Below are 100,959 nucleotides of genomic sequence, written 5' to 3' on the forward strand. Positions count from 1 at the left end.
ATTGCAATATAATATAATATACTTTATATATTCTTTAAGTTTTTTAATATTATAGTATATTAAAACTTAGTTATATATTTTTATTATATCTTTATATTTATACAGCAGATATTTATAAATATATTTAACTACTTTCCTTTATAGTTCTTTAAATACTTAAATTTTTCTATATTATTTAAGGTATCTTAAGTCTATAGTAACATTTTTTAAATACTATTTATTTTTTTAGTTTTTAATAAATTCTTTAATTTCTTTAAATATAGGGTTACTTTTTAAAACTTTAAATATTACATAAATTTATACTTATTTAATATTACTATTATTATTAAATTATAGTACTTATGCTATATACTTAAGTACTTCTTGCTTATAATTAACTCTTTTGCTTAATATATTAGCTTATTTATTTTCTAATCCTTTATAATAAATAAATTTAAAGTTAAATTATAAAAGGAATTTAAAGTATTTAATTTATTAGCTTAATAGTTCTTATATAGTAGTAAAGTAAATAAAGTTTTTATAGTCTATAAAGATTATAACCTTATGCTTGCTTTTATAGCAGTAATGTTTTTATTCTTTAAGTGCTTTAATAATAGCTAATATTTCTTTATTATATATAGTATATTATATCGCTAGTTTATAAAGTTTATATAAGAAAAATACAATAGGTTATAACTTACTGTCTTCTCTAGGTTAACTTAATACTCCTTTTATTATAAATACTAATACATTAGTTTTAATTATAATAGGTTTTTCTAGATTAAATATAGCAAGAATAGGTTTTAATATTATTGCTGTTTTAAATTCTTTAAGGGCTTTCTGCTATTCTTTCCCCTACTTAAAAAAAATACCTTTTTTTATTATATTTATTAATAAAATAGCTTTTTATATAAAGTCTTTAATAAATTTTTAATAATAGTTAATAAGTTTAAGAAATGCTTATACTTCTTTAAGTATTATAGGCATTAGCTATTTTTTAATTATAGTAACTTTCTTAAAGTCTATATAAATTTCTTCTAGGGTAATAATATATTTAAAGAATTCCACTTATTAAGAATAAAAAATGCATTTTTTAAAATTAATAAAGAGTTTTACTTCTTTAAGTTTTTATAATATAAAATAAATATATTTCTTATGTTTTTTAAGGGTTTTTAAAAAAATAAAAATATTATTAATATAAGCTATTGTAAAGTCATCTAGGTATAGTCTTAATATATAGTTTATTCTTTTTTAAAAGGATGCAGGTATATTAATAAGCCTTTATAGCATAACTATATATTTATATAACCTATATCTTATAGCAAATGCTATCTTTTATTTATTTCTTTCTTTTATTTATATAAGCTTATAGGCTTCTATAAGGTTAAGAGTTATAAATTACTTTTTCCTATATAATCTATTTTTAATTTATAAGATTAATAGTAAAGGGGTTTTATCTTTAACAGTAATTTAATTTAGTTTACAGTAGTTAATAATTAATTAAAGTTTACTATTCTTTTTTAAAATAAAGATAATAAAGTATTTAATTAATAATTTTAATATGCAGATATATCCTTTCTGTAGTTATATTTTAATTTATTTTTTAAGTGTTTTTAATTTTTCTTTACTTAAGTTATATATTTTATAAAATCTTAGTAATTCTCCTTCTTTTAACACTATTTTATAATCCTATTTTAAATACAGTAATAACCCTTCTTTTAATTAATTATTAAAGAATTATTAATATTTTTAATATTATTCTAAGATTAATACTAATTATTCTTCTAAAGTAAGTTCCTTTATTTTTAACTTATATAGTTTTTTATTAAGTTTTATTAGTTCTTGGCGTAAAATAGCAATATGCCTTTATATATAAATTTATTTTATTCTTTCCTTTTTTTAATAGTATTAAAGAAAGATGTCTAAAGGGCTAAAGAAAACCTTAGGTTTCTAGCAACCTAGTTCCTCTTTTAATATTTTTATATTAGTTTTATTTAAAGTACTTTTATTATTACACTAATAGATTTAGCCTGTTCTTTATTCTATATTAGGTTTATATTTATATAACCAGGGTATTTTTAAAATAAGGTTATATTTTAGGATATTAGCTATATTATATACTATATTTATAATATAGTTGCTAATTTATAGCAGCAGAAGATTAATCTATTGCTTTATCTATCCTTTATTATACTTAAAGGTCTATCCTTTAGTATAAAAAAGTTAATATAGTTTTCTTTTCTTATATATTAATAACTGCAGGTATATTATAGTTATAGTAAATATATAGTTACTTCTTAACCCACTATTTATTAAAACACTAAGTAAATTCTTATTTAATAATATTATTAAAATAATTCTTTTATTAAAGTACTTTTCTTTTTCTTTACTATTATATTTTAAGTTAATAATATCCAAGTGTTATAAGTCCTTCTGCTGCCTTTCTGCAGAGGACTTTAATAATTTTTTAAATAATGCCAGTTTTTAATCTTTTTATCTGCATATTATAAACATTTTATTTTATTATAGTCTTTAAATTCTTTTTATTAATAATTTAGTTTTACTCTTTTAATTTCTTTTTGCTTATGTTAATTTTATAATTTTCCTAATTTATGCACTTTACAGGATTGGTTAATGTATTTAAAAAGGCTTATTTTATCTAGACATTTAAAGGGTTTTAAAATAACTGTCTTAAAGGATTAGTATTATTAGGTAGCTTCCTATATAAAGCAGTATAAATTATTATATAGTTCTAGTATTATATACTAAAGGATATATACTAGAAAAATATTCTTTTTAACCTTTTATTTAAAGTATTCTATATATCTATAAGTAATACAGTCAGTCTAGCTAATCTAATAATATAGCGGATGTACTAGGTTAATGTAGTTATATTCTTTAGCTAATTTTCTATAATTAAGACCTTAAATAAGTGCTTAATTAATAGTAATAGCTTTAATAATATACTGTATTTCTAAAGTTTACTTTTATAAATTATTTTAGTAAGCGTATAGCACTATTAAGAAGTATTCTACATCTGCATTTGCTTTATCTACAATATTGCATTAAAATAGATTAAGTATTATAATTTTAGGAGTGAAATCCTTATAATATTATATAATATCTTGGGTTTTTTTAAAGTAATGTCTATAATTATATTGCTTATTATCTTTATTATTTTCCAGAGCAATGCCTTTAACTAGGTTTACTAAGTTTATAAAATTAACTTAAAGGACAGGTTATTAGTTAAGGATTTTATTATTAGCTTCTACATTTAGTATCCTGGAGTAATCTAAGAGTTTAAATATAAATTTATAAAAGTTATAGTTATTATTGTTTTCAGAAGATTTTAATTATTTTAATAAATGGATAGTTTTATTGCCTTTGTCTATAATATATATTGCTTTTGGTTTAAGAATTATAGATTATTCCTTTTTTAAAGATTTATAGTTTTTAGCTATATAGTTTAGTTTTCTGCAATTATAATATTTAAATTCCTTTTTCTTCTTTTATATTATATTAAGGTCTATAGGTCTAGCTATGCTACTATTATCTTTAGTAATTAATTCTTGTCATTTCTTACCTTAGTTTAACTATTCCTTATTAAAGCCTTGGTTTCTTATATTAAGTTTATAGAGTAGGTTATTAGCTTTAATATATTCTTCTATAAAAGAAATAAAATTATACTTAATTTAATCTTTATTATAAACTTTTTTTTTAATGCTTTTCTTAAGTCTATTATAAAATTACTTAATAAAGGCAGGCTATTTTTATTTAACTTTAAAGGCTAAGTTTTTAAATTTTATAATATAATTAAAGCATTTCCCTTTTTAGTAGATATTTGCAAGTTTATTTTCAGCCATTTAGATTTCTTTAATATCTTTAAATGCTTTAGTAAGTTCTTTTTTAAATTATTTAAAGCTATTAAAAACTTCTTAAACTTAAGTTAGTAGAGGTCCTTTTAGATTATTAAAGTAGGCGTCTTATATAAAATAAAATTATTTAAAAGCCATTTCTTTAAAGCAAGAGACTGTAAAGGAAGTCTTTTTATATTTTATATTAAAAGTAGTTTTAAAATCTTTAAAGTAGGCCTTAAGTTAAGTTTAAAAGGAATAGAGTTTATTAGTCTTGCTATTAAATATAGGTAAAGGTTATTATTTAATAAATGCTTTTATATCTTTTTTAGTAGACTTCTTATTATTAAGTTTATCTATAAAAATTTTATTTAATTTATATATATTTTTCATTAACTTAGCGGCTTTATTGCTGTTTATATTCTTTTAATTAAGGGTTCCTCCTATAGTAATATTTCTGTTATTATCTTAAGTAAAGAAAAGGGTTTCCTTTAGGGCAAGTTAGCTTTTAGTATTGTCTTAAGATATAGTGGTTTAATTACTTAAAAGATCTAAAGTATTTTTTTAAATAAAAGTTGTTAATATATGACATTTTAATCCTATACCTAGTATAGGGTAACTTAGTTCTTAAAGGATAAACCTTTAATATTGGGTTTATATTAGCAGAGAGATATAAAGGATTTTATAAGCGGTCTTAGTTATATAGCTAATAACTTTAAATAAAAATTCAATTTAGTTATTATATAAATGCTATATTAACAACTAACTATTTAAGCTATATCTAATAAGTATAATAAACAGTCTTATATAGTAAGTTATTTTATAAGGCTTATAATCTTAGTTATAATCCTTTTGTAGTGGCTTACTCTTACAATAGTAATCTATTTAAGATAGCTTACTCTTAAAGCTATAATCCTTTCCTTAATTAGCCTATCAGTCTATAGTATATCTAGAGTATATATCTTATGGTTTTAGGTTATAATAATTATAAAATAATATTAAAAAAAAGAAAATTATTAAAATTCTATAAAATATATAACTTAAATAAAGGAAAACTAAAAATACTTAAAAAATAAATTAAAATATAATTATAAAAAGAATATATTTATATATTAAAATTATTAATTAAATACTTTATTATTTTTATTTTAAAAAAAAATAGTAAACTTTAATTAATTATTAACTACTATAAACTAAATTAAATTACTATTAAAGATAAAACCCCTTTATTATTAATTTTATAAATTAAAAATAAATTATATAAAAAGAAATAGTTTATAACTCTTAACCTTATAAAAGCTTATAAGCTTATATAAATAAAAAAAAAATAAATAAAAAATAGTATTTACTATAAAATATAGGTTATATAAATATATAGTTATGCTATAAAAGCTTATTAATATATTTATATTTTTTTAAAAAGAAATAAACTATATATTAAAACTATATTTAAATAACTTTATAATAGCTTATTATAACATTCTGATCCTATACCTGGTATAGGGTAGCTAGTTCCTAAGGGATAAACCTTTAATATTGGGTTTATATTAGTAAAGAGATATAAGGGATTTTATAAGCAGTCTTAGTTATATAGCTAATAATTTTAAATAAGAGTTTAATTTAATTATTATATAAATACTATATTAATAACTAATTATTTAATTTATATTTAATAAATATAATAAATAGTCTTATATAGTAAGTTATTTTATTTAAATTATAGTTAAATTATAATATATAGGCTTATAATAGCTTATAGAAGTAATTTAATAAAAGAGCCTATAAATTATAATCCTCCTTTAATTAATCTATTAGTCTTTAATTAATTCTTAAGTATATACCTTTAGGCTATTAATATATAAACATAGGGTTTAGGTTATAATATAATGCCCTCTTTTTATTAGTCTTGTCTTTAAGGCTTATAAAAAAGACCCTTCTTATATTAATTACTTAAGTAAATTCTTTTTTTAAACTTTCTATAATTTTTATAACGCTTAACTATATTTCTAAACCAGTTTTTTAAAAAATATATAAGCGCCTTTCTCTAGCTGCTACTATAGAAAAATTAAAATTCTTTATAATAGCTTATTCTTTTTATAAAAAATATAATATAGGTAATTAATGTAAAATAATAGATGGCATAATATATTATAAGGAGTATATATATTGTAGTTATTCTTGTAATAGAATAGGTATTCCTTTAAGTGCTTGTAAGTTATTTTTTCTTTTAAAATAAGCATAGTCTTGCTAATTATTTATAATAAATTATATTACTTTTAAGTTTAAAAGATTATAATTATAAAAGAAGGAGGCTAAGGAGCAGCTTATTAAATATTAGCAAAAAGCTACTAAAGCTTTATTTTATTTATTCTATATTTATTTTTAATATAAATCTTTAGTGTTATAAAATACTAAAATAGTAAATTATAGTTTAAAGAGTTTAAATAAATTAAATAAGGTTAAGTATATTAAATTAAAGGCTGTTTTAGATATTTAATTTAGTAGCAGCATTAATATAATTAATTAAAATGCAGTATTTATTAATTTAGGCCTAGTATTTAAAGGAATTTCTTTATTAATGCTTAAGAATTAAAATATTTAATAAGTTTTTATAAATTTTTAAGTTTTAAATATTCTTTTTATTTAATAAAATATTTAATGCTTTAGGTTTTAGAGTTTTAGTATATAGCAATAATATTTTTAATTTTATATTTTTCTTCTTAATCTTTTATAATAATTTTATTTAAAATAAATCTTTTAGTTTTTTTATTAATTTATGCTTTTTTAAGTTATAATATATAAAAGACTAAATTTTAAATTTTTATTATATTTAATAAAGCTAGCTTATAATTAACTTCTTTAATTTATTTTAAAATTTTATAGGGTTTTATTTTTTTAATATTAAATTTATTACTTGGCTTATTTATTTTAATATTTAATAGTTTATGGCCTTATAAGTATTATAGTAAGTAAATTATATCTTCCTTTTAAAGAATTAATTTTATAATTTTATTTTTATTTATATATTTTTTTATATATTTACTAATAAACTTAAATTATATATATATTTCTTTATATAGATTAATTATTAATTTAGCTTATAATTATACTTTCTTTAAATTAAGTTTATTTTGCAGTAGTTTAAATGCTTCTAGCATAAATTTATAATTTATAAAAAAAGGCATTAGTTTTATAGATTTTAATAATATACTATTATAATATAGTTAAGCTACTAGTAGTTTTTTAATTTAATTATTTTATATAAAGTTAATATAAGCTTATAAATAGGCTTTAATAACTTAATTTATATATTTAGTTTATTTATTTATTTAAGAATAATATATAGTGCTAAATTTATAGTTTATTTTTAATTTAGCTATAAGTTTTTATTAAAATTTAAAAGTAAATGTTTATCTTTAATTTAAAATAATTTTTTTAAATAATCTATAATTAGCAGTAATTATTTTTATATAAATATAAGCAAGGTCTTTTAATAAATATAACTTTTTATATAATAAAAAGTAAGCTTGCTTTATAAATCAGCAGATTACTATAAAAATACTATTATATTATATATCTATAAATAGTTTTTTTAATAAAAGTAAATTAATAATATAGTTAAAAGTAATTAATTCCTAAGGTTATTTTATAATAGGTAATAGTTATAGTTTTTTATAAAGCTTATATCTTTTATCTTTTATTTATTAATATATATTATAATATAATATAATATATTTTATATATTCTTTAAGCTTTTTAATATTATAGTATATTAAAACTTAGTTATATATTTCTATTATACCTTTATATTTATACAGCAGATATTTATAAATATATTTAATTACTTTCTTTTATAGTTCTTTAAGTATTTAAATTTTCTTATATTATTTAAAATATCTTAAATCTATAGTAATATTTTCTAAATATTATTTATTTTTTTAATTTTTAATAAATTCTTTAATTTCTTTAAGCATAAGGTTATTTTCTAAGACTTTAAATATTATATAGCTTTATATTTATTTAATATTTTTATTATTGTTAAATTATAGTATTTATACTATATATTTAAGTACTTCTTACTTATAATTAACTCTTTTACTTAATATATTAGCTTATTTATTTTTTAATTCTTTATAATAAATAAATTTAAAATTAAATTATAAAAGGAATTTAAATATTTAACTTATTAGCTTAATAATTTCTATATAATAGTAAAGTAAGTAAGGTTTTTATAGTTTATAAAAATAATAACCTTATGCTTGCTTTTATAGTAATAATATTTTTATTCTTTAAGTACTTTAATAATAGCTAATATTTTTTAATTATATATAGTATATTATATTACTAGTCTATAGAGTTTATATAAAAAAAATACAATAGGTTATAGCTTGCTGTCTTCTTTAGGTTAACTTAATATTTCTTTTATTATAAATATTAATGTATTTATTTTAATTATAATAGGTTTTTCTAGGTTAAATATAGCAAGGATAGGTTTTAATATTATTACTGTTTTAAGTTCTTTAAAGGCTTTTTATTATTCTTCCCCTTACTTAAAAAAAATACTTTTTTTTATTATATTTATTAATAAAGTAGCTTTCTATATAAAGTCTTTAATAAATTTTTAATAATAGTTAATAAGTTTAAGGAATATTTATATTTCTTTAAGCATTATAGGCATTAACTATTCTTTAATTACAGTAACTTTCTTAAGATTTATATAAATTTCCTTTAGGGTAATAATATATTTAAGGAATTTTATTTATTAAAAATAAAAAATATATTTTTTAAAATTAATAAAGAGTTTTACTTCTTTAAGTTTTTATAGTATAAGATAAATATATTTCTTATATTCTTTAAGGGTTTTTAAGAAGATAAAGATATTATTAATATAAGCTATTATAAAGTTATTTAAATATAGTCTTAATATATAGTTTATTTTCTTTTAAAAGAATGTAAGTATATTAGTAAGCCCTTATAGTATAATTATATATTTATATAACCTATATCTTATAACAAACACTGTCTTTTATTTATTTCTTTTTTTTATTTATATAAGTTTATAAGCTTCTATAAGGTTAAGAGTTATAAATTATTTTTTTTATATAATTTATTTTTAATTTATAAAATTAATAGTAAAGGAGTTTTATCTTTAACTATAATTTAATTTAGTTTATAGTAGTTAATAATTAATTAAAATTTACTATTTTTTTTTAAAATAAAGATAATAAAATATTTAATAGGTAATTTTAATATATAGATATATCCTTTTTATAGTTATATTTTAATTTATTCTTTAAGTATTTTTAATTTTCCTTTACTTAAGTTATATATTTTATAGAATTTTAGTAATTCTTTTTATTTTAATACTATTTTATAATCTTATTTTAAATGCAGTAATAACCTTTCTTTTAGTTAGTTATTAAAGAGTTTTTAATATTTTTAATATTATTCTAGGATTAATGTTAATTATTCCTTAGAAGTAAATTCCTTTATTTTTACCTTATGTAATTCTTTATTAAGTTTTATTAATTCTTAATATAAGATAGTAATATACCTTTATATATAAATTTATTTTATTCTTTTTTTTTTTTAATAATGCTAAAGAAAGATATTTAAAGGGCTAAGGAAAACCTTAGGCTTCTAGCAATCTAGTTCCTCTTTTAATATTTTTATATTAATTTTATTTAAAGTACTCCTATTATTACACTAATAGATTTAGCCTATTCTTTATTTTATATTAAATTTATATTTATATAACTAAGGTATTTTTAAAATAAAGTTATATTTTAAAATATTAGCTATATTATATACTATATTTATAGTATAGTTGCTAATTTATAGTAGCAGGGGATTAGTCTATTGCTTTATCTATCCTTTATTATACTTAAAAGTCTATCCTTTAGCATAGAAAAGTTAATATAGTTTTCTTTTTTTATATATTAATAACTGCAGGTATATTGCAGTTATAATAAATATATAGTTGCTTTTTAACTTACTATTTATTAAAACACTAAGTAAATTCTTATTTAGTAATATTATTAAAATAATTCTTTTATTAAAGTGCTTTTTTTCTTTTTTACTATTATATTTTAAATTAATAATATTTAAGTATTATAAATTCTTCTGCTGCCCTTTTGCAAAAGACTTTAGTAGTTTTTTAAATAATGCTAGTTTTTGATTTTTTTATTTATATATTATAAATATTTTATTTTATTATAATCTTTAAATTCTTTTTATTAGCAATCTAGCTTTACTCTTTTAGTTTCTTCTTGCTTATACTAATTCTATAATTTCTTTAGTTTATATACTTTATAAGATTAATTAATATATTTAAAAAGGCTTGTTTTATCTAAATATTTAAGGGGTTTTAAAATAACTATTTTAAAGGATTAATATTATTAAGTAGCTTCTTATATAAGGCAGTATAAATTATTATAAGGTTTTAAAATTATATATTAAAAAATATATATTAAAAAAATATTCTTTTTAGTTTTTTATTTAAAATATTTTATATATTTATAAATAATGCAGTTAGTTTAGCTAATTTAATAATATAGTAGATATACTAGATTAATATAGTTATATTCTTTAATTATTTTTTTATAGTTAAGGCCTTAGGTAAGTGCTTAATTAATAATAATAGCTTTAATAATATACTAGGTTTTTAAAATTTACTTTTATAAATTATTTAAGTAAATATATAATATTATTAAAGAATATTTTATATTTATATATGCTTTATCTATAATATTATATTAAAATAAATTAAGTATTATAATTTTAAAGGTAAAATTTTTATATTATTATATAATATCTTAGGTTTCTTTAAAGTAATGTCTATAATTATATTATTTATTATTTTTATTATTTTTTAAGGTAATGCCTTTAATTAGGTTTACTATATTTATAAAATTAACTTAAAGAATAGGTTATTTATTAAGGATTTTATTATTAATTTCTTTATTTAGTATTCTAGATATATTTAAGAGTTTAAATATAGATTTATAAAAGTTATAATTATTATTATTTTTAAAAGATTTTAATTATTTTAATAAATAAATAGTTTTATTACCTTTATTTATAATATATATTGCTTTTAGCTTAAGAATAGTAAATTATTTTTTTTTTAAGGATTTATAGTTTTTGGCTATATAGTTTAGCTTTCTGTAATTATAATATTTAAATTTCTTTTTCTTTTTTTATATTATATTAAAGTCTATAAGTCTAGCTATACTATTATTATCTTTAGCAATTAATTTTTATTATTTTTTACCTTAGTTTAACTATTCTTTATTAAAGCTTTAGTTTTTTATATTAAATTTATAAAGTAAGTTATTAACTTTAATATATTCTTTTATAAGAAAAATAAAATTATATTTAGTTTAATTTTTATTATAAACTTTTTTTTTAATGCTTTTTTTAAGTTTATTATAAAATTACTTAATAAAAGTAAATTATTTTTATTTAACTTTAAAGGCTAAATTTTTAAATTTTATAATATAATTAAAATATTTTTCTTTTTAATAAATATTTATAAATTTATTTTTAGCTATATAGATTTCTTTAATGTCTTTAAATACTTTAACAAGTTCTTTTTTAAACTATTTAAAACTATTAAAAACTTTTTAAACTTAAGTTAATAAAGGTTTATTTAGGTTATTAAAGTAAGTATTTTATATTAAGTAAAACTATTTAAAAGCAATTCCTTTAAAGCAAAAGGCTATAAAAGAAGTTTTTTTATATTTTATATTAAAAGTAGTTTTAAAATCTTTAAAGTAAGCCTTAAGTTAAGTTTAAAAAAAGTAAAGTTTACTAGTTTTACTATTAAATATAAGTAAAGGTTATTATTTAATAAATGCTTTTATATTCTTTTTAATAGACTTTTTATTATTAAGTTTATTTATAAAAATTTTATTTAACTTATATATATTTTTTATTAATTTAGCAGCTTTATTACTATTTATATTTTTTTAATTAAAGGTCTCTTTTATAGTAATATTTCTATTATTATTTTAAATAAAAAAAAAAGTCTTTTCTAGAGTAAGTTAACTTTTAGTGCTGTTTTAAAATATAGTAGTTTAATTACTTAAAAGATCTAAAGTATCTTTTTAAATAAAAGTTATTAATATATAACATTTTAATCCTATACCTAGTATAGGGTAGCTAGTTTTTAAAAAATAAACCTTTAATATTAGGTTTATATTAGCAGAGAGATATAAAGGATTTTATAAGCAGTTTTAATTATATAGCTAATAACTTTAAATAAAAGTTTAATTTAATTATTATATAAATACTATATTAATAATTAATTATTTAATCTATATTTAATAAATATAATAAATAGTTTTATATAGTAAGTTATTTTATTTAAATTATAGTTAAATTATAATGCATAGGCTTATAATGGCTTATGGAAGTAATTTAATAAAGGAGCCTATAAACTATAATTCTCCTTTAATTAATCTATTAGTCTTTAGTTAATCCTTAAGTATATACCTCTAGGCTATTAATATATAAACATAGGGTTCAGGTTGTAATACTTATATTAATAATATTTTTATTTTCTTAAAGAACTTTAAAGAATATAAAAAATATATTTATTTTATATTATAAAAACTTAAAAAAGTAAAACTCTTTATTAATTTTAAAAAATATATTTTTTATTTTTAATAAATAAAATTTCTTAAATATATTATTATTCTAAAGGAAATCTATATAAACCTTAAGAAAGTTACTATAATTAAAAAATAGCTAATATTTATAATACTTAAAAAAATATAAGCATTTTTTAAATTTATTAACTATTATTAAAAATTTATTAAAGACTTTATATAAAAAACTACTTTATTAATAAATATAATAAAAAAAGGTATTTTTTTTAAATAAAGAGAAGAATAATAAAAAGCCTTTAAAAAATTTAAAACAGCAATAATATTAAAACTTATTTTTACTATATTTAACCTATAAAAACCTATTATAATTAAAATAAATATATTAATATTTATAATAGAAAGAGTATTAAGTTAACCTAAAGAAAATAATAAATTATAACTTATTGTATTTTTTTTATATAAACTCTATAAATTAGTAATATAATATACTATATATAACTAAAAAATATTAGCTATTATTAAAGCACTTAAAAAATAAAAACATTACTGCTATAAAAGCAAGCATAAAGTTACTATTTTTATAGACTATAAAAACCTTATTTATTTTACTACTATATAAAAATTATTAAGCTAATAAATTAAATACTTTAAATTTTTTTTATAATTTAACTTTAAATTTATTTATTATAAAAGATTAAAAAATAAATAAATTAATATATTAAGTAGAAGAGTTAATTATAAATAAAAAGTACTTAAATATATAGTATAAGCACTATAATTTAATAATAATAAAAATATTAAATAAATATAAATTTATTTAATATTTAAAGTTTTAAAAAGCAACCTTATATTTAAAGAAATTAAAAAATTTATTAAAAACTAAAAAAATAAATAATATTTAAAAAATATTACTATAAATTTAAAATATTTTAAATAATATAGGAAAATTTAAATATTTAAAGAACTATAAAAAAAAGTAATTAAATATATTTATAAATATTTATTATATAAATATAAAAGTATAATAAAAATATATAATTAAGTTCTAATATACTATAATATTAAAAAGCTTAAAGAATATATAAAGTATATTATATTATATTATAATATATATTAATAAATAAAAGATAAAAGATATAAACCTTATAGAAAACTATAACTATTATTTATTATAAAATAACCTTAAGAATTAATTACCTTTAACTATATTATTAATTTACCTTTATTAAAAAAACTATTTATAAATATATAATATAATAGTATTTTTATAATAATTTATTAACTTATAAAGTAAGCTTATTTTTTATTATATAAAAAGTTATATTTATTAAAAAACCTTACTTATATTTATATAAGAATAATTACTGCTAATTATAAATTACTTAAAGAAATTATCTTAAATTAAAAATAAACATTTGCTTTTAAATTTTAATAAAAACTTATAGCTAAATTAAAAATAAATTATAAACTTAATACTATATATTACCTTTAAATAAATAAATAAACTAAATATATAAATTAAATTATTAAAGCCTATTTATAAGCTTATATTAACTTTATATAAAATAATTAAATTAAAAAACTACCAGTAGCTTAACTATATTATAATAATATATTATTAAAATCTATAAAACTAATGCTTTTTTTTATAAATTATAAATTTATATTAAAAGTATTTAAACTACTATAAAATAAACTTAATTTAAAGAAAATATAATTATAAGCTAAATTAATAATTAATTTATATAAAAAAATATATATATAACTTAAGTTTATTAGTAAATATATAAAAAAATATATAAATAAAAATAAAATTATAAAATTAATTTTTTAAAAAGGAAATATAGTTTACTTACTATAATACTTATAAAGCTATAAACTATTAAATATTAAAATAAATAAACTAAATAATAAACTTAATATTAAAAAAATAAAACCTTATAAAATTTTAAAATAAATTAAAGAAATTAACTATAAGCTAGCTTTATTAAATATAATAAAAATATAAAACCTAGTTTTTTATATATTATAACTTAAAAAAGCATAAATTAATAAAAAAACTAAAAGATTTATTTTAAATAAAATTATTATAAAAACTTAAGAAAAAGAATATAAAATTAAAAATATTATTATTATATATTAAAACTTTAAAACTTAAAATATTAAATACTTTATTAAATAAAAAAAATACTTAAAATTTAAAAATTTATAAAAACCTATTAAATACTTTAGCTTTTAAAAGCTAATAAAGAAGTTTTTTTAAACTATAGAACTAAAGAACTTAAATTAATAAACTTAAGCCTAATACCTAAAAAAGGCTAGTTAATATTATTAAAAACCCTTAACTATTAAAGATTATTTACTATTTTATTCTTTTTATTTAATTCCTGCATTTTATAATAAATTAACTCTTTACTATACTCTTTTATTTAACTTTTAGTATAATAAATATAAAATAATTAATTTATAGCCTTAAATAGCTTTAACTATAACTTAAAAAGCTAAGCTTAAAGAAACTCCAGGGCTTTACCTACTGCCTTTTTTTTAGCCTTTAATTTTTTATATTAATTTAATACTTTTATTATTAAAAAAAAAAATTAACTATTATATAATAAAAGAAAAATATCTACTTATAAGAAAATATAATTAATATATTATTATAAAAACAGCTATATTTTATATATTTATAATAATAAAAAAAATCTTTAATTATATAATAAAAAACCTTCTTTTAAAAATAATATATATATAATATATTTAAATTAAATTTATTAAATAAAATATATAATATAAAAATATTATATTTATAGGTTTTATAAAATAAACTTAAATACTTTATTAATTATAATAATATCTTTAAGAAAGTAAGTTTATAAAACTATAAATATAAAAAAGATAATATATTTATAAATTATATATTATTATATATATAGCCTTAAGGATAAAACTAATAAAGAGGGGGCATTATATTATAACCTAAAACTATAAAATATATACTCTAGATATACTATAGATTAATAAGTTAATTAAAAAAAGGATTATAGCTTTAAGAGTAAGCTATTTTAAATAAATTACTATTATAAAAATAAGCTATTATAAAAGGATTATAATTAAAATTATAAGCCTTATAAAATAACTTACTATATAAGATTATTTATTATATTTATTAAATATAGCTTAAATAATTAATTATTAATATAGCATTTATATAATAATTAAATTAAACTTTTATTTAAAGTTATTAGCTATATAACTAAAACTGCTTATAAAATCCCTTATATCTCTTTATTAATATAAACCCAATGTTAAAGGTTTATCCCTTAGGAACTAGCTACCCTATACCAGGTATAGGATCAGAACGTCACAAAGAGCTTATTAAAATAAAATTATTATAGAAGCAAGCACAGACAAAAACATCTAGTCTCTAGCTAAGTAGCAGAAAGCCACTAACTATTTCTAGCCCCCTTTATTAATAAATAAAAATAAAAGTATCTTTAACTTTATTAAAAGGGCAACCTACCTTAAAGATAAGCTATTTAAAAGAAAAACTATAGAAAAAGATATTTTAAATCTTTAGGACAGGGACTTCCCTTTTAATAAGAAAATTAAATAAAATATAGAAGTTATAGAGAAGGAGGCCAGGAAGGCTACTATAGGCTCTGGCAACACTGCCCTAAGGGCAGATGGAATATTAGTAGCACTTTTATAGCTTGCCTGGCCGGCAGTTAGTAGCTTTATTATAGACCTCTTTTAGGGGTGCCTTAGTATTAGATATTATTTACTTTTCTTTAAAAGTACTAAAGTAACTATTATCCTTAAGCCTAGTAAACTTAAAAAGGCATATACTATATATAAAGGGTATAAATTAATTTTACTGCTATTTTATATTAGCAAAGGGCTAAAGAGACTTTTTACTTAAAGAATATCTTTACTAGCCTTAAAATATAAAAAACTACTAAAATAATATTTTAATATACTTTTTAAACAGGCAGCGTTAGACCTGGTGGCCTATTTAATCTATAACATTAAGGCAGCCCTTGCTAAAGGATTGGTTGCCTTACTGCTTACCTTTAATATAGCTAGGGCGTTTAATATTATTATATATAATAAACTAGTCTTTAAATTTAAAAAATAAAGCTAGCTTAAGCTTTTTATTCTTTAGGTAGACTTTTTTATAAGTAACTATAAAGCGCTAGTTTACTATAGGTATAGCTTTAAGCTATAAGGCATAAGCCTAGAATACAGCGCCTTATAAAAGTCCTCTATCTCTTTAATTATCTTTATACTATACTTCTGCCTTATTTTTTAACTTAATAACCTTAATACTAGATTTAGCTATATAGATAATATAGGCATTATAGCCATTAGAAAGAATATAAAAGAAACTATTAGAATACTGTAGTAAGAGCTAGAGGATACCCTGGATTAAGGCTGATGGAATATAGTATTCTTTAACCTAGATAAGGCTAAGTTAGTCTACTTCTACTATATATAAAAGAAAACCTACCTTAATAATATTAACTTTAAAAGCTAACCTATTTCCCTTTAAGACTTAATAAAATAGCTAGGTATATACCTAAACTTTAGACTTTTATTTAAGAAGTATATTAAGGTTATTATAGAAAAAGCCCTTAAGGCAGCTAACTTTTTAAAATCCTTTAATAAAATAATTAAAGGGTCTTTATTAAATATAGTAGCCATGGCTGCTAAAGTATATATTATCTCGGTTGCTTTATATAGGCTGGATGTATAGTGGCCAGGGGATACTAGATAATGCTAGTTAGATTTTTTTAAGACTATAAGTACTGGCATAGATAATTTAATTAAGAAGCTAAATAAAGCCTTTAAAACTGCAGCTAAAGTAGTAGTCCCTGTATAGAAAACCACTAACTTAGAAATTATATATAGAGAATTAGGCTTTCTAAAGGCCTTACTGGCTATTGCATAAGTAAGAGTCTAGATTAAGGCTAGGTTTATATATCTAGATAGAAACCACCCTATAAGTAAAAGAGTAGATAGAAAAATTGCAGGGGCTTTAATAACTAGGCTTTAGTAAATGACCTTACTGGCAGGCTGTATGGTTAGGCCCTCCTTTTTTACTTATAATAATAGTGCTGTCCTCCTAGGCCTGGATTTTCAAAGGTTTATAAAAGATAAAGCTGCTAAAAGACACCTTAAACTCTTAAACAGCCTCTCTAGCTTTACCTTTGTTATATATTTAAATAGTTTATAGAATAAGCTTAGTAATATTAAATAAAGAGCAGTTACTTTTTACTAGGCTTATGCTATTAAAATAAATAAATGCCTCCTTAATGCAGAGGTATATAATATAGAAGTAGTTAAAGCTTTTAAAGCAATTAAACTTACTAAAGAATATATTTAATTTAACCTAGATATTAAAGAGCTTATCCTCTTTTTAAATAACTTAGCAGTTATAAATAGTATCTTTGGCCTTACCCTAGCCTTTATATAAAAAGCCTATATAGGCTTTAGAAAAGTAGCCAAAGACCTTTTATTAAATACCTTTATTAAAGTAGCCTAGGTACTAGAATATAAAGATATTTATAGTAATAAAGTAGTAGATAAATTTATAAAGGAAGGGTTAAAGCTTCTAATATTACTATTTAAAACTGCTATAATAACCTATATTAAAAGGTAGGCTAGAAGTAAAAGAAGATAGCTTTAAGAGCTAGACTGGGACTAAAACTAACTACCTTACTATAGACATTAGCGACTAGATGCCCTCTTTAAACCTCTAGAACTATAGCTATTAAAGGCTATACTTTACAGGCTGTATATAAAAAGACAGGATATAAAGACTTTATAAAGTATTATAAAAGATTTAAATACAGCACTAGGTCTATCTGCAAGTGTAGTAAGTTAAAAATATAAGGCTATTTTATAGAATGCAGGATGGTTAAACCCTTTTTATTGAAAGTTTTTAAAAAAGACCTTTAAATAGGCATTACCCCCTTTACTTACTTATTAAAACCTAAAGGATATAAACATTTTTAGATATTAGTGAAGGATATAAGCCCCTATGGCCCTGCCCTTTAAAATATAAATTAACATTAAAACTTTCCTTTATTTTATATAATATATAGCAAACGCAGACTCTAAACCTGCGGCTTCTACCGTCTTATTACCCAGCAGGGATTTATATAACTAGCTTACTTAATGGATGTTAATAATAAAACAAATAAACATCAGGGTAATAATCCGGGCTGCGGGACAAGCGGCTTTGAAGCGCGGCCGGGATGGGACTAGGCTAGGTACACCAAATTACGAGAAGATGCTAGCCTTGTTTTCAGACCTGCTATAATGGAGGGTATTGGGTTATTGAATATTAAGCTCTTGTTAAATATCATGGATTGGAAGTGTTTAAATGATCGTGCACTATCTCGATGCCTTTCTAAAGGACTATATAAATACTAAATGTTTCCAGGGAGAAGCTAATAATCTGCAATACATACAGCAGTCTATTCTAACTTCAGTCTTGAATATATAGAAATTGCTTGATTAAATTCCATTTCCACCATTCCAGAAATATTCTAGGAGGGAAATGGCACCACGCTGATGGATGGCATAAATTCCGTCGAATTCGTTTATAGCCTTTCTGCATTTAATTTTTAATATTCAGATTACGAAACAAGGGACGCGACAAACCCCGAAGATACCTAAGATAAAATACCAAAGAGAGCCTCTTCAGTCCTTATCATTCCATCACCACAGCTAGATATCGCCATTGCAAATCGACAAATCGCAGTGTTATAAAGCGCAGTACCTATATACTTGGCCCCCTGTGAATTGAGCCTGCTACCAAAGTTTGCAAATGAAAGCGCTGATATTGTGGAATATAGCTAGGAATCTGGCGATAAGGCTACTATTAGTTGAGGGATTCTATCTAGTGCCCCTCCGCTTGCTGTATTCCGATTTTGAGCGGTTGAAAAGTCAAAGATGAAGCGCGAATGAACCAGCTGTTGGCATGACAGGCGCAAAGAGATAAGATGGAGGGATTGTAGAGAAGTTACTGGGGATTAATTGTTGCAATACTGTTAATCTAATGCCGTTAATGCTTCGCAGTGAAGGAGAAAGCATGGGTCTTGTTGCTCGTTGTCCCCATTTCTTATTTACGGCCTTTTCTGCACGATGGTTTTGATTACGGAGCATCAAGTCAAATTTATCCGTATACTTGCATATATGGTTAGCTTTACTGCAACGAAAGCATCTCGGCTTATTTTCATCACACTAGGTTTACAATTAGAATAAAATTTTGTACGAGCTGAGTAACCCCAAGTTGTATGGCACAAAAGCGGAGATCTAGACCCATTATACCAGCATTGTTGACTAGTCCATGAAGAGCGGTCCCATTCCTATCAGACAGTTAATAAACAAAGCTGAGTTATAGGGGGTTTCTAGTACTGAAGTGAGTAAGGTAAATGGTTAGAGCTCATGCTTAACGAAATAAAGTATATAGTCTTGCAAAATTGAAGTGGTGTTAAATAACAAGAACAATGAAGAAGGTGAAATGCGCGAATTAGAGGTGTTATATAATGGAAAATATTAACAAACTCTATGCATGCAATAATTTATCTCTTCCAAAATTAATAACTAATTCTTATTCGGTTTCTCCGGATGGAGGAGCTACATTCCTTTCAATCCCAAATAGAATAGCAAGGTGTTCTAGGGTTAAACATTCCCAGAACGTTTTAATTAAGCCAGCAATAAAGCGCAAATATGGGTATTCTTACTAAAATACCTCTCCTAATAGATATAAGATAAGCGTCTATTCCTACACTTTTCCATTTGGGGTTATTGCTGCGATACTTTTACCTAAAGAGCAGCAACTACACCTTAGGTATATTACCCCACAGAGTAAATTATATTATAATCAGTTGATGCCTGAAATTGCCACCTCTTGTTAAACAATTGTACTGTTTATGTCTCCTCGCCTTGCTTGTGCATAAAATATTAGCTTTATAGAGCTCCATGTTGGGCGCTAAAAAATTAAGGATTTTGGTTTACTTTAAGTAATATAAATTACATACTGAACCGAAGTTCAACTATTACAATGATATCTAAGTATAAATAAAAAGTTGTTAAATATCCAGCCATTCAAAATAAGGACTAGTACTTGGTTGTTGACCAAGATACTTCTCTAGAGTTTTCTCTTCAGGCTGCCCACCTCCCATCTCGAAAACAGTATCCCGGAATCGCTTTCCGGCCTCTTTGTCGAGAGTGTTTGTCTTAAACTCACAGTTCCACATATTTAAAGCAAATACTCGACCACTAATAGCTTCATTAGTTATATAATCTTTTACCTGTAAAGAAAAGAAAAGAAAAGAAAAGAAAAGAAAAGAAAAGAAAAGAAAAGAAAAGAAAAGAAAAGAAAAGAAAAGAAAAGAAAAGAAAAGAAAAGAAAAGAAAAAGTTCAAAGACACCTACAGAACATATGTATAATACCCAGCATCATATCCGCTGACAATCATACGGAACACAGACTCTCCATGACTCCAATCCCAGCCATCACCAATTGCTTCTCCACCATGCATTGCTAAGATGTCAGCCTGTAGTTTATTGAACATCTCGGCTAAATCAGTCTGTTCGAGTTCCTCATGGGTAGCAGGACTGTGAACAAGTATGTCGAAGTATGATAGAAAGAGGTTATAAATCTCGCGACTGATAAATGCTTTTGGATCCCATGAGGCCAGGTGTGCAACATCTTTGTCACTCAACTGCGCAGGTGGCTGTTCAGCTTTATCTTTATTCTCCTGAAACCACACAGATTTGTACTCTGGAGAAATATAAGAGTAGTGGTAAGAGAGATCTTTGATATGGCGGGCCTTCCAAAGGAATTGCTCAAGCATAAGGCTTGGGGCTTCCACAAAGTCCCTATCAACATAAGATAAGGTTGCATATTTGACTTTAGTGCACAGAGAATGATGGAGATGTCCCAGCTCATGAAAGAGTTTTCGGACGTCCACCAAGCTTAGCAGAACCGGTTTGGAATCCAACTTTGTATAGTTCATTACCAAAGCACAAGAAGGATAATATCGTGTGCCATCTGGCTGAGTAAAGCCCCATTGGATTGCATAACATCCACCATGTCCATATTTTCCCTCACGAGGAAAGAAATCAAAATATGCATAACCAAGAAATTCTTCTGATTTCCTGGTGTCCCATACAGCATACATCCCAACATCTTCATGCCAGACAAGAGGCTTCCCGCTTCCTAGCACAGACTGTTGTTCAGGCGTGATGAGCTCAAACCGAGTATCAAATATGTGTCCGAAGAGCCCTAAAAGGTTATCCAATGTATGATATAATTCGAAATATTCTGATAGTGTAGATCGGATTTTTGATTCGTTTTGTGTTTGTATTCTGGCGTAAAAACTTTCGTCCCAAAGAAACAGTTTCTGATCCTCCTTGATCTCTCCTCGCGCAATGGCATCATTGATTTTTAACTCCAGCAGCTCACGGGCGGCCTCGACAGCATGTGGGCGAATTCTCTGCGTGATTTCATCAAGAATACTAATAACTCTTTTGGGTGTCCTCATCATCTTATCGGCCGTCTTGTAAGCTAGGTAATTCGGATATTCTAATAATCTGGCAACTTCGTCTCGGCACAGAACCAGCTCGCGAAACAATGGTACGTTTTGCGGTAGCCTGTTTTTCATCGCATAATAAATTTTCCTGCGAGTATCTTCTGATTTTGCGTGTGAAATAATTTTATACGGGTGTGGAATTTTCGTCTTCACCCAGACTTGACCCTCATGGCTGGCTTCACCCCGTTTCAGATTGGCGAGGATCTTCTCGGGTACGCCTTCAAGCTCTTCAACGGAAAGCCAGATGCCAGAACTGTCTTCATGAAGATTTGAGGTACATTCTCTCACTAGCTCTTGGATTTTTTTTTGAGTTTGCTCGAAAGCTTGCTTTTTTTCCACATCAGTAATTCCGCTTCCATTTTGTCTAAGTTTTCGATGTAGCTTTTCGACGTAGTAAGTGGACTCGTCGTCTAAGTTTTTCCGCTCTTGGTGTATATCACTCAAAATTGCACTAACTAGGCCATATATATCCTCTCGAGAGTACAATTCCACATCGGCGTCATTGAACAATGATGTAGCAGAATTAGATGCATCGCGTAGCTCTTTACTTGGTGAAGTAGAGCTGTAGAACTTCAGAATTCTTAATCTTGTATATTTCCGGTTTTCATCGGTAATAATAGGTATAATTGTATTCTCGAACGTCGCATGGTTAGGCTTAACACTCTGTGCAACCTCATCCCAGATAGTACGGGTGTGGTCGATGAGAGCCTTAGCTTCGTCGATTATTGATAATGGTGTTGCATCAAAAGCTGTCGGTAACTGTGGGGGAGAACAAGAGAAATTGGTGATATTGCTCATCATGAAATGACCACAAAGTATGACCTAGCAACTGCTGAAATTGAAGCTTCTTTAACTGTGAATTGTATTTACTTTATTTATACTTGAACCACTGAGGCGCCAGTGGGAAATATATATACCCCTCAGTTAATTTATATCTGTAAATGAATTATTGCGCAATTTTGCGATAGATAGTGTTAATCTAAATCCAACATTAGCGGTGCCCGCATTTGACTCTAATTTCATGCCTATGTACCTTAGGGATCGGCATACTTTACCCGCTTGTGTCTTTCTATTTCTGTAAAAGGCAGTATCCAATGCTATAGTGTTCTAGACCGTGGTTGATTACTTGTATTGCGCTTTTAATTTACTATTTTCTGCATGTTGGTCCATCTTTTATCAACCGGCAAAAACTTGCCGAGCTAGTCGATAGCTGCTGTAATACCTATTCTAGTTTACTGTTACAACCTAGTCCTCTGTAGCAGCCTAGATCCCTTATAAACAGCTGGTTCTGTTACAGTAACTGCTACAATAGTGGTTATTGGCCTAATCTTTTGCCCTGTTTGGCTTAACGGTATAGCAGATTGTTACATTTATACTACTGTAAAGGGTATGTAATACTTAAGTAATTGTTGGAATGCAGCCTTTTTTCCTGCCTATTACAATACGGGTTATAAAGCTGCTAGGCTCATTCAAGCCTAGCTGCAAAGCTCAGTAAAGCAGTCCATTTATTTGTCAGCAAGTATAGTTATTTATATAGGCCGATGCGGTATTTTCCTTTGTACTAATATAAGGCTCTTTATAACCTCTATGGTATGCTCTATTTGACTAATCCAAGCGTTCCGACAGTAATAAATTTATTCAATATATATTGATAAGAAATTAATATAATAATAGTTTCTAATAAATATAAATATATAAGTTTAAGAAAAGTTACAAAAGCTAGTATAATATAAATATATATTTAACTTGTGTTTGAATTATAAAAAAAAAAATAGTTAAAAATAATAAAATTTATTTTAATAATATTATTATACTATTAGCAATTAATTATTTAAACTTTTCAAGAAATATATAAATAAATTCTTATATATTTAATTAATTTTAGCAAAACTAAAAAAACATTAACTTTAACTTTTATTACCTTTTTTTTTATATATATGAATAAGGTTAGGTTAAGAAGCAAGGTACAAACAACCAAGCACCTATATTATAGATAAGGAGTGACGTTGTACCCGCCTTACAAAAAGGACATACAACATAAATGCTACCTATAACTGCGTCCTTCAATAGCTCTTGATAGCAGGGGGCTCAGCTTTTCCCATCTCTGCCCAATTCTTCATTCTACCGAGCGGCTTTGGCTTCGCCGGGTAACTAAAAACAGGAGGGGAAAAAGTCCCGTTACTGTTGTGAGTAATAGTAGCAATGGTTTGGCCTGGTTTGGCCTTGGTAAAGTCAATTTCCGAGACTGCACTGAGGGTAGTAATGTCAACAGTGGTCCCGGGGGAATAGTCTCCCGTAGCCACATAGTATTTGACAACGGGAGTGAGTTCGTAAATCTTGTTTGGCTGAGCTCTCCAAACAGCGACTGGAACAACTTGATTCTGGTTGTTATACTTTCCATATCCGCAGTAGACCGTCGCTGCCATAGTATTTTAGTTTAAATGTTTATATGGAGCAAGAGTTTAACTTACTGTATTTGTCTGGATCGAAAGGCATGGTGGTGATGCCGAAAGAATTGTCTTTTTTAGTAGTCTTGTACGGCTCAACAAACTGAGGGCCATCGTCCACAATCGCCATGACGGGAGATGTGCCGGGCTTTGTATTGGATGTCAGCTCGACTGGGGCATAGTCGCTAGTGGCAACGACAACACCATAATCGACAGGTTTCGGAGTTGTACCACAAATGGCAAAATTGGCAACTTTGACATCAAAGTTCGCTTGGCCTCTCGGAGACGGAACACCAGGTGACTTGATCCAGACATTGGTGTATATCTGCCCAACAGACTGCGACTCGCTAGGCTGTTGGTTAAAGAAGAGATAGTTTTGCGTCTCCTCAGACTTATTGAGGACATTAACAATGTACTCGGCTGTGGCCATTTTAAATCACAGTTGTCTCCCTTTGGGATTTGTTGAACAGTATTTGATGAGACAAGGTCTGGGTAGTCTGCGAAAAGAAGAAAAATGTCTGTGAAACAATCTTTTCTCTGTTCATTTATTTTTCATTTAAGCGGGAAGCTGGGGCGCTATTTATGCATTTTTGGTAGGTGCTGGCTGTGGGATATCCTTCTTTAATGCCCATAAGGATTCCACAGTAGTGTTATTATCCCAAGTCCTAAAATACATCCAGATACATGCAGCACCGCAATTGTGGCTGGCACAAGACTTCAATTCAATTCGCTCTCAAAGTGTCCATTCTCATACATTCGCCCAGGAGTGTCTAAGACTCTTTAAGCTACACCCTTGTTATACTCATATACTTTATGCCATTATTAACACATGGAGTTGTTCTAGAGCCTAATCGATCATCGGTCTCTCAAACACGTATTTGATCATATACACTATACCTGTCGACAAGGATGGGACGTCTCCAGACTCATAGACGCGGCTGGATCGATATACGAAGCCTACCTGAGAGTTGCTCTAGCACCGGTGTAAGTTTAGAGTTGAGCAAGTCAGGATTGAACCGTAGTAGAGTTTGTGAATTCAAGCCCAAGTTGAGGCAGCACAAGTTCTCCAATTTCCGCCGTAGAATGATGGAACTAGCACGACTAGGACATGAGGTTGGCTTGGTAGACAGTGTTAGGCAAGACCGAAGAAATACATAGCTAAGTACTCTCATCTGCTTGTAGAATACTAAAAGGTGGTGAAAAGATATAGGTGGGGAACTTAGCTACAAAACGTTCAACAAAGCAACTGCTGTAATAGTTTATTCAGTAACCACTGATGTTCTCTTCGCTGATGTAAATCTTCATATCTACCATTATTTCAAGTAACAAGTATATTTCACGTTATTCTCTATACTGACTACTCTTTAGCGCAAACATAAATTGAGAATTAGGTATACTATCGTATAGTATTTTGTAACTAAATGTGCGAGAATCTGCGATGCTCTTACCTCGAACTTTGACTTTCATGTCTCATTCCAATTGCTATAAATCGGAGAAAGCGGATGAGTGGGCTATATTGACATTGAGATTGTGGTTGTGGTCTACGTTCCAGAGCAATTGGTCATGATGAGTCTGGGCTTGACACATACAGTAATCTAGAAGCATAACGTGAACGACCAGGATGAGTTTTTCGGCTGTACGCTAAAGATTGAGGCTGTATCTATAGTGGCATATAGCAATGACGAAATAGCTAAAGCTTGTATTACAAACTTAGTGTAAAATATAAAGTTTATAGAGGGATTGCATTATTTACATCTCAAGACATAGAGTGACAAACCTCGACAAACCGATTTTCCTCAACGTAGAATCAGCAACAATTAGCTTTGCACACTCCAGCTTTATCTCACGAATAGGGAAGATTCGTATGTTATGTAGCAATACATGTAGATACAACTGACTGAGAGAGCGAACAGTTGTGGAATTTCAACCCACAAGTAACGGAAGTTTGGTAACTGTCTGCCTCAATAGCTTCTAATGACAATTGCGCATCCAACACAGCGTAGCAAACACGGAAAGGAGCCAGAATCGAATGTGAAACCGGAAACAATTAATGGTAGCTCTGCAATTTATAATTTCATCCAGTATGCTTCCTGGAGCAAAACAGGAAAGCCTCGCATAATCCAACAGATATTTACTCTAATTCACTCGTAAATATACTATCATAGTGAGCCGTATCGTAAAACGCGTATACAGTATCTGTATACCTGAAAGAGACAATGCAAAAAAGGATATAGGCTTTGCACAGACAAGAACACTGGTGCTTCAGCTTACATGAGAATAATACAACAAATTGTGGGATGCAATATTTTCAACTTCTAAACGGTTAATATACGAAGGACTCACTGATATATTTAAATCCCTAGCTGAGCCAATGGCTTGTACCACGTCAGCTTGGCACGATCTTGACAATTCACGGCTGCTCCAGCGAGTATAACGATAGCGTTCTGAAAGCGTAAATGGCCTACTGTTTATTTACATCAGTAAATCCATGATATTATTCGTGTTAAGACCTATTTCTTCTATATTAGCTTAACGAAGCATATTAAGCTTAAAAAAATATAAGTATTAAAGATGTTAAAAGCGACTTTGAATTGCGAATATTCTTACTATCCCAAGTAATAAATCTCGGTAATTGAACTTTGTGATTGTATCTGGTTAGTCCCGGATATTCTCTACTATGCAGATTAATTCCACGCCATTGTACGATAGCTAGAATGGAAACATAGAGAACCCCAAGCATGATAAAAATTAAGTTGTAAGTCGGAATACTAAAGACCATCTCTCGGCCTGCATCGGAGCTGCCACAAACAATTACCACCAACGTAGACACATCTAGGGCAACGTTCGTCGACACAATCATATCCTCGTCCACAGAATTGGCTGCAGCGCGACACGAGTGGATGTATGGATCCCGCGCCAACATTGGCCGCAACCTTGCACTCATAGTCCTTGCGGCAGTCTGTGCTGCATTTCTTGTTTCCACCCGGGTCGTTTTGGACAAATTGATCATAGTAGTATTCAGCGCCTTTATCGTCGACAAGGGCGACTCCGTACAAGCGGTCATTAGTAGTTGAATTAAACTCTTGAATCAAGACGACGTTATCCGCGGGTTTCTGATAAGTAGTAAACGTGTCATTGTCGTGGATTTTTGCCCTTGCATTGTCCAGGGCAGCTCGGCCGGTGGGAACAGCTTGTAGGTGCTCCTGTGCATCTGTTTGTTCCGCCAAGCAGCAGTGTAGGCCAACGGCTAGCATGAGTAACACGTTCATAATATGTGTGGCAAACATGGGGATATACAAATGCAATTGAGTAGACCTCAAGTCGTTTTTAGTTGGATATAGTGATAATTAAGAATGAATATGCCACTATAAAGCCGAGCAAAGAGCATATCATATATATGACACAGTCACCAAGTGTATTCTACCTATACCGTTTGGCTTTTGTGTAGTGGCTTCAGAGCTTGAGGTCAACAGTATCAGAGGTAAAACGAAGTCAGTATACCCAATCTATCAGAGCCCTTGGTGAGTGCGCAAAGGAAGACCAATTCGTTTTCATATAGCGGACATTCCTGTCAATGCCGTCCTACACCAAATCCGCACCCGGCTAGTATGCAACGTCAATGGCGAAGAGCCGAGAAGCCACTTGCCTACTCATTCGTGAATGAAACTGCCACAAAACGAACAAAGATTCAGAATCAACATGTTGAGTTCGCCTACGCGTGGAGAGCAGGTATGCAACAGTTAGAGTTAAGTGTATTTGACATGCGTGGATATACAATCCCTAAAGTGGTAAGCGGCGTCAAAACAGCTAAGCGGTGCTTGAACCAATAACCCTATTTGTTTTAGCTAAGAGCAGGCATGGGGAAACTGCAAACCGTTTAATAAGCTTTCAGCCACAAATATTTTTTGCTGAACATGATTCTAGCCTTTACATTTGGAGAAACATTATTGCCAGACTTAGCTCGAAACTTTTGAAGTGCTCGTAAACCCCTCATCCTTTGCCCGCCAAGGCCCTCCCACCATCTAAAAAGCAATCTCGATTTACAGGCGTAGCTGGTTGCGGTTGGCTGCGAGCAAGGCTGGGGCAGATGACGAGGCATTTAGTTCGCTAACACGATACTGAAACATACATATATATCTTGATCTAGGTAAGAGCTTTAGCAGTAACTTTAGAGTTGCAGCGTACTAAGTAGGTCAACGCCGTGACTTCCTTGCACCGCGGCTTTCGATCCCCATCCCATAACATTGGCATGTTCTGGATTTAATCTCTACACATGCAAATACACGAAAAAAAAAAATACGAGGAAACAAAGCTAAACCATCTCGCATAGCATCCTCCTCGCCTAAGCCATGCCACAGAACACTACAACAGACAAGGAAGATGCCCAGAACTTCCTCGCCGCGCATCCTGAGGTTCTTGTCGGTAGGGATGCTCTACGTGAGGAAAGGGCTAAGATAGGGGGAGACGACGCCAACACATTTGCCATCTACAATAAACCGGTCAGCAGTATTGTTCTAGTTCAGGAGTTTGATGCCGATACGAAAGAGCGCGTCTTTGCGGTTGCGCTAGTAGATGATGAGCAGGCCGAAGAGTACTACAGAAAATACGAAGACAAGGAAGAGCCATCCGACCAAAGCAGCGGCGATGCCACACAACCGCGTCCATTCCTATTCGAGCGCGCGCCGACAGCCTAAATGTGGGAGGAATGTCGCAATCATGGCTATGTATGGAACACTAGATATCACTTGAACTAGTAGTATGAGTAATCATTCGCGGCGAATGCCCATTACATTGAATTCCACATCTTTGGTTACAATAATATATAACTACGTGATGGACTTCATGAAATATGTCTCATTCTACCTTTATTCCTACAGCTGGTACCTGGTCAACTAGGATGCAGATCTACCGTGCGATGAACTTCCACTTACTTACATTGACTATTTCATTAAATAGAAATAGCTTTTAAATAGGGGGACTTTTAAAGCTCGCATATAATCTAGGGTACGTGCTGAATCTTGTAATAGCGCATTTTAGGCTACCACATTGAAGTCAGCGGTAGAAGGGTCTTATAAAGTTTGCGTAGTATGCTACATACAATAACACACACCGAGAGTGTATATAGATGTTTAGTATATTTTCTTCTGAATTTATACAAAACACAAAAATAGACTAGAGGCATAAGAAGAGAAAGCAAAAGGCCATGCGTATAGAGCATACCTTTAAACCCATATGTATATATTATACCTAGAGTTCCTAATGCAATGTGTGTTAAGAATCCCAGTGAATTTAATCCGGATGCTTCGGACACAGCACCCAATAGGCGCAAGGCTGATATTTGCATTCCAGAATCAAGGGATAATATAAAAAAGCATTACTATTAGCAGCATTGCGATCGATTAGTAATAGAGTATAGAAGGCATTTTAGTTCTAAGCTAGGCTAATATTATTAGCCTCCCTTTATACTTAAATACTATTATATAAGTCTCATGTATATTTATTTAATAATAACTTTAAATATAAGGTAATTAATTCAATTATTATATTAATGTTAATGTTAATAATTAATTACTTAAGCTTCTATTTAATAAAAGTAATAAATAATTTTATATAGTAAGTTATTTTAAGTAGTTTATAATTTTAATTATAAACCCTTTTAAGGGCTTATATCTATAATAGTAATTTATTTAGGATAGCTTATAGTTTAATTTATAATCCTTGTTTTATTGGCTGGTTAGTCTGTAGTATATCCGTAGATATGTTTCTAATGGTGGTTGGGTTGTAACAACGCACGTACGACCGAGCAAGATCTTGACTTAGCATTGCACCATGCTCATTGCGGGTTCGAACTCAGCCCCTGTGTAAACAAATAGCAAGTAATTTATAACCAAGGATTACAATCTAGGATCAATCCCTCTGATAGATAGTTCTTTCCATAGAAGTCTTTGTAAACTGCAACTTCTATGATACGCCCACCAACACTTTTTTGCCGGGAGCAGTATGCGTGCAGCACGATAAAAGTGAAAGAGAAAGACAAGCGCTCGCGAGTCCCTTTTGTTTATGAGCTCGACAAATGGTCCACAACAGAGGATTGGAAATCCGTAGAACAGCTGCTCGATATCCTCCTCAAGCGATTCGGCAGGACCAGGCGGCTTTGTATTTTGTAAAAATTTGAAAGATGCGCAGCATAATAGAGGTGACAAACGGCGTACAATATTCGCGAATGAAGAGCGAATCAAGTGCGGGGGTGGTGCGGCTGAGGTATTTAGCTGATCGGTGCAGGTATAATTGGTGGTAACTTTTGTAATGGCCTCTTTGAAAAGCAGGAGTGTGTTGCTCTCATCTGGCTCTTTTAGCACTGATGCTCCTGTATATCGTGAGAAGCCTCGGCACGGCAGTTCCATAAGCGGCAACAGTGGTGCACCCTTCAGATTGATAGCGCGGGTTGTCCCAAATTCTCATAAAGGGTGCTACAAAGCGAGCAGGGTCTTCGCCTTTCCTTCTCAGCATCTCTTCTATCTTTAATCTCGGGTCTTTATAAACAATCTGAGCAAATACACTTCCTTCGTCGATAAAGACAGGTATAGCATGAAACCACAGCTGGATAATCCCTGGACTGAGAAGGAATAACTGGTCCTGGGCGAGATAATAGTCTGCTGTAGAGTCAGCAGTTCTAGTGCGATCCATAAATCCGATATTAAACCATGATATATAGTTGACAAGGAGCGCCGCTCCCATTAGTATCTCACAGTTATCCTTTGTTAAGGGACGCGATAGATTTTTTCGAAAGAGTTGAATAGTTTTTCCCATTAGTTGTATCGCTGCATGCGAATATTTAGGATTCTGCGGACAGAGGGTTGACAGATGCATGGCGGCAACGCATAAAATAGCAGACATTACAAAGTCTTCCTATTTTCAATCAGCCAAATTATTGGGGTATAGACATGGGCGAAGCGGCTGCACATTAAAAGCACGTTGTAGGATGATAGGCCAAATTTGGGGAAATATGAGCGTTGGTCGGGTCTCCTTATCCCAGTGATGAAATAATTCCAGATGCAGGAGGTTGACATGAGGTTTCATGCTCATCTCTGGACGGGCGCTATGTATGGAAACTGTCGGTGAGAGGACATGCTGCCGAAGAGGCTGTAGGCATTGAATATTCCGCTTAATGCAACTTGAGCATGGGATGTGCTCATCACACTATGACGCCGACAAGATATTAGCATCGTCTATATCAAAGCCCACAGTATAGCTTCATACTTTGACTCTCCGGCGCTTGCATGCAATGCACCCTCGCCGACTCTTGCAGTGGGGACGCTTCTTGCGCGGCTGGTCAATGATTCCGATGGTTTGTAAAATTTGACCCGTATCTGATGGTGCTAATATAGTATTAGCAAAAAGGGTAGAGGACATTTGTGCATATAATGAAACGGATATATGTGCGCGAGAGAAAAAATTGAGATAAACAGTTTTGAGAGAAGTGTGATTTTACTGAATATCCGGTAGACGTCTTTGAAAACTCAGCCCCCTCAGCCGTCGCATTCCCAACTAGGAATGCGAACTCTGCTGCAAGTATATCAGCTAGGGTAAACTAACCTAAATAGGTTAAGAGAAGCAGGTCAACTAATACCTAGTTAGGTAAACGAGAGAAGTCGATGCAAGATAATCTCGATTGTATTTTAGATATGGGCAATGCAGAATAGCTATTCAGAAAAGGAGGCTTGTATAAGAGGTATACGTAATGCAGTTGCAGTATCGACTATATAAGCCACTTAACTATCCCATTAACAATGTCTATTGTCATTAGCATCACTATCTCGTGTACTCCATATACCAAGTCGATTTACCCGCTATGGCGTCAGTTCCACCAGGCGGCCTCATTCTTGTCACAGGCGCCAACGGCTATGTTGCCAGCGTCGCCATCAAAGTCTTCCTACAGCGCGGTTACCGTGTACGTGGCACTGTTCGCTCCATCGCTCATAATTTCTGGATGGAGGCATATTTTGGCTCCAGATTCGAGCTTGTCGAGGTGCCAAACATCAACACTCCGGGTGCGTTCGATGGAGCTCTGAAGGATGTTGATGGCATCGCCCACATTGCTATGAATATGGATATGAGCCCACATAACCAGTCCATAATCGACGAAACGATCAATTCCAATCTACAACTGCTTGATGCGGCTGTAAAGGAGCCTAGTGTTAAGAGTGTGGTTATAACGTCATCTTTGGCTGCGTGCGCCCTCCCCACAAAAGGCGTTCCGTACAGAATCGATTCAAAGACTTGGAATAATGCGGCTATTGAGAAAACAGCTACGCCGTGGAATCTCGAGGGAAATCCGCGTTGGCACGGAATCATCCTCTACGGAGCTTCGAAAGCGCGTGGCGAACAAGAAGCGTTCGCATGGGTGCGTGAGCATAAGCCGTCCTTCTCTTTCAATACAGTTGTGCCCAATGTAAATTTTGGCACGGCGGTATCACCAGAGAATATGGGATATCGCAGCTCTTCAGCCGTCATCGACGCTGTTGTGAAAGGCTACCCCGCTGCGCCAACCATTTTACCGTCGCAGTGGTATGTCGACGTTGAAGATACGGCGTTACTACACCTAGGCGCACTAACGCTCGATGATGTGCAAAGCGAACGGCTGCTTGCTTTTGCTGGGAGATATTCATGGACCCAGATTCTCGAAATTCTTCATAGAAGGTATCCACAAAAGATCATGTTAAAGTCGGTTGATGAAGCTGCGACAGATGCTGGAGAAATAGAGAATGGTCGCAGCATAGAGATCCTGAAGAGAATGGGAAAGAATAAAGGTTTTACCTCATTAGAAAATACTCTGGTAAAAGCTCTAGACACAATCATGGAGAACCAGTCCAAGAATATCCCAAAGACAAGGATAGATCTGTTCTATGAGTCTCTTAAACTAACAAATTAACATATATCGGTAGGGACAGATATTAATAAAGAGCTCTTCTAATATTATTTTTTTCTCTCTTCTTCTTGGTTGCTCGCAATAAAAGAATAAACCGTGCAATCATATTAATCGCAGAAGTCCTCTGTAAAGTATGGCGCACAAAACTCATTAATATAGCTCTAGTAAGCCACTTCATCAACTACAACAATACCTAGCTGCTTTAGGGTTGCTTCATGTCGATATAACCATTAGCGAAGTAATATAATGCCGACAGCGCTGCCGTCTATGAATACTTTTCAACCACAAACTTAATTCTACCCTACCGCCGAAGTATTCAAACAATTTTACCCTTATTGGTCGTTACTAGTATTGGCTGTGAAGTTTTGAAATACATGAGATCAAGAGTAGCCCATATTTATCTGTCATTATGGGGTAGCAAATAATGCTAGCACTGGTTATATAAAAATATACAGTAGTATACAGAAGGAAATTTTAGCTAAACGCAAATAGTTTACTGTTGTTATATTAGCTTGTGCATTAGCTTGATCTAATGGTAAATATATTATATATCGCCACTTGGTCTCTGCCAGCTCACAATCATGCCTCTAGTGAACATATAGCTTTCCTTAGCAAAACGAGTATGCCAATAAGCCACTCACCTTATAGCGGCCTCATGTGCTATTATATTAGCATTAGTATCTGCAGCTTGTAGGTAGAGAAAAACAGATCCAAATCCTCGGGTCGATACCCATCAGTCGAATACTCGACAATACTGTATGAATTGTTGCTTTCCGGCAAGGAACTAGACGGAATATCATAGAGGGAGTACAAGCAGTCCAGAGTGGTCAAATTGGCACAATTGTGAAGACCAGTGCCACTGGGCGGTAAATAGCTCTGTGTTTATTGGAGAAGCTGCTATTTTCACGCTTTTTTTCTCGAACTGAAGTCGTCAGCGATAGCTTGGCATCCAAATGAATAGTCGGAAAGATCAAATCTATGGCATTAGCGCTGAGGTCCGAAGGAAGATGGTACTGCTCGCAGGCGGTGTGATTACGGCCCTTTCCGTTATCGTAGACGTAATACTGTGTCTTCGGGAGTTGTTTCGCTTTAGAAACCGTGACATTTCCCGTCATCCAATGTTTGCCCTTGCCCAAGGAGATGTCATTACTATTAATACCAGCTTGCAGCAACCACGAGATCACCGATGACACCGTCTCGTCGCTTCGTCTTATCAGCAGATTTCCTTGACAAATAGTGTCGCACACATAATCATGTCACTTATTTAAGTGGCTCGGCGCAATAGGAACGGCGGATGTGAAAGGCTCACGCTGGCGCAAACATGTTGACCAGTTGTTCTGGTGTCAAGTGCTTTCTATAGTTACTACTTGTTGGGTTTGAGATGTCGTATAAGAGTTCCTCGCCGTGCTTAATGTTTTGCTGTCTCGAGCCAATTCGAAGTAGCAGACAAGCCTGGCTGAGCTCTACCTTGTTTAGTCCAGCCTTAGGGAGTATTAATGAGTTCTTCGTGAACGACAAGGTTTCCGAGAGCATTCGTCCAAGGAACCCAACATAGGATATTGTATGCCCCGAACTAAAAGGCGGTGGAGCGCATAATGGTTTCGCTTCTGCAAAAAGAATTATCAACCGTAGCGAGACGAGACAAGAGCAGCTGCAAAAATTAAAATATTACAATTTATATATAACAACTATAATCCTTACGTTTGGCAAAATACAAGCGCCCAGGTCACAAATGATACATCTTTAGTAACAGGTAACAAAATTGACAGGAAGCAAACTCGTATCTCTAATACGAAAATGTCTCGTAATTGGACTGTTACTAGGCCTATTGTGGTAAGGAAGCAAAACGGCATTGCTACTCTGTAGTAAATTTACAAGGCTGCTTGCGTCCTACTATAAGTTACCTACCTCTAAAATATCAGCAGTTTTGGCAACAAGGGGATAAAGGTAACACTATGCTATTAATAGCACCTCGTATCTCCCGTAATGTCGATTAATTTCCCAATACGAGAGTATGTCTCTGGACGCCGTATACAAGACCTGAAAATCTACTCTATTAATTTTCAATAATAAATAATGTAAGAAACTGCAAGATAATCTTAATCTTGCTATTGAGTTTCATTTATCTATTAAAGACTTCTTGCACTTTATAATAGATTTCTTATAATTGCATTATTACTTGTTGTCTAAGATGGTTTACAGTATTCGTGCAACTGCCGCTGCTGTAGTGCTGCTTGCAAGATGCAGCTCTGCATCAATTCTTGAATTTCCAGTTACGTTTCGCAATACCTATGTTAGTCTACTCTAGCATTACCAGTCTCTAATTATGCTGCAAGGTCGCGTTTAACATTATAACTGTAGGCTTGCGTGGATATTCTCGTTGGCACGCCACCCCAGAATCACATTCTTGTCTTTGACACAGGTAGTGCCACTTCTTGGATAGCGGACAAAACATGTGCCAACGGAGGATGTGACAACTTTAGCGGGTAGGTCCTACAGAATCGCCCATCAGCTGTCTTTTTAATAGCTAACCGAGCTTTTGTGCGTATATTAGCTATCCCTGGAAGGGATATGATGCAAATAGCTCCGTGACCTCGAAAGACCTGGGTATCTACGACTCGATCGATTATCTTGGTGGTGGAACGGGCGGAGAGGCTTACAGCGATAAGTTCTCCAAAGATGGTTTAACTTGGACGCAGACTTTCATCTCTGCTAACCAGACCTCGATGGGTTTTATAGCAGGAGAGGGATTCTTGGGGTTGGCTTTCTCATCAATTGCTGAGCAAGCCACAAAAACAGTAATGGAGACTTTGATGCAGGATGGCCTCGTAGACAACCCCAGGTTCGGTCTCTATTACGGTACGGAGTTTAATGATACTCATGGTCACCCTGGCAAGGGTTTACTTACTCTCGGGGGCTCTCATGAGAGCAAATACGTGGATGGCGACATCACCTGGGTTCCCGGAAAGAAAGACAACGGAGTATACGAGCTCTGGCGGTCAAACCTGAAGACATTTTACGGACAGCGCAAGGATAACAACGGCAATCCCCAAACCAACGGATCTCTCCAGTATGAGCTCGGCGCGGCGAATGGCGTGTTTGACACTGGAGCTGGACTCATCTACGTGCCAGATGACACCATTGACACCATTTATGATTCTATCGGATGGAACTATACGGCTCTTTTACACGGCGACTATATCCCATCCTGCACCGATTTCAACTCAACGTGGTCAGTCACGTTCACGTTTGAGAGCGACAAGGGTTCTGATTTCACTAACATTACCCTGACTGGTGACCAACTCCGAATTCCAGGCTTCGCCTACCAACCAGATGCGTGCAATCCACCCTTTTCCACCAGCGGCAGCCCCTATCTGTTCCTCCTCGGCCAACTCTATTTGCGCAATTTCTATTCTATCTTTGACTTTGGAGGGAAAAAAGCAGAGGACTTTAACGTCCTGATTGGTTTCGGTAACCTGAAGAAAGAATGGAGGATGATATAACCCTTACTGTTGTTTTGTTGTTTGGAGGTATAAGACTTTGTAATACTAGTGTAGAGAAAGGTTTATATTTTAAACTATTATACTAACTAATGTTTATAAAAGAATCCATGTAGAAAGTTAGTGTAGTTTTTTAGTAATAAAAAAATACTATAAATAATTAAAGTATAGAAAGTAATTAAATTTTATAATAAAAAGTAACTAAAATTTTAAATAATAAAATAGCTAAAATATATATATATTGTAAAAGTTAACCAATACATATTATAAATATATATATATTCCAGTAAGTTAATTTATTAATAATTATTTTTTAAAATAAAATTTATAATAAACTTAATTATCTCAAGTGTCACGGCCTTCCCTGCCAGGAATAGCAGCACCTGCCCCACTTCGCGCCATCGCCGCTTTGTGCCCCTCTATAAAGACCTTCCCCCCGTCCACCTCGCTCATCTTGTTCCGTTCAGCAATCTTTCACATTCTACACCCCCTCCCCTTCTGCATTCAGCTTCAGTTCACTCGCTGACTCCGCCCTGCTTACTCCCTTTGCTGGCCTTGATGCAGTACCCTGGCAGGCACAGGCACAGCAGCCGGTGATCTTTCAGCCATTCCCTTCGACTCGCGACGAACAAGGGCAGGGCAGCCCTCTCGATTCTCAACGCGATTCTAGCTGATAGAATATCTAGATATGTAAATATTTCAGACATCACGTCTATGACCCTCTTCCTCGTAATAGTCGATACTCCCTTCACCTCCTGCGTCGCGAAGAATCTTTTCAATTGACTCAAGGCGCGACAGCTTATTGAGCGCCCCTAGACAGTACTGCCTTGCCCTCGCCATCCTTCCAATTGACGTCAGCGCCGTGATCCAGCAATATGCGGATCGTTTCCTCCACTCCACCCACCTCAACGGCATACGATAAAGGCGTACGGCCACGACTCAGGGTTGTAAAATTAGTTAGTAGTTTTTAGTTTTTAGTTTCGTTACTAATGAATAATTTTGTTTTTAGTTACTAAAAACGAAAATAAATTAGTTTCGTTACTAATATAAGAAACTAATTTAGTTTTTTTTATATATTAAAAACTAATTTTATTTTTTATATATAAAACTAAAAAAATAAATTAGTTTTTTATATGTCAGTAAATTAGTAATAAAATGAATTTTATTTTATTACTAAATTTATTTTTTATATATAAAATTTGTTTTTTTTATGTAAATTAAATTTATAAGCTATATAAGCTAAAATTTAAATATATAAATAATATTATTATAATATAATTTAATAAATATATTTTATTTATATTATTTTTAAAAACTAAATTAGTTATTAATTTGTTTTGTTTTTGTTTTTTTGTTTTTAGTAACTAATTTACTAATAAAAAGCAAATGCTATATAAAAAACGAAAAACGAAAAACGAAATTAGTTTTGTTACTAAGACCTTCGTTTTTAGTAACTAATTTAGTAACGAATTTACAAGCCTGCCACGACTATCCTTTGAATCAACCTCAGCACCTTCATTCAATAGTTCTTCCACTCGACGGATGAGTCCAAACAAGAACGGCGTATGATAAGGGCGTATGTCCAAGGTTATCCTTCGCATCTATTCAAACGCCTCGCTCAAATAGCAAGTCGAGCATTGTGTTACCTGCGTCGACTCTATGGTGAACATCGAATAGGTGGCTTAAAGGAGTTCGGCCACCATTATCCCTCAAATCGACCTCGATATCTTGGTCGAGTAGGAGCTCAATAATCTCCGGGTAAAATCCCCTGACGGCGTAAGATAAAGGTGTTTGTCCGTAGTTGTCCCTCGCATTAGCATCTTCTCCAGTCTGAAGAAGATACTGGACGAGTTCCACAGCGCTATAACAGCTTCTCACTGCACACATCAGAGGTGTTTGGCCCTCCTTGTTAAGAGTGTTGACATCCCCCCCCCCCCCCCCCCCCCCCCCCCCCCCCCCCCCCCCCCATGGATAGCAGTAGCTTAAATGTAGCATAGCATTCATTACCTGCAGCAGCCAAGCAGAGTAAATTCCTACCATCCCGAGCCTCATGCTGGATTTGGACGTCCTTAATCTCGAGAAAAACCTCCACAACTTTGTTAGCTCCCGAGCGGACTGCGTAGAACAGTGTGGTGGCAGACCATCCTGGTCTTCCAAATTACAATCGGCTCCTGCTTTGATCAGAGCTTTGACGCTACCAAGGTTGCCTTCTTCGGCAGCATATGATAGTGGCGTTCGACCAAGGTTACTCTTCGAGTCTTGGTCAACTTTTCCGGTTCCGAGAAGTGTCTCAAGGATCGAAGTAAAGCCAAATTGAGCAGCTGGTGATAGGGGTGTTCTCCCATTTTCATCTGCTGTGTCCAGATCAACATTTTCGGTACTTAGAAGGAGGTCGACTACAGAGTCCTCACCGCTCGATACTGCTATTGAAAAGGCCATTGCACCTGCCAGATAATTGCCCTCGGGGACCTTTGAATTGGTATTGACGGCATCAATCTTTAAGAGTAACTCAACAATGTCTCGTCGTCCGCGGACCGCGGCGTAATTTAACGCTGTCCAACCGTAATCATCTTTCATGTCAATATTTATTAGTCTTGCATAATCAGGCATCCCTGTCTGAGAATCCTTGACTTGACCAGCTCTATCGAGTAGTTTCACCGTGGTTAGATCACCTTCTGACGATGCCAAGATTAACGGTGTTTTACCTTCACGGTTTACTATGCTGGGATCGACTTCGTCAGCCGCCGGTAGCCTTTCAACAATCTCATGGCTTTTACAAGCAGTAGAGATAGCCTCCAGAAGGGGTGTTTCACCAAAGTTGTCTTTCCGATCCGGAGCAACGTTGCCAGTCACTAAAAGTAATTAGACAGCATCCTGATTGCGATAAGCCACAGCTTCAAAAAGTGGTGTTCGGCCCATGGAATTTATCGATTCAAGGTCAACTTCTCCGGTGTCAAGCAGCATCTGTACAATTGGTGTATGGCCCTTGGAGGCGGCGATGTGTAGTGGAGTTTCACCCCTGTTGTCCTTCACATCTGCCTTGCATTTCCCAATTTTAAGGAGCATATGCGTACCGACTTGGTTTCCACAAAGGCAAGCAGAGGCGAGTGTTGTTCCCCCAAGGTGATTGGCCGCCTCTGGGTCAACCTTTTTGTTCTCAAGGAGGTGCTTTCATTGCCTCTAATGGACTCCCAGTGTAAGGGCGTGCTGCCTACTCTATCTCGTGGATTAGGATCTCCGATATTGTTGAGCAAAGTCTGCATCGCGTAATCAAGATTGTAGTACGCTGCCACATGCAGTGCTGCTAAGCTCAATGGCTCATAAGTCGTGCCGCTTTCTTCCCAATACATGATATCTTGGATTAAATTATAAATATATAAGCTTATAATAGTTTATTTAATAATTAACAGGGTTACTTATAAACTATAATTTTTTAAATAGGTCTGTTAGTTTATATGTATTTTATAAAGTATATGCTTTTTATTAACTAATATATAAACAAGTAGTTAGGTTATAATACTTTATATTATTTATATATACTAGTATTTTACTAGTAATTAGTGTATTTTGCAAGTTAAATAACCAGTAGGTTAACAAACAGGTATTTCTATTATGCTTTTAACCTAAATATTTTATCTCGCCTTATTCAATCTGAGTAGAGGGAGGGTTAAACCGCGTGCACTCAGAGCCGTAGTGCATTCCAATAGTGTACCCGCTACTGGTATACGCACTTGTGCCCAGGGTTAAATCCGCAAATTCAAAGATTGCATTTCCCCAATATTGATAGCTTTCTCCTCCTGCAGTTGCGGTACAGGTTAAGGGTGTGCCAGATACATAGGTGCCGCCGGTTGCCGAGCATGTAAGTACAGCGTAGTCCGAGGGGCTGGCAGCGAGGTCGGCAGGGTCAACTTCGAAGACACGCACATTGTCAACGAACGGCTGTTGGAGTGCAAGGATAAAGCCATCTTCCGTTGCCAGCTGGCCTGTATTTTTCAAGGCGTCCAGGTCAAACATGACCGGCCAGAGAGTAGGGTGGCCGGTGTCAAAATCTGCTCTGAATGGCATGTCGCTTCCTGAACCCGCTCCGGAGGCGACCCACCCGTCGACAAAATCATCGGAGTAATCCACAATCAGGCAGAAAGGCAGTGTCGCAGTAGCGGTTGCTACAGTCTGAAGAAATACTCAGTAAAAGTCGCAGCAAACAGGGCTTTAATACAGCCCAATCAAGGGCGGCTAGGACCACTTACTGTCGTTGTGGATGTGATAGTCGCTGTTGTTACTGTTGTAGTTACTGCAGAAATTGTATTTATAGTAGTGGCAGTTGTAGTTGTGGTCACCTGTACTGAAAATTAATATATACTTGGCTTTTACAGGCAGCATCTGTATAGCTAACTTACCGTAGAGGGTAGTGTAGTTGTTACAGTATTGGTTCCAGTTTGAATTGTAGTCTTGGTAACCGCGGCAGGGGTTATAGTCTTGGTCTTTGTCACCGTCTTATGTACAACCGTGGGTACCCATATAGTTCTTATCTCCGTTTTGTATATTGTCTCGCAAGGAGGAGGGGGAGGGGGATAATAGCCCCGGTTGTCGCGCTTGAGAGGGCTAGTTGTCACTGGAGAGGATGGAGAGATTGTAGTAGTAGTTGTTGTCGTGGTTGTAGAAGCTGCCGTTGAGGTTATAATATCTGTCTCTGTACTAGTGAATACTGTAGTTGACGCCGTGCTTGACTTATAAGTTAGCAGAGTTTAAATCAAGGAGTTTAAAGTAAGGTGTTTACGCAGTAGAGGTAGCAGTAACTGTAACAGGAGCGAAATCAGTTTGATAGGCTACATTTGTTACATCTGAAGTAACTGTCTTAGTTAAAGGAATGGCCTATGAAATATTGTAAATAATTAAGTAATAAAAAAAAACAATAGCTGGCAGTATACCGTTTTTGTACAATAGTCTGTGCGCGTTTTTGTCCACAAAGCCCAATCTTTCGTTATTATAACTGTATATAGGTGTTAAAAGCCTTGAAACTCTATGCTTATATAACTGTATGCATACCTTCTTTGACTTTAGTAATCTTGCAAGGCTTGTTATAATTGTCCCAAGGAAGAGCAAGTGCCGCTTGGAACACGACATTTCCAATAAGGAACTTTCGGAGGATGTACATAATAATGGCTAAAATGCAACAGTAGCTAATAAAGTCTAATAAAGACAGTATTGCCTACCTTAGAATTGTCGATTGGAACCATCCTAAATAATAGGAATATAATGTTGTCTTTAAGGAGAAATAAGCTGCTACTGCTGCCTTATTTGCAGATTTTACTATTGAGCAAGCAAATTACAATGCGTTTTGAGGCTATTGGAAAAACTATGGAGATAAATCAATAGTCATACAATAGTTACTATTTAGGAAGATTTTATTGCTTCTAGCTGAGCCGCCACTATCGAGATTCTGTAAAAACAGGTTAGTAAGTATCTGAGCTAGAGTCCAGACTATGCTTAACAGGGTTAACCCGCATATATACTAGCCTAATTGAGATTGTCTATTTTAATCTAACAGAAGTATTGCCAGCTGAACCTAGATCCTAACTTAATAAAAAAAAAAGTTAACCTTTAGAAATTTAAACCAACTATTTTTTATATTACACTCTGTTGGCATCTTGGAATTTATACCCTAACATATACCTAATAAATAACAAAGATAAAGATAATACAGCCGATTTAAATGCATTTCTCTTGAAAAATTAATTGCTATAGCTTACTATATCAAGCGTCCTGCAGCCATAGCCTTAGGCCATCTGCGCCAAAATCCTAAAGCTCTCCAATCTTTCTTTGTGGATTTCCAAAGTCTAAAATACCTAATGCATAGGACTATGTTGTATCCAGCAGTCTAACAAAAGAGTCATGTAGTTAAACGCCTGACGAGATTTGCTACAACTGCTCCTAATATAATTTCCAGGTAGCACTAGCAGCTACTAACTCCAACAAGTATCCCAGCGACAGTATTATAATTCTGTAATAAACCATTCACTAGATAGTTAATATAGGGTAGATTCATAAGGGATAAACCTAGAATAAGTTCTTCGGGCTTATATGGGCAGATAGGTTAGGAAACCTTGTAGGCAATGTAGTATTATAATTATACGAACTATCTAGTGTATGGTTCATCACAGTTACATCAGGCCCTGAGCGACCATGGTGCCGTTGGCAGGGCCAAAGCTGGTTGGAACAGTTTGAAGGGACGTTATATTGGTGGATTCTTTGCGAAAGATAAGAGATAACCAATACAATAAAGTAGTACAGATTTCTTTATGGTAATAGAGTCAAGGAGCAGTTGTATCGCCTACAATAAAGTAATTTACGCACGGGACTAGGGCACATTTATAGGGTGATCTCACACCTACGACGGCCAGGAAGTATGTAATGCTGCTGCTGCTGCCCGATAACATACCTCTCCGCTACGGAAATTATCTATGGCGATGAGATTATAGTCTGCATGAATTATTATACAAACTCAAAGAAAAAATGGGTACTCGATGAATAACCCTGTTCTTAGTGGTAGAATACCACTCATAACTCGGCATTTGTGGCTACAAACCGAGGGTACATCTCGATTTCGGAATGGTTAGTAATCGCATACTCTGTGCCCTAATGGCCGCTGTTAGTACATCCGTTCCGGTAATGCTGCGGCGTATGACTTTTCACTTTTGCATCCTCATTCTTATCTGCAGTGCCCAGGTAATCATAGCCCTCCTCCCAATAGAAGATCCAATGGGACCCTAACGTCGTGGCGTTTATTCATTGAGAGGGAGAAAAAAAATATGTAATAGGAGGATTTTAGGTTCCAACAGACTAGAAAGATGTGAGGAAGCTCGGATCTCAGTTGGGCGTTCTGATTACTCAACATGAGCATCATTTTGGTGCTTGACTGGTTTCGGGGGGCAGTTGCGGGGGCAGGTACCGGCAGAACAAAGCTTTCCTGGGCTTATAAATCGCTTTTGCAGTGTAGTATATAGTAGAAGTGAAGCACATTTGATCAGTATTTTACAGAGGCGTTGGTTCATGACTACACAGAAAAGATCTCTTTCCTTTGCCTTTCACGCATGCTATTCACCAAGACTTGGCCCAATGTCCCCATCAACGCCGCTGAGGGCATCTCCTACTTCACTCCGGCTCAAAGTCCACTAGCAAGAACTGCCCGCATCCCCCAGACAAGCGGCAAGCTTATTCCTAAGCTTTTCCAGCCCCTGACCATCCGAGGCCAGACATTCCAAAATCGTCTAGTCGTACGTGCTCTCCGTTGTTTCATGTGGCTCTTCTAAAAACTTGCAATCTTCATGATTGTTACATAAGAGCGTATCTGCTAATGTATTTTCCCCGGAAGGAAGCTAGTGTAGCACGACTTAGATATCTCTCGCCGCCGCTAGGATAAGTAGGCTCTTTAAAGGTGCGTTAGGCGGCCTATAAAGGAAGCTTTTACTTAGACCTGTGTGGGCCGTAGAACTATCTATATAGATAACGAGAGTATAATGAAGCTAATATGGCGTTTTCGCATACCTGGATTGAGTTATATCAATGCGAGGCTTCATCCCTGAACGGCGGGAGAAATATGAGGAAGAACATATTATAGTTAGACACTACATACATGGTAGGCTGTAGAAGAAGACATCTATCTAGCAGGGCAGGGCTAACAACCCCGGGGGGTTATTCCATCTTCAACAGCATCGCACCACATTCAAATATGGTCATCAACCCCTCTGCACTTGTGGCTTCCTCGGGACAACCATTCATTTATCATCGAAAATGTTCTTCGAGCTTAACAATATCGAGTCCTCCGAGAATTAAGGCAGGAGCTTGTAGGTATTCCAATAGAGCCAGACCTCTTTAAATTGTAGGCCGTCCACCGTCCCTCGTGCGTTGTTGGAACTGATTTTGCAGACCATCGATAGAGGGACGTTTACGGTGGGTTTGTCGCTTTCGTTGCCGGCAGCCCAGATGTAGCGGAAGACATGAGACACTAGGCCAACTGTCCCGTCGTCGTTCTGTGTCTCCCAAATTTTCACAAAGTCGTTTGAGAGCTTCTCGAACTGAGCAAAAAGTTGCTGGATCCAAGGTCAGATTTGATCACCGCTGTAATCTACACCATTCTGGTTGTGAGAAAGAGCATTATCGGCATAGAACTGGGGGATGTCTCCGCCGCTCAAATTTTTGGCAGTGACCGCGGTGGCATATTTTTTGTAGAAGGCTTGGGATGGCGTTTGAGGCCTAGTGGCGGTCAGCTCCGCGCCGGTGACAAGGGAGGCGAGGTTAGGCATAACAGAGAGAGGACTCTACTGTTCTTCTTCTTTATGACTAGAGGAAAATTGATTGTAGAGAAGACCAAAGTGGCAAAGGACGCTTTTCTAAAAGTCGTGGGGCAGCAAAACCAGCTTGGTGCCTAGCAATTCAGGGTCATGCGACGCGATTATTAACCACCAGATATTGAACTTGTAATTTTGCCGCAGGCAAGACCGTCTCCTACATCTTATCCACGAAGTAGGGACTAACCGGCCTCTTTCATAAATTACCATTTATTTCGGACCTTCGAAGGGGCCAGTTACGACGACGGCCGAGGCTCATCAAACCTCGATGACTAATCGGATTCAAGTTGCAAGCGAATGCTGGCTGACGAATGCCATTGGGGGCCGAAAGAGGCTTTGGAGTCCACTACCCTCGGTATCGCTGTTGACTCATCATGCATTTCCAGGTCTACTACTCCGTACTCGTGCTCATACATCAGAAGGGATCCACAGGGCTCTCACGAACGCCTAAACGCGTCTTGCTATAATAATGAAGAATCTAAATGTAAAATAACCCCTAACTGGGCCCCGTTTATTCCAAGACTTACCTACACCGATCCAGCATAACTAAGCACATCTCATCGTGTTTGCGCGATGGATTCGTTGATAGCAGAGTCGTGGTTAAAGGTGATGACTTTCCAGCCCCGCGCAACATTGCAACGTCCTATGTGCTACTCGCTAACTCTGTTTAGGTGGAAAATGCCATGGGCCAACGGCCTCAGCTGACCGGCGATGTCTTTGCTATGCGGGAGCAGTATAAGGCACTCGCAGATCGGGCAAATGCAACCCGAACCATTTCACCGAATATTGCCGTCGGTAAGAGCGATTTTCGAGCTTAGATAAGATGCATTCCCACTGACTGCAGATGTAGAAGATATAAAGATCAATCCCAACCTCACTGTGAGAACTTACACGCCCACAGCCGGTCAAGCACGATCCAACCCACCCCCTGTCGGATTATACTTCCACGGGGGCGGGTTTTGCTGTGGTGATTTAGACTCTGAGGACACATTCTGCAGGCTTCTAGCCGAACGCCTGCCTTGTATTGTCATCTCGGTGGCCTATAGGCTTGCACCGGAGCACAAGGCCCCCGCTCAGCTGGATGATGCCTTGGAGGCTTGGAATTGGGTGAGTTGCAGAACTTATCTCACCATCTCAACCTGACAGTAAGTTTTGCTTACATTCCAGGCATACAACAACGCAACTGCTTTGAATGGTGACCGTGAGAGATATTTCACTGTTGGCCAGAGTGCAGGGGGTAACCTCGCTCTGGCAGTAGCGCGCCGATTGATTGTGCTTGGCCGGAAACATGAAGTCAAAGGGATTGCAGCCATTGCTCCGTTCGTCGTCCACCCGGATGGTGTTCCTTCGCGTTATATGACCCAATATCGTGCTTTTGATGAGCTCGGGGACGGTCCCATCAACACGAAGCAAGCCATGGCCCATTTCTACAGTTGGTGACGCCTATGCATTGACAAACCGACATTTCGTTGACCATGGTGGTTACAGAAGCAATCCAGGCGCCGCCCGGCGACTCAGACGTCTACGTTCTCAATGCAGAGGCGGATTTACACCAGTTCCCTCCGACCTACCTTGCAGTCTGTGGAATTGATCCACTGCGAGACGATGGCCTTATCATCCACGACGCCTTGAAGACAGCTGGGTATGTTTTCCTCCTGCTTTAGTGACAGCCTATGGATGTTTGTTCATTCTAACCTTGCCTCTTGCAGAGTTTCTGTAAAACTGGATTATTACCAAGGTTTGCCACATGTGTTCTGGGCTTTTGAGTGTCCTGCTCCAAGTGGTGATTTCGTGGCGGATGTCGTGGCTGGTATTAGAGTTTTCACGCATGCTTGACAGACTATTGCCGCGCAAGACTAGGTCGACGGTGCTCAAGGTATGCCGAGTGCAGGGCAGTATGTTATTTGCAGCAGTGCACTAAGAGATTTACGTGATATATACATTATTATATAAAAAATAAATACTATATTATGGTAATTAAATACTGTAATTTAATATATAAGTGCTATAATTTAATAAATAACTATATATTATAATTTTATAAATAAGCGCTGTATTATAGTATATAAATGCTATAGTATAGGACTCTAGGTTATAGTACATCTGCATACAAACGCTATTATTTTTGGATACTATATAAACCTGCTTGTATACCAGGGTTGTAAAATTAGTTAGTAGTTTTTAGTTTTTAGTTTTGTTACTAATGAATAATTTCATTTTTAGTTATTAAAAATGAAAATAAATTAGTTTTATTACTAATATAAGAAATTAATTTAGTTTTTTTTTTATATATTAAAAATTAATTTTATTTTTTATATATAAAACTAAAAAACTAAATTAGTTTTTTATATATAAGTAAATTAGTAACAAAATGAATTTTATTTTATTATTAAGTTTGTTTTTATATATAAAATTTATTTTTTTTATATAAATTAAATTTATAAGCTATATAAGCTAAAATTTAAATATATAAATAATATTATTATAATATAATTTAATAAATATATTTTATTTATATTATTTTTAAAAATTAAATTAGTTACTAATTTATTTTGTTTTTGTTTTTTTGTTTTTAGTAACTAATTTACTAATAAAAAACGAATGCTATATAAAAAACGAAAAACGAAAAACGAAATTAGTTTCGTTACTAAGACCTTCGTTTTTAGTAACTAATTTAGTAACGAATTTACAAGCCTGTTGTATACTGGATAAGCTGTCCCTTTCAAATTTACGTTGAACTTGTATGGCAGAATTAAACCCCAGTTTATGCGAAAGTGAACAGAATGAACCAGTAATTAAAGAACCTCGCACCAGTTCAATGAGATCGTGATTTTTTCCGAACGTGAATCGTGTTTTGAAATACTCGGCTATAAAAATATGCAGGTTATTTTTTGTTGAAACATGAACACCTCAACTGCTTTCGCAACTCCATCGAGCAAGGCCCTATTCCGAGGTGGCCTTTCATCATTTTCGGTGAGAAGAAAATCTGTTTGAATGACTTACTATCTTCAGAGGCAATTAGTATCTTAATTGAGTATTTCAGACTTGAAACTTACTATATTGCTATCCTAGGTCAGGCTATCTCCATTGCCTGTGTATTTCCAATATATACATTCAAATTCTGAGAAAACACCTAGCTACTGTTGTACACGTAGATCACTGAGCTGCCTTCTCACTCTAACTCCTCACATGTCCTTCACCAGAGAACCGCTTCTTTCATCCCGCCAAATAGGGCTGATGATCCCATAACTCGAGCCTCGCATTTGGAGAAGGGTACTTTGTGCCTTCGCAATGCGTTAGCTAATCAATTTTGATGCTCTAGTCACCCGATCCTCTCAATAGTCGTTGTTTATGCCTTGCGTAGAACATTCTGCGTTTGAAAAACAACAGCCTCCTTGGGGAGATGCTTCGCGAGCAGAGCTGTATCCCAGTAAAGCCAGACCTCCCTGAAATTCAATCCATCCACAGCATCGGCGAGGTCAGCGGGGCCGATAATACAAATCCAGCTGAGTGGGATGCTGACAGTCGGCTCTTCGGTGTTGTTTCCATGAAGCCAGATATTACGGGTCCACTGGGCCATGATGGTTGTTGTACCATCATCATTTTTGACTTCCCAGATGCCGTGGAAGTCGTGTCGCAGTCTTTCAAATTGCCCGAAAAGACGCTTCATCCACGCCCACATCTCGTCTCCACCATTGTACTGGGCGTTGTTCTGGTTGTGGAAAATGACGTTTTTGGAATAGAACCGCAAGCCAGATCCGTGGTTGAAGCCATAGGAATCAACTGTATCAACATATTTTTTAAAAAATTGTTGAGCTGGAGTCTCTGGTCCGGACGTATCCCAGGTAGGAGCAGAAACACAGCTTACCAACTCAGGCATGATTAGAGAACAAAAGCCAACGAAAGGAGACACGGAATAGAACGAGACTCTCTTGTTTGATCTGGATTAATGTCTTGATATTCGCAAGTATCTTATAGTTAGTTACACTGACGCCACTACCGGGAGCCGAAGGGTCTGTTTGCGATTTCTTGATTATAATATTGCCGAGGCGCAGGTCGTTTCACATCTTCGTAGTTCATGGAATGTACTTCAAAGCTAAGATTTCAATTTCCGACGACCACACAAACCATAATATACTGTGGATCAAGATAGCGACTCTCGGGTTCCCGAGGTCAATGATCAGTAATCCCTCGCCACCTTAGTTCACCGACTTCTGGGTGACAGTTCGCGCCATCAGTGATAGAGCTTATTATTCATCGCAAAGGTACATTCTTGATTTAGATAACGTAACCCTCACCGCACACATTACAGGATCTCTAATCCAATCAGTGTGCCGCCATAACTAAGGTCCTCCTGCTGAAGCAAGCTTCGAAAAGAAAACTTAAAATAACAGACAGTGTATCCGAATTATATGCCTCCGGCATTAATAGCAAATGAATTTAAGACATTGGCAATACTTAATTAAAAAAGGACTGGATAAAAAGGGGTTACTTATAATATCTGCTTTATATTGCAGATGTTGGCTTTATTCAGTTGTTTAATAACTAAGAATGGATTGTCTATTTAAAATAGACCCTTTTGATAAGGACATGGATTATATTTTGTCGGTTTGGCCGAACCGTTAAACACTTTAACCTCCAGCGCTTATAAGTCCAATAGGTTCCCGGACTATCAGATATAGAAGACTGAAAGATTTAAACAATTTCTAAACTTCATAATATGCTATAACCCTTTTTAAGAGCGGACATGGTAGTGGTAATTTGGCTTCAGGATAAAAGACCATAGCTCTAAGCCCCAATAGATCTGTGAAAGATGCTTCCTTTATAATAAAATAAAAGCCCTGTGTTATATATTTATTTTAGGGACTGTCTATCCGGTATCCACGCAGGGTTATTTGGCATCCAAAATAGCGGGACTTGTACAAGAAAGTATTGCAACTTTAGCTACTATAATATATCTATTTAAGTGCTAAATATATAGCACCTATCCACTAAATTACAGCACCCATCTATTAAATTATAACACTTATTTACTAAATTACAGCACTCATCCACTAAAGTATAGTACTTATCCACTAAACGGTTTTATTTTTCTAGTTAAGAAGTCGGGGGCAGGACCTCTTTAATATATATACAACTATGTAATTCACACAGACAGGGCGGGCTAGCATTTCCCTTGTTCAACAGAATTAACTTGATTATGGCGCGTATGACTTCATTTTCATTTCTTTAAGGCTATAGCACCAGCCCAAGCTGATCCAGGATTCAAACGCCCCGGGTAGTGTTCCACCATTTTGCTGTACAGCTCTTCTGGGGTATTGGTCTCGGAACTAAGCTTATTAAAGGTCTGCAGATACTCCTTTGTCTCGTCAATAGCTTCCACACCAAATCCTTTCTCTGGATCGCTATGACCACCAACAACTATTCGAGGCCTCAACGCGGCAATCTTGTCTAGCGCTCTGATCCACTCATTTCGAGCCTCTTCAGTTGCCCCCTCTCCCAAGTAGGGATGAACGTTATTGTACACAGCGTCGCCAGTTACCACGAGACCGATTGACGGCACCCAAAGGCTTGTAGTCTCATCGGTGTCGGTATGCCCGGTTCTCACAACCACCAACTTCTCTCCTTCGAGGAAAAATTCGTCTCCATTTATGACTTCTGCCTTGGCTGTCAATGGATGCGGAATTTGGCCTGGGAAGAGCTTATCCCAAAAGGATTCGACGCGCTCGGGAGAAACTTCAACCGCCATCTTAGCCGCGATTTCAGGAATCGTCACTACTTTGGCGTCTGGAAATTGCTTCAAGATCGTAGAGTTCCCGAAGAAGTGATCCCCATGCGCATGAGTGATGTAGATATGGGTGACAGTCTTGCCCGTTGCGACAACCCACTCAAGGAGGCTATTACTTGCCTCAACGGTGAGCTGTGTGTCGACTAAAACTGCATCTTTGATGCCGTAGATCAATGTAGATGTTGTTGGAACCCACTTTAGCTGTTCGTGGCCAGCCGGGGCGGACCTCGTCACGCTTGGGCGTTTGCTGAAGAAAACTTTATATTGAAGTTCCATTATGCAGAAATTCCAACAGTGGGTGTTACGAATTATTTCGGTTGGTTTGGAATAGATAAAGTAGAGGTTCTTCTTCTCGCATTGTATCCTTCTGTCTATGGCAAATTCCTTATTGTCTGTCCATTTATATGTGCACCCCCAAGGCGATGCTAAGAGGACGATACCTCGGTGAGGGAGATGAATAATCGCCAGGGGGGCGGTGGGTCCTCGGCGTTCTGCTAGCCAGATTACACCACCAAACTTGGAATTAGTGCGTCATTTGGCGGAATGGCACGCCTATCACTAGATCCCTCTAGAGCGACAGACTAATACTCCACCTTAAACAGACTTGTTGACCGACTAGGTGGGTCCGACAGTGTGAAAGATGGTGACCATAATGTTAATCCTAGCTAACATTTTACCTAGTTAATATTGTAGTCTAATTCGATATATGCGCGATTACCTGTACATATTGTAGTCTTGTAAATGTAATGTGTTTAGTATTCTAGTATGTATGTCGTTATCCGGCTTGCAACGCCTTCAGAGTCGGAGGGTCCAAGAACCTCGGATAACAAGATCCTACCTTTAATAGATCTCTTTAATTGGGCCCAATGCTGTATTGGAACGGTATATTTACTTATTAGTAATCTTATATGTATCCTTCGCCATTCTTGATTGACTGTGTTTGCCAGCCGAGGTGATTATCTATACAGGTCTTCCAGTTGTGGAGTCCAGCTGCCACGCTCATCAAGATACATAGTACGCCGTGGTTCCGCTTATATAATAAGATCAACGACTGCGCCCAGAGTGCTATACCAATTTCAAAAGTTTCGTTTGTCTATCACATTAATCGCCATGGCATTACCTCGCGAAAATGTAGAGTTTAACACATGCGATGGAACCACGCTTCGTGGTTGGTTCTACCCGCAAACAGAGTCATCTGTTTGTATTATAATGTCGCATGGCGTAAGTGACGATGCACGCAGTGCAATGCACATGAAATCGAATAATGCTAATTTCAACTATATGCAGTTAGCTGGTATACGACATTATTGGCTCCCAGCTTTCGCAACCCGCTTTCATCAAGCGGGATGCAGCGTGTTGCTATATGATAATCGCAACTGGGGTGATAGCGATGGACTGCCCAGACAGGAATCAAATCCATCTCTTCAACAAACCGACTATTATGACGCTTTCAACTATGCCATTACGCTCCCCAATGTAGACGCATCAAGAGTTGTCTACTGGGGCACCAGCTTCTCCGGTGGCAACGTCATATACGCTGCTGCAGTCGACAAACGTATTAAGGCGGCCATCGTTCAAGCCCCAGCTGTTTCTGGTGAAACTAGGGCGGTGGCTTTTAAAGATCGCATTGGAGCTGTCTGGGAGGACCGAGCTCGTATTTCAGCAGGGTCTGAACCAACCAAAGTGCCTGTGATTGCGTCAGACCGAAACTCGGCATCAAGTGACCGAGCAGTTATGTTCCCCGGTTTGCATGCGTATGACAAGGTCGTTGGGATGCATGATTGCGGTGGCAAATGGGAAAACTATGTTACAGCGCAAACGCAGCTGCATATGCTGGAATTTGAGTCACAGTCAATGATTCACAGGGTGAGTCCGACACCACTGCTGATGGTGATACCGGGAAATGATATCTTGGTATCCACTTCCTCGCAATTGGTTGCGTTTGGCAAAGCAAAGGAGCCGAAACAGCTTGTGTATCTTGAAGGCGCAGGTCATTTTGATATTTATGAAGATTCATACTTCGAAGGGAACATTCAGGCACAGCTTGAGTTTCTCCGGGAAAACGTCGGGCTTGGGCGTTGAGCGGTGGCGAGAGTATTATTCGGGCACTAGCGACAGTAGAAGTTCTAGTGAATTTATAAAGAGATACTATCTAGGTCGCCTTAAGACTAAGTAATATTTCTATAATATTAATATACTTAGTCTAAACCTAGTATCTTTTTAATACTTATACTATAAAATTAACTAACTGTAATATTCTAATCCCTATACCTGGTACAGGGTAGCTATTTCTAAGGGACAAACTTTAATATTAGGGTTATATTAGTAAAAAGATTTTAATAAAGCTTTGCGGCCTGCTTTTTATACAAAGAAAGAAGCTGTAAAAAATTATTAAGCCAAGTAAATTTCAGCCCTCTCCCTTTTAAATAAATGTAACGTTCTGATCCTATACCTGGTATAGGGTAGCTAGTTCCTAAGGGATAAACCTCTAATGTTGGGTTTATGTTGGCAGAGAGATGTAAGGGATTTTATAAGCGGTTTTAGTTATATAGCTAATAACTTTAGATAAAAGTTTAATTTAATTATTATATAAATGCTATATTAATAATTAATTATTTAAGCTATATTTAATAAATATAATAAATAGTCTTATATAGTAAGTTATTTTATTTAGATTATAGTTAGATTATAATGCATAGGCTTATAATAGCTTATAAAAGTAATTTAATAAAGGAGCCTATAAACTATAATCCTCCTTTAATTAATTTATTGGTCTTTAGTTAATCCTTAAGTATATACCTTTAAGCTATTAATATATAGATATAGGGTTTAAGTTATAATATAATGCCCCCTCTTTATTAGTCTTATCTTTAAGGCCTATAAAAAAGGCCCTTCTTACATTAGTTACTTAAGTAAGTCTTTTCTTTAAACTTCCTATAATTTTTATAATACCTAACTATATTTCTAAACCAGTTTCTTAAAAAATATACAAGTGCCTTTCTCTAGCTGCTATTATAAAAAAATTAAAATTCTTTATAATAGTTTGTTTTTTTTATAAGAAATATAGTATAGGCAATTAATATAAAATAATAAATAATATAATATATTATAAGGAGTATATGCATTATAGTTATTCTTGTAATAAAATAGGTGTTTCTTTAAGTGCTTGTAAGTTATTTTTTTTTTTTTTTTTTTTTTTTTTTAAAATAAGCATAGTTTTATTAATTATTTATAGTAAATTATATTACTTTTAAGTTTAAAAGATTATAATTATAAAAGAAAAAGGCTAAAGAGCAGCTTATTAAATATTAATAAAAAGCTGCTAAAGCTTTATTTTATTTATCCTATATTTATTTTTAATAGAAATCTTTAGTATTATAAAGTATTAAAATAATAAATTATAGTTTAAAGAGTTTAAATAAATTAAATAAAGCTAAGTATATTAAGTTAAAGGCTGTTTTAAATGTTTAATTTAATAGCAGCATTAATATAATTAATTAAAATGCAGTATTTATTAATTTAGGCCTAGTATTTAAAGGAATTTCTTTATTAATGCTTAAGAATTAAAATATTTAATAAATTTTTATAAATTTTTAAGTTTTAAGTATTTTTTTTATTTAATAAAATATTTAATATTTTAAGTTTTAGAGTTTTAGTATATAGTAATAATATTTTTAATTTTATATTCTTTTTTTTAATTTTTTATAATAATTTTATTTAAAATAAGTCTTTTAGTTTTTTTATTAATTTATGCTTTTTTAAGTTATAATATATAAAAGACTAGATTTTAAATTTTTATTATATTTAATAAAGCTAGCTTATAATTAACTTCTTTAATTTATTTTAAAATTTTATAGGGTTTTATTTTTTTAATATTAAGCTTATTACTTAATTTATTTATTTTAATATTTAGTAGTTTATAGCCTTATAAGTATTATAGCAAGTAAACTATATTTTCTTTTTAAAAAATTAATTTTATAATTCTATCTTTATTTATATATTTCTTTATATACTTACTAATAAACTTAAGTTATATATATATTTCTATATATAAATTAATTATTAATTTAGCCTATAATTATACTTTCTTTAAATTAAATTTATCTTATAGTAGTTTAAATACTTTTAATATAAATCTATAATTTATAAAAAAAGGCATTAGTTTTATAAATTTTAATAATATACTATTATAGTATAATTAAGCTATTGATAGTTTTTTAACCTAATTATTTTATATAAAGTTAATATAAGCTTATAAATAGGCTTTAATAACTTAATTTATATATTTAATTTATTTATTTATTTAAGGATAATATATAGTATTAAATTTATAGTTTATTTTTAATTTAGCTATAAGTTTTTATTAAAATTTAAAAGCAAATATTTATTTTTAATTTAAAATAATTTCTTTAAGTAGTTTATAATTAGCAGCAATTATTTTTATATAGATATAAGCAAGGTTTTTTAATAAGTATAACTTTTTATATAGCAAAAAGTAAGCTTGCTTTATAAGTTAATAGACTACTATAAAAATGCTATTATATTATATACCTATAAATGGTTTTTTTAATAAAGGTAAATTAATAATATAGTTAAAAGTAATTAATTTTTAAGGTTATTCTACAATAGATAATAGTTATAGTTTTTTATAAAATTTATATCTTCTATTTTTTATTTATTAGCATATATTATAATATAATATAATATACTTTATATATTCTTTAAGCTTTTTAATATTATAATATATTAAAACTTAATTATATATTTTTATTATGCTTTTATATTTATATAATAGATATTTATAAATATATTTAACTACTTTTTTTTATAGTTCTTTAAATACTTAAATTTTTTTATATTATTTAAAATATCTTAAATCTATAATAATATTCTTTAAATATTATTTATTTTTTTAATTTTTAATAAATTCTTTAATTTTTTTAAGCATAAGGTTGCTTTTTAAGACTTTAAATATTATATAAATTTATATTTATTTAATATTTTTATTATTATTAAATTATAGTGCTTGCGCTATATATTTAAGTATTTTTTATTTATAATTAACTTTTCTGCTTAATATATTAGCTTATTTATTTTTTAATCTTTTATAATAAATAAATTTAAAGTTAAATTATAAAAGGAATTTAAAGTATTTAATTTATTAATTTAATAGTTTTTATATAGTAGTAAAGTAAGTAAGGTTTTTATAGTCTATAAAAATAATAACCTTATGCTTGCTTTTATAGCAGTAATATCTTTATTCTTTAAGTGCTTTAATAATAGCTAATATTTTTTAATTATATATAGTATATTATATTACTAGTTTATAGAGTTTATATAAAAAAAATACAATAGGTTATAGCTTATTATTTTCTTTAAGTTAATTTAATACTCCTTTTATTATAAATATTAATGTATTTATTTTAATTATAATAGGTTTTTTTAGGTTAAATATAATAAGAATAAGTTTTAATATTATTATTATTTTAAGTTTTTTAAGGGCTTTCTGCTATTCTTCCCTTTACTTAAAAGAAATATTTTTTTTTATTATATTTATTAATAAAGTAGCTTTTTATATAAAGTCTTTAATAAATTTTTAATAATAGTTAATAAATCTAAAGAATACTTATACTTCTTTAAGCATTATAGGCATTAGCTATTTTTTAATTATAGTAATTTTTTTAAAGTTTATATAGATTTTTTCTAAAGTAATAATATATTTAAGAAATTTTATTTATTAAAAATAAAAAATATATTTTTTAAAATTAATAAAGAGTTTTACTTCTTTAAGTTTTTATAGTATAAAATAAATATATTTTTTATATTCTTTAAAGGTCTTTAAGAAAATAAAAATATTATTAATATAAGCTATTATAAAGTTATTTAAGTATAGTTTTAATATATAATTTATTTTTTTTTAAAAGGATATAGGTATATTAATAAGCCTTTATAGTATAACTATATATTTATATAATTTATATTTTATAGTAAATGCTATTTTTTATTTATCTCTTTCTTTTATTTATATAAGCTTATAAGCTTCTATAAGGTTAAGAGTTATAAACTATTTCTTTTTATATAATTTATTTTTAATTTATAAAATTAATAGCAAGGGGGTTTTATCTTTAACTATAATTTAATTTAATTTATAATAGTTAATAATTAATTAAAGTTTACTATTTTTCTTTAGAATAAAAATAATAAAATATTTAATAGGTAATTTTAATATATAAATATATTCTTTTTATAGTTATATTTTAATTTATTCTTTAAATATTTTTAGTTTTTCTTTACTTAAGTTATATATTTTATAAAACCTTAGTAATTCTCCTTCTTTTAGCACTATTTTATAGTTTTATTTTAAATATAGTAGTAATTCTTTTTTTAATTAGTTATTAAAGAGTTTTTAATATTTTTAGTATTATTTTAAAATTAATATTAATTATTCTTTAAAAATAAGTTTTTTTATTTTTAACTTATATAATTTTTTATTAAATTTTATTAATTTTTAGCATAAGATAGTAATATGCTTTTATATATAAATTTATTTTATTTTCTTTTTTTTTTAATAGTATTAAAAAGGGATATTTAAAGGGCTAAAGAAAACCTTAGGCTTCTAGTAACCTAGTTCCTCTTTTAATGTTTCTGCATTAGTTTTATTTAAAGTACTTTTATTATTGTATTAATAGATTTAGCCTTTTTTTTATTTTATATTAAGTTTATATTTATATAACTAGAGTATTTTTAAAATAAAGTTATATTTTAAAATATTAGCTATATTATATACTATATTTATAGTGTAGTTATTAATTTATAGCAGCAGGGAATTAATCTATTACTTTATTTATCTTTTATTATATTTAAAGGTTTATTTTTTAATATAGAAAAGTTAATATAGTTTTTTTTTTTATATATTAATAACTGCAGGCATATTATAATTATAGTAGATATATAGTTACTTTTTAATTTATTATTTATTAAAATACTAAGTGGATTTTTATTTAATAATACTATTAAAATAATTCTTTTATTAAGATGCTTTTTTTTTTTTTATTATTATATTTTAAATTAATAATATTTAAGTATTATAAGTCCTTCTGCTGCCCTTTTATAAAGGACTTTAGTAGTTTTTTAAATAGTATTAGTTTTTAATTTTTTTATTTATATATTATAAACATTTTATTTTATTATAATTTTTAAATTCTTTTTATTAATAATCTAGCTTTACTCTTTTAATCTCTTCTTGCTTATGCTAATCCTATAATTTCTTTAATTTATATACTTTATAAAATTAATTAATATACTTAAAAAGGCTTATTTTATCTAGATATTTAAAGGGTTTTAAGATAATTATTTTAAAAGATTAATATTATTAAGTAGCTTTTTATATAAGGCAGTATAAATTATTATAAGGTTTTAAGATTATATACTAAAAAATATATATTAAAAAAATATTTTTTTTAGCCTTTTATTTAAAATACTCTATATATCTATAAGTAATATAATTAATTTAATTAATTCAATAATGCAGTAGATATACTAGGTTAATATAATTATACTCTTTAGCTACTTTTTTATAATTAAGGCCTTAGGTAAGTGCTTAATTAATAATAATAGCTTTAATAATATACTAGGTTTTTAAGGTTTACTTTTATAGATTATTTAAGTAAGTATATAATATTATTAAAGAATATTTTATATTTATATATACTTTATTTATAATATTATATTAAAATAAATTAAGTTTTATAATTTTAAAGGTAAAATTTTTATATTATTATATAATATTTTAGGTTTCTTTAAAGTAATGTCTATAATTATATTATTTATTATTTTTATTATTTTCTAAGGCAATGTCTTTAATTAAGTTTACTATATTTATAAAATTAACTTAAAGAATAGGTTATTAATTAAGGATTTTATTATTAGTTTCTTTATTTAATATTTTAAATATATTTAAGAGTTTAAATGTAAATTTATAAAAGTTATAATTATTATTATTTTTAAAAGATTTTAATTATTTTAATAAATAAATAGTTTTATTGCCTTTATTTATAATATATATTATTTTTAGCTTAAAAATAGTAAATTATTTTTTTTTTAAAGATTTACAGTTTTTAGCTATATAGTTTAGCTTTTTATAATTATAATATTTAAATTTCTTTTTTTTTTTTATATTATATTAAAGTCTATAGGTCTAGCTATACTACTATTATCTTTAGTAATTAATTTTTATTATTTTTTACTTTAATTTAATTATTTTTTACTAAAGCCTTAGTTTCTTATATTAAGTTTATAAAGTAAGTTATTAACTTTAATATATTCTTTTATAAAGAAAATAAAATTATATTTAATTTAATCTTTATTATAAACCTTTTCTTTAATGCTTTTTTTAAGTTTATTATAAAATTACTTAATAAAAGTAGGTTATTTTTATTTAACTTTAAAAGCTAAATTTTTAAATTTTATAGTATAATTAAAATATTTTCCTTTTTAATAGATATTTATAAATTTATTTTTAGCTATATAGATTTCTTTAATATTTTTAAATACTTTAGTAAGTTTTTTTTTAAATTATTTAAAATTATTAAAAACTTCTTAAACTTAAGTTAATAAAGGTTTATTTAAGTTATTAAGGTAGGCGTCTTACATTAAGCAAAACTATTTAAAAGCAGTTTCTTTAAAGTAAAAGACTATAAAGAAAGTCTTTTTATATTTTATATTAAAAGTAGTTTTAAAATCTTTAAAGTAGGCCTTAAGTTAAGTTTAAAAGAAGTAAAGTTTATTAATTTTATTATTAAATATAAATAAAGGTTATTATTTAATAAATGCCTTTATATCTTTTTTAATAAACTTTTTATTATTAAGTTTATTTATAAAAATTTTATTTAACTTATATATATTTTTTATTAATTTAATAGCTTTATTATTATTTATATTTTTTTAATTAAAGGTCTTTTTTATAATAATATTTTTATTATTATCTTAAATAAAAAAAAGAATTTCTTTTAAAGTAAATTAACTTTTAATACTGTCTTAAGATATAATAATTTAATTACTTAAAAGATCTAAAGTATCTTTTTAAATAAAAGTTATTAATATATAACATTTTAATCTTATACCTAATATAAAGTAGCTAGTTCTTAAAGGATAAACCTTTAATATTAGGTTTATATTAGTAGAAAGATATAAGGGATTTTATAAGTAGTTTTAGTTATATAGCTAATAACTTTAAATAAAAGTTTAATTTAATTATTATATAAATACTATATTAATAACTAACTATTTAAGCTATATTTAATAAGCATAATAAATAATTTTATATAATAAGTTATTTTATTTAAATTATAGTTAGATTATAATGCATAGGCTTATAATAGCTTATAAAAGTAATCTAATAAAGGAGCCTATAAACTGTAATCTTCCTTTAATTGGTCTGTCGGTCTTTAGTTAATCCTTAAGTATATACCTCTAGGCTACTAATATATAGACACAGGGTTTAGGTTATAACAATAAATATTTAATATATTAATATCTAAAGTAATAAATATTACTAATACTATATTTTAAATTAGCTATTAAATTAATAAATTTAAATTCTATAACTTATACTATAATATTAATAGCTAGGTTATCCTTTTATTAGTTATTAAAATTTTAAAAGAGAGAGAAAATAGGCTTTCCAAGCCCTTCTAAGTCCTGTTTTAATATATTAAAATTTTAGTATTTATATAATTCCAGTCAGTAATATATCTTTTAAATAAATCCAGGCATTAAATTTTATAAAATAGTAAAGAATATCTATATATATTTATCCACTCCCAGGGTAGGCAACGAGCCTCAAGATAACATACTTCATGTGTGTATCACGCAGACATATATATCTTAGGCCCCAACAGCGCAATCTAAGCGGATACTCCGATACAGTACAGACCTAACAGAAGCTTCTCGTTATATAAGCTAGAATCTGGTGATCCGTTATAAAGCACATACCCAGCAAACCAAGTGATACCTCCAGTTAGTCTCTGCAGGATTAACGGGTTCACAACAACAAGGAGCCTAGTATACGAACTCAGACACGATGTTGAAAATGCTAGCTGTTGCCTAATCAAACGCTGCTGCAAAGGTCCCAAAACTAAATCTTTCCTTGTCGATAAACCAGGCCGAGCAGAAGATCCCCAGTGTTGCTGAATATAGGGTTGCTCATATCCAAGGTGCCGCCTCCTGGGAAGATAAACTTTCTCTGGTCGTTTAAGCCCTGGTTGATTTTGATGGTGAAGTCGACTGTGTTAGGCACCCTGATTTCGATGGTGCCAATCAGAACCGCCTGATATTCATCCCATTTCCTCTTCTCCTCTTCCGTCTGATTACTGCCAATTCCCCGAATGAGAATACCACTTTCGGTGATTGTGGATGTGAGAACCGGCTTGTAGTTGTTCTTAAATGTCACGCTGGATGTAAGCTCGGCAGTAGAGCCGACAGATGCCAACTGCACGACATAAGTTCCGTTGAAGATTGATGTAACATGAAAGGCGTATTGGATAGAAAAGTTGGACCACTTGGTCACAACCTGCAGATTTTGCCCAATGTGAAATTTTCCGGTACCTGGAACAGGCTTCAGAGCGCTCGTCATGGTTGCTTGCACAATGGCCCGTACCGTAAATGATTTGCCCCCGTCTTCCTAGGGGATCTCGGCGTGTGTGCTTGTCGACGTTGATTCGAGCACCCACTGATTTCCGACGGTACGCCACTGGCCCTGCACGCAGTTGCCAAGCAACTTGACATCTTTCTTGACTCGATTTATCCGAACATCGGCATCCCAGATTTGCCGCTTGCCAGAGTATCGTCAAAGGCAGAGTAGTCCTTGTGGATGGGCTCTACGAACTTGCCGACGAATTCTCTCAAAAAGATGGTGCTCGACATGGCTAGGCTGCCGACGATGACGCCATAGAACCAATTGTCGCTCCATTGGAGATCATTTTGCGGCAGCGCCCACGGAGTGGTAATGCCGGGGACGCCACACATTTCGGTAAAGAGGAATGCATTGTAGGGATCTGGAGGATCGCCTTCCGCATCTGCGCTGGGTTTGTTGCCAATAGTCTGGAACTGAGCTTTGGTGGGGGGAAACGAAGGCGGCACGTTGCCAATCTTTGCCAGCAGTTGCTCGCGGGATTGGTCGCATGTGGGTCGAGCTTGACGGAGTACCCAAGCACATTGTGCGACTTGCCGGGTGCGGCAGACTTTAGCTACATAAGCCACTGGTTGATAAAGTCCGGCATCTTTGTCTTGGTATTGAGCTGTGCAGTCGGATCGTCGAGGCCGGGAAATTTTGACTGGATCCAGTTGAAATCGATCAGATCGGCGGTTCTGAAAATGATAACAGGTTGATCGACGCTGTAGGAACCGGCTTTCCTCACGGCAGCCTGCAGGTCGGCCGGCATACGCTCGCACCATTGCAGCCCGAAGTTGACAAAGAAGACCAGCGTCGAACCTTCGGCTGACTATTCAAACTTTTGGGTAAGCCTCGCCTGTTGCTCGGATCGACGCCCCAATAAGTGTACTTTGAGTTTTGTTTTGAACTTGATGGTGTAGATTGCCTGGTCGGCCTTGTCAGCATCAATGAGCTCAATAGTTGGCGGCTCAATAGTTCCGATGTGTAGTCGGGATCGGTTTCAGGACCGAGGACGGCCTTAAAGTTAGCCATAGCGGCCTCATCAATCGTGGAATACCTCTTTAGGGTTTGGTTGATGTTGGTTTGCGAAAGAGCAATGGCTTGATCGTAACCTTGAAGAGTCAGTCCCATTCGGGAGGTACCGTTGATCACAGCGTCACCCATTTTGTCGAGGGGTAGGAGATTGCAAGAGGTTGAGGTGCAAGAGGTAGAGGAAGGTTACAAGAGATGGAGTCAGATTTCAAGCAATGTAGATGCAACTATAGGCAGTATAATATGCTGGACTATATCCGAATGATTTGCGGAGACAATGTTCCAAATGCTAAACTCTACGCCAATATATACTCCCAAATATGCTGCTTCATACAGTTAGAAAAACAAATATTTGTGTTGCCGATACCCGGAACAAAGTTCTATGTAGTTAATACTCAGGCTGAATCATGTGCTCTATATTGACTTAATCTTCCCCATTTATTATTAATAGTTCGTGCCGGATTAGAGACCCACAGGAGCTGAGATGCTCAGCCAGCCCCCATAGAATAATAGTGTTTGCGGGATCTAGATTTAGTTCAATATTGAGTATTAAAAGTTGATCTCGGCGACCCGTCACAGCTGAGGCAGGGCCGGAATCCCGCTTTGGTCCCGCCATGCAGCTGCAGAAACAGCTAGCCATTTTCAATGGCTCACCCGAAAAGTCGAGAACATGTCGATGCGAACATATGGTGAGACAGAGAACGTCTATAAGGGGTCCGGGACCCGACGCCGGAATCAATTGACGACCCTGTACACTCGATTTATACACGGAAAACCTTATATTCACTTAAACTTATTGTTTGATAGCCATTATTCCGGAAAACTCAGGGCAGGGCAAATTTGCCGTCGTCCAAGATGAGAATAAACAACTCATGGCTTCTTGGACACGCTTAGCTAGGCAGCTACTGTAGCAGAAACTATTCAACTTAGAAGCTAGGGCCGAACCGTCCTTGAATCAGTAGTAGTCGGCGAAGTGTAAGTTGGTGTTGCGGACGTTACAGCAGAACTTGTGTGTCTGGTTGCCAGGAACTTTGAAGATGGTATTAGGTGACTATTCTAGCGGTTTAGCTCAAAACAAACATTATAGATAGCCGGGGAAATCATCTCCGTGATGCTCCGCTCATGTATTCTTTTATGAACCATATGTTTTGTGAAGGTACACTTCCTGACGTTTTGGTGGAGCACCTGTCCTACTGCCAGCTATCAGTTCATTCTTGTAGTTCACATTAGCATTGAACGATGTCGTCGTTTCTATTGCAAGTGCTTCATTCTTTTGCACTTTAGAAGCTTCATTGTCGGCGAATTCAGATTGTTTCTTGAATAATTCGAGCATATGCTTAGCGTCTGCAATGTTATTCAAATCACTCCTGGTTCTTTCTTCTGTGCCTTTCTCGAGATCGATTATGTACCGCTGTGCCCTTTCTATGAAGTCTTTGCGGTATGCAGAACGGTCAAAGTCGGATTTAGCCTCTTGATTGGCCAAGTAAAGTCTGTTGAGACTACCTCGGGCCAGATTCACTTGTTTCTCGTCTCGATTCAGCTTGACCTGTTTTAGCGTATTCAGAATCTTGACACCAAATTGCAGCAGCGGCCCATGTACATTGCTCTCCAAAGAGTCCCGTTCATCAATGGCCTTCTGATTGACCTTCTGCGCTTTTTGAAGATTATCGAGGGTTTCGTTGCTGCAGAGATGCTTGAAATCATCTCTAGTTTGTGTCTGTAGCTGTCGAATCATGGCGCGGCCATTCTGAAATTCCTCCTTATTGATTATTTCGTGCCCGCGGTTGCCAACGTCTTGAGTCACAATCTGCTCCCAATTTTTGTGCCTTTGATGCAACTCTGTGTTGGCCCTCATATTATCATGTTTTGCTTGCACATCACCATACTGATGACGAGATTCTGTGGACCCCATAGCCAGCCTTGCCTCGTTCAATAAGTTGGCCACGACTGGATCTGTGTCATGATATTGATTCTGCTGGTAAGGCCTCACCCCATTATCTCCCCTACCCCACTGGCCGAGGTGCTTATCGTTGAGATTGGACTTGGACTTGATAATAAACTGTTTTGGAGTGCGTGTCGACGTGCCTGTATGATCGGTGCCGTTCACCGGGTCATTTAGCACGTACTGGTAGAGATTCGGACCATCTACGTCCCCCATAGGGTCAGGAGACGTCCAGCGACCTAGCCATGAGGCATAGTACCTTGCTCCGCAGTGATAAAGGCCCGTCTCACGATCATGCTCATATCGAGCAAACCGGTAGGTGCGCGGTGCCTTGACATCTTTGTATACAGCCGTGTATATTGGACTACCAAACGGCGTGTACTCTTCGTATGTTATGAGTTGCCCTTTGTCATCCAACTCACTACCGGTGCCGATTTGGAAACGTATGAGTGGTGCATTTTCCCGCTGTGTGCCTCCTCTACCACCATTGTCGCTAGTTGTCTCGATAAGAGCAAGTGTATCGCTTCCACCCGAAACCTTGCAAATATACCGAGTTTTTTTAATTTTGTTGTACTTGCGCTGTAGCTCAAATCCGGATAGATAGAATGTTTCTTTTGTTTTGCGCGGAGTTGATCCAATGGATGCACCAGACTCTGTCACCTTTCGCACACGGTTCCCAAAGGAGTCGTACACGTAGTATGTCATCTCTGGAATTCCTTTGGTATCATCAACTTTCTGAGTGGAGGATGCGGCTAACATGTCGTTCATGTCCCATCGAAGATGTGAGTACTGCGGTAGGTGTGTCATACACCCGGTCTGGTCATATGCGTACCTCTCACCGCTGTCAGGCCTTTCACCGACGAATGTTTTACTGAGTTGGTTGTTGGCCACCTTCTGATCGCTCGGACTCAGAAGACTCCTCTCGTTGTACAGAAATTTACGTGTCCAGCCTGTAACCTTCGTTGAATCTGGCGCTGAATGGGTTATGGAACGCATGTTTCCATCAATATCATACTTGTATGTCTCCAGATATTTGTAGAGCCTGTCCCCATTTGTGATTTTACTCAGTGGTTTATTTCCTGTATTGGCACTGTAGGGTTGCAACTGAACGGCCTGGCCTTGCTCAGTTGTCAATTGCCCCCTCCCAGTGGCTTCAATGAGTTGACCAACAGTGTCATAGGTATATTCCCACTCAGGGTCGACGCGGCAGTTGTAGAAAAATTTGGCTTGTTGAGAAGAGTCTTTGACATGAACTTGGCGAGATCGACAGTCGTATGTATAGGAAAAGTCTTGGAATGTTTCTATGCTTCCAGATGCTGTAGGCCGGGTCGTTTTCTTGGAAATAAGGTGTTTCGACATTGCGTCATATTTGAACACGACTTCAACATTGTTGCCATACCTGTTCCTCTCGGGTAGACCATCCGCTCTGAAGCTGCTCTCTTTGAGATAGGGTACCCAGTTCGGTTCGCGAACTGAAGAATGATGGGAATAGTCGACTCTCTCTACTTGGCCAAGAAGGTTATGAACTCGCCTGGTGCGGTTCCCTTGTGAGTCAGACTCTTCCAAGCATTGATCTAGGTTGTTGAAGGTTGATGTATGAACAAATTGTGCATCAGTTTCTAACTGAACGGTGTGCTCGGTTTGCCAGTCAAGAATTACTTTGTACTCGGTCGCTGGTTCGTAGTGGCTCCTCACACAGCGCCCACGAATGTCAAATTCCATGTTAGTGTTTATACCTGATTGATCAAGGACCTTCCATATTTTGCCTTTGCTGTAAGCCGGTCCCAGACCACCACAATCATCTCCATATACAGTTTTTATAACTACCATGGATTTAGTTGGCATTTGTCGATAGTCCGTCATTAGCTTCTCTTTGCCTCGCCGGAGACAGTCGTATTTGAGTTCAAAATATATGCCTTTGCTGTTCCAAGAAAAGAAGCTGGCGCCGGACGCGTCAGGTATCGCCCATTTCTCGCCAGTGTCCATACCTGAGGATTGAAGCGGTCTGTTCATGAAGTCATGAATACGCTTCTCTACCAGCCGGTTACTGCTATCAAAATCGCGGATTCGGTTACCGGAATAGTCGTAGACATATGAACGAGTGTATGTCTTGTCCCCTGCCACCTGAACGTGCCTCACAGGAAGACCACAAGCGCCATAGTGTGTGATGGACGGTGCAGATACTTCAGCGTATGCTAATGACTTTTTAATCGCGAGTGCCGAGGAAGAAGACCCTCTGAGCACACTCTGTTGCTGCAAATCGGCCCAGATGGGAAGATAGCTCGTCGAAGAAAGACGCAAAAAGTATACACCCAGATTCGGGTCTTCTTGCGGCAATTGGCAAAGAAGTGTATCATTTGTACTGTACTCGAGCGATGCCCAAGGCCCAATGACTGTTTTCGTCCAGGTATGCTCGGCAAACAGGGTACCTACACTTCTCCCACATGCATCGAAGAAATTGGTATTGACAGGAGCCAGCGTCGAAGAGTTAGGAGTAGCCGCAGAGGAATAGGCCGGAGACGTGGAGAAGATTGATTCAAGAGCTCGAATAACATTTCCGCTGCTGTCGTGGGCCGAGATACCACTAATCAGCCATTTTTTCTTTGGATCATCAGGGTGAGCCAAAGTCGCGGTCTGAACAACATTTCCTCCTCCGTCCAAGTGTGATACAACGACCATAAGCTTGGGAGAGGAGCTCCGCCGGTAGGGGAGATCCCGTGATATGGAGACACTGAATGATGGAGTAATCTTGGTCTCTTCGTTAGAGTCATTGATCTTCTGCAACTGAGACTTGCTGAACTGGTCTAAACAGACTAGTGTTCGGCTGCTCGAATTTCCCAGAAGCCGCCTTGTTGCATCGCCACTCGGGTCTGAGAGCACGGCAGCGATTTCGCTGTCGCTAACTGATGTCACAAAACCGTCTAAGCTGTCGCAATCTAATTCGTCTCCAGTGGGTCCCTTTAGGGCTGTGGTAATAGAGTTACTCAGTTCATCGTATACAAGTTGCTGAGAAACTTGGTTGGCATCTGTGATTTTGATTGGCTGGAGTACACGGTAGTCGTTTTTGAAATGCATAATGTTCCCCATCGCGTCGGTCGACGATTCTGCCATGAGCCAGTAGGTATCTAGTGCGATGGATGATACATTCTTGAAAGCATCCTCCATAACTGTAGGCGTGTAGAACGAAGAACGTGCTAGCATCAGCTCACTCCTCGAAGGAACATCTGATTGTGACGGTTGTTGAAACAGTGCTCGGCCAGAGACTGCCCACCAACAGCCATCGTCATCTAAATCAGCATATCCACCGATGGAGAGGGCTGTGGCCAGCTCTTTTGGCGAGCGAACGATACCACACGTGGATCGGCCAGTTTGGATCTTCTCTAGTATTTCAGGAGTGAAAGCCAACTGATAAGTCTGGTCCAGTAGTGACATCGCCTCTATCTTGCCAGCAGACAATCGTTGTGATAAATCGGAGTTTCTAAAGAAAGTCTTCGTTTCGGATCGTAAGGCTTTAGCCTGTTTATATAGCTTCCCAAGTGTATCAACTGAAGGGAATTCCTCAAAATTGATAAGACGGACTTGATCGATTTCAAGGATAGAAACGTGTGGCTGGGGAAGTGACATGTGAACAATTTCACAATCTTGCTGACGCCACGGTAACGGGGTACGATAATATCCTTGGGGGTGGGTTGGATCTGTAAACCAGTCAATTGCATTAGTATACCAGCATCGAGAGAAAGACACATTTCCCTTTGATTGATTATCTACCACATCAGAAAATACTGGGTTTGTATCTGACGATAGAGAAGCTGCCTTGGTCCGACGAGGATAGACGACACGGAGTGACTTCTCGACACTGCCATAGTCATTGATCTCAAGAACAATCTCATGTGTAACGCGTGGATCATCTAGTCTCTGCTCGAGCTGTGTTGAGACCGACTCGCGGGGTGACATTTGAAACACAGCATATTTGTTAGCACCCTTTTTCTGGATCTGTGAGACTTCATATGCCTGTTCGTCAATTGCGTACGGCACAGTTTGCCTTGGAGACCCATCCAAGCCGTACATCTCGGAGCGCATTAGTGTCCCCCTAAGTGCTCTAAGTCCTTCTAACTCGTTCTCGTGGGTGCCCATTGTTGAAATGGAAGAAGCAACTCTTGGGGCTGCATAATGTGGGAAGAAGTGTTGAGTATCGATGGCCAAGCTCTGGCCCACACAAAACCAAGACTTTTTATGCACTTCAGGTGGCTCGTAGACTTCTTTGGGTCCTATTATGATGCGCTCACTGTACCACTCTTCGACCATTTCGAAGCCTGAAAATTGCTTATCGAAGTAGTCATAGTACCCATTGTGGTACATGTACCGTACGGTAGACGAATTACCCGTGATTTGGTCGTGGTGGTCAACTGAGGCAATGCATTGCACAGGGTGGGGTAGCCGAGTGGTCCAAGGTTTACCTTCCCTACAATCTTTCAAGAAGTAGCTTGTAGATGGTGCATATACTACTGATGTTGTACTGCCAAGACTGTTTGCATAGCCGGATAACAAATGCGGTTTTTGGCCACCCATCAGATCCAAATAGTGAATCGTGTCTGCAGTCCCAGTGGAAGACATTGTTGTATCTGCCCAGCATAGCAGCGCTGTCCCCTGGCCAAACAAGTCCAACACGAATGCATTCAAGGGCGAGGAGAGTTGGGGGATGCCTCGAATCAGTATGCGGTCACTCCACTGATTTCCCGAGAAATTGTAGTAAAGATGAGCTCCGCCGCCAGGTAAGATGTATAAAAGATCTGTTGTACCGGTTCCATCTACATCGATAAGTTTAACTCTTTCCTGTTCAAAGCTCTCCTGAGATGCAAGGATAGGGGGATTTCCCATCTCGACCATGGAAGCAAAACGACCATGTCCGAGATTTGCCCAATATGCGATCCGATTTGCGGAGATTTCAACAAGATCGGAAAGTCCATCTCCGGTCATGTCAGCAACGTACGTCTTCGTTTCATTCGAGTTAGTCAACCTCGGCGAGTAGGATGAAGTCTCAAGATTCGTAGATGTGCATTTTAGGGCCGCGAAGCCGACCTTTCCCAATGATTTCTGCCACATTAAATCCTGACTATCATTTATTGAGAAGAGAAGATCAGCGCTCCCATTACCAGTAAGGTCAATGGATACAACGAAATCAGGCTGCTGGTGCTGCTGTATATTGCAATTTGGCGTCTCTGGGAACTCGCAGTATTTGCTCCACGTATCCTCCTCGGCAATGCGCTCATAGAAGCCGCAGGGAACACCTTTAGGGTCTTTGAAAACTAGATTAAGACGTCCATTTCGGTCTAAATCTAGAAAGTTGCTTCCCTTGACTAACCCAGGGGTTGGCTGCTGCCTTAGCACCTGAGGATCAAGCAGAAATGAGCACTCAGATGTCGCCGGTTCGGAACCGTTTGTTGAGGAAACAGATGAATCAAAGGAAAGCGATCCACCGACATTCCGCTGGTAGGACAGTGTGCCATCTTGAAGCCGCAGCAAGAGACCAGGTAGACCCTCGCCGTCAAGGTCAATCCACTCAGACTGCCACAAGCCAATTGATGGAAGGTCTACTAGATTTATGGCACTTGCCGAAAACCTTTTTAGTGTCTGTGGGTCAGGACATTGACTGTAGGAAAATGTCCAAGGAGGCACGCTTTGTGTCTTGTACGTCATGCCGGAAAGTTCATGACCACTCACGAAAGTCTCAGTGAGAAATGAACCGAATGCATTTTCTCTGTACGAAAATGTGGTTGAAGTAATCAAAACCTCGCTTGGCTGCCCTGACCCGGGCCGAAGTTCATGAAAGCGGTGGAACATAAGAACACGCCGACAAAGACGATACGTGCGCACTTCAAACCCTGAGTTTGATGCTGAGAAGCAATCTTTGCGAACATCCCATGTCTGGTTTTCAGCAAAACTAGCCGCCTTTCCATTGTGAGCGAGTTGATGTTCTCCATAATCAAATACAACCTCAAACATCCAATCATTGTCTTTGCTTGGCCATTCAGTAGGCTCCCAGGTCTCCATGTCTCGATTAGGATTTCGATTTCCATACTTAATACGCTTAATATACCTTTGCCGTAACTTAGCATTTGTCGACCGGTTTGCCTCCCACGGGGGTATGTCTTCCAACCCAGCACCATCCTCTGGTTTGTAGACGTATTCGATTGCATTTCCGAAAGTGTCGAAGGAGCGGCAGAGCAGCCAGGAAAAGATGTCTTTTGAAGACTGTGAGCTGTCAACTATGCGACACATATCATCCAGGCCAAATATTGATGTGACGCCTCCTGATATGGTACGCCAGTGTACATCTGTAGAGTCATTGTCACGTGTCCATTTCTCAATGCGTGTAGTGTGAGATTCAAAACGAGGTCGATATCGCATCACATGATGATGTCCGATCTTTTTGACAACAACATCTTTCTCATCAATCCATGGGACGAGTTCACTGCCTTCAAATACAAATTCGTCTTCGCCAACCCTATAGGTCGGGACTCCATCGCTGGTCTTGCGTTGGATGGCAGGCAGATGCACACTCCAACCAAAGCCAAAGGGCCCATTGCCACTCCCAGAGTCGTACGAAAGAGCCAAATTAGGCCCGAACCCACCTCGGCTTGGTGAGGTATTGATGGGCAGACTAAACGAGAGTGTACCGTTGGCTGGATTGACGGAGAAATTCTCGCCAATGGGGCGGATGGCACCTCCGCTCTTCCCAGAGGTGTTGAAGGACGACGTGAAGCCTGGAATTCCATCTCCAACACCCTTGCTGCCCTCAGGTTTTACTACTTCTGTAGTTGGCAAAAACGGTTTGCTAGTAGTGAAGGTTGAAGTGGTGGTAGACGGAGCTGTAGGTCGCGCTGCAAATGTATTTGGGCGACTTGTTGGATCCATCATGATCGTGCTAGCTTGTCTTTACAGAAAGTTGAGGAAGGTTAAAAATTTTAAATGAAACAATTACTGGCGAGTGCACTAGCTTTTTGCCTGGGAGATGAGAGGAGTGTAGGATGTATTCATGATTCATCTACCACTGTTGCTGGTAGCAGGGGGACATCTGGCGGGCGTATAGATGCCCCATCTAGACGAGTCAACTGAGGAGTAGGATATCGGGTTGCCAAATCCTAAGGGACCCAGCCCAAAAGCAAAAACCCCTAGCCCGACCACAACTGAAAATTTAGGTTCCTAAAGAGGTATGAGGCATTACGACTACTTCGGTCCAGAACAGGTAGGGGAGTTTCAGCTGATGCCTCCGTCAGATCAAGTCAGGTTATTTCAGGATAGCTGAAAACATAGATCTGCCAAATTTGGCCACTCAGCTTGCTACGATGCATGGTATTAATGCAGGGAATCCTTGTTGGGTGGCGTGGATAAACCTAACCAGTGGTGATGGAGGCACTCTACAAGGACAGGGAAGGTGTGCAACTGTAATGACGGGACAACCCGGGCTATACCGATATGAGGCTCGGCTAATCATGGAGCTAAACGCTCGAATTATCTAATCGACTAAAAGAATGGGATCCAAGCGGCACGGCACATCGACCTTGAGAGCTGCCATCGCCGAAGCTAATTCATGATCTACATTAAACCGTACACGAAGTGGTTCTCCTGAGTCATTCAAATAAACCGAAAATGGAATAAGAAGGAATTAGTCATGACAGCTGGCCAGCTGATATGCCGTTACGACCGAGCCAATGAGGTGCATAGTCAGGTTCAGCCTCAAGCTTGGGGTCTAGAGGGTCATGGGACCACAAACAAGTGAAGCCGCCAGGGTGTTTACATATCATAGAGTACGCTTTAAACTATTGAATATTAAACTGGGTATTTCTATGAAAGTGGTTAGGTTCATTCGGACTTATATACACGACACTAGCATATACATGCGCCGAATCTAGGAATGGTCAGGACTACAGTAATTATACGGATATTGGCCCAGAGTAAACCCACGACCAGGATTTAGGAATACTAATGCCCCTGTAGTGACTAGAGCAAATGGTGTAAGTTGACCATACTATGTCTGACTTTGCTCGCATCAATGTGACCCATCTTTCGATGATGGTAATTCAATAGTGCTAAACACATCCTGGAGACCTAATGATGGACCGTGCGCTCATTGACGAGGCAGGTACAGTATGAGGGAAGATTTTTACACTGTCTCTAGGCGTGGGTCTAACAATATCCTAGACATCAGTCAAGATGACAGTATTGTACACTCAAGTATGTTGTGCTAGTGTCGGTGTCTTTTGATCAACTCATTCACAAGTAAAGTATTAATAAATAGGTGGATTTAAAAATGTGCCTCAGATAAGTAGAGACAAAAGTTAATGTTACTGCTCACTAAAATGAGTTATAAAAATATTGACAACCAGTGGCGAGGTTGCTAATATTCAGAACAGAAGTTGCTGCCATTTCCATGAGTTTCTTGACACTGGGATGAACTATGTTTTTTTTTATAAGTTAATTAACCACTTTGTGATAGTTATACAAACTCTACTCCCTCACTACGCCCAGTTTGACCTATTTTGTCGATATCTTGCCATAGCGGACCAACATGTAGACATCTTCAATCTTATCACTCTCTTTGAGGTTCTTGGCCGTCACACTAAACTCCCATCCCTTCCATTCAGGTTTCTGAAGCTTGTTCTGTGATCGAACCTGCCAGCCTGAAATTGATTGTGAATCCCACTTGCCCTTAGCCACTGACACGGTCATCGCGTTGACCAGTCCCGTACTCTTAGACACCAATGTGATGCCCTTAGCATCAGCAGTACCACGATCCCGAGCCCAGAATGGAAGTCGTTCATAGAGGTCGCCCAATTTCATCGTTATAACTCGGTCACCCGCTCCTGCAGCTTTATCCTTTTTGGCCGCTGCCAGTTGGCTATTGAACCCGTACCATTCGTTAACAAAGTCATTCTTCAAACTGCACATAAACCATAGTCCGTTGTCACGGTTAGCACTGGAGTTATCAACAGCTTTGAGTGCATTCTCAACGGCACCGTTAGCGGCGCCTCGGAGACAAGCGCCACCCTCAAGAGATGTGTATTGCAAATGCAACTGCACATCCGCGATACTGTCATAGTCAAAGCGGCGCACCTTGGTAGGTAAGTCAATCCTCCAGGAAGAGACTACGCCAGCTCCTTCAAATGGCAGGTAACGATCCCCGGCAAAGTTGAGTTCAAAGACACCAGTGTCATGTGCGCCCGAGCTGATGGCCACGGCGGAAATGGGTACGCGGTCAGTGCGGAAGGCTTCGTCGTTGCCGACAGAGATGCTAGACCACGATGAGGCATATTCATCGGCTGTAGATGCTGTTTGCAGCACGCGGTACTTGTGCTGTTGCAGAGTCAATGTCGCGTTGACGCCGGTGTGAGGACCGACAACAGCGGGGATGGTGACAGCCACAGAGCGGATACGACGCATGTAATGACCTGGGAAGTCCATATCAAAGAGCATTTCATTCAGCGAGAAAGTCGTGCTGCCGGAAATACGAAGACGCATGAGAGCCATGGGGTCAACTTGACGCAGCGAGATGGTCTTGGTGACCTCATAATCGTGTCGACGTCCATCGCGATGGGCTGCCTCAAGCCTCTTGAGATCTAGATAGAGATGGTCAGCAGACAGCAGACCATCTCTAGAAGCGTCCCAGTAGCCGCCAGGCCGAAGAATGGATGGCTTGCAACCGTTCTCAAAAGATAGAGCGCTCTCAGCACTGCGTGCGGTGCTCAAGGCCAGAGTATATGCTTGAAAGTAGAGGTTACGAAGACTCTTCTCAACCCAGCCGTACAGCTGTTCGTTCGTGTACTTGTTTCGTAACCAAGTCTCAACCTGCGCTGATTCCTCAACCTCTGATTCCTGTAGCTGGAGCTCTTGTTGTGCCGCCTTGACACGCGTGCTTTGGATCTCAATTTGTTTGTCAATGCTCTTGATCTCGCGACCGCGCATGTTAGCCTGCATGCGACGATCCTGGAGTTGACGTGTTAGCTGAGCCTTGCGTCCAGCTTGAGCCCCCTGCTCCGCTACCACCATAGAAGCCATCTTGATGGCCGCCGATCCGGCCTGCATGCAAGTGGCGATGTTGCTACCTCCACCAGCTGCTACAGTAGTTCCGACACCCATTGGCATAGCATTGATAGACACGGATGGCACCATGCAGAAAGGCGCGACAAGTGCGTCAATACCGGCTGAGACAACATTCAAGACCATGGCCGCGGTGGCCATGTCCATTTCGTACTCCTCATGCTCTGACATACGTAGATCATCCTGTGTTGGCTTGCCAATGTCCTGCTTCAGGTCCTTCCATGAGTCTTTGATCTTGGGAATCAACGACTCTGGCTCTCCGATCAAAGCTAGATAGTAGGCCAGCTGAGACACGGCCGAATCACGATTGAGCTGTAGCGAATCTATGGTTTGCTGAGCCTCAGTCAAGTGCGTCTCCTTGATACCTCGCATCATGCGTTGAATGGAGGTAGCATGTTGCGCTCTCAACACACTAAATGCTTCCGATTCCTTCTTTTCAATGGCACTGACTAGTCGCTCACCCAGGGCTCGAACCTCCCCGCAAAGTTCTAGAGCACGATGGAGTAGAAAATCGAAGCGTTGACGAGGTAGAGGACTGTCTCTATCCCCCATAACCATGGCTGCCGCGCTCGCGTTATCGAACCCATGTGCACTCAATGCCACAAGTGCCCCTGGATCGATAGACGGCTCAATGACAGCGTAGGTAATGGGACGACCATCGATATCTAGGCTGTTCCGGACATTGAAAAGACGCTGTTCGATAACGCTGCGCACCTGTCTAAACTTTGGGTTTAGTGGCACTCCGAAGTATGGAGTACGCAGAAATCCAACAACGTTCTCCTTAGTTTTGTTTTTATTCACGTTTTGAGGGGCACCCTTGATCAGAGCCAACTCTGGCGAAAACGGAAGGTTGATGTCGAATTTCATGTTCTCTCGATACAGCTTCTCAAACGTCCACGGCTCACGACCAAAAGAAAGTTGCTCAAAGCTTGAGTTCCGACCAGTGCTCTTGTTGTCATCGAATCGATTGATCTTTGGAGGTTCCGGCCCAAGGACATGCGTGGCCTCGATATAACGCTGAGTTGCTAAAGGTAGGCTCTCCAACGTAGCCACGCGGAAGTGTACATCGCCGCTGGCAACGAGGATATCGACGTACTTCATGATGATCCATTTCATGTATGCTTCGGGTCGGCCTCGAGCAGTCGCATGGACAAGTGCTCCATGGGAGCGGCGTTCTAAAATTGCCGTCTGCAGCTCGCTATTGGTATCAAAGCTTGGAGGTATTTTGCTCTGTTTCTCATTTGCCGCAATCCTTCTGGCAATGTCCTGGAATGGAGGAAATCGCCATGCCGAACCGGCAGGATGCTTGAGGACTTGAAGTGTTACAGTTTCGCCCTCCTTCGGCGAGAGCGCATGCGCACTGGCATCTAGAGGCGATACAACGACCTCAAAGCCAACCTGAACCTTGCCATCGGCGGCTTTGGTAGCCACACTCTTGATCAACCTCTCGACGTCGACGTCGACGGTTGGATCAAAAACAAGTCGAGCTACCTGGAGAGCTTCATCAAACTGTTGAGTGGCGTGGAACCGGTCCATAGCGAGCATAACAACGTGCAAACCAAGCTCCCAGTTGTATAGAGCACTTGGCTGCCCTAGTTCGTGGCAGACTCTGTTGTCATACGCACCAAAGGCTTCCAATCCACCTGATGAAGCCGTGGATACAAGCTCGTTATAGACGCTTTGTAACGGGTTAGTTGGGTTCACAGCCGCCTCCATCAGAGTAGTAGCGGAGATGTGGTCCACTACTACGGTATCCATCTTGTCGCGTACATTATTGGCTGTCCACCATATGTTGCGCAACTCGTCTCTTGGAACGTTGAAGTAAGTCCTATTTGTGCCGTTGGAGTGCTTTGCGCTCACCGCTAGGCCAGTGAGCCGTTGTTCCTTGGAATCCATGGCTAGAGTCCAAGTGAGTTCCGTGACGTCTTTCTGTCCTTCAGGAACCTTTCTCTTCTTGTCTATAGAACTTCTGTTAAGTTCATCAAGTGCTGTAGGGACCCAAGCAAGCAACGCCAGCTTCGACGTCCCCTCGTTCTCAGGAGTCTTGGCGACGGTGGTTGTCTGCTTTGGCAAGGACATATTGCTGTAGTCTGTGGCCTTATCTGTCGTTGTATCGACCTTAACGCTGATCTGCTGGAAGGTAGTAGGAAGCCTGCGATCTAGAGCGAGACCGGCCTTTGAAGATTCACCTGTAGTCAGATCAAGAGCACTGATTTGGTCAGATATGAAGATGAAATGGCCGACCACGGTAGCATGGCCATCGTCAGAATTCGTATAGCTAACAAGAAGAGTTACAGGCCCTGTTTTCGAGCTCTGGATTGTATCAACACGGAACTTGCTCGCCTCTGGCATCATAGGAGATTCGATAGTTACACTACCAGGAGACATGCGCTTTGGTGACCAGTAGCCATTGACCAGCTCAGTCCAGGACATAGTGATTTCCCAGATGCGTCGTGGAGCCATCGTCTTGATTTCAGTATTACGTAAATCTTCGAACTTGTCAAGCTTTTGATTTGGGTCTTGCTTTCTGTCCAGTGTTCGAGGGACGACCTGAGGCAAAAATAGATATAAGCGGCCTCCGCCAGCTATGACAGGCAGTAGATAAGCCCCCGAGTTGTTCAAACGTGAGCCATCCCAACCTGACTCGACAGAGGGGATATCAATCTCGATCTTAGACCAAGGCTTCCATAATCGTCCACCATCTGACCATTGTACAATCAGACTGCGGTAATAGAATTGGTGCGGCGCGGCACGTGTACGTCCAAATATATGGAAGCTATCCGAAACCTTGGTTGTCGGCTCGTGAGCGTAGGCAACGATCTCGAGGTTGGAAATCACATTGAGGCCAGTAACATACGTACGAATACCCTCCACGAAGGTCGTGATGCTGAGGTTTTTCTGCATCAGGCTGGCTTCGAAATTCTCAAATAGATCACTCTTGTCGTCTCTGAAAGCTGGGTCTAACCAGTTTTCGGGATATAGGAAGAGTTTGCGGTTGGCTTCCCAGAGACTATACTGACGCATCCAGTCCCACTTGGCTCGTACAATACAAGTTTTGGGTACACCCTTTTCCATCCCAAGTAGACATCGCTGGACAAACAGCTGAATGACTGAGATAGCTTGCTTGATACGAGAAGTGGATAATTTAGGTCCCATCTGGACATCGATCAAGAAGTGCTCAAACAAGCCGTCGGCATCCCAAATTTTGAGATCCTTTCGAACATATGGTTGCTGAAGAAGATATGCAACCAATGCACGTCTCTGGTTCTCCATGAGCCGATTATCAGTCTCCGCGCGCTGGTCTGGCATGAGTCGTGTTTGAAGACTGCGTGCTATACTTGAGACGTTTGCTGATAGCAACTTTGGAGGCTGAGAAAGAGTAAAAAGTGTTGCCATACTGGGTTGCGAGGCCAAGCCACCAGACGCTCTGCCTAAATTGTCATCCACCTCCATAATTGCTTGTAGTCTGTAGATGGAATCAACATCACGCAGAGAAGATATCCTCACAGTCATGTCAGTATCCTTAATGTCAGGGTCCTTGGCGCTCAGACATGCAGCAATCCTTGTTTTATCCCATCCGGTGCCGGCATTGATGTGAGATGCAATCTGATCTAAGGTTGCACTCTTCTCAGTGCTCAGCCAAGACAACATGCTTAGGAGAGGGTTGCCTTGTGACTCTGTAGTAGGTGGAGAAGTGTTCCGTCTTAGGTTGCAATACCTATTGAGCTGAACAAGATCCTTGAGTGATGGCGCATTTAAGTCAAGGGCTAGCATTTGCCTCAATGATGATCCATTCTCTTGAGCCTTTTGAATTTCTTGAGCTTGCAAGGCACTGGAGAAGAATCCGAGCTCTTCAGCAGTTAGTGACATGGCTCTACATATGCTTACAACGCGTAGAATGGCAGCGTTGATCTCAGAAGCACGCTCCGTAATGGCTGATGAGATCATCATCTTTTCGTTCATGTCCGTTGGTAGAATCTTTGGGGTCGACCACTGGAGCTGTGACGCTGCGAAGTTGGCCACCAGCAAATATGCTTGACCACCTCTCATACGAGTGCTCATGAAAGACTTGGAATTGGGGTTGTAAGATATTGATATACCGTTGACTAATAGCGTCGGGAGCTGATTTGTCAGTGCTCCCGTGTAGTGGAGGGTGAAGATATCTGTTGAGTTGGGTGTGAAATAGGCATTCAGAGGTTCGTTACTCGGCTTATCAGTAGATTCGCTTAGCAATTTCATGGCTGTCATGACAGACTGAGTCGTATTTTTGTCGGAAGGCGAAGTAACACGTGCAATGCGTGAGATGATGACAGCCACAAGCGACACATCCAGATCTGGCACAAGCTCTTTCACAACATTGAGTATAAATGCTTCTAGTAGATCTTGGATAATTGTTGGGCCCGCCAATTCCACAAATGCCTGTCGTCGTTTACGAACTTGCATTGCGACTTCTGAAAGAAGCGCTCCTTCATCCTCTTTCTTGGCTATGACTTCGGGCCAATCCTTAGATAGATCGCTAACTGCGTATTTTTCACTACCAAAGCGTGTTTCAATTTTGGATCGCACTTGGATTGCTTCAGTCGCCATCTCAAGGATTGCATTCTTGATGTCGGTGGTCTTATCAACTGGGAGGTCTTTAATGACGAGCGACTCAGACTTCTCGAGTTCGCCCTGTGACAAGATACCAATCAACTGCAACTCAACGACAACATTACCATTGAGGTCAATCTCAGGAGTAAATGTAATTTTGTATGAGAGTCCCGCAGCGGCGATGGCGAGATTGTCGAACTTATCAAAGACTCCAATAGAAACTCGCCTGACTTGGGCTTTGGTGCCTTCAATGAACTCAGTTACAGTTGGAGCCGTAGCTGAATCAAAAGTTCGAGCTGCACAATCGGCAACATTGAGGGCGGTGGCTACCTCACTGCCGTTTGATGTGCCATTGACTGCAGTCTGTCCTGATGCTGAGACGAAAGGCACCGATTTGCGAATGTTCTTCGCACCTTCGAGAATGGATACCGCTGTTGGAAGACCAGTGATCGCTACTTGTGCAGAGGGCGAGGCATTGGATGCCAAAAGCACGGCTGAAAGAGTGGGCACTGTCCAACCAGCATCAAACAGTGCTTTCCATTGCTGGATCACAGTCACAATAGACCCAGGATCAGCCAAGGCTGCTTTCCCTCCGGTAACAAAGAACAGGCTGAAGAAAGCACGGGATTGTGTTGGAGGTATAGATAGTATCCTGCATAACAAGACATGTCGATATAATGCTGAGAATGTAATGACATCGAGATCCTTGTCTTTCTGCTCGCTAGCCGCTAGCAGATCATCAAAGAACTCGATGGGCCAGTCAAGACTCACACAAATGCCGGCCTTGTGTAGACTCAAGGGAAGAGCCATGGGCTTTTTGTTAGGTCCCTGACTCAATTTGAAGTAGTCGCTAAGTTTACTCCGGGTTCCTGACTTAGCTACGGGAGAAGCAAACAACTTGTCTACCTCTGCGGCTGCAGGAGTAAGGAACTTGCGATGCATGAGTGAATCCTCGCCGTATGTGTCAATAGGTCCCCAAAGGGCCAGTATTGCCGCAGGTTCGATGTCACTAAGCTCACTAAGTGTCACGACGGCAGCGAGACCCTTAAGAACAAATGGTGTAATGGATATGAGCTCTCTTGAAGGACCTACGTTAGTGCTGTTGCTTGTACGTGTGGCGTGCGGACTTGTCGCCATCTCAACGTTACGAAGGCAGACAACTGCAGCATCGACTTGCTTGACCGACCACCCAAGCTTGGCCTGGACTCTCATGAAAGATTGCATGGAGAAGGCAAGTTCTTCAGTGAGAGGTTTGAAAGGCGGCTCAGCAGCGCTGGACAGGAGACGGAGTTCTTCAAGGGAGTTAGTGAACTCATCAGAGCCTGTTTCATTGGTGATAACCAGGTGCTGGCCAAAACACTGCGTCTTGACCAAGTCCAAAATATTCTGGAATGTGAGTCCCGATCGTCGCATCAGCTGTTTCTTGATTCTCGAAAGTCCCTTCTGAGGATCTAGCAGAGCCTTTCGAGCCGCTGCTGCTCCCATGACAGGAGTAATACTAACTGGAGTCACAGTGCCATCAACCTTCGCCTTTGTCGCTTCAACCTGCATCTTCCTCATAAAGACAGCTGCATCATAGCCCCAGAGATCAGCAGCGGTCCAAGGGCAACCCGTATCAATCTCCAGCTTGCTCTTAGATAGACCCATGACCAATTCGGCGAACCAAGCAGGGTAAAAAGTCTCGCCGGTGATGGCGACAAAGTCTGCCAGTTGCATGCCGAGTCTCTCTGCCGCACGATGCCGCTCCATAACTTCGCACACGCCCGACTCAATGCGTAAGCGTCTTTTCTCAGCCTCTTCACCCGAGGAGGTTAGAATTGAGGCTGGAATATCACGCAAAACCAGCTCTGTCGCTTGGAACGTAGTGATGAGCTCCAGCATGGTCACGCGGAATGTGGTAAAGTATTGAGCCACTGCATCTCGAGCCTGATTATATGGAAAGTCGGAGAAGGGAAACATTTGCTTAGAAATTTCCTCATACACCTTGGCATTAGTGTTCCCTGGACGGTACACTGCAGCATCTGAGTGGTTGTGACCACCATTGTCAGGGGTGTTGAAAGCCAGAACACTGTCGTAGCGGTAGCCAGCGGTGGTGTTGAACGCTATAAATGACTCCAAAACCTCGTTGACGAGACTGACATAAGGTATCAGGGTTTGTGCGTTTGCACAGGTCAGTTGCAACTTGGTTAGGTCGGGTCTTCGTAGTCGAAGACTCTCCAGCAGATCAGTAGATCCATGAACTGTGGAGCGCAACAAACTGAGCAAATCTGCATAGTACGCGGACAAGCTAGTTACAGAGCAACACGTTTCACAGGCCAAGTCTTCAAGTTTGAAAATATCTGTGAGATTGCTTTGAGCTGTCACAGATATTTCGTCGTCCTCTTCGTCCTGCTCCATCTGCTGGATCTCGCGAGCCGCAATGTTCGTATACTTGGCTCTTCGTGAGTGCATAAGACTGAGCCAGAGGTTTTCGTTCCAGCATTCAATACGCTCCGCACAATCATATGCTTTCAGAGCATTCTCTTTCTTCATTTTATACTTTACCATTTGCATAATCCAGTTCTCCTTGTCGGCTTCAGTGACTTGCCGAATGGTACGATATCGCCGGCCATATATGATGGGAATATCTTCTGGGTCTTCGGTCATACGAGCGAGGCCTTTCAGAGACTGAACAACTTCTGAAGCTTCTGGTAACCCTTTTTTTACATCCTGGCCCTTGGTGAAGGTGGTGATGCGAGTGGCTGCTCGAGCAAGGAGATCTGGACTGCCGATATTGACAGCCTCCTCCGTCATAGTCGACAGGATAGCCTGAACTCCAGCAGCAATCGAGACGGGGATAGATGTCTCAAATTTTCCCTGTGCTACAAGACGATTGATGGTTCGCAAAGGCTCTCTATTGAACACATCGCCACGCAAACGGTCTAGTACAGCAGCTGTGAGCTCTTTCGGTGGTAGATTAGGTGTCTCCTCGAGTAGTGCCCCAGTCGGAGCTGCAGCCGCTGCATTGTCTTTCAAGTTTACAAGGGTGTCTAAATTGTACCGAGGAAATAACAACTCAACCAGCCGGTCGTTCAGCTTGTTAGGCTTGCTTGCTGTCAACCTTTCTAACAACCATCCGCAGATAGCCAGAGCCACGGTACCTAAGCCACCCAGGTCCGGGTCAGCAACATCAGCAGCATCAATGCAGTAGGCACATAGACTTTTTAGGAACTGGAAGAGATAAATAGACTCCGAAGAGGCATTGCCGCCACGTAGAGCATGATCCAGGACTTCAATCGGTGTTTGCGTGGAAAAAGCATTATCGTTTTTCTTTTCTTTCAGTACTTTCTTGGCACCATCATCTAGTCCATTTTCGAGAAAAGTGGCAATCTGAGGATGAGAGAAAAAGCTAATGGCTGTGAGAGTTGCCATGTTGTGAACAACAAAGGGGGAGAATGTTTGGTGAAGTGTATATTCCACTTAGTATGTGTGTATTGATCCGATATTCAGAAGCCCCAATACACAGTGAGGAAACCTTTTGCCCATAAAAAGGTATTATTTCATGAGACTGGGAGAATTGGTTATGATAATTCTCTGTAACGCTACCCATATGAATTTATTCCGTTCGGTCTAGTTAGTCCGCCTCGAGACTCGCTCCAGCTGGAGGGGTGTATTCAGTTTTACTCCTCATACCCCCTGATTCGGGTCAAAGCTCTTCCGCACTGTGCCAGCATCGGGCGCCCACAAATTGGAAACCCTGGCCTCTTTCGCCCCACTGTTAGTTGTCCTCACTAATATGGTATAGTCTTCGCAGAAGTCTCGGCCCGCCCCTGCGGCCCGTCACCAGAGTCCCAATCTAGACGGGGTGCCGAACCCCGGTACTAAAGCAGGGCAAGACATAGCTGAGTATTGCCAAGTTTCCGAGACCGGATCCTACTAGACCACTGGGCAGTCGCCACAGCAGCTGAACTACTGGTGATAGTGCCTTAGGATGATATATTGTTCTTAAAGAGGCAAACTATTGAAGTTACTAGATCAAAGCCGAAAGGCTAGAACGGTCTTTATGCAAGTAGCAAGCCATGATGTGGCTTGTGCAGTATTTTCAATATTGTTCGGGCTGGGCGGCTGACGAATTCAACAGCGCTCAGGCCGACGTTGGAGATCTCAGTGAAACTGACAATATTGCAATCCCTGACCATTTCCTCATCCCCATTTCTTTTAAGGCCCATAAACACTCCAGACAATCTCACGATTTTCCCCTTTGCATGTCAGGTTTCCACCCAGTTCGCTGAGGTTAACCCATTTCTATTAACCCTAAATACGCATTCACGTACATCTTGAGGCAGTTATTATATTCCGGCAGCATGGCTCCGCTCTCTAGATTCACTGTGTCGCTCCGTACCGATGAGACAAAGCCCAACGAGTATTACCACCAGATCTGTGCTCTTTCGGAAAACACCATAAATAAAAATTTCGAGAGACTCTTTGCCCAACGCGGTGATGAGATTGCAAAACTCAAATATTTCACGGGTGACATCAAAGCTGGCAATTTGTCGGCTGTTCTTGACCCGCCTCGCGTCACCCTGCAACTACAAAATGTTGACAATCCTCAACTGCTATTCCGTGTTCGGTACGCAACGGCCGTTCCCCAAATATTATGCCATTTTATTTCTGAGAACTGTCCCTAATTATCTTGATAGCTTTAAGTCTGGTATTTTAGTTGTTGGAAAAGGAGAAAAGAACACCATCAAGCTCGATGGCTGGGAAGTGACTGTTTCTGCTTTCATGAATAATATGATTGCCAGCCCGGAACATCAGAATTTAACAGACAAGCAAATTAAAGCCGCAATTAAAGCCAAGGCGGAGCTTGAAAAATCGTATGACTTTTATTCTCCTGCTACTATAGACGAGCAGAACAAGGCTCGTGATCCCAACGTCAAGGAAAATATTGTGGCTCGGAAGATGAAGCCTGGCGAATACTCTATCCATCGTCTTTTTGCGGCAATCAGTGGTAAGTTACTGTTGTTGATTATTACATATATACAGCTTTTTGGTTTTATGCTGGCTAACGTAATAATGGGGGTCAGAGGGCTCTTGGAGCGCGCCCCTTCTGGAGGAATCTTCAGTGCCAGGGCCCAATGGAACCAGAATGACTCTGGAAAAATGGATCAAAGAGCCTGAAAACAGTGTCCAGGCTACTAAAGTTACCTCTCTTCTCGGAGAGTGGGCAGCTACCCACACTCATTCCGCGTTCTTTACCCTTGGTCTTCAGGTGGAGTTGCCTGAGAAAGAGGAAAGCCACACAGCTACGTTCAGTAGGTGGTCCTAGTTGATTCAGTTGTAGATCAAAATGACTGACTACATTTAGTTCCCACGTCTCTTCGTTTGCAAAATTACCCATATTTCACGAACGACGAAATCGAGACACACAAGAACCCTGCAGACTTTCCCGTCGGATTTGAAAATCGCCCTTACAACTGTTTCGTATATTGCGAGGCCACTGATGGTGCGGCACTACCATCCGTCCGCCGGCTTCCCTTCACCGGTAACCTTGCGGAGCCCGATGGGCCCAATAAGTTGGGCGAGATCAATGGCAGTTTTGTCATCAGCCACCAGCTATTCATGGATCGCCACCTATTGCCATTGCTCAGAGAACTTTCTAAAGCGATTCAGGTTATTCCATTACGACCTACGTGTAAAACAAGCGACAACGGGGGTGATATTTTCGCCCCTCGTTTTGCCTTTGGCTGCGATCCTTCAGATCCCGAGGATAAGAGAAAACTACCAAACTCGCAAGCTGACCGTGGAAATCCAGCAGACAAGTTCTTTGACTGGAAGTGGTCTCCAACGGGTGGGTATGAGTGGTCTGATTATGTCGAGGCTGATGGAAGTGACCGAGACTACCATGATTTCGTTGGATATAGGCCAGGCGCATTCTTCCGAAGGTGGTCCATGAACTGCAAGATGAGCGTCAAGGTCACTTGGGTAGAGGGTCAAAGTAAAATGAAGGTTGCAGGCCGTACCGAATATTTTCACTGGGAAGGTTATAATCGATCAACGCCCAACTTCAGTCGCCAGAGTGGTGCTCTATGGGGAAGGTAAGTTTCCTAAATCTATAATGGTCCCTTTGATTGCAGTGAAGTCAAGACTTACTGACGTGTGATTGACAGATTCACCACAATCGTAACATGGAGTTTCATAATTGAGCTCGCAGTTCCGAGCGAGGTGAAGACAAACAAAGAAATACTGAATGGCGTAATTGAGCCTCACGTCAAAGGTATCGATGAGGCCACTGGAATGCCGACTGATTTCAAGTTAAACACTGACGATATGTCGTATGTGCTTGATAAGACTCACCTCAAGGTCGGCCTCGCCGTTGAAGATCGCGTAAAGGCTGCAGTTAAAAATATTACTGCCAACTTACAGAACAAGTTCACAAACGTTGGCCGTTTTTATTACCCGGGTGGCCAGGAGCTCACATTTGGAGATCCATTGCTTACTCGACAGGGTGATCTCATTGCTACTATTACATACAAGGAGTGAGTTCTCTGAAAAGCATTGCCAAGCTCTCTGTGGAAGCATATAGAACTGACAGATGCTCCCATTAAAGCCTACCTCCCGGTCGTATTGGTGTACGACCGGCTAACACTATGAAATATGAGGTCCCAGCACCCACCGAACCTCAGACTGTTGAAGCAGACCCCATCCTTGAAGCAAGGGATGATGATTTTGCATGTCTTCTGTCTTGGGGTGGTCAAGTTGATTCATACGAACCACCAACTGAAAAGGATGTACCTGGTAGGGCAAAGATAACTTTGCGTGGTAGCAACAACACTGGCAAGACCATTGCCTTCCGTCGCCTACAGATCCATATGCTTCCTACTAAGTTCCCTGACAATGAAGTAAAGAGTCTGTTTCCTGAAGATAACCCTGACTTCTGGGAGGACCCCAAAGTTGTTGAAGCTGAGTGGAAGAAGAGAAGGGAAGCAAGAAAGGCTGAACGTGCTAGGAAGAAGGCTGAGCGGGAGAGAGAGGAAACTGCACGATTAGCCAAGGAGAAGGCTGATAAGGAAGCTGCAGAAGAATCTGCACGATTAGCCAAGGAGAAGGCTGATAAGGAAGCTGCAGAAGAATCTGCACGATTAGCCAGGGAGAAGGCTGATAAGGAAGCTGCAGAAGAATCTGCACGATTAGCCAAGGAGAAGGCGGTTACAGAGGCAGGCAAGACGAAAGAAGAAGTGACGGGTGGCACCACACCGATAACACCTGATCCAAGCACTCCATCTAGCCCCGAAACACCTCCAGCTGCAAAAGGACAAGATGCTAGTAGTACCAAGGAACAGAGTTCTGGCAGTGGCTCAGTCCCCTCAACTGAGGAGTGGGTGGTTCTTAAGGCTGATACTATGCAGATGGAGGAGCAAGGGAACGCGGCTCCGCCACCTACCAACGTCAGAACTAGCGTTGATAGGGATAGACCAGTGGCTCCTGAAGTCAAGCCCTCACACTCTGTCTTGAGCGATCTCGGTAATATTGTTCGAACCATTGAGAATAAGCTGGGCTTCGTGGACGAAGACGATAATCAAGACCCGGAGCCTGTGCCACCAGTGCCCAAGGCCAGTTTCAGTTATACATCCCAGGGAATTACTCAAAATGGCCAATTCCGTATCAATAATGAAGATGGAGAGATCTTTTTTGATATTGTGCCTGTTAATGAGGATGGTGAGGTAGAAATGGGAGGCAAGATCATTTTGCCAGCTCACGCCAAAATCAAGATTGTCCTAGAGGGCGATGTTTCGACATTTGGGCGATTTATTCTAGATGTGGGTGAGTTCTGGGCAGACCCAACAGCTCTCGATAGTGATGTATATGATGGAAAGTATCCTCATACGTTTATTTGCGCCGAATTGGATATTATGGGTGGTGGCGAGATTAATGTTGTTTCATATAACGAATCGAAGAAGATTCAGGGTATTATAGAAAAAGAATAAATAGTTAAGTATATATTAAGTTAAATTATATAGCAGCTATAGTTATTATAATATATTTATTTATTTATTTATTATTACAACCTGACTCTTATAGTTGCAATAATAGGCCTACAGGGTAGGCAAATCTGGATTAATATAAAACCGACCTATTAATTATAAATAAATTATTAGATTGTTTTAATAAGCTAATAAACCCTAAATAAATTATTAATTTTATAAAATAATCTTTAAAAGTATAACAACTGTTACAACCCAACTCTTATAGTTGCAACTATAGGCCTACTGGGTAGGCATTGCTAGATTAACTTAGGCCTGGTGCACTAATTAGCAATAGGTTAATATAAATTATAATTAATATATTTTAACATATACTTAAGATTAATAAAAATTAACATTAATCTATTATAATTTAGAAATTGTAACAAACTATACACTAGATAGTTAGTATAGGGTAGATTCCCAAGGGATAAACCTAAAATAAGTTCTTTAGGTTTATATTAGTAAATAGGTTAAGAAACCTATGGGCAATAATATTATAATAATAGTTACTAGTAGGGATTAGAAGTGCTTTTTAATTTATAAATATAAAACTGTATTAATAACTGGTTATTTAAGTTATTTAAATAAGCATAAGAAGTAAATTTATATATTTAATTAATTTAAATAGAATTAAAAAAATAAATATTAATTTTTTTAAAAATTAATATAATATTTATTAATTTTAAATTAAATTAATAAATAAAATTTTAATTTATTTTTAATTAATTTATTAAATTATAGTTAATTTATTTATGTTTATGTTATAGGCTTATTATTATAATTATAAAAGTTAAGTTATAATATAATATTTCCTTTTTATTAGTTTTATTTTTAAGACTTTATTTAATTAAATATAAGTATTTACTTTTTTTTTTTTACTGCATTAGTTTTTTTTTTTAATAATCTTGGTTTTTTAATTAATAATTATAATAGATATTTATAAAAAGTTTTATTTAAAAATAAAGTATTAAAATATTTTTTTTAAAATTATTTTATTTTATTTTATTAAAATAAAGGACTATATTTATTATTTAAATAAAAAAAAATATTACTTTTTAAAGTATTAAATATTTAAAGAAAATTTTACTTAATATATTAAATATATAAAAAATAATAAATCTTTATATAATACTTATTTTTTATTTTTTTATAAATATAAAAAATTACTTTTTTTTATATTTAACTTAAAGATACTTTAAAAATAGCTAAGGAGGAGTATAAGATTATTAATACTAAAAATAAAAATAATTATAGCTAGAAAAAATAATGCATGCTATTATATAAAGAATTAATAATTTAAAAAAGCTAGAAAAGGTAAATGTAACAAACCGTACACTAGATAGTTAGTATAGGGTAGATTCCTAAGGGACAAACCTAGAATAAGCTCTTTAGGTTTATATTGGCGGATGGGTTAGGAAACCTATGGGCAATAATATTACAATAATAATCACCAGTAGAGATTAAAAGTGCTTTCCAATCTATAGGTATAAAACTGTATTAATAACTGGCTATCTAAGTTATCTAAATAAGCATAAGAAGTAAACTTATATATCCAGTTAGTATCTCTAGATTATAATAGATTAATGTTAATTCTCATCAATCCTAAGTATACGTCGAGATAGATTGAATATAATTTATGTTAACCTATTGCTAATTAATGCGCCAGGCCTAAGTTAATCTAACGATGCCTACCCAATAGGCCCATAGTTATAACCATAAGAGTTAGGTTATAATACAATACTCCCCCTCTATTAGTCTTATCCCCAAGACTTGGTCATTTAGTGTATAAATACCCACATCCTTCCTGGTAAGTTATTTTCCTTCTCCATGTTCTTCTTCCAGTATTCATTATATCTTACTATATCTAGAAATTAAAAGTTCCTAATTCTTAAAAGTAAAAGAAAGTTAATAAAAGTATAGCACTTGCTATATCTATTCTCTTTTATCCTACTAAAATAAAGCCTTATTACTTATATAAAAAAAAAGGTATTTAATGCCTTGCCTCAGCAAAAGATTTAAGTTACTATTCCAAATGTATAAAAGATTATAGGTCTTATTATAAGGCTTTTCTTACTGCTCAGCAATTATTATAAATTTCCTATCGTCAGGATTAGTTAGATAATAAAGTTAAGGCTGCTGAAGAGGAGGCAATGCGCTTAATAGCTAAGATTGCTTGTCTTTATAAGCAGCATAAGGATTAAAAAAAGAAAGCAGCATAAGCTATTTCCTGTAGTATTAATAATTTAAAGGAATTAAAGTGCATTAAGCGCAAGGAGAGGGAAGCTATAGAAGTCGCTTATTAAGCTGCCTTAGCAGCGCCTAATTCCGCCAGCCCATCCCAGTCCATTGACGTCGTTAATTAGTCTACATTTAATTTAAATCCATCGCTATTTCCATCCCTAGAGACTAATGGTATCCCTGCAGGATCGCTTAAGCATTCCTCTTAAGTTCTTTTTCAGGAACCCATAAGTCTTTAGATAAATCATACCCTTTCTATCTTATAAGGTATTCTCATTCGCCTGTTTCTTTATTTATTTATATGTAAGTTATTTTATTAATTTTATATTCCTCTTCTTTATCTTAGATAATAATTTCATCTATAATTAGTTTACCTATTTCTTCATCCACTAGTGCTTTTTCTAGTAGTAAAACATAGAAAACAGCTGTTTTTAACTTTATGTTATCGGGTAGGTCTAACTTATAGTTAACTTCTCCAATTTTCTTTAAAATTTTAAATAGTTTAAGTTTTCTAAAATCCAGTTTATTACTTAGTCGATTTATTTTAATGTTTAGCAACTTCTTGTTGCATAAGTGCTATAGTAGGTAGGCTATGTCTCCCTCCTGAAGGGTTAGTCCTTTAATCCTTATACAGTCTGCTTATTGCTTTATGCAATCTTAAATAAACTTAAGTTATTCTTTAAGTTCTTTCTATAATTAAATTATATCTTTAGCTAAAATTTAAGCATTTTCTGCATTTAGACTATTGTAAGGTAGTCTATAGGCTTCTAGTGTAAATCTATAATTAGCGTAAAACAGTATAACTCCTGTAGATTCTAAAATAGAGCTATTGTATTAATTTTATGCTGCAGGGAGTTTTTCTACTTAATTATCTTATATAAGGTTAATATAGCATTATAAGTATGCCTTAATAACCTAATTTATTCTTTTTATTTGGCTATCTGTTTATGGGTAGTATACAGTGCTTAGCTTATAATAAGTTTTAAGTTTAGCCATAAGCTCTTGCTAGAACTTAAAAGTAAAGGTATTTCCTTTATTTAATATAATTTCTGCTGGTAGTCTATGTTCTATAAAAATATATTATATATAGAGATATACTAAATCTTTTGCAATATAGGACTTCTTATGCAGTAAAAAGTAAGCTTGCTTAAAGAGTTTGTTTATTACTATAAAGATACTATTATAGACTGTATTAGTTAACGGTTCTTTTAACCCTAGTAAATCAATAATATAGTTAAATGTAACAGTATACTAATTCCATTTAAGAACTGGAATAGGTTATAATTTCTCATATAGCCAATGTTATTTATTCTTTATTTTCTTGCATATATTGCATTTCTTAATAACCTCTTTAACTTTTTATTTAAGTCCTTTAAAACAGTAATAATGTAATATATAATTGTAGGTGGTTTATATACCTTAATGTGCTGCTGCAATTATGCTATAATAAATGTCTTAAATTACTTCTATCTGCAATTCCTCTAGTACTTAAATTTATTTGCCTTATTTTGGGAGTTTATTAATTATAGTTACTTCCTTAGGGAACTGTTCTAGTTGCCAGTCCTTGATTTAATCCTTAATTTTATTAAGGATAGGATTATATTCTTCTATAATAAATAAAGTATTAATTTTGATTTGTTTATAATTCCTTTAGTTATTCTTGTATAGGATTTATGCTTTAAATTTAGGAATTTCTTTAAAATGTTTTTCTTTTTAACTTAAAGCATTAGCTCTTCTATTTTCTATTCCTTTGCAGTGGATAATCTTGTAGTTAAAGTCTATTAAGAACTTAAAATAATAAGTTTATTGTGCAGAGAGTTATTGTATAGTTATAAAGTAAGATATATTTCAGTGGTCGGTGTAGACCTTAATCTTATGCTTATTTCTTAAGCAATAGTATTGCCATTCCTTAAATACTTTAATAATTACTAAGAATTCTTTATTATAGATAGAATATCTCAGCTCTAGACCATATAGTTTTCTAAAGAAGAAAGCTACTGGCTTAAGTCTTCTATCTTTATTTTATTATCCTAAGGTTCCTCCTAAAGCAAAGTTAGAAGCATCTGTTTCTATTTCAACAGGCTTACTTAGGTTATATATAGTAAGTATTGGTTCGCTTATAATAGCATCCTTAAGCTCTTAAAATGCTGATTTTATTTCATTAATCCAAGATAGTTTCCTATCTTTTTATTTCTTCTTGCCCTTCTTATCTTCCTTAAGTTAAGTAGCGTCAGTTAAAGGTTTTGCAATTTTACTATACCCTTAGATAAATCTTTAATAATAATTAGCAAGTGTCACGAACCAACCACATAAGATCCCTCTGGTACGTACCTCCGGGTGAACCACGGACAAGACAACCAATCATGATAAAGGAAATGTATTCTCAGCAAGATACGTACCTACTCATGAGATGAGACTGCGACTCTAAGGAAGCATTCTCATCAAGTACGATGCAACTTACACAAGTGATAACCACGGAACGACTTACTATATAAGACCGTTCAATACGCTCATTAGATATAGCTTAGATAGTCAGTCGTTAACATAGCATTCATATAACAATCAGATTGGACTCGCATCCAAAGTTATCAGCTACGTGACTAAGACCGCTCATAAGATCCCTCGCATCTCTCTGCCAACATAAACCCGACGTTGAAGGTTTATCCCTTGGGAACTAATTACCCTATACTAGGTATAGGATCAGAACGTCACAGCAGTATTACTAGGTCTAAGATATATGCATTAACTTTATCTGGGTGAATAAGGTCTATTAGTGGATGCTTGAATTTAATACTACTACTATCCTTTTACCTACTTAAACTAAAGGTAAATACTTTAAAAAAATAAAAACTTTATATATATATATATTATTTAAATATTAAAAAAGCTATTTTTATGCTTTTTTTTTATATATCTTTTAGCATTATAATAATATTAATAATATAACTTTACTAATATTACTGTTATTATTAGGTAAACCAGCTAATTAAATTTTATAATTAAAACTAAACCCTTTTTAAATTTTATAGTTAAAACTAAACCTAATTTAAAATTCAGACCTATAACCTATATAAAAAAATAGCCTAGCTAATTATAGACTATATTCCAGTAGTTATATATATATACCCTCTATTACTAATATAAAATAAAGTCTTTTATATTATATAAAAGAAAAAAAGACTTTTATTTTATAGTTCCTGCTATTTTAATCTATAGGTTAAAAATTATATCTTCTGCTTTAAACTATAGTTTAAATAAACTACCTTGCTTTTTAAACTATAAATTAAAAAAGCCCTTCTTCTTCCCTTTCTCTCTTTATATAGTTTTTTACCTTTTTATTTTAATATAAAAAAAATAAATTCTTATAAATAATATTAGCTTTAAGATTGCCCTAAGGAAATATAAATATAGTAAGCCTTAAATATACTTTATACTTAAGGCTAAAGCTGTAGTAAATGTAAAATATAAGCAGGCAGTAAAGCAGAATGTTTTTTATATATAGTATAATATAGTATATACCAGCTTCTATTACTTAATTATATCTTTATAATTAAAAAATATACCCAGTAGCTTTTATATATTAATTAATCTTATTAATATACTATAATTAAATAAAAAAGATATATTATAATTCTTTATTATAATTAATTATTAACTAGAAGAGGATATAAAAAAGCAGGCAATATTTAATAATAAAACTTCTGCAGGTGCTGCTAACTTTAACCCTGCTATAGACTATAATAGTCTTAATTTAAAGAAGGGTATTACCTTTAATATACCCCTTAAACCCTTTCTTTAGCTAAAGGATAATAAATTAAGTCTAATTAAGTATATTATATAGAAGTTAATAAAATAACTTACTATATTTTAAAAATATTATAAAAACTGCTATTAAGCTATAAAGAAATATTATATATAAAGTTTAGTTAAGTAAATTAACTTTACTTAATATATAAAGTCTATTGCTAGATTAAGCACTAATATTTTTAATAGTAAGATATTTATAAATTAAAAAAATAATTTAGCTAAAAAAGTTAATGTTAAGTATAAAAAGAAAATCTTTTATAGCCTTAGTCCTAGGTTTAAGGCGCTGTATATTTACTTAAATAAAAATAAAAGAGTCTTATATATTATAGGCATTATCTTTAATATAAACAGCATTATAGGGTTTTTAAGCAGTTTATTTATTATTAAATAAAGCATTTACTAATCTTCTATAAAAATAATTATATTAAACCTTTAATTAAACCTCTATCTTTAATTAATTTTAGTAATATACTTTAATATAAATAAAGTATAGTATTAAGTTTACTAGCTAGTACATTAAATCTTTTATTATACCTTTAGCTATATTATTAACTTTAAAAATATTTCTTTATATTTTCTTTTTTTTAAACTATATTAAGTTAAATAAAAAAGTAGCAGGCTTTATAATAAAAACTTTTAGCTATAAATAAATACTATACTACTTTTAGTTATTTACTAATGCTATAGTAATAATTAAGTCTAGCATTATTTATTAAGCTATAACTATAGCTAATATAATTTTATAGCCTGCAGTATAAAGTTATTAATTTAATATATATACCTAATAGTATATAAGCAGCAGTTAATATACTGCCTGCTATTAAAATTATTAAAAAAAATTTAGGCTAGTATTCTTAGTATTACTTAAGCATTAGATTATTATTAGTTCTAAAATATTATTATTTTTCTATAAGTAAAAAACCTAAAAACAATAATTAAAAATATTATTTAAAAAAAAATAACTTTTAAGTTTAAAGATTACTAAATTAATATAATTAATAAAAGCTATATAGTAAATAGCTTTTATATTAATATTAAAAAAAAAACTTACCTTTAATAAGCCTTAAGAGTTATACTATTAAACTAACTAATAGTAAATAAAAACAGTAGCTTAAAAGAAATAAAAGCTAAAATATTACTATATAAGCAGTATTACCTAAAGTTATATACTTTCTAGGCTTTTAGCTTACTTTTTAATAAAAAATTTAAAAAGCAGGTGTTTTATTTTTTTATAATGCTTTAAAATATTAAAAGCTTAATAATTAAAATTAAAAAATGCTTAAGGTATTGCTTTACTGGCTTTCTTTACTTTTAGTTCTACTTTAATATAAAGGAAGTTTTTATAGCAGAGAATATATATTTATTTACTAATATAGTTATTAAAACCCTTATACTTAATAAAAAACTAAAAAAAACTTAAAAGTTTATTAAAGGCAGTTTTAGCTATTAGCTAATAATATTAGTTAAGGTATATCTATATATAAAGCTTTACTGCTACTTTATTTTATTAAGGTTAATATAAAAGTCTTTTAATATTAAAAAAAAATATTATATATTTAAAGACCTTTTTTATATAATTAGCTGCTATATTTACTTTAAAAAGCTTTATAATTAGTGCTTTACTATCTTTATAAAAAATAGCTCTTTTTACTATAGCTTTACTATTAATACTTTACTTTAATAAGTACAGTAAAACATTAATAAATTCTATATAAGGTTTAAAATAATATATAGCTTTTAAAACCTATACTTTATTACCTAAGAGTATATAAGGGTTATATTTATATTTTTATACTGTCTTTAGTTTTTTTATGCAGGTAGATTAATATAGAAGGCTAATAGCTGTTAGTAAGATATATAACTGCAGCTTAATCTACACTAGTTAAATAGATTATATTAATAAAAAAGCCTTAGGTTTAGGTAGATTATAAAAACCTATAGCTATGCCTGGTTTTTAAATAAGGTTAACTAAAGTATATTTACCTTCTGCTAGCTATATATAGCCTATATAATATTTAATAACCCCTTTATATAAACTGCCTACTGTATATAATACTACTAGGTTTAAGATATATATATTAACTTTATTTAAGTAAATAAAGCCTATTAATAAATGCTTAAATTTAATGCTATCCCTATATGCTTTAACCTTCTAAAAGACTATTTTTAAAAGCTCTGCCTTTATATATTTTAGAAGGATATATTCTTTTATATTAAAGCAATACTAAGGCTAAAATATATAAAAGCTGCTTTAGCTAAAGAAATCCCTCTTTATTATAATAGTATAAAAAATACTATACTAAAGGAACACCAGCTGCCTTAGCTTACAGTAGGGAATAAAGTAGCAATAAAGGATATTTATATATTATTTGCCTAGCTTTAGAAGTTTAAGAATAATAAATTTAAATGCTAAGGCTAAAATAATAAGCTATTTTATATACTCTTCTAATAGAGCTTTTATACTATTAAAACTATATAAAGAAAGAATAACGCCTATAAGTAGTAATAGAAGCTAAAGAGATTATTCTTTAAAAGTTACTAGCTCCTCCTCTACTTATATAGCCAGGGGTTTATATATAAAAATAAAAAAATAAAGCAGTTTTTATAATAGCCTAGTATATATAATAAACTTATTAAATACTATAGTAAGTCTTATAGTATTAATATCTTTAAGTATCTGCTGCTAGTATTTAATATTAAACTCTACCCTGCAGATAGCTAAAAATTAATAAATAAGTTCTAGCAGAAGGGTTATATATTATATATAATATAGCTAGAGTAAGAATTAATTTAAATGCTTAAGTATAACCTTTATGCTAGGCTAGTTAGTCTTTATAAGTAAATAGTAGCTGGGTTTTTTTATATTAACCCTGCAGTACTTAAACTAAAGCTAAATAACTCTTTTTAAAAAGAATATTTTCTTTTTAAATAATATAATATAAAGCAGATATATATTAAAATAATATTTAAGGAATGTAATAATTTTAATAACTGCCTTTAGTTTTTAAAAAAAGGGCTATAGATATATAAAAATCTTTAAGGTTAATAGTAAATTAAGTATAATAAGTACTAGAAGTATACTATAGCTTACTTAAATAATAACTTAAACTTAAATAAGGGCAGTAATAAAGCTAAAAATATATTAAATAAAGAAAGTCTTGCTTTTATATAAGAAAAGTAAGTATAGGCTGTATAAAAAATAAATGCTTAACTATATAAGCTTATTAATAACTTTAACTAAAGATATTTAAGGTAGTAGAATGCTTATAACCCTATTATAAAGGAGCTAAATTATTATATAGAAAAGGCTAGTTTAATATTTATAAATATAATATAAAAGCTAATATAAAAAGCTAGTATAAAAAGCAGGAAATAATAGCAGCATTTTTAATCTATAAATAGAAGGAAAAGTAAATAATAAAAGGGGAAGGGGCTTTTTTAATCTATAGTTTAAAGATAAAAGAAATAACTTTAAACTATAGTTTAAAAAGGGCGTTAAACAGCCTATAAATAAAGAAATTAAATAAAAAAAAAAAAAAAAAAAAAAAAAAAAAAAATACTATTTATTTTATAAAATAAAATAATAAAGCTTTATAAATAAAATAGATAAATAAAATATATATATATATATTATATATATATAAGTAAGTTAGTAAGATTTATAGATAATAAAGCTAATTACTATTATATATTAATATAATATATATATTACTAGTATTAATAATAATAATAAGTAGCATATAAATATAAGTAAATAAATAACTTATTTTTCTTTTTTTTTTCTTTTTATACTTTATATATAAAGCTTTTAGAAAAAAAAAAAAAAAAAAATAAAAAGTATAATAATAATTATAAAATTACTAAATAAAAAAGCTATTATATTAAATAAATACTATAATTTATTAAATTATATACTTTTTTAAAATATACCTTTTATTTTATATACCTTAAAATTACTTAACTTAGCAAAAGTATATAATTTTTAAGATTATATTAAAACTCCCTATAAAAATACATAAGCACTAAAAAAACAGGGGTAAGGTTATATTAAAATATAAAGGTAAGGTTACATTAAATAAAATATTAATTTTTATTAGCTAGATTATTAACCAAGCCCTATATAACTAGTCTATATTTATATATAAGCTAACTTAATATAGATTAAAATCCTACCTTACCCTAAGTTACCCCTACCTACCCCAAGCAGCTTTATCTACCCTACTTACCCAAGCAGCCCTACCCCAAGCAGCCCTACCCCAAGCAGCCCTACCCCAAGCAGCCCTACCCCAAGCAGCCCTACCCCAAGCAGCCCTACCCTCAGTTACCCTACTTGCCCAAGCAGCCCTACCCCAAGCAGCCCTACCCTCAGTTACCCTACTTGCCCAAGCAGCCCTGCCCCAAGCAGCCCTACCCTCAGTTACCCTACTTGCCCAAGCAGCCCTGCCCCAAGCAGCCCTACCCTCAGTTACCCTACTTGCCCAAGCAGCCCTACCCCAAGCAGCCCTACCCCAAGCAGCCCTACCCCAAGCAGCCCTACCCCAAGCAGCCCTACCCCAAGCAGCCCTACCCTCAGTTACCCTACTTGCCCAAGCAGCCTTACCCTAAGCTACCCTAATATCCGGTTATCTTCTATTTTAGGCTAAGCGCCTTACTTTATATAGCTTTTATATTAGCCATTTAAATTTATAAATTAAACCAACTAGCGTCTAGTAAACTAACATTAACTACATAAACAAGCCAGGACATTTTAATCTATAAATAAAGATATTTATATTAAAGACATAACTTATAGTTTAAAAATGCTATATATAGAATATAACCCTAAAAATATATAGCTTAAATATTATAAATAGCTAATATAAAAAATTATAGACTTTAAAACCAGCTTAAGATAAAAAAATATACTATAAATATTTCTGCTTAATTTACTATATTAATTAAATTTATTATTAGATCTATTATATATTATTATAACTAAAAAATTAACTTAATCTTTTACTTTATTTACCTTTAAAATACAGTAAATACTAAAGCCTAGTATTACCCAGCTATATTATTATACCTTACTTAATTACTTTATAACTAAAATGCTGATTTAATAAAGTTAATGCTTAATATTTATAAAGAGTTAATGCATAATCTTTTAAATAAATATAAAAGCTAATTTAATAAATAAAGAATTAAAATCCCTTGCCTTAAGGTTTTTATAATTAAAGACCTTTATATAGTATATAAAACTAAAGGTAAATATTTTAGCCCCTATACCAGCAGCTTTAATATACTTTTATTTAATATCTATAAGCTAAACCTTATGCCTTTTAAATATAGGGTTAAAGAAAAAGTTAAAAAGTACTTCTAGCTTACTTTTATTATTAAATAAATTATTAAAACCTTTATATTAAAGATTAAACCACTAGGTTAAGTAATATTTAATTATAATATTCTTAAGGATAATTATATCTTCTTTAGGCTAAAGTATTATATTATTTATTAAAACTATAATATCTTTAGACTTATTAAATATTACTTTTATTAGCAGTAGCTTACTATAAAGGTTAGCCTAGCCTTAAGGGAATAAAATATTAATATATTAAGTAAAAATAGATATTATTAAGTTATATAAAAAAAAATAAAGGGCTATAGGCAGATAGGCATAAGGCTGTAAAGAGTATAATATAATAGCTAAGGTTAAATAAAAAAAAGAAGTATAAAGGTAAAAAAAAGAAAAGGTAAATATCTATAATATAGTAAAAAAATACTAGCTTATTTATGCATTTATATTATTAATAGATAAAGCTAGCCTATTTAATAAAGCATCTATTAGAGTGCTTTTATATAACTACTATAATAATATAATCATAAAGCAAGCCACCCTTTATCTAAAGCTAATGCCTTAATAATTATTAATTTTATACAGGGGGATTTTTAATAAAAACCTAAAACTAAAAAGTAATAATAAAATGCATTAATTTAATAATATCCCCTATTAAAAATAAAGTAAATAAATCCCTTTATTTTATTAAAAAAAAGCTAACTTAATTTAACCTTAAGTTTTATTAATAATATATTAAAATATTAGTGCAGATATTTAATATAAGGTATTTTATCTATGCTATTCTATCCTATAAAACCCTAACACTAGATATAGTCTCCCTAACTTAGCTATATTTAACCTATAGATTAAGTTAGCAACTAACCCTAATAAAAAGTTAAAAAACCCTCTTACCCAGAAGCAGATAGTATATTATACTTAATTACTTTATTACTAAAACTTTAATTTATAATAAATACTTATATATAATCTTTAAAAGCTAATTCTTTATCTTTTAAATAAAGTTAAAGGCTAATCTAGAAAAAAGAGATCTAGGATTTTTCTTCTTAAGGTCTTTATAGCCTAAGGGTATAATATACTGCAAAGCCTTTACTTTAAATACCTTAAGCTCCAGGCTTACTCTTAAAAACAGCCTTTACTTAATATCCATAAGCTAGATATTATATTCTTTAAAGGTGCAGTTTAATAGAATATTAATAAATACTTTTAGGCTGCCTTTATTATTAATAAAATTATTAAGAGTTTAATGCTGTAGATTAAAAAGCCAGGCTGGGTAGAACTTAATGGTAATATTTCTTAATAGTATAAGATCTATATTCTTTAACATCTAGGCTATGCTGCTAGTAAAGACCACTAACTTATTAAATTTATTTAATACTGCATTTATATTTAATTATTTACTATATAAATTAGCAGAGCCCTATAATAAGCTAATACTAACCTACTAACCTTAAGATTATTATAAATATAAAGAAAAAGGATGGTGTTGTAAATAGTTATAATTTATAAATTAAGGGGGGGGGGGGGGGTAAATAAAGCTTTTTAATCTATAGATTAAATAATATTAAAGGAGGAAGAAGGTAGAAGAAAAAACAAGCTTTTTATAACATAAAGAAAAAATCTAGATTATATAGATCCTTAAACTATAAATTGCAAATGCCTAGACTATGCCTGTCTGCAATACCTAGCAGGCGCTGTTTAATATAATCTATAAGCAAAGAGGTCTTATACAGGCATTTAAACTATAGTTTAATTTTAATAACCCTAAAGACAACCTACCTTAATAACCCTTATTTTAAAATTATAACTGCCAGCAGCCTTAGAAGTATAAGCAGTAAAGGTTAAGCAATACTATAAGTCTAGCCTATTTTTTATATAACTTACTTATATTAAAGGCTATATTATAACTTTATCCTCGCCCCTATATATAATATTAATCCTATAACTTTAATATTATAAAATGCCTATTACATCCCTGCCCCAGCATAACCTACCTATATATACTATATATTATATTAAAGACCAAGACTGTTATAAAGCACCCTATATTTATTAGCACCTTGCTTTATATACCTAGCTAGCCTAGACTATATACCTAACTGCTTTATTAACATAAGCTTAGGGTTAGGTTAGGTTAGGGTTAGGTTAGGTTAGGGTTAGGGTTAGGGTTAGGGTTAGGT

At 34.4% G+C, this 100,959-nt stretch overlaps 22 protein-coding genes across 22 annotated transcripts; 8 read left to right on the forward strand and 14 right to left on the reverse strand.

The window, feature by feature from the left end:
• Positions 1 to 20,365: 20,365 nt before the first annotated feature.
• TrAFT101_002296 (uncharacterized protein) lies at positions 20,366 to 22,903 on the reverse strand. Its single transcript, XM_024902921.2, has 2 exons — positions 20,891 to 22,903; positions 20,366 to 20,734 (listed from the first exon to the last, which is right to left on the reverse strand). Exons 1-2 carry the CDS (start codon positions 22,849 to 22,851, stop codon positions 20,545 to 20,547), a joined length of 2,151 nt encoding a protein of 716 aa, XP_024754537.1. The 5' UTR covers positions 22,852 to 22,903; the 3' UTR covers positions 20,366 to 20,544.
• A 1,092-nt stretch (positions 22,904 to 23,995) lies between these two features.
• On the reverse strand, positions 23,996 to 25,025 carry TrAFT101_002297 (uncharacterized protein). The gene is made up of 2 exons (XM_024901555.2): positions 24,522 to 25,025; positions 23,996 to 24,469 (listed from the first exon to the last, which is right to left on the reverse strand). Exons 1-2 carry the CDS (start codon positions 24,925 to 24,927, stop codon positions 24,114 to 24,116), a joined length of 762 nt encoding a protein of 253 aa, XP_024754538.1. The 5' UTR covers positions 24,928 to 25,025; the 3' UTR covers positions 23,996 to 24,113.
• Positions 25,026 to 27,077: 2,052 nt separating this feature from the next.
• On the reverse strand, positions 27,078 to 27,971 carry TrAFT101_002298 (uncharacterized protein). Its single transcript, XM_024909175.2, has one exon. It carries the CDS (start codon positions 27,782 to 27,784, stop codon positions 27,266 to 27,268), a length of 519 nt encoding a protein of 172 aa, XP_024754539.1. The 5' UTR covers positions 27,785 to 27,971; the 3' UTR covers positions 27,078 to 27,265.
• A 418-nt stretch (positions 27,972 to 28,389) lies between these two features.
• Positions 28,390 to 29,299, forward strand: TrAFT101_002299 (uncharacterized protein). Its single transcript, XM_066126558.1, has 2 exons — positions 28,390 to 28,685; positions 28,828 to 29,299. The coding sequence occupies exon 2, from the start codon at positions 28,847 to 28,849 to the stop codon at positions 29,189 to 29,191; it is 345 nt and encodes a 114-aa protein (XP_065982661.1). The 5' UTR covers positions 28,390 to 28,685; positions 28,828 to 28,846; the 3' UTR covers positions 29,192 to 29,299.
• Positions 29,300 to 30,215: 916 nt separating this feature from the next.
• TrAFT101_002300 (uncharacterized protein) lies at positions 30,216 to 31,938 on the reverse strand. Its single transcript, XM_024910433.2, has 3 exons — positions 31,758 to 31,938; positions 31,461 to 31,697; positions 30,216 to 31,406 (listed from the first exon to the last, which is right to left on the reverse strand). Exons 1-3 carry the CDS (start codon positions 31,908 to 31,910, stop codon positions 30,837 to 30,839), a joined length of 960 nt encoding a protein of 319 aa, XP_024754541.1. The 5' UTR covers positions 31,911 to 31,938; the 3' UTR covers positions 30,216 to 30,836.
• A 411-nt stretch (positions 31,939 to 32,349) lies between these two features.
• On the forward strand, positions 32,350 to 33,462 carry TrAFT101_002301 (uncharacterized protein; the record flags this gene model as incomplete). Its single annotated transcript, XM_024902922.2, has 1 exon — positions 32,350 to 33,462. The coding sequence occupies one exon, from the start codon at positions 32,350 to 32,352 to the stop codon at positions 33,427 to 33,429; it is 1,080 nt and encodes a 359-aa protein (XP_024754542.1). The 3' UTR covers positions 33,430 to 33,462.
• Positions 33,463 to 33,927: 465 nt separating this feature from the next.
• TrAFT101_002302 (uncharacterized protein) lies at positions 33,928 to 35,036 on the reverse strand. Its single transcript, XM_024909177.2, has 2 exons — positions 34,736 to 35,036; positions 33,928 to 34,629 (listed from the first exon to the last, which is right to left on the reverse strand). Exons 1-2 carry the CDS (start codon positions 34,957 to 34,959, stop codon positions 34,254 to 34,256), a joined length of 600 nt encoding a protein of 199 aa, XP_024754543.2. The 5' UTR covers positions 34,960 to 35,036; the 3' UTR covers positions 33,928 to 34,253.
• A 489-nt stretch (positions 35,037 to 35,525) lies between these two features.
• On the forward strand, positions 35,526 to 37,040 carry TrAFT101_002303 (uncharacterized protein). The gene is made up of 3 exons (XM_024901553.2): positions 35,526 to 35,719; positions 35,788 to 35,912; positions 35,981 to 37,040. Exons 1-3 carry the CDS (start codon positions 35,618 to 35,620, stop codon positions 36,927 to 36,929), a joined length of 1,176 nt encoding a protein of 391 aa, XP_024754544.1. The 5' UTR covers positions 35,526 to 35,617; the 3' UTR covers positions 36,930 to 37,040.
• Positions 37,041 to 38,531: 1,491 nt separating this feature from the next.
• On the reverse strand, positions 38,532 to 39,503 carry TrAFT101_002304 (uncharacterized protein; the record flags this gene model as incomplete). The annotated part of the gene is made up of 2 exons (XM_066126559.1): positions 38,532 to 38,803; positions 39,068 to 39,503. 2 exons carry the CDS (start codon positions 39,501 to 39,503, stop codon positions 38,532 to 38,534), a joined length of 708 nt encoding a protein of 235 aa, XP_065982662.1.
• A 1,065-nt stretch (positions 39,504 to 40,568) lies between these two features.
• Positions 40,569 to 40,991, reverse strand: TrAFT101_002305 (uncharacterized protein; the record flags this gene model as incomplete). Its single annotated transcript, XM_024907163.2, has 1 exon — positions 40,569 to 40,991. One exon carries the CDS (start codon positions 40,989 to 40,991, stop codon positions 40,569 to 40,571), a length of 423 nt encoding a protein of 140 aa, XP_024754546.2.
• Positions 40,992 to 44,017: 3,026 nt separating this feature from the next.
• Positions 44,018 to 44,346, forward strand: TrAFT101_002306 (uncharacterized protein; the record flags this gene model as incomplete). Its single annotated transcript, XM_066126560.1, has 2 exons — positions 44,018 to 44,200; positions 44,299 to 44,346. 2 exons carry the CDS (start codon positions 44,018 to 44,020, stop codon positions 44,344 to 44,346), a joined length of 231 nt encoding a protein of 76 aa, XP_065982663.1.
• A 124-nt stretch (positions 44,347 to 44,470) lies between these two features.
• TrAFT101_002307 (uncharacterized protein) lies at positions 44,471 to 45,450 on the reverse strand. Its single transcript, XM_066126561.1, has one exon. The coding sequence runs from the start codon at positions 45,227 to 45,229 to the stop codon at positions 45,029 to 45,031; it is 201 nt and encodes a 66-aa protein (XP_065982664.1). The 5' UTR covers positions 45,230 to 45,450; the 3' UTR covers positions 44,471 to 45,028.
• A 260-nt stretch (positions 45,451 to 45,710) lies between these two features.
• TrAFT101_002308 (uncharacterized protein) lies at positions 45,711 to 47,207 on the forward strand. Its single transcript, XM_024902924.2, has 6 exons — positions 45,711 to 45,880; positions 45,946 to 46,069; positions 46,125 to 46,381; positions 46,442 to 46,706; positions 46,763 to 46,916; positions 46,984 to 47,207. The coding sequence occupies exons 1-6, from the start codon at positions 45,848 to 45,850 to the stop codon at positions 47,108 to 47,110; spliced, it is 960 nt and encodes a 319-aa protein (XP_024754548.1). The 5' UTR covers positions 45,711 to 45,847; the 3' UTR covers positions 47,111 to 47,207.
• Positions 47,208 to 48,321: 1,114 nt separating this feature from the next.
• Positions 48,322 to 49,189, reverse strand: TrAFT101_002309 (uncharacterized protein). Its single transcript, XM_024905671.2, has one exon. It carries the CDS (start codon positions 49,152 to 49,154, stop codon positions 48,624 to 48,626), a length of 531 nt encoding a protein of 176 aa, XP_024754549.1. The 5' UTR covers positions 49,155 to 49,189; the 3' UTR covers positions 48,322 to 48,623.
• Positions 49,190 to 50,495: 1,306 nt separating this feature from the next.
• Positions 50,496 to 51,338, reverse strand: TrAFT101_002310 (uncharacterized protein; the record flags this gene model as incomplete). Its single annotated transcript, XM_024901556.1, has 1 exon — positions 50,496 to 51,338. The coding sequence occupies one exon, from the start codon at positions 51,336 to 51,338 to the stop codon at positions 50,496 to 50,498; it is 843 nt and encodes a 280-aa protein (XP_024754550.1).
• An 834-nt stretch (positions 51,339 to 52,172) lies between these two features.
• Positions 52,173 to 53,202, forward strand: TrAFT101_002311 (uncharacterized protein; the record flags this gene model as incomplete). The annotated part of the gene is made up of 2 exons (XM_066126562.1): positions 52,173 to 52,283; positions 52,350 to 53,202. 2 exons carry the CDS (start codon positions 52,173 to 52,175, stop codon positions 53,142 to 53,144), a joined length of 906 nt encoding a protein of 301 aa, XP_065982665.1. The 3' UTR covers positions 53,145 to 53,202.
• Positions 53,203 to 61,197: 7,995 nt separating this feature from the next.
• TrAFT101_002312 (uncharacterized protein) lies at positions 61,198 to 61,695 on the reverse strand (the record flags this gene model as incomplete). Its single annotated transcript, XM_024909182.2, has 1 exon — positions 61,198 to 61,695. The coding sequence occupies one exon, from the start codon at positions 61,693 to 61,695 to the stop codon at positions 61,198 to 61,200; it is 498 nt and encodes a 165-aa protein (XP_024754498.1).
• A 167-nt stretch (positions 61,696 to 61,862) lies between these two features.
• TrAFT101_002313 (uncharacterized protein) lies at positions 61,863 to 62,898 on the reverse strand (the record flags this gene model as incomplete). The annotated part of the gene is made up of 2 exons (XM_066126563.1): positions 61,863 to 62,563; positions 62,643 to 62,898. The coding sequence occupies 2 exons, from the start codon at positions 62,896 to 62,898 to the stop codon at positions 61,863 to 61,865; spliced, it is 957 nt and encodes a 318-aa protein (XP_065982666.1).
• A 1,000-nt stretch (positions 62,899 to 63,898) lies between these two features.
• Positions 63,899 to 71,626, reverse strand: TrAFT101_002314 (uncharacterized protein; the record flags this gene model as incomplete). Its single annotated transcript, XM_066126564.1, has 1 exon — positions 63,899 to 71,626. One exon carries the CDS (start codon positions 71,624 to 71,626, stop codon positions 63,899 to 63,901), a length of 7,728 nt encoding a protein of 2,575 aa, XP_065982667.1.
• Positions 71,627 to 73,243: 1,617 nt separating this feature from the next.
• TrAFT101_002315 (uncharacterized protein) lies at positions 73,244 to 82,807 on the reverse strand (the record flags this gene model as incomplete). The annotated part of the gene is made up of 1 exon (XM_066126565.1): positions 73,244 to 82,807. The coding sequence occupies one exon, from the start codon at positions 82,805 to 82,807 to the stop codon at positions 73,244 to 73,246; it is 9,564 nt and encodes a 3,187-aa protein (XP_065982668.1).
• Positions 82,808 to 83,609: 802 nt separating this feature from the next.
• On the forward strand, positions 83,610 to 87,363 carry TrAFT101_002316 (uncharacterized protein; the record flags this gene model as incomplete). The annotated part of the gene is made up of 6 exons (XM_066126566.1): positions 83,610 to 84,005; positions 84,076 to 84,386; positions 84,463 to 84,690; positions 84,744 to 85,473; positions 85,546 to 85,914; positions 85,986 to 87,363. Exons 1-6 carry the CDS (start codon positions 83,740 to 83,742, stop codon positions 87,361 to 87,363), a joined length of 3,282 nt encoding a protein of 1,093 aa, XP_065982669.1. The 5' UTR covers positions 83,610 to 83,739.
• Positions 87,364 to 94,722: 7,359 nt separating this feature from the next.
• On the forward strand, positions 94,723 to 98,062 carry TrAFT101_002317 (uncharacterized protein; the record flags this gene model as incomplete). The annotated part of the gene is made up of 2 exons (XM_066126567.1): positions 94,723 to 94,731; positions 97,682 to 98,062. The coding sequence occupies 2 exons, from the start codon at positions 94,723 to 94,725 to the stop codon at positions 98,060 to 98,062; spliced, it is 390 nt and encodes a 129-aa protein (XP_065982670.1).
• Positions 98,063 to 100,959: the final 2,897 nt, after the last annotated feature.

This window comes from Trichoderma asperellum, chromosome 1, assembly GCF_020647865.1.
Source record: "Trichoderma asperellum chromosome 1, complete sequence".
In the NCBI taxonomy this organism is placed as follows: domain Eukaryota; kingdom Fungi; phylum Ascomycota; class Sordariomycetes; order Hypocreales; family Hypocreaceae; genus Trichoderma; species Trichoderma asperellum.

What these genes read in the sequence shown, in the direction of transcription:
- TrAFT101_002296 (XM_024902921.2), bottom strand. Translation starts at nt 22,851, where the DNA reads ATGATGAGCAATATCACCAATTTCTCTTGTTCTCCCCCACAGTTACCG. An exon ending in GGGTATTATACATATGTTCT is followed by an intron (nt 20,735 to 20,890) that starts GTAGGTGTCTTT and finishes TGAAGCTATTAG; the next exon opens with TGGTCGAGTATTTGCTTTAA.
- TrAFT101_002297 (XM_024901555.2), bottom strand. Translation starts at nt 24,927, where the DNA reads ATGGCCACAGCCGAGTACATTGTTAATGTCCTCAATAAGTCTGAGGAG. An exon ending in TTTCGATCCAGACAAATACA is followed by an intron (nt 24,470 to 24,521) that starts GTAAGTTAAACT and finishes ATACTATGGCAG; the next exon opens with CGACGGTCTACTGCGGATAT.
- TrAFT101_002298 (XM_024909175.2), bottom strand. Translation starts at nt 27,784, where the DNA reads ATGTTTGCCACACATATTATGAACGTGTTACTCATGCTAGCCGTTGGC.
- TrAFT101_002299 (XM_066126558.1), top strand. Translation starts at nt 28,847, where the DNA reads ATGCCACAGAACACTACAACAGACAAGGAAGATGCCCAGAACTTCCTC.
- TrAFT101_002300 (XM_024910433.2), bottom strand. Translation starts at nt 31,910, where the DNA reads ATGTCCTCTACCCTTTTTGCTAATACTATATTAGCACCATCAGATACG. An exon ending in GCAAGCGCCGGAGAGTCAAA is followed by an intron (nt 31,698 to 31,757) that starts GTATGAAGCTAT and finishes TCGGCGTCATAG; the next exon opens with TGTGATGAGCACATCCCATG. An exon ending in TCCTACAACGTGCTTTTAAT is followed by an intron (nt 31,407 to 31,460) that starts GTGCAGCCGCTT and finishes GATTGAAAATAG; the next exon opens with GAAGACTTTGTAATGTCTGC.
- TrAFT101_002302 (XM_024909177.2), bottom strand. Translation starts at nt 34,959, where the DNA reads ATGCTCTCGGAAACCTTGTCGTTCACGAAGAACTCATTAATACTCCCT. An exon ending in GTCAACATGTTTGCGCCAGC is followed by an intron (nt 34,630 to 34,735) that starts GTGAGCCTTTCA and finishes GATAAGACGAAG; the next exon opens with CGACGAGACGGTGTCATCGG.
- TrAFT101_002303 (XM_024901553.2), top strand. Translation starts at nt 35,618, where the DNA reads ATGGTTTACAGTATTCGTGCAACTGCCGCTGCTGTAGTGCTGCTTGCA. An exon ending in TTACGTTTCGCAATACCTAT is followed by an intron (nt 35,720 to 35,787) that starts GTTAGTCTACTC and finishes TTATAACTGTAG; the next exon opens with GCTTGCGTGGATATTCTCGT. An exon ending in GGATGTGACAACTTTAGCGG is followed by an intron (nt 35,913 to 35,980) that starts GTAGGTCCTACA and finishes TGCGTATATTAG; the next exon opens with CTATCCCTGGAAGGGATATG.
- TrAFT101_002307 (XM_066126561.1), bottom strand. Translation starts at nt 45,229, where the DNA reads ATGCCTAACCTCGCCTCCCTTGTCACCGGCGCGGAGCTGACCGCCACT.
- TrAFT101_002308 (XM_024902924.2), top strand. Translation starts at nt 45,848, where the DNA reads ATGGATTCGTTGATAGCAGAGTCGTGGTTAAAG. An exon ending in TAGCAGAGTCGTGGTTAAAG is followed by an intron (nt 45,881 to 45,945) that starts GTGATGACTTTC and finishes AACTCTGTTTAG; the next exon opens with GTGGAAAATGCCATGGGCCA. An exon ending in CCTTGGAGGCTTGGAATTGG is followed by an intron (nt 46,382 to 46,441) that starts GTGAGTTGCAGA and finishes CTTACATTCCAG; the next exon opens with GCATACAACAACGCAACTGC.
- TrAFT101_002309 (XM_024905671.2), bottom strand. Translation starts at nt 49,154, where the DNA reads ATGCCTGAGTTGGTAAGCTGTGTTTCTGCTCCTACCTGGGATACGTCC.